Below are 112587 nucleotides of genomic sequence, written 5' to 3' on the forward strand. Positions count from 1 at the left end.
AAAAATAATATAATAAAATTAAAAAAAAAATGGTAGACAAACAAGAAAATAGTTTATCTTATTCTTTTAGTGTATATTTTAAATCTAAACTAAAACAAAATTAATTTGATGTTAATTAGTTATTTACTTTTCATATATTTAAATATTAATGCCTTTTGAAATTTAAAATAGTTTATTTTTCATGAACACTCAACAATTACATATGATTTCAAATAACTATATTTAATAAGCCCTCGTTTGGCCCCCATTAAATTCAATACATTACATTCCATTTTTCTTTTTTCTATTTTCAACCACACAATCTTCCATAAAATAATGTTTAACATAAATCGAAAACTTTTCCTTCTTTTTCAACAACTCATTTTTCATAAAAATACTATTCCCACCATTTTCATTTTCCGAAAATGGGGGGCCAAAATGGGGCAAAGTAAACCCTTGTCTGAGCCCACTATTTCAAAAACTTATTTTTTTTTAAAATTTATTTTCAACAACACATTATCTAATAAAATAATTTTGTACGTAAATCAAAATTTTCTCCAAGAAATCACTATTTCAAAATACACTTTTTTTTTTAACAAATGGGGTTAAATTATTATGAAATTAACATATAGATTAATGATAAAATTGAATACGTAGTTTTTAAATTAAGGATGAAATTGAATACTAGTGCAAAATTGGTGAACAAAATTTGAGAATCATCTAATTTTAATTTGTTTATATCCGTACATTTTCTCATAATCTTTATTGTGACACGAATTCTCTTTTGCACCAAGAGTGTGTTGTGTTACTATCACGTATGCAAAATTGGTGGACAGAATTTGAAAATCATCTAATTTTAATTTGTTTATATTCGTACATTTTCTCTTAATTTTTACCGTGATGCGAATTCACTCTTGCACCAGAGGGTGTTGTGTTACTATCACATCTTCTATTTACTTCACTACAATATAAAAGTAGCTAACTTTGGCCAATGTTGAAGGTGGATGCAAGTAAGGTGGATGCCAATATAGAATTTCACTCACCAACCAAATCTCAAAGTATTAGAAAGAAAGAAAAATAAAATCGAGCTTTACCATACCTACTTTTCTACCCAATGTGCAAAAAGTTTCAAGATACTAGGCTCACAATATTTTTCTCTCAAATCAACTCTCTGACCGCACCCAAAATAATGAAATACGTCCACGACTTATAGGATCAATAACAAGTGGAAGAGTTTAATTTAAACTCAAACAAGACTTATTTAACTCAACAAGGATTCCTTCATATGCAAGACTCCAAAACTGACTGTAAATTGGAGACCAAATTTTGTAAGGATTCTGCTCTCAATTTTAATTAGAAGTATTTCATACAATAACTACCCTTTATTATTTGCAATAGAAATCCTCCAGTTTTTTTTTTTTTTAAAATCAATTACCTAACATTTAACACACAAATTCCACTCCCACCTCTGTCGATTGTGTTCTCCACGGACGGACCAAAAATTAGGAATCTCCTACTTCCGCTGGTGGGCTATACGTACGTATGAGTTATTCGTCGAGCTTAGCCTTTGCCCTCGCATAAATCTCATGGGGTAATTTTGACTTTTCAGCTGCTGATTTTATAATTGGTGGATGCATGAGTTTTTCTTAGCTATATGGGTGTGATAAAGATTGGTTAATTAAGAGTTTTTTTTACCTTCGCATTATTATGGTGAGTTTTGCATCAGTTAATGTCAGGTTTTGTTTGGTTTTTTATGATTTGATTTGGTTAAATAAAAACAATCTCTTGGTAGAATTTGGTTGCTTAATTTGATGAGATGCCTAGGATGAATAAATAGTTTTTTCTTTGGTTTCATGTGCTGCCATGATTTGCCCTTTATAATAATTCTCTTAAGGTACTTTTCTTGTGGATATAATAGACTAGCGGTAGGTTCTATCATATTACCAATTGGTGAGACAAATCAACTCTTCACTAGAGATTTCTAGAATTTAAGGGAGAATATAATTTAACATGGACAGAGAGGGAAAAGCGAGATATGTTGATGGTTGAGACTCATATATATTTTGTGAATATAGTTTTAACATTGATGCAGTTGATATTGATTGTATATGTACAACTAACTAAAAATGACAATTACAAAGTGTGCCAATGATTACTCAGCTTTGAAATGGAAAATAAAGATTTTTGTCGGTTCTTAAATTCCTATTCATCGTCAACATAATCACTTCACTTCACCATGTTATAAAAGAGGCTAGGAAATGCTACTATCTCTACTGGACACCCTTCGCAATTTCCTATTGTTAATAAAGAAGAACAAATGATAAAGAAGGACAGATGTTCTGCTATAAGAAAAATACTTTGTGTATTACAATTGTTTGGCTTTTGTACACAAATTGCAATGAGGGCAGCAAGCTATATATATACATAAACCAAAAAAGCTATACTAGAAAGCCTATTAATAGTGAATCAATATACAAGGAATGGCAGCAAATTTACAGCAATTGTCTCCATGATTTGTGGTTGTAGATTGGTTGATTATCCATGATTTTAGAGATGAGATTAACAGTCCACGATTTGCTCCTGTAGATTGGTAGTCTGACCAAGATTATAGGGCTAAGATTAAGGATCCTTTTCACGCCCCCGCAAGACGGTGCTTCCATCGGCAACACCAATCTTGGTGCGAAGCTCTTGAAAGCGAGTCTTTGAAAGAGCCTTCGTCATGAGATCCGCAAGTTGATCACGGGTAGATATATGAGATACATTGAGCAGGCCTTTGTTAACATAGTCCCGAACAAAATGAATATCAATGGCAATATGCTTCATGCGGGAATGTTGAATAGGATTTAAGCTGAGCTGAGTGACACCAATATTGTCACAGTATAATTTTGGTACAGCAGGGAGAGTCACATGTAGTTCTTGAAAGAGAGAAGTAAGCCATGCTATTTTCGAAGCAGTAGTCGCAAGAGCAAGATATTCAGCTTCGGTGGAGGAGCGCACAACAGCGTGCTGTTTTCGTGTGCTCCAGGATATAGGATTGTTGCCAAGATAAATGATGTAGGCTGAAGTGGAAGTTCGGTCATCCATATTGCCTGCCCAATCAGCATCGGAGTATGCAGTGAGATGAAGACCTTTAGTTTTGCGAAGCCGTAGACCATGATAAAGAGTCGCTTTGAGGTATCGCAATAACCGTTTAGCTGCTGTCCAATGTGTCACCGTTGGTCTATGCATAAATTGAGCAAGGCGAGAAATCGGGAAAGCAATGTCAGGTCTCGTAAGAGATAGATATTGAAGTGAACCAATAATTCGACGATACTACGTGCAATCAACAGAGGTTGTGCCATCATCCAGGCGGAGAACATTAGAGGTAGACATTGGGGTCAAAATCTCTTTCGCATTGTCAAGACCTGTTTTAGAGAGTAATTCCCTAATATACTTATGCTGAGATGAAAATATACCATCTGTGGTGGGGATAACTTCAACACCCAAAAAGAAACTTAATGGGCCAAGATCTTTGAGAGAAAAGGCCTTGCCCAAAGAAGTGACAACCTGCTGGATAAAAGTGCTGGAATTTCCTGTGAGAATGAGATCATCCACATAAATGAGAAAATATGCAGTTAGATCATCCATATGATATATAAATAAGGAGGAGTCGGCTTTAGATTGAGAAAACCCCATTTTTGTGAGACAATCACTTAATGCATGATACCAAGCCCGAGGGGCTTGTTTGAGTCCATAGAGAGAGCGATGAAGCTTGCATATATGATGAGGTGCATTGAGGTCAACAAAACCAGCTGGTTGTGCCATGTAAACTTCCTCAGTCAAAGTGCCATGGAGAAATGCATTGTTGACATCTAGTTGACGAAGAGGCCAACCCCTAGACACGACAAGAGTAAGTAGCGCGCGGATTGTAGCTGGTTTGACTACAGGAGAAAAAAGTTTCTTTATAATCCAAACCAAGTCGTTGGTGGAACCCTTTAGCCACTAATCTGGCCTTATAACGATCAATATTGCCATCTGGTTTTCGTTTGATGTGATACACCCATTTGCAACCAATGGGATTATGATGATGAAGTTTCTCGACAAGGGTCCAAGTTCCATGTTTCAATAGGGAAGTGAATTCCTCACTCATAGCCTGGCGCCAAAGAGGATCCTTCATGGCCTGTGATACACAAGTGGGCTCAAGAGCAGGTGGCAGTGAATGTTTAGACACTTGGTATATCTGCTTGGGTCGGTAGATATTATTCATGGCTCGTGTAATCATGCCATGAGTACAGACCGGTGCAGCAGATTCTGATGGGCCAGATGTAGCACTTGGGTTACTATCCAGAGAAGTGGCTAATGTAGTCTGCGAAGGACTCGGATCCAAGGGCTGCTGCTGAGAGTGATGTGAACGAGTTAGGTTTGGGGAGGACTCAACAATAGGATTAGATGATAGGTTGGGCATATCTATTGGAATAATAGATAGGTGGGGCGAGACCACAGTGGGTGGACTCATGTGGATAGGCTCAGAAGGTGGCTTAAAGCAGAGAGAAGGGAATTCATTTTCGTTGAATTGTACATGGCTGGAAAGATAAAGTCGAGATGTTGCTAAATCTAAACACTTATATGCACTCTGAGAGGTAGAGTATCTAAGAAAAATACAGGCACGAGATTTGGAGTCTAGCTTATGACCAGTATAGGGTTTAAGCCAAGGAAAACATAAGCAACCAAATGTCCATAATTTGAGATAATTTGGTGATGTCCCAAACAAACGTTCATAAGGTGAACTATATTTTAGGGCTAGGGATGGGAGTCTATGGATGAGGTACACAGCTGTTTGAAAAGCATAAGGCCAATATGTAGTGGGTAAGGCAACTTGCGTAAGGAGGGTCATTCCGGTTTCAACAATATGTCGATGTCGTCTCTCTGAGATGCCATTATGTTGGGGTGTGTGAGGTGGAGTGGTAAGGTGGCTGATCCCATGATTTAGAAAATATGTCTTTAACTTGATATATTCACCACCATTATCTGAGTAGAAATTTTTAATTGGATGATCAAATTGCTTTTCCAACACAGGTTTTAGGTGAGTGAAAATTTGATAGACATCAGATTTTTGGTGCATGGGAAAAAACCAACAGTAGCGAGTATAGTGGTCAATAAAGATTACATAATAGCGATATCCATCAGAGGATTGAATTTGTGTGGGACCCCAAACATCGAAAAAAATATATTCAAGAGGATTATGACTTACAATGGAGCTAGTACCAAAAGGTAATTTATGACTTTTATTGAGACGACATGAGGTACAATGATTCGGTGGAACAGAATTACGTAAAGGAAGTGAAAATTGTTTAACAATGTGAGAAACAATTTTTTGAGCAGGATGACCCAAACGACGATGCCAAGTGTCGATGGAGGTACGCTCACCCAAATTGGCAATAATTGATGACTGTGTTTTGGCTAGAGGCGGAAGAGGATAGACACCATTTTCACAATCACCGCGTAGCAGTATCGCCCCCGTGGTCCGATCCTTCACAAAAAAATAATCAGGATGAAATTCAATTAGTACATTATTGGACTTGGTAAAATGATGCACAGATATGAGATTCTTATGCATTTCAGGAACACATAAAGTATTGGTAATATGAAATGAACACAAGAGATAAGATAGGCCAAGAGAGCCAACATGAGTAACTGATAAACCTTTACCATCACCAATTACTACTTCATCAGTGCCATCATACTCAGAGTGGATGGAGAGGTTAGACAAATCAGATGTGATGTTGTGAGAAGCACCAGAGTCAACCAACCATTTCTTCTCTTTAGCAAGTGACTTACCAACGAAGTTGGCCGCACCAGAGGTCGAGGTAGATAGCTTTGGACAAGATTTAGCAGTGTGGCCAAGAGTATCATAATATTGGCACTTGGGCTTGCGAAAACCATCACGGGATGAGTGGAGTCGGGTCTGACTCGATGAAGTGCCACGAGTGAATTTTTTGCGATGGCCACGATAGGAGCAATTGCCATGTGTTGCTGGGTTCGCTGTAACAATCAGCGTATTGGTGGCAGATTCAAGGCGCTTGAGATATGTTTCATGACCAACTAACATGTCGTGCAATTCTTCGAATGTCAAAGAAGTGGTGCGAGTGCGGATAGGAGCAACAATGTCACGATAATCAGGACCTAGTCCATGCAAGACATAGAGTGTAATATCATCATTAGATAGAGGAGTATCAATGAGAGCCAATTCATCCACAATGCATTTGATACTGTGGAGATAGTCAGTAATGGGTTTGTCACCACGTTGCATGAGAGTGAGTGCCTCTTTAAGTTGCATGACGCGTGTTCGTGACTTGTTGGCATATAAGCGAGAAAGCTTGTCCCAAGCGTCACGGGAGGTTTCTGCTGAAGCAATAAGAGGAGTAATTTGTTCCGAAACAGAAGCCAAGATGGAATTCAAGAGAAGCTGATCCTGTCTAAACCAGCGAGTATAGGCAGCAACATCATTTGCCGAAGTGGTTTTGGTGGGTATAGCTGGACATGAGAGGGTTCCATCAAGATACCCCATAATATCGTACCCAAAGAGGAGGGAAGAGAAAGTAGCACGCCAGGTTGGGTAGCTGGAGGTGGTGAGGCGCTGTAATTGGCTAGTGTTTATAGAGATTAAATGTTGTTCAGAAGTTTGACCACCAGTGGGGTGAGAGACAACCGGAGAAGTCATGGCGGAAGTTAAGATTTGGGGTCTATCTTAATAAGATCAACCTTATTAAGAGGAGTGTCCCAATCCTTTATATATTTGTCATTATTTCGGTATTTTTACCGATGTGAAATTATATTCCCTTAACATGCCCCCGCAAGATGGTGGCTCATTTGAGCAGAACAATCTTGAAATTCGTGTACTCATTTTTAGAGACTTAATCGGATCGAATCGCTCGTTGGAGTTTAATGGGCTCTGATACCATGTTAAGATTTGGGGTCCATCTTAATAAGATCAACTTTATTAAGAGGAGTGTCCCAATCCTTTATATATTAGTCATTATTTCGGTATTTTTACCGATGTGAAATTATATTCCCTTAACAGTCAACATGCCCTTTTTTTTTTAAATTGTGTCAGGTGTTACCCATTTTGTTTCATTTCATTTGTGTAACCTGTAAAAGGATAAGACATTTGCTTAACCATAGTGCCGTTCGCTTTGTCCATTTTTCTTGAAGAAGGTATTTCTTTTCGGCTTGCACTTTTTGGATGTTTGATACCCGTCTATTGGTTCGACGATCGATGTAAGGGAAATGAGTATTTTTGCCAAGTCTTTCTATTCAGTGCAGCTTCATTTTCCTTTTGATGAGTGCTCTATATTCATGATATTATGCCACATAGTTTGTTATTTTGCTACCCTTGAGAGTGTTTTCGAGCTTTTTAATGTGTGTCTTGATGTTGTGATGTAGGTTGATGAAATTGAAAGAAATAAGCAGAAATTGGCAAAATTGGAGAAAATGGCTAAATTGTAAGAGATCCAAAGTTCGGGGACTAAAGTGCAAATATTGAAAAATTGTGTTGAACCTCGCAATGAAGATCCGAGAGTGCTAGGAGTCAATTGGATAAAAAAAGGTGTTAAAGGGATCAAATTTAGTCAAAATATGATCACAAATCAATTTCCAACCGAAAAGTTATGCTTCGCAGTTTCAGCCTCATATTGAGATCCATTTTTATCATAGAAAATGATCAATTTGAGGAATGATACCTGAATAAAAGTTGTAGCCCTTCGAGTTAGCTTTCCAATGCATCTTGAATCATCTCATTCGGACATCGGATGCAAAAGTTATACTAAAAACACTAAAAGATGTACAGTTTGCCATTTCGGCAGAACCGGGCGTTGTAGCACCTATCTTGGGCGCTTCAGCGCCCATATGACTGAAAATTAACAGAATAGGTGGCGCTGTAGCGCCCATATTGGGCGTCGAGGCGACGGATATCCGAGAAAACGCATTTTTATGTTTTTGGATTCTTTTCTTAGCCCAATTCAATCCTATTTTGTCCAAAACCCCCAACATACTATAAATACCATTCAAAAACCTTATTTTTAGGGAAATTGAAGGGGGGCAAGATTGAAGGATTCAACCACACAATTTGGAGGCAAAAATTGAACACACCAAAAGAAATTAGAAACAACATCAAGGAAGAAGATCTACCCAAAAGACTAGTTTTTTCTATCATTTTCCTTATGTTGTTTCTTATAATTTATATGATTTTTATTTATTATATCATGAATTAAACAAATTATCTAGGGGTTTGATGTAGCCGAATCGAGATTATGGTTTGATGATTTTATAATTATTTCTTTGGTTTTTCCACATATATTTAATTGTGTTATGATTTTAATGCTTTTAATTACTTGATCAATAATTGAATGAATAGATGCTAGTCAATTCCGGCACTCGAGAGAGAGAAATTTAGGCATGATCATAAGATTGATACGACATAGATTTTATGGGTTTCGAGAGAAAGTGTAAAATTTGTGAAGCTTACTCCATAAAAGAATCGGGACTTTTATAAATTCTTGATTTTCAATTCGGAATAGAGATATTGGAATTGAAATCTAGGATTATTTCCTAGCCGGCACTCGAGAGAGGGGAGAGGAATATATTAGGATTCTTGCTTTTAAATATGGGAAAATGAAATGGAATAATTGGAAATCGTTAAATCATAATTGAAAGTAAGGTGAAATCAATCCCTGGCCTTCTCATATTGATAATTTCCATTCATCGACTTTGTCACAACGAATCACATTACATTAGTTTAACACAATCATTCAATCATCCGTTCATTTGAATAAAGTAGGAATTACACAATTATAATACTTAGTAAAAAAATTAAATCACAATCCTTGTGGGTTCTACACTCTTACTTCAATACTATATTACAAAACTTGACACCATACACTTTCGGTATAATTTCATGTTGTGAAAAACGCGTGGCAAGTTTTTGGCGCCGTTGCCGGGGATTGTAAAATTTATTTTTTGCTAACATTATTACCAAGTAATTTCTATTTTAATTTAGATTTTTTTTCTTTTTAAATTATTTTGCAACACATGTTTCAGGTTTATGCGAAGATCGAGGAGTGTTGGACTACTACCCGTTGATCCTGAACCAGAACGAACCTTCAGATTTCTATGGGGTATTCAGAGACACAACCGTGAAGTAATGGCCGAACAAGATCTACCAATAGTGAATCAGAACAATCAGAATGGTCAACAACAGGCTATAAGGGACTACATCAGACCAGTTGTCAATGAAAATTACTCCGATATTGCACGTCCAGCTATTGCTGCTAACAACTTTGAACTGAAGCCGGGACTTATACACATGGTGTAGCAAAATCAGTTTGGGGAAGCTCCAACAGAATACCCAAATGCTCATCTGGGGTCCTTTCTAGAAATCTTTGATATCGTGAAAATGAATGGTATTACTGAAGATGCAATCCGACTCTGTCTATTTTCCTTTTCCCCAAGAGACAAAGCCAAGGCATGGTTCCAATCATTGCAGTATGGATCCATCACAACTTGGAAGGGGTTAGCACAGAAGTTTCTTACAAAAATTTTTCCACCTTCGAAGGCAGCGCAATTGCGGAGCGGAGTGAAATTGGGCAGTTCCGACAGTCAGACTTTGAACCGTTCTATTAGGCATGAGAGAGATATAAAGATCTAGAAGATGTCCTCAGCATGGTTACCCGGATTGGTTGTAGATACAAACATTCTACAACGATTTGAATGGTCAGACACAGACAGTGGTAGATTTTACAGCAGGAGGTGCATTATTATTCAAAAATTCCAAATGAGGCTTATGCATTATTGGATGAGATAGCTACTAATAGCTATCGGTGGCCGTGTGAGCATGCAAGTGCAAAGAAAGTTGCTAGCCTTTATGAAGTGGATCCTATTGCTGCCCTTGCAGCTCAAATGTCATCTCTCACTAATCAAATAGCTGCATTGATTTCACATGGAACGCAAAAGAAATCAGAATATATAATGGCTACATCCACTACATACCAGAAAGCTGAAAGGGAGAATGAAAAACTTCAGTATGTGAACGATCAAAACTTCAATCAAAGGGAAAACTACTTAGGAAATAACTACTATCAGGGGTTCAATAATCAAGCGTTTGAGCGAAAGCCATCATTGGAGGATATTTTAGGAACCTTCATTTTAGAGACCAGATCGAGGTTCAACAAAGATGAGGTAAGACTTGACAACATTGAGACTCATATGACCAACTTGGGGGCTGCAATGAAGAATTTGGAAGTACAGATTGGTCAGATAGCAACTGCAATACAGTCTCAACAGAAAGGACAATTTCCCAGTGACACAGAGGTTAACCCATGGGAACACTGCAATGCTATCACCTTAAGGAGTGGTAAAGCAGTTGAAGAATGCAAGCTTAGAGAGGTTGGGGTGCCTACATCGGATCCTATACTTGCAAGGGAAAAGCAAACTGAAGGGCAGAAAACTAAGGCAGAGGCAATAAAGAAGATTCATAAGCTTTACTCAATTTCATTTTCAGACAACCCACCTATCTTGAAGCCCTCACTACCATTCCTGCAGAGGTATTTGAAGAAAGAGTTTGATGAAAAATTCGCAAAGTTTCTGGAGGTCTTCAAGAAAATCCACATCAACATTCCCTTTGCAGAAACCTTGGCCCAAATGCCTAACTATGCCAAGTTCTTAAAGGAAGTGATGTCGAAGAAGAGAAAGTTGGAGGAATTTGAGACTGTTAAGCTAACAGAGGAGTGTAGTGCCATACTTCAGAAGAAGCTCCCCCACAAATTGAAAGATCCGGGCAGCTTCAACATCCCGTGCAATATTGGTGGTATCACATTTGATAGGGTACTATGTGACCTTGGAGCTAACATAAACTTGATGCCCTTATCAGTGTTCAAACAGTTGGGTCTTGGAGAAGTGAAACCCACAACCCTCACCTTGCAACTGGCGGACCGATCGATCACATATCCTAAGGGCATTATTGAAGATGTGTTGGCGAAGGTTGATAAGTTCATCTTTCCGGTGGACTTTGTGGTATTGGACATGGAGGAGGATGAGAAAGTACATTTGATTCTTGGCCAACCTTTCCCGACTACTGGAAGAGCATTAATTGATGTGCAAAAAGGAAAGTTGACACTACGAGTTAATGAAGAGTAAGAAACTTTCAACATCCATCAAGAAAAGAAAGCCTCAGAAAAAGGAAAAGTTGACACTTGCAAAATGATCCAATCAACTAAAGTAATTATAGGAAACAGAGGAAAAGGAGAATTATTTTATGATTCGTTAGTATAATACATGGCAATTAATTACTCAGCAAAGGATGCATTTACTGATAGTAATGACTTAGGAACTAAGAATGCGGTGGATTTCATCTTAGCCTAAGAAGCTGACCCACTTGACAAAAAAGAGAACTATGTGGATATGCCTTTGAAACCTCCAAACATTGTCAAACCAAAAGAGGTCTCAAAGGCCATACCGGGATCAAAACAGCCTAAGTTTGTTCGCCATCTTACAATGAAGGAGAATACAAAGTCGAAGATAAAGTTCAGAAACAAGAGAAATGTGCCACCTGAGGATCCACCATAGGCGTTGTGTTGAGTCAAGCTAGTGACTATAAAGAAGCGCTTCTTGGGAGGCAACCCAAACATTCTTACATTTTCACTTATTTTATTTCTTTTAAATTATAGGAGAGTTTATTTTATTTCAAAGTTTTTTATTTAGGAATTCATCAGCCATACTTCGTCTCCCTTAGGTCTTTGAATAGTCAACTTTGTTATTAGATGTTCGAGCTAAGTAACACTTGTTCCATGAATTTAATATCTACATTTTGAATTTTCAGGAACTTGACGTTGCGGAACAATCAAACCAATTAACGAAGAGTAACTGGATAAATATCAAGTTTGGGGGAGAAATTAGAAGAAGTATCAATCAAGTCTAGCATCATAGACCAGACCATCATTGGTAATTCAGACAATTCAGGAAAGTTTTCCTCATTTTCTTTTAATTTAACATTGAGAACAATGTTTAGTTTAAGTTTGGGGTGTATCATAAATTTTCTAATTGCCTACGTATATTTTTTTTATTATTTTGTGTATTTTGTGTGATTTGTGCGCATTTTAAATTTTTTTTTATTTGTGTGCACTATTAAAAAACCAAAAAAAATAAAAATTATTTTGTGTTTTACATACTTGTGTGAGTTAGATAGCATTGCATGCAATGATGTATACCATTGAGAACATGTATTGGTTTATAGATTATGGATAAGTTATATGTGTGAGTTAGACTTTTGCTTATCTGTGTGAAACGAAAAATATTTATGAACATGAGTTGATTGTAGCGTTATACATGAGTAGGTTGATTCATTTTTATAAGTTGAATTAGAGGACTTAGATGCTAAACCCAAACAACCTTTAAACATTATTATATCATTAAACCAAACATAGGATGGTTGGATGATTGCAATGTTGTAGGGAAACTTGGAGATAAATGTGGATTCCGTGTTTGCTAATTTTTTGTGTGGACTGTCTGAGACTAATTGGATGAAAATTGTGTGAAAACCTTAAATTAGAGGTCAATTATCAAGAATATGTGTTTGATAAGGGGCATTGCACTAATCATTGTTAAAAGAAAAAAGAAAGAAAATCCCAATGAGGACAATCATAATTATCTTATTGTAAATCGTCTCTTCGTAGCCTTTATGACTCGAGTGATTAAGTGATGTCCTAAAGTCGTCTAATTTGAGAGTTATCGGCTTAAAGCTCGCTATAGTGGTCATTTAAAAAGCTTAATGTAGAGACGTCCGTACAAAGGGTGATTAAAGAATAAATTTGTATAAAAAAAGGGACATCACATGCATTGATTAAGTTCTAAACACTTGTTTGAGAGGATTAACCTTTTGATGAGGGGTTAGTAACTTAGTTGATTCCTAGATATTGAAGCAGTCAAAAATAGGAGAATCTTCATTTATGGACACGTTGAACCGCAATTAATAAAATCTAACCAAACTTGAGTAGTGTAAGAAATTAGTATCGAGAAATTAACCTTAGATCACACCGTGTGGGAAGTGAGAAGAAAATAAGTTTGGAGGTGTGTGATTGTTACGAGCGGAGTAAGTAAATAGTTGACTTTTAAGGTTGGCAATTGGATCAATTTACTATTGTATAGCGTTGCACTTAACTTTCCACACACATATCCTTTTTGCATTGAATATGTGAGAATTCAGCTTGTGCATTATAACTTTGAAGTGATTCATGATATTAATGCTATGTTTTTAATTCTGAGCTGTAAAGGCAAGATATCTAGCAAAAAAATTGTTCTTACATGATTCTGTAGGTTTTAATTGAGTTTGTGAGTTTGTTTGTTATTTTCTTTAGTTTGTGTTTGCTCGAGGACAAGTAAAATATTAAGTTTGGGGGTATTTGATGAGTGCTCTACACTCATTATATTTATGCCACCTAATTGTTATGTTGCTACCCTTGAGAGTGTTTTAGAGCTTTTTAATGTGTGTTTTGATGTTGTGATGTAGGTTGATGAAATTGAAAGAAATAAGCAAAAATTGGCGAAATTGGAGAAAATGGCCAAATTGTAAGAAATCCAAAGTTTGGGGACTAAAGCGTAAATATTGAAAAGTTGTGTTGAACCTCGTAATGAAGACCCGAGAGTGCTAGGAGTCAATTGGATGAAAAAAAAGATGTCAAAGGGATCAAATTCAGTCAAAATATGATCACAAATCAATTTCCAACCGAAAAGTTATGCTTCGATGTTTCAGCCTCATATTGAGATCCATTTTATCATAGCAAATGATCAAGTTGAGGAATGATGCCTGAAGCAAAGTTGTAGCCCTTCGAGTTAGCTTTCTAATGCATTTTAAATCATCTCAATTGGACATCGGATACAAAAGTTATACTAAAAATATTGAAAGATGTACAGTCTGCCATTTCGGCCGAACCGGGCGCCGTAGCGCCTATCTTGGGCGCCTCAGCACCCATATGACTGAAAATTAACATAATAGGCGGCACCGCAGCGCCCATATTGGGCGCCAAGGCGACAGATATGCGGGAAAACGAGTTTTTATGTTTTTGGACTCTTTTCTTGGCCCAATTCAATCCTATTTCGTTCAAGACCCCCCAACATACTATAAATACTATTCAAAAACCCTATTTTTAGGGGAATTGAAGGGGGGGTAAGATTGAAGGATTCAACCACACAATTTGGAGGAGGCAAAAATTGAAGACACCAAAAGGAAGGAGGAACAACATCAAGGAAAAAGATTGAAGATCTACCCAAAAAACTAGTTTTTTCTATCATTTTCCTTATATTATTTGTTATAATTTATATGGTTTTCATTTATTATATCATGAACTAAACAAATTATCTAGGGGTTTGATGTAGCCGAATCGAGATTATGGTTTGATGAATTTATAATTATTTATTTGATTTTTCCACGTATATTTAATTGTGTCATGATTTTAATGCTTTTAATTACTTGATCAATAATTGAATGAATAGATACTAGTCAATTTCGACACTCGAGAGAGGGAAATTTAGGTGTGATCATAAGATTGACACAACATGGGTTTTATGGGTTTCGAGAGAAAGTGTAAAATCTGTGAAACTTATGTAAAATCTGTGAAGCTTACTCCATAAAATAATCAGGACTTTTATAAATTCTTGATTTTCAATTCGAAATAGAGATATTGGAATTGAAATCTAGGATTATTTTCTAGCTGACACTCGAGAGAGGGGAGAGGAATATATTAAGATTCTTACTTTTAAATATGGGAAAATTAAGTGGAATAATTGGAAATTGTTAAATCATAATTGAGAGTAAGGTGAAATCAATCCCTAAGCCTTCTCATATTGATAATTTGCATTCATCAACTTTGTCACGACGAATTACATTACATTAGTTTAACACAATCATTCAATCATCCGTTCATCTGAATAAAGTACGAATTACACAATTATAATACTTAGTAAAAAAATTAAATTACAATTCTTGTGGGTTCTACACTCTTACTTCAATACTCTATTACAAAATTTGACACCGTACACTTGCGGTATAATTTCACGTTGTGGAAAACGCGTGGCACCTTTGATATATTCTAGGTTGTTTCATTCCTTGTTCGGGTATTTTTTCTTCTCCTGCTCTAAACTATGATTTGTCATTGCATTGCATTTTTTCCCTGTTGAGAACCCGTGTATTGGTTCGATGATTGATGTAAGGAAATTGTGGATTTCGGGCAAGTCTTTCGCTTCAGTACAATTTTCATTTTCCTTTCGTACATTAACTTGAGACTAGGTTTATTGACAGTCTAATGATTTGGATTGAATATTAGTAATATTCTGTAATGTTTCAATCTTCTGCCAAATGGGAATATCTATTGTGTCTGGCTGATGGTTTTTATTTTAGACTTATGGTTTTGGGTGTGTGCTGATAATGTAAGGATTGGGCTTTGAAGATGAGAAGCCTGTGCAAGTGTGGTGATTATGGTGAAGGTAGCGGGTTGGGCAAACAGATATATGCTTTGTCGATATATTATGTGGTAAATGAAGACGCTGCATCGATGATTTATAGAAAATTTGATTTGGGAAGGGGCAAATTTTGACCTGTATCTTTGCATGGCAACCTGAATGGTCAGGCAGTAGCAGTTTTTTCCTGTATTACTCCTGCAACCAGTGATGTGCAGCCATGGCGGGGCCGATTTGTTCCCCATCGATGAATGAAATGTGTATATCTAAGCCTATAATTCATTTTTCACTCGATGTAGCGTGTTTGGCTGTGGGATGTGGCATTTAGTCATCCTTAAACATGTTGGTAAAATTAAAAACTAAAATGAAGCTTAGTGACATAGTTGAGGTTTTACTAAAAGTTTACACACCACGAGCAACATTTACCCCTCTATACTCAGTAGTTGCTAATTTTATATTTGCAGCTTCGAATGAAAGTCAAGAAAAAAAAAATCCTTCCTAACACATATCATTGTATACCAGTGGACTGCATTGATGAGTACTGATTGCATTTTAGAGCACGTTTTGCTAATCTTAGAAAAAGAAAAAAAAATAAAGTAGATTTTATGTCCCAGTAAGTACTCTTCATTTTATCTTAGATTAAACGTTATCCTAAAATGCTGTTTAAAGTTAAACTGAATATATCAAAATATAAGAACCACTATTCACTTGTGGCATGCCATGATGCCATATGCTAACTGGCATGAGGCATTCTTTTCCATTAAATGGATACATTATCACATTTTGCTCATTTCATGTGAGATGATTGTATGAGCTGGTATGGTTGGTGGTTTGGTTTATTTAGAAAATTTATCAGTTAGTTCCCTTTTGTTTTCTTGGACTGCTCCTATTAGTCCAGGTGACATCAGTATTCTACATGTTAAAAGGTAAAAACTATTAGCATACTACTTGACCATGTCTTCCATCAGCTGGTCATGTCTAATTTCCTGCTTCTTGGCTGTCGTTAATCAAAGAAATTATCTCAGGTTTTAACATCTCATCTTAAAACACAAATTTACTTAACTTTGGTTTGCAATATTCAAAATGGATAATGACAAATAAAAAATTTGAAATTAATAATACTCTCCGTCCTTATACTACGATTGCCACAAATTTTAATAATTTTAAGAGTACTATCTATCAATTCATACTCTTTACCGATAGTGTAGTCTTTTTCCTGCTTTCGAGGACAGTTGATATAGAAAATATATACTTAGTCCTTGCTTTGGAGTTTTATTCAGGCATGTGGAAATCTGATAAGCCGCCTATTCAGTTAACATACAACAGACGCAAGAAAACCATAAGGGCAGAAAAGGAAAACAACTCAGAGATACTCAACCAGCATGTGGGAGGCTCTAAAGTTGTTAGCAAAGTTGTTATGGAGCCAGATCTATAAAACAGAGCCAGAGGGAAGAGAAAAGGCATGCAGAAAATTGGTGGAAACACATAGGAGAGCACTGGACCTCTCGAATGTCCAAATACCCATTCGTTTATTTCAATTTCTTTACTGTTGAATTCCTTTAATAGCAGGAACACTTTGTCACTGTTTCTTTTACAATTTATTGTGCTACAGTTCTTCCGTTAGTGAATATAAGTCTTCCTTTACATATACTCGTGTTTGCCTAGTTTTGCTGTGAGTTATTATCTGCAGAAATCAGCAACCGGTGTAGGAGTGTATCAAAATCTGACTGAAGTTTTCTTGTAAATATATTGCTCTCATTCAAGCTAAGTGATGATGGAATTTGAAGCAGAAACGAAGGTCAGTACGAAAAGTTTCTGCATTGTTATTTTTAACATTCATGCGATGCTTAATATGCTTCAGGGTTGAACTTCTAAAGGTCTTTAGTTAACTTTTCCGACCTTCAACTGAATATGACCTGTTGATTTTATAAAATCCCATAATATGAACTTCTTTATTCCACATGCACTGTGATTTGTAGATTGTTGATGGTGAGCCATTTGTTGCTTGTGATGTCTGTGCATTTCCAGTTTGCGGGCCTTGCTATGAATATGAGAGAAACCATGGGAATCAGTCTTGCTCTCAGTGCAAAACCACATACAAGGGACGCAAAGGTTGATATTTGCTGTAGGCATGTTGATCTTTAGAAATTGACTGTACGTGAGTGTGATCACATCTGTTAAAGACGACATCAATATGTTCAATGGTTATACTATTACCCATGTTTTATATTTTTTAAATAGTTTCACATTTTCTCCACCAATCATGTCTCTCTCTCTCTCTTTCTCCATGTCAACGACCTAATTATTGTCGTCATGAAGATTTTCGTTCTCATCTTCAGGATCACTACGGTTGATGCAGCTTGATTCTAATGCATCCTCGATCAAATGTGTGTTATTCTTAGATTTCAGTCCTTCACATTCCAAAAAAATGATGATGTTGGCAAAGGCATTGCAGTCGATGAATTCGTCGATGAGTTTTTTACGAGATGTTTAATCACTGGAGAAATCCCAATTTAGAAATGGTTTTTGTCCTTTTCCGTCTCATTCGACTTTTAAGTGTAACATGCTGCTAGCAAATAGCTTCTGCATTTGTAAATAACCTGTAAAATATCAGTTATATTTTAAGTACTCATGGAGCAGTTATTGACCTAAACTTTATATGTACGTTGTCTCTGTAACTCTTCTACCTTTAGTTTCTATTTTCATTTTGCAATGGAATCTTCTTACCCAATATATTCATTCTTAGAAGTATCGAAATATTTATGTGCTACAGTCCAACGAAAACAGGTATAAATTTAAATGATTGCCAAATTTTCGTACGAAGAATAAAATATATACAAAGAAAATGGATGAAAGACAAGTCAATTTTAACCAACTTATGAATATATTTCACATCTACAAAAAAATTACTTTCAAATTTATGCACTTGTGTTTTAACATTAACCAATTAACATGCAACACACGTTCATCCCACTAGTCCTTATACAAATCTCAACTTTTCGAAACTCTCTCCTCTAATCCCTCTTATATATTTTTTTAATTACCTTCATAAGTAAATATTTTTTTTTTCAAACAAATGAACAAATGTTGTAATATTTTGTGCGAATTAATATAATTGTGGTGGATTTACTAATATAACGCGTATGTAAAAGCATAATTTTGGACAATTATTTTATTATAATAGTGTTTATTAAACATCATAGCATAAAGAAGAGGATACATATTTATTACAAAAATTTTGATAACTTCTATAATTAATATTATGTTTTAAGAAATGGGAAAATTTTGATACAAATTTATTTAAAACTGTGTTTTGTGCAAGGTATTAAACATTGTAACCCAAAGTAATGGATATATATTTATTACCAAAATTTTGATAACTCCTATAATTAACATTATATTTGAATCGATGACAAACATTTCACAAAATTGCAAAAATCAGGCTACTCCAAAATACATATATTTTTTAGAATTTTATGTATTGGAGTCGATTTGATCGGTTCCCTTGATTAGAATATTCATATAAGAACTAATCAGTAAATAGATAAAAATAGTTTATTTCTTTTGAATCCATCCTTACAATATAAAAAATTAGTTATTTTCTCATTAAAAAAAAATGTTCGACGTCATCAACAATTGAAATCTCTACAAATTATGGGTAGACATTGTAGTAGCTAGAAGAAACAATAAAGGTGTGTTGTGACTTTTGTTGTAGAACATGTTACTCCTTGTACCATATAATTGCATGTCACCGTTTTGTATTTTGGATGGACTGTTTAACAGAAAAATAATTGTGACTCTGCCTCATTCTATACAATATAATTGCTACAAATATATATGATACAAGTTTACTTGACATGTAACAAATAATTTTGACTCGACTACTACTATTTTGTAGAATTACGATAATTTCACGTAATGATTGTTTAGGTAGACGTTAATGGTTGTCAAATATGATCGTTATGACATTTGACGGAATGTTTAACAACGTACGATTATGGCTCTTATGAGTCGCTCCCTTCTATACTGGCTTGGATGGCCGCAAATTTTTTTCTTAGTTCAAATCAATTTAATGATTCCTCTCTTTATATTAAGATAAAAATCAGAATATAAGTTAAAATTATCATAATTTTGAGAACAATATTAGAAATAAAAATTTTAAATTAATTAAACATCCAAACATTTGATTTAAGAATTTTTTTTATTAATCAATTACTTTGTCAAAAGAAATAAAAAACTTTGAATTTATTAAATAGCCAAACATTTGATTTAAGAATTTTTCGTTAATCAATTAATTTGTCAAAGGTAATAACAAAATCGATGAAATGGAAGAAATTCAAGTGAATGGAACAATGGTTTTTTATGTTGTCAAAGAATAAAGATTAAATCTCATAGAACTCAATTCTCGTTCTCAACCATGAAATCGGTTAAAAATTCAAGAAATAATTCAAATTTTTACTGACACTAAGAAAATGTTTTGGATTGTTTCTTCGTGGATTCCTATACCAAGCTTTCAATATGGAAATAATTTTAGAGATTCTCCTAGCGACAATTTTCCATCAAAGTAAAGAAAGCTCTAAAGTGCCCCCAGGGCACATCTCCAAGTGGTAAAAGGGGAGGGTGGAGAAATCCAGCTTTGCTTGAGGCTGCTGCGTCAAGGGTTCGAATCCTGAAATATGGATTTGGCTCTTGGATAAGTGCAAGTGTACAAGCAGCCTTCCACCCTATACCCTTGGAGGCATAACCTGCGATTTATCTCCCTCACGATGCTCCAGGGCAGGGGTAGTGGGGGACCCTTAAGGTTAGAGTTTAATCTTTTTTTTTTTTTTTAAAGAAAGCTCTAAAGTTAAGTATTTTATAAATTTTCTTATTTATTTACTAGATCTAGGCCCATCTGAAAAATGGATTAGAAGGGGAAATTTTTTTATAAAGCCCAATTAAAAGCTTGAACATTCAAGTAGTGTTATTAATCCCGAATGGGACCACTCGAGTCGGTTCAAAAATTGGCGAATCGCGTAATGGTCCGATCCTATTGACTTAAATATGGCATGTTCAGTAGTGATTATGAGAATTGATTGAGAGAAAAATGAATCTCACCTGTAAGTGTAGAAGTAAAAAATAATGGTTGAAGTAGTTAAATAACGATCAAACTTTTAATTTTTTGATATGAAAAGTTGCTACTAAACGGAGGCATATAACGTGTGCAAATAACCCATTAGCAACCCGTCGGAACCGTCTGATTCATTAATACCCCCCGGCCCAGTCTTAAATGAATCGGATGGGCCACCATTTTACATAAAGATGGAGGAAACCAGAATTATTTTTTTCGCGTTCTGTGTTAACTTGAAAAGTGAAAACCCTGCCTCCTCCTTCGGTCGTATCCGTCTTCGTGCAATCCTCCCAAGAATCCAAATCCAGAATTTTCAATTTCAAGTGAATTAAATGGAAGAAGAAGATGTAAGTCAGTCCGGAATTTAACTTTTATTTTGATGAATTTCGATTTTATGCCATTGAAATACGTTAAAAGAAGATCTTTTTGCTTTGGTCTTCTTGTTCTAAATTTTAACTTTATTTCACATTATACACAATGATTGTATTTTCAATTTAATTACATGGGTAAATTTGACCGGCTGATTTTTTTGTTATCTTCATATTTTCTGTGGATTCGTAACATGCAATTAACTCATTATCCACCCATTTGAACCGCCGGGTTTTTAAAAACCCACTGGACCAATTTTGAGTGAACCGGACGATCCACGTTATAAACCCAGATAATCCATGTCCCTTAAGATTTTCGGGTTTCCATTGTCTTCTGCAACCCTTCAGTGAAGCCGTCTTCTACAGATCCTTTCTCAATAATCTAAATCTTCAAATTCAAGTTGGATTAAACAGAAGAAGAACGTGTAAGTCTGGAATTTAAGTTTTTTGTTGGTGAATTTCAAATTTATGCCACTGAAATATATGAAAATAAGATTTTTTGTGCAACTTTAATTTCAAGTTTGTAGCTGGGAGAATGATTTTAGCATAAATAGTCACCTTTTAGCTTCCCATGGAAAATAAGAGAATCTCCACATTTTAAATAACAATTTACCTTGTTACGGCCTACGGGTAATGCATAAATTTCAAAAACTGCTGTTGCTGACTACTTCAATTTTTAGGCGATTGCAGTAACTTGGGATATATAAAATTGCACTGCTCCTTTGGTTTTCTTTCTTGATGAATTTTTATTTCTTTATGCTAATAAGGGGTACTGTGTTGTTTTATGGGTAATATGAAAAATGATGTTGTTGATCATGAATTCGTTTTTATAGGCGAATACTTTAACTTGGAATGTATAAGTTTGCAATGGTTATTTGATTTCTTGATGAGTTTTTTGTTTACGGATTCTTATTGTATTCTTCTTGAACTTTGACATAAAAAGTTGTTTTTGGTCACTACTCCCTAGTTGTTGATTTTAATGTTGCAAATGGATTTTTCATAATATTTGATGCAGTCTTGGTTGAACTTTTTCATAAGTTCGTTTTTTAGCCACCAAAATAACATAAGTTAATTTAGTTGGTGGTAGAAAATATCAAAATTTTATCATTCAATAAAATATTTAATAATATATTGACATGAATTGACCCTCTGGTCGAACCACCGGGTCATCGGTTGAGCCACTAACCCACTGACCCAATGCATTGTTTGGGTCAGTGTCCGAGTCGGGTTTGACAACTATAATAACCCATGTCTGTTTTAAGTCTTATTTATAGAGCAAGGGGAAAGCGGCTTTCTTCCTCGGTATTCATTGTCTGTTAGTGTCCCTTATTCTCTCAATGCCTCTCTCACCCTACCGGGCACCACCGTAAAGTATCAGCCCTCAATTTTTTGAGATAGGCTTAATTTCGGGAAATTTGCTTCTCCATTGTTTCAAGGTAGTCTTTAAGATTTTATCTCTAATTTACTCAACTTCTTCATCAACAAAACTGGAAGGTAGTATTGGCTTATTAGTGTAAAAACAGGCTTTATATGTTGAAATAGCACCTGATATGATTGTTGTGAGTGATTTAATTTCAACTCAACTCTTTATAATTTATTTATTTTGCCAAATTTGTTGTTTCTTGATGGTAATCTTCCTCTAGCAACAGTGATTTTTTCGACAACGCTGGTCGTGAATTTTTGATGCGGTTGTTTAGGTTTTTCTCCTTGACTTGAAACTGGCCGCTTTTGAACTGCAATAGGTGAAATACCCAGGACCAAAATCCAGTGGGTTCAGTTGCCCACACTAGACTCCAGTTGGTTCCGCCCCTGTTATGTTGTAATTTCTCTTTTAATTTAGCTTTTAGGATGCAATAATTTAATCACAGTATGATTATGGAAAAGTAAACTTGTGTTTCTGTTGAAGTAAAATTTTGGGTTTTACAGCTAGTTGTGGTTTTACTAAATTTGCAAATTAATAAGCCTTAGAGCCTTCTGTACAGATTAGATGCACTTTTAACTAATATTGCAAAAAAAATATTCAAATTTTACCTGTAGCATTGAAGCCAACCAGAATATGAATGAATGGGTTTTTGGAGGAGTAAAAATATAATTCTTTTTTAAGTTTTCATTAAATGAAGCATTTGGGATGCAATAACTTAATCCAATTCTAAAGCAAATTTTTGTTTGAATTTAAAGGTAAATCTTCCACCCCTGTAATTTCCCAACCCTAAATTTCTATACTTATTACGATGATTAAATTTGAATTGGGAGCTATTAGTACAGTTAATCAGTTATTTGTCCAATGCTTTTGGGAACTTGATGTCTGCTTACTTATGGTTTCAATAGAAATTGCCAAGTTTGTCATAGTTTGAAGTTGTTGTAACTTGCTGAGTTTGCTTTGTTTGATCCCAAAGAAGTAGTGGAAAGATATTTTCAACCAAAAGCTCCAATTTTATTCATTTTGCCAGTAGGTGACAACTGTAAAAAAATCTTTTATTTTTAGTATTGATGAGTTTTTGTATTATTTGGAAAAAAAAAGTATTTTTACTTAATTCTTACTCTGAAGATCGAAATCTTGGCTCTGCCCCTGTTTTCAATGTGCTTATTTCCCTCGTTCACTATTACCTATTAGCTAACATAATATATAATTTATTCAATATAAATAAATAAGTGCTTAGTGTGGCCATAAGTTAGTTACTTGCAGCAAAAGTAACTATTTTATAAATTATTCAAATATATCAAGGCGACATATTTTTCCGGTATGTGAATATCAAATTGTCCCCACAACAAGGAGACTACCATATTTGACTGCCACTTATCTCTGCCCTAAATCCCATCAATGCTTTTTTGTATGTTCTTAATTAGTTGTAACTATCTATCTGTACTTTTCTGTGGATTTCTATGCCTTCAATTACTTTGTTGTGCAGAAAAAATTAGGTGTTAACCTGTTCTTACTGGAAAGTAATTTAGTGTACTATTTAGATTAATTTGTTGAAATCTATACATTGGAACATCATTATATATAAGTATATATAATTCCATTTCCATTTCCAGTTGCTCTAAGCTTATTTCTAATATTGATTAATGCCCAACACCTTTTATGCTTTCAGAATAAGAGCAACTACATTGTAGCTGAGTGGTATTAGATTGTTGCAAAATTGATTTGGTTAGCGGTCAAAATATGGTTACCGATGGGAGCAAACCTCAAGCATCAGCTGCTCCGCCACACAAACTCGTTGTGCTGAAATTTGCTGAGTCTAGAGCTTCTGAGCTTGAGAGTCTTCACTCTGTAGTTGCAAATCGTGTGAATAATGATTTCCGCTGTCGAAGGAACAAGCGGCGGAGAACTACTGGGCATGATGATCGAGTTGGGAGAAATAGGTTTAGAAAGAAGCAGAGAGTTGGAATAAAATATATGAATAAAAGTGATTCTTCCAAGAAAGATGAGAAGAAGGTGTCTCGTCGACTTCGAAGGAGGGTTGAACTCAGCAAGAACCCTGAGAGTGGGTTTTGTACTTCAGGGGATGGGATGAAGAGACTGAGAACGCATGTATGGCATGCGAAGCGGTTCAAGATGATAAAACTCTGGGGATTCCACATTCCTCTTGGTCTGCATGGCAGGTAGTGAATTGCTTCTTTTTCATAGATTATCAATAAAGGAATAGGTTCTTTTATGTGATTGATGTGATATCTGTATTATTTTTTAAGCCAATACTTCAGATTCTTCTTCAAATGAAGAAGAGACCATTAATTCACAGTGTACTAAAAAATAATTTATTGTTTTGGTATGTAGAGGAAGAGGCTCAAGGGCGCTCTTAAATAAATTAAAATGTGGAGTGCTTGTGCATGATATGAGCCATTGCGGAGCTGTCCAGTTGGAAGGTCCAGAGGCAGGCATCAACTAGTTTTTATTCTTTTCTTACGATTAAATTCAAGATGTCATATTTTGATTTCCGTTATCTTTTGGGTGGTCTTATATATGTTTTATGACAATGTTGATGACAGTGAAAGCATGATATTTTTGCTTAGATATTTATAATTATTGGACTCTTACAATATCCTGATCCTTGCAACACATTTTTCCAGGATATGCTACTGTCTGTGCTGAGCTCTGTGTTGGTTCCTTCCCCATCAACACACTCCCAAGATAGATTGCATAACATGCTTTCTGGCAACATCTTTGGAAGTGCTTTGGTGGGTTAACCTATTTTTACTTATTCTATGTTTAAAGATTGCACTATTGGCTGAATATCTGATCTTTGAGAGTCATTTGGCAGCTTCATCATGCTGGGAAACCCTTTTCCCCAACTATTGCTCCAGTCACCTACTTGTGGCGACCTCTAACACAAATTGCTGTTAATAGAGAAGTCCACAAAGCTAGCTTGTGTGATGAAAAACAGAGCATTGACAATGGTGATCCCTTCCGCCAGCTATGGGTGTGGATCCATAGTGCAGCTTTTAGAGAAGGTTATGATGCTTTAAGATCTGCCTGTGAAAGACAGGTAAGGTTATTAAGGCTTCAAAATCTTCTACACTAATCTTTAGGAATTTTAGTTACTTAGGTTAAAATGATTTAGCTGTTGAATGCAACATACTCAATTTAATATCTTATCTTTTTCATGGACTTATTTGCATGGAAAAAATTTATGCATTTGCTTCTTGAATTGGCTTTTTTTATGCCACTACAGTTTGTGGGGTTCTAGAGAAATTTTTAGATTTCACGCATTTTGGTTTGGATGTCATCTTATGCTTTCTGCTTTACTCTATCCTTGGGTTTGTTATAAACTACGATGAAAAACAGAACAAATTGAATCATATGTCTATTCAATTTACCATTGCATTTTGTTTTCTAGCACAAGTTGATAACAGGTTTAAAATTCAGATGGACGTGACCGGTCATTCACTTAAATTTACCTCTCGTGAGGGCCAGCTTGGAAATTTGGAATTGATTGGATCAAATGCAGTTCAGCTTCTTGGAAGGATACTGCAACCTGTCAGTTGGTGAGATATTTTATTTTATAATCCGTATCATGTCAATCAAATTGTGCATTATTGTATGGCATAATGGTGTTGGTTGGCTGCAGTATCTCTGAGAGTTCTTGGCATCTGAAGAAATTTTCTGCCGGTGAGGATGAAGAGGAATCAAAGAAAACATCCATCCTTAAGAATGAAGAGCAAATTTCATCTTCTGCAATTATTTCTCTTACTGTCAATGATCCTCGTACATCGTCCAGGAAAGCGATTGAAACTGTTTCTGAAGAAAAGCCTCCTGGCCTATTAGGTAAAAATAAAGAGCAAACAAGGTTGGAAAGGGATGCTCAGTGGCTCTTATTCTGCACAAACAACGAAGACTGCAGTGTAGCTGAGCCTATAGATTTGTGGGATGCCAGCAGAGGGATATGCCCTCCAGTGGAAGAAAGTGTTATCTGCATGGAAAAACATCACCAGCGTAAGGAGTTTATTTGCCTTGGAGGTACACATTCGGGGATTCAAAATGCTTCCACTGAGGGAAATTCTTCTAGATTGTGTCCTATTCTGCTTCTGAAAAATGAGAACCTAGAGGGTTCTGTTACAAGGTAAATTTTACCTGTTCATGCAATTTGCTAAATAAGTTAGCATTTTGGCGATTGATTTTTTTCATGTCCATGGCTGATTTTCGTCTTCTAATATGTACATGTACGCCTTAGAGAGGCTAACCTTTCCTCTTTTTAACAATCAGTCCAAGTTTCTGTTTCCATGAGCTTCTACTGTGTCAATAGAGAAAGAAGACCAGATTTGTGTTTTTATTGATGAAAGCAAAATGGTTGAAGTCATATGCGAAGTCACATTAGTATGAATCCCATCTTGGATTATTTCCAGATAATGCATGTGGAGTGCCACTTGTGTGTATCTGAACTGGTTGTACTTTTGCTTATTAATTCTTTTTTGGCAGTATGAACTATTATGGGAATTTGTAATAGTTATTATATGTGTGTGATTCGTATGTAAATGCTAGGAAATGTTTTAAGTATCTGATCATCTTGTTCTTGACAAATTTATTCAGGTGGTCTATTATTCTCCCTCTAAGTTGGGTTAAAGTGTTTTGGTTTAGTTTAGTTTCCAATGGTGCTCATGCCATTGGTCTCAGAGAGAAGCACCAGATTGCTTGCGAAGTAATATTCCAGACTTTTACATTTGCATAAGTTGAGCATAGTATTATCAAAATACTAACTGTCTCCTTGCCAATTTTGCAGGCTGGGTTGCCATATTTTCCTCTCGACTTTCCCGATTGCGAAGCGTACTCCCATTTTATGGCAATGGAGGCTGTTGCCTCTGATCAGAAAGCCGTGCTATGTCCTCCTTCCACAAGGCCCCCAAAAGTTCCAATACCCCCTCCATGGGATTGTGTCCGACTTACTTTGGATAAAGAATCAAGTAAAGCTGAAAATTCTCAAAGTCAAGTTGAAAAATTTAGTGAAGAAGATGGTGGCCATGGTGCTCCATTTAAAGGTTTTGTGGCAAGGACATCCAGTATGTTGATCGGTTTTCTGAATAAACTTGATGCTAATCATTTACTTCTATTCCCAAAAACGCTTGATCAGAAGAATTGCATGTATAAGTACATGAAGGATAAAGAAATTCTTAAACAAGACGCTGTTAACTTGGAAGTGAATTCTTGCAAAAAGAAGTGTTTTCTCCGAGTTCTTCTGCGTGCTTACAAGGAAGGCGTTTTTGAACAAGGAGCTGTGGTTTGTGCACCCCATATTACAGATGTGTTGACATTCAGGTTGTCCTCAGTTTTCATTATACTTTGTTGCATTCGTCTTTTATCCTTTCCTGCTGTACTATATGGGTTTTTTTCATAAATCCTCTCTGAAAAAGATATTGTAATTCATGCAGATCCCAAACTAACAGAGAACTTCAGTTACCTCAGTATTCATTGCAATCATACTTTGAACAGAAACAATCTGGAGAATGGGAACTTCAAGTACCACAGGATCCGGCAGTTCTAGAATCCTATAGGTGGCCCATTGGTTTCATTACAACTGGCTTTGTACGGGGAAGGTATTTGTTGCTTACTCTTATAACTTGACAGCCTTGTTGTCTCACTTTCCTGTAGTCATGTTTGGATAGGTTGCTTACTCTCTGTACATTTAAATAATAAGGTCATTTATAAGTAACTCTTTAGCATATTTATTTTGCTGATTTCTTATAATCTAACCATTGAGATTTTGTGTTCTTAAACATGCAGCAAGAAGCCAGTTGCGGGGGCTCTATGTGAGGCAACCTTACTCTCTAGGCTTCGAGAGGAACAATGGAAGGCACTGCCTGTTAGGCAGAGGAAGAAGGAGATTTATGTTCTTGTGAGGAATTTGAGATCTACAGCATACAGACTTGCTCTTGCAACCATTGTTCTAGAACAAAGGGAAGAAGATATCAAGTTCATGTGATATTTTCTCAACCCCAATATGACATTGTATTTACCATGGATGAAGAGCTTAGTCGAACCATCCAAAGTCAAACAATATGAGATACTCTATCGAAAATAGCTTCGGAGGACCTGTTCTGGTTGTTAGATACTATGTAGTGTGTCCTGCACAGTATTTACAGTGGTGCTGGTTCGTTTTTAGCTGTGTTGTGGCATGAAGATTGGGGAAAAACATAAGTGTTCAGTGGAAAATTTGCCATAATTATCAGCATTGTTCTTTATATATATGCGTTTAGATAGTAATTCACACGACCTGCGAGTCGGGGTCTAAACTAGCTAGGCTAATCCATCATTATGGACTGACAATGTATTACTTCTGGAGAACTTTCAAAAAGAAATGCAAGTTCTTTAACATTCTTATTTGTTTTGATTATCTATTATGGGATATTTACTTTCATTTGTTGTGTCAAATATTGAGTGGATTATACGCTTTTGTGTGTTTGTGAAATATAATGAGCACAATGCGGTTAATGCGTCTGATTATCTAGTTCACAAAAAGTTCTGTGGTTCTATATGCCAGGTTCACGAGGTAATTGATACACCAACAAACTAAGCCTTGTCCCGGATAAACTTGGAGTCAGCTATGTGAATCCTTATTTTCCAGATATTTAGAAACTATAAGACTCAAAATGCTGGTGGTGATTTAGAGGTGCCCTCGGTATGCTTGTAAGTTTGTGCTAGTTAACCTTTGGCTAGGAACTTGTATCTGTCTAAATTGGCACTTGGTAGAGTGGTAAAATTTCAATTTTGTTTAGGAGCACTGCATTTTCCCATGCTGTGAAGTTTACATATCCAAAGCCATTTCTCTTCTACCGGTATCTTGTGTCTGCTTTTAGTTGCTGGTTGGTAGTCAATGCTGGAAGATAATATTCATATTGTATTGTGAAGGACAAGTGCAAATATTGTTAATAGCCATAGTTCATCCTATTTATGCTTAAAAGTCTGTTAGTTCTCTTTTGTTTGTTTGTTTTTTTTTGGGGGGGAAATATTTCGTTCCTCTTTTTTTCTATGTATGTTTTGGTTCGTTCTTTTTCTCTTCAGGGGAATCTTACCATATTCATGTGTTGGCAGGTGATAAATACATCAAAATTTTGAACTTTTACAAGGAATGCTCTGCTGAACTTATTGATGAATTTATCAACTCATGGTACGTACTTTTTTTTTTATAGGTAATTAAATAATTTTATTACTTAAAAGAGAATACACGGGGGGTGTACAACTACTTTAAGCCATTAAGGAAAAACATGAAATTAGGCAACCCATCTACAGGATTTCTAGTCACAGCATTAAACTAAGAATACAAGGTAAAGTAAAATGTTTCTCTTATCTGCTCTCTTGTCTTTGTTTGGTCTTTGAAGCAGCGGTTGTTCCTTTCTCTCTACACGCACCATACAATGCAGTCCGGGATAAGGTGTCATGCTAATTTGCTATACTTATCCCGAAGTTTTCTACGCCATGCCCGTATCACGTCCTCTATACGATGAGGCATCACCCAATCCATAGATTGTGAACTGAGTATACTGTTCCAAATCCAACGTACACCATCACAATGAATGAACAAATGATCGATCGTCTCCCCATCCTTCTTGCACATATAACACCACTCGATTGCGTAAAAGCCTTTACGACGAAGATTATCCACTGTTGAGATTTGTCCCCTCACAACTGTCCACAATAGGAATGCCACCCGAGGAGGCAATTTACACTGCCACACCAACTTTCAGGGGAATGAATTATTCACACATCCCATGAGGAAACTAAAGTACGAGCGAACTGAAAAAATGTCATCTTGTGTTGTCCTCCGCCTGATGCAATCTCTCTCTGCAACCCGAATTTGGGCCTCATGTAAAACGGTCATAAACAGCGAATAATCTTCCAATTCCCAATCCTAAAGATCCCTCCCAAAAGTAATATTCCAGCTATAGCTCCCATTATGAATGTCTAAGATATCACTCACCATAGCAGTGGATATTGAGGCAATGCGATGCAAGGAAGGGAATCTCTCCTTCAGCGGTTGATCTCCGCACCAACAATCATCCCAAAATTTAATCTCATTACCATTTCCAACCACAAACTTCAGTTTGTCCAAAAAACACTCCATCCCCATCGGATATACCTCCACAAGCTCACCCCATAAGAACCACGATCCTCAAATGTATACCATCCCCCTTCTGTTACACCATACTTCGCTCCAATTATTTCTCTCCAGAAGCTTTCCCTCTCCACTCCAAATCGCCACAACCACTTGCCTAATAAAGCTTTATTGAACAACACAAGGCTCCTCACCCCAAAAACCCCCCATCCTCATCGACAAACAAACAACTCCCCAATTGACCAAATGGAGTCTCCTCTCCTCTCCCAACCCTGCCCCCAGAAATTCTCTTTGAAGCCTCTCTAATCTCTTTGCCACTGCAATCGGAATGGGGAATAATGACAAAAAGTAAGTAGGAAGATTGGAGAGAGTGGATTTAATGAGAGTAAGTCTACCTCCCTTAGAAAGGTACATACGCTTCCACCCTGCTAACCTTCTCTCCATCCTTTCCACAATACCATTCAAGATATGGATACTTTTAAATCGTGCCACTAACGGGAGTCCTAGATATGACATCGACAACTGCGCAACCTTACAACCCAATATATCAGCCAGCTCCTCAACATTATTGACCTCCCCAATTGGAATAGCCTCAGACTTCCCCAAATTGATTTTCAAACCAGACACTGCTTCAAAACATAAGAGCAGACGGCGCAAGTTCCTGAATTGTTCAACATCTGCATCGCATAAGATCAACGTGTCGTCTGCAAATAACATATGAGACACCTGCAATTGGTCAATCATAAAACCCCTTATCAAACCTGCTCTCACGGCTCCTTCAATCATCCTACTGAGAGCCTCCATCACAATGACAAATAACAATGGGGACAATGGATCCCCTTGTCTCAAGCCTCTACTGTTTCGGAAATAACCCTCAGGTGTTCCGTTGACCAAAACTGAGAATGAAACAGTATCATCCTTTCTTCTTAATTTACTTCCATGTGTACTGATGTCTTGCCCCCTATTAGCCTCCAGCTCCTCGAATAATTGTAACAATCTACTTTCATACCTATCACATGACACGCCAACCAACTTACTGAATTCCTGAATTTTTTGTAGAACCCAGTTTGAAGGTGGGTGACCAACTTCTAACACATCAGCTCCTGAAGTATCCTCACCCTGATAGCCCTCGAGATGATCAAAGGACCGTTCTTTCTCTTCCACCACTGGTATAATGTCACTGTCACTTTCTCCTTTCTTGGCACCACCTACCCATAACACCAAAACTTTTTCGGTCCCCATATCATTATCTTTTGTCCTCCTATTATAAGTGTTCGTAATCCTTGATGTTGTTTGTGTGGAGTTGTTTTCTTTCACAGTGTCCATTGACAATTTCTCCAAGTTCACCATACTAAACTCCCCTTCCTTAGACAGCGGTTCCTCTTCTCGTTCAATTGCAATCCCCGTGTCTACTTCAGTTCGGTTGACCCCCACAAGGTCAACCCCGTCATCGTTTTCATGGTATCCCGCTTCCATCCTCACCTGAGAATCACAATATTCATCTCCTCCATGCTTTGCATGTTCTGTAATTGATGGCAGTTCCTCATGAGTCAATCCCGGTACGTGTATTTCACCGGTTTGATCCTCATCCAACTCAACCCCACACTTGTGACAGTTTACCAATTTCATGGGCTCAATTTCAGGCCCGCTTCCAACCAGTCTAAGTAATTCATCTAATGCTCCTTTCAACTCCTGCGCACGGGTCATTATTTCAGCCCTACTCAAACAAATGTCGTGACCTTCATTATCACCGACTTTATTTATCCTTTCCTTTTGCTGTAGCATCCGTTGGTTGGCATTCTCCGAGGTCTGTGAGTTTGCTGTAATTTCTGCATAAGTCATCCTTTGTCTGTTTCGTTCATTCACCGTTTGTCGTTTGGCCTTATCCTTAGCAATAAATGAGTCAACAACTGCTTGAAACACCTGCAAGACCGATGCCCATCCCTCTCCATTAGCACCTTCTGGTATCATGACAACTCCTTTCCTACGCCTCTCCCCATATTGTGCTATTATCAAATATTTGCCTCGACGGTTCATACACCGTTGTGCCAAGAAAGCTCTTGAAGACTTGTTGAACTTAAGAGCACATTCCTCAAATTCACTTCTCATCCTCAATCTGTCTACCATATTCACCATCCAAATAACACCATACATTCCCATAAAGATTGAATCTGATAACTTCGAACCCCATTCTGTCAACTTAACAGTGTCAGAATCGTTAATAGATACTACGAAGTCCTTCGCCTCTCTGAAACGATGATTGAATACCATACTACGTAAATCCGCCAATTTTTTCCCCTGATTGTGTACTAGCAATTCATCAAATGGAGGAACGGACAAGCCGATTGATCTTGGAGCAGCAGGCTGCTGTTGCAGGTTTTCCCGCGGCGGCGTGGGGGGGGAGAACACCGACAGGGGTCGCTGGTCCCTGCTGAGGCCGTAGGTGAGGCGCATTTCCTCGAAATGTGGTCGGATCTGGCGGAAACGGCTGGGCGGCGCTAGGGTTTCCCACAGTAAACTGCGGCTGTGTGTGAATGGCGTGGTTGGAGGGGCTGTTTTGTGGCGTGAGGCCGGTTATGTGGTGCTTACCGGACAGTTGGTCGCCGGCGCCGGTAGTGTGGAAGTGTGATGGCTGGGTTATTTTGGATTGTGAGGGGAGCTCCATTTCGCCTCTCACAGAAAACTCACCGGGGGTCAGGACTCCAAAAATTAGAGTAAATAAAGTGATAATTGATGACAGATGACCTCATCATCTGGTAAAACCATTGAGAGAGAAAAGAACTCTGTGATGTTGAATTATAACTCATGGTACGTACTAGGACATCTTTATCCATCACTTCCTTTGGTGTCTAAAAAATGGGTGCCCATTTAGGTAAGCATTTTATTAACTAATATTTTCCTTTTCCCCACTACTAGTTGATTTATGCTGGTCGATATTTTCCTTTTGCTGAATGCATTGCTATGACATGGTATCCAGGAAATTGAAGAGGTTGAACTGATGAAAACTATTGGGCCTAATTCTATCTCTGTGTTAACTTTACAATTTTGAGTTTACACATTACTCTGGAATGAAACTAACATTTCAGCTGATATCTGTAGACAAGTCAAGTTGATTTATGAGACACATTGAAATGAGAAAAAGGAAAATGGCCAAAAAGAAAACAAATTCGTCTAAAATGTTTCTAAACTACAAAAATGAAATAATTCACAAGCAAGAACTTGTTACAATACAACAACATATTAATAATATGGAATGTATATAAAAAGGAAATGTGATTTGCTTTACATGATTTGAATACGAGGCGGCTAAGTAGCATTCTGTTTTGCTAGACATGACACTAGTATAAAATGAATACAAGTTGGTGGGCAGACAATTCTCAAAGGCCCTTTGGATTTGCAATCTGTGAGAAGATATCATTAGTACTTTCATCTGGTGAGTCATTGGAGTCGTCATTTCCAAGATTTAAGGTATTTCGATGCATGGCTATGAGGTTGTTCTGATCAATCTCTTCGGCATTCTGATGATCCATACTGCTGCCGCTGTCTCTGCCTCTGCCTCCACTAGCTGCAATGGCGCTTGAATCGGGATTCTCTTGCAGCTGCAGGGCGCATTCAAGATTCCAAAGGACATCACCCATGGAAGGGCGGTCAACACCGTGATCCGACAGGCATTTCTCTGCAGTCTCTGTGAATTTTTTCAAGCACTCCGGGGTAATTTTTCCTTTCAGTTCAGGGTCGACAATGTCCTCGAGAGTCTTGTTTCTTGCACAACGTAATGCCCAATCGGCAAGACTGACCTGTTCTTTAGGCAGGCTTGGATTTAAAGCTGGTCTCGCGCAGAGTACCTCAAAAAGAACAACCCCAAATGAGTATACATCGGATTTCTCAGTCAATTGTTGTCGTCGGAAGTATTCAGGATCCAGGTATCCGAAACTTCCTTTCACTACAGTACTAACATGGCCTTTGTTCATGTTGGGACCTGTTTTTGATAACCCAAAATCTGAAACCTTAGCAACCCACTTGTCGTCTACAAGAATGTTCGTTGTCTTAACGTCTCTGTGAATGATGGTGTACTTTGCCCCTGTGTGGAGGTAATGAAGTCCCTTGGCTGCCCCGATACAAATTTCCAGCCGCTGTTTCCAGGAAAGAGTGATTTTATTTCCCTTGTAAAGATGTTCTCTTAGAGTCCCCTTTCCCATGTAATCATAAACCAATATCATTTCCCCGTTATCTTCGCAGAATCCGATCAAGGAAACTAAATGCCTATGCCTCAGCCTGGAAAGCATCTCAATTTCCGTCTGGAATTCATTAACTCCTTGTTCTGAAGATGGGTTTGATCTCTTTATTGCAACTTTGGTATCTCCATCGATTACTCCTTTGTATACCTTCCCAAATCCACCAACCCCAATGACATTGGAGTCGTCAAAATTTTTTGTGCCATTTTTTATTTCGGCCAAGGTGAAATAGCGACAATTACTTGCAGCATCTGAAGAAATTGTCGTGCTGCCTTGACTCTTGCCAGAAACAGATGATTTTGTCCCTGATGTAGTACTAGAATTCCAGGAAATTGGTAACCAGCTAGTGGCATCTCCAGGGACTTTCTGTTTCTTCTTGTGGGCAACAAGAAAAATGGCGGCCGCCACCCCAAATGCAGCAGCTCCACCAGCAGCACCAGTAATAAGGGCCATGGTAGTGGTGGAACTCTTCTGAGCAAAAGCCTTTGGCGCTGTTGCTTGTTTTTCCTGGTACTTCCTCATCATATCTGAAATCGTTGGATTGGGTCCTGCAAGATTTGACTCACTCAATTTAAATATCTCCAATCCATTCAAAAGAACATCCACATATAGAGGGCTCTCTTTAACATTTGGGCGGAGCGTCAACCATAATTCTGCATCCCCGCTCTTGTTAGCAACTCTAATTGCATAATCCCTCGTGGTAGGACTTGCAACAGAATTCTGCCAGGCGAACAGGTCGACTGAAGTTGCTGCAGTCTGATTGTTGATGTATACATCGAAAACTCTCTCATTACTTTTCGTCATTTCATCATCACACCAATGCAACCTGACAAGGTACATGAAGTTTGGGTCAACCTGGAATCTCCATGTCATGTTGATACCCTTGTTTATATCTGCATAAGGACCAATATTTCGAAATGTTGAGTAGACATCTAAAGGTGCAGTATAGGACGGTAAGCCTTTGTACCCAATGGGCACATCGGCCTTATCCGCGACTCCTGTGGTAGCACCAAACAAATATGGGGTGTCGTCGTACCAGCTACGTGTTAGGCCCCCGGAATCATTTACCGGTGAAATATATTGTCCTCCAACGTTCAATCTATACATATTTTCGATGCTGATACCATCCAGGGAAACAGTTGTAGTGGCAGCATCCCAACCTAAGTTTTCAGAGACTTCACCCGTCCCGACTATTACCGGCTCCCTGCTGAATAATTCCGGTGCTGAAATGACCTCAATGCCATTGACAAAAGCGAAAGATTGTGGTTGTTTATCTGATGGCTTGAAAGTGACATTAAGAGTGGAAAATTCTGACGGGGCTAGAAAATATTCCTTTATGAAATAAGCCTGGGACAATGCTTCAGCGGTTAAAAAAGCACTGAAATTGTTCACGAGGGTGACTCCTCCGGCGACAACTGAAAAATACGAATTGGAAATGTTGAAATTCGGGTACGAAGATGGGTAGAAATACAGTCGAAGCAAAGTTCGTGAGGTCGCATTTTGAACGGGGAGTTGATACGTGGTTTCAGACGTGAAAATTCTCCCTGTCATGTATGGGACTACCGCAGATAACGACGGATCCTGGATTTCAGCTTTTGTCTCAACAGATTTTTCACCTTTCACCAAATATTTCTTATCAGATTCCCAGGCTCGGCCATCTGAATCTTTCCCACCATTTCCAGATCCACAAGCCAATAACAATGAATTCGGGTTTTTACTTTCTGCTCCATAAATGGCAGTGGAGAATGAAAATAGGCTGAAAAGTAACAACAAATTCTTTATATTTGTGTGCATGGCTACACGAAATGGCGTACAGGAAACCAAATCTTTTAAAGACAGATTACAGCTAGGTCTTCCTGTACGCCTGTATTAGAGTGAAACAAAACCTTTTTCGACTGATTTTTGATTACTTTTTTCTATGGTTATGAATCAGAACATGTCCTGGCATCCATGGAGGAGAACTCACTGGAAAATGGAACCAGGAAAGAAGAAATGCAAGAAAATTGAATTGGTACCATACTCTTTTGTTGTAAATTTTTCTATGGTTCGTCTTTCTTGGTCTACAAATCCATTGAAAAAACTTGAAGAATGAATGGAGGAGAGTGAAAATAGGAGAAAGGTGCTCTCTCTTTCTCTCTTTTCTTAGCATATTTCTAGGAATTTTTCTCTCTTTTTATGGTAATAATTAGTTTGAGAGATTAAAAAAAAAAAAATTGTTTTCCTTTAAAAGTTTAAGCATGAATAAGATTTAGATTAGTAATATTCATTCATCATCACCAGTTTAGGTGGCGATTTATTGTCTAATGCATTAAAATGCATAATAAATTACGAAGTCTACTGTCACTAAGACAAATTCTCATATCTACTAATGATAAAAGTAGATAATAAATTTGAAAAGACAGTCAAATAAGCAACATGTATTATGAAAGGAAAGAAATAAAATAGCCTCTCACTCGTGATGGTCTATGTTATGCAATTTTTATAAAATAGGTCCAAGAATTCCTGTTGTTTGTGAGCATCCAGAGGAATTCAAACTCGGGATATGAAAACTCAGTTTCAAATGACAAATTTTAGATGCACATCCTGTAGTTGTACACGCGTCGTATATGTGAAAACGTTTTGAAGTATAAAAGCGGTCACTCTATGAAAATGAAGTGCAAGGAATGACGATCATTCTTAGTGCAATCTTGAGAAGTATTTATCTTAAACAGAAAGAGAGATACCACACAAACCCAAACTTCGTTCAAGTGTTCAATTGATGGTGTTGATACTAACTTTGTCAACTTATTTGTAGAAAGAATGCAATAAAAAAGAGCAACATTTGTAATTGTGAAATTTTTTACGATGTGCTTATTTTTATTTATTAGGTTTCTGGTAAATTTTATAAATTGATTATTGAAGTATCTTACCAACCAGATTTTGAGGAGCAATAAAATTTCAGTTCTATTTAATTTTTTTTAATTATCTATAAATAAAATACCAACTTTATCCATAATTAATTAATTTTTCCTAGGTTAATAAATATTCCAAAAATAATGAGAAACCAGATTTCTACAATTTGATGCCTAAAAAATTATTAATTTATTTTAAATAAATCTCATTTTTATAACAAAAGTTACCAATTATTTTACTGATTCTTTACGTGCGTGATTTTTTTTAGCACTGTAAAAATTTGATTTTCACGTCAGTATCAACAAGATTCAAGCCTGATAAACAATTATGAACTTTGTCATACGTTCGCCCGGGTTTTGCATGATCAAAGACTTCCTTTTCATAAAAGTAATTTCTCATTACATAATACAAAAAATAAGGGTGCGGTTAGTTTGTCGTTTTCGGACCATTTTTCGTTTTCCGTTTTCGAAAACACGGAAAACGCATTTTTGAAAAGGAGTTAAAATTTATAATTGAAAACACAAAACGATTTTTTATCGAAAAATCAATCAGATTGATTTCGTACCCTTCGTTCAATGAGAAAATGGGTCAAATTCTACAGGATCAAACCTATGGGACTTAAGGAATGATATAAAGACGAAAAAAAATCCAATAGATTTAAAACTTCTTATTTTGAACGTGTTCATTTATAAATTGTCAAACGCTGAAAACGAATCATTTTCGAGGAAAATTAAAGATTGTTTTGAAAATAAAAATGAAAAATGAAAATGGAAATCAATCGCTACCTAACTTAAAATTGGTTTTACTTATTTCAAGTGCAGCCTGACCCACAGTCTCTCTCCAAACATAAATATGCGTGACAGACCAACAAAGATGAAACACATAAACCCTGGAGATTGCTTCACTGAATCTGAAGCCAACTTTTCAATATTACCAAAGCCATGCACAATTGAGATTTATGCGTTCCGTGTACTTATCTCAGATCGAAAAATTGCAATGGCTACCATAAATTATTATTTATTTGCGGCATTCTTTATAATTATACTCACCTGCAATTTCCCACAGGCGACTGCTGATTCCATTCAAGGATGTGGCGGATTTGTTGTGGTAGTGACTGACTGCTGAAAATGATTTCGTTTTCTGGTCTAATGAGACACATATTTAGTGTATCTTTCTATAAGTCATCTTATTTTTGAGCGGAATCGGTGTTAGATTTTAGTTTTGAACTTCGCTATTGGGTTATTGTGGAAATGAAATATATTCTTGATTTTTCAGGCGAGTTCCTCGTTGATAAAATCAAAGCAGTCAACTTCAGCGAAATTGGATTATTCTCATATTACTGTATGAGGATTGGATTTCCTCTGGATTATTCTTGTACATGAGATACTGTTAGATTTAATTTGTTTATGGACTTTTTTGGGCATGAGCAAGAATAAAGATACTGAGGCACTGCTATGTAGGTTGAGCTTCGGACTTTGGACGGTTTAGTTAAGGAGAGCACCCAGTGTGCTCCAAATGGTTACTACTTCATTCCAGTCTACGACAAGGTACTTCATTGGATAGATTTTTCTTGCAATGCTGTGATTTTAGTTCCCTTGAACTATTTTATTTATTTATTTTATTATTATTTTTATTATTTTTAATTATTATTATTATTATTATTATTTTTTTTAAATAATACCCGTGTGAACATGAAATCTCAAGTGAGTCTGGGAATAAGGTTCATCTAAGCTATGGATGCCTTGTTGATTTTGTCTAGATACTAGAGAACAGGATGCAGGGACATAGAATTTGGCTTGGGTGTCAAACTTGGTGAACTTGAAATTTTAATAGGGGTTTGGGGATCCACTTAGGATTGTAAATAATCTTGAGATCCTTGGGAATAGGGTTCAGATCGGGATTGGGTCATCTATTGCTTGTTCAAGACCAACTTGATAGCTGAAACAAGCCAAACTCAAATACAGTTTAAGCTTGTCTCATCGAGATCACATCTGCAAAATTGTTTATATTGATCAAACTACTTAAATTCACTATAATTTAGCTCTATACATGTTCGTTTGAGCTGGTGAAACAAATGGCCCAAACTTTAGTATTACCAAAGGCATCACCACATCAGGTTGAACAGTATAAAGCTCGATTCTACTCTTTACCTGTTCTTATCTTTTTTTGCATCAGATAACACTTCATTACTGAACCTTATCAAGTCATGAGATTATCAACTGATGTTGATCAGAAAAAGGAAATGATCTCCGAACCATTAAAAGTAGAAGGGTCCTTGTTGTAATGTCGGTCATTCTAGCTGAGAAATTATGTTTGCTAGTTTTAAGTATCATTAAATGTGGAATAGCGTAATTCAACGTGTTGATAGAGTATTCAAATACACGGTCAACTTTGTCGAAGAGAAAAAGTGGTTGAAAGCCAAACAGAGATAGCTGATTTTGCGTATCTTTTTGGATCCTTTTGCAAGTTACTACGTCGAGCTAATTACTTCCCGAGTGTGTTGAAACTCAACCCTGCGTTTGCTTTTCAGTGGCTTGTTTCATTTTCTGTAACAGCAATTCTATTTTTTTCCCCAGTTTTAGCCCCTGATTTCCTTCTTGGATTCAGGGTTCTTTTGTGATGAAGATCAAGGGACCTGAAGGATGGTCATGGGACCCAGAACAAGTTCAGTATTATGATATTGTAATATATTTCTTTTGAAGGATAACTGGGTTTAATTTTTCAAATAAGCAATTTAGTTTTGTATTTGTTGGTCGTTTGGTGTATCTACACATATTCTGACATTAGATACTTCTTTCTTTAGGTTCCTGTTGTCGTTGATCACACTGGTTGCAATGCAAATGAAGATATAAATTTTCGATTTACTGGGTATGTAATAAATGTTTGTAAATTATTAATTTCTTTTTACAGCTGTATTGTTTGATTAGTCCCGTTTTGCTGTTGACACCATTGTCACTACCTGCAATAAAATCATTGCCATTCTAGCATGTGCATTTCTGAACCATGGACTTGTGGCTTCTCAACCTGTATTATAGAACTGTAGCTTCATTGAGTTACTACTTGCAGGTCCACCATATCTGGAAGAGTTGTGGGAGCAGTTGGTGGAGATAGCTGTTCGGATAAAAATGGAGGTCCATCTAATGTAAACGTCGAGCTATTGTCTCCCAGTGGAGATGTTGTGTCTTCAATTATAACAACTTCAACAGGGAGTTACTCATTCACAAACATCATTCCAGGTCTCTGGTTACCTTCCAATTTCATTGGTGTATTTTAGCATGAGTAAAATATGCAAGAACTTCGAAACCATTATCGGATGTTTACTCTAGATAATTGTGCATAAATACTATATGATGATGGAGTCTTTAAGTGTATCATCAGGAGAGTAACAGCTACTTCAATCGAATAAGAAATTTCACCACCCAACTATGATTTCTTAACGCTTGTTTCTACCCTTTTAGTGATGTTCGTTTTCTTAACAATAGGTATTCTTGGAAATAGGAAAATACACAATACGTGCGTCTCACAGTGATTTGAAGATTGAGGTCAAGGGTTCTGCATAGGTGACGGCAGGCATTCCCTTTCTTCATACGGGTTTTGTAGTCAACATGAAAGAAGAGGAATGCCTTTTACGTAAAAGGTTTTCCTCAACTATTATGTTTCTACAAAACCATTTTCTTCATACCATAATTATACTCCTTAAATCTTTGTCCCAAGGCCCCTCTTTCTCACCAAAGAGTCTATCATTATTAAAATTCATTTCTTGTAACATTCCCACTTGGTACATACCACATTTGCAGGTGGAATTAGGGTTTGAAAATGGCGTGGTTCAAGATATTTTCTTTGTTTCTGGCTATGATATTCGCGGATTTGTGGTTTCTCAGGTACATATTCATCAATGTTTTAGTGTGTTTTTCTTTCTATTTTTGTTCTTTTTTTCAGCCTTTAGCAGCAAATATTTTGATATAGCTTAATAAGTGAATGTTTGTGTGCTTATAAGGAGCTTTTATGCACTCCCAAACAAGTCTAATGCTGTTCAGATCGATTGTGTTAAAAATCACCTCATGTTAACTTTACATCTAGAAATATTTATTTCTTATATCATTTGCTCTTTCTGCCACTCTGTATGTTATTATTTGTCCACGAATAAATTTTTCCTATATGATTAATAAATCTTTCAATTGCATGTTGTTAAGATCATATATTGCTTATAGAGGCATAATATTTCTGTGTGCTACCTTTATTGTGCTGATGTTGTTCAAATTTTTACAAGACAATAAAAACTTGCCAGCTGTTATGCTCTTTGTTGCAACATTCATCTAGTCATCAGAAAATGAGAGAGTATAGCATTGAAAAATAAGTTTCTTCTTTGAATGAATCTTATTTTCATCAATTGCTCACTGAGTCCGTAGTAATACTTCACGAAGTATCAAGTTGCATCCTGTTTTTTGGGATCTGTAAGCTGTTGTCATATTAAGTAATATGTTGATTTGGTTGTGGTCATCAGTGGCCCTAATTCTCCAAGAAATTGCTTTGGTTATTTTGTTATTCTATTTGATAATGAATAAAACTCTTGTCAATGATAGGGAAATCCCATACTGGGAGTCCATATTTACTTGTACTCAGAAGATGTCTTAGAGGTGGATTGCCCCTATGACTCTGGTAACGCACGTGGACTGGGAAAGGCTCTTTGTCATGTTGTCTCTGATGCTGATGGGATGTTCATGTTTAAATCAATACCTTGTGGTACTACTCTTTTATCTCTATAATTTATTACTGATCACTGATGATTCTTGCTGGTTTGTTATATTTCCTTCAGATTGCAGTTGTTTTATGTGGTCCTTTTGTTTTTTAACCCAATTTGATACACGAACCCATATCTCCTCAATATTGGCCTTCAAGTTTCTAAGTTTTTCCACATCTCAGACCTTTTACTCTATATGATTCAATATGAATTTGATCGTATTCTTATATCCAGCATAAGCTTTGTTTTTCTATTTTTTTCTTCAGTAATCAAATATTTTATTATCAAAAGATAATACATAGGAAGTGTATTATCAATTTAAACAAGAAATAAACAATATGAAATTGGGCAGCTCGTCTATATGACTTGTAGCCGCAGCATTAAACCAAATATATAATGTTAAATAAAACAATTCTCTAATTTGTTCTGTCCGTGCTTGATCATCAAAACACTGAATGTTTCTCTCTCCACACACACTATACGATGCAATCCAAAATAAGGCTCCAAACAATCTTGCTATTCTTATCGCGAAGCTTTCTCCTTCATGCCTTTAACAAGTCTTCTATTCGCCTCGGCATAAGCTTGGTTTTTCACCCCTCACTATATCTTGATCTGGGAAATGTAGTCCTATCTGTCTCATTGATGTTGTCTGAGCATAAACTCAGCTGTTGCTTTTATCTTTAGATACTAAAAGGGCCATTGCCTATCTAAATAGCTTATTTTTTCGTCTCTCTTCATCTGTGGTAATTAGCTCACCTACTCTCCTGAATGGGTTTTCCAGATGTTGACTGTTTGTATTAGTCAATTGAAGTTACAACAAGGATTGCTAAATCTAATTTATCTTGGATTTGCTGCTTAAATACATGAACTGATTAGGTACATTCTGGATTTTTTCCGAAGTAAAAAATTTCTGATCATGAAAGCAAACGAATATCCCCTTTCCAGACCCTGTATCTATGTCAGTCGGTTTTCTTTTTCGGGACATACGGAGAGTTGGTGCTTCAAAATATCTGCTCCTGTGGAATGCACGATAATAGACACCATTATTGTTTCTGAAAACCCATTAAATCTTTTGAAAGTTTAGTAATTGATTTGGTGACATACCTGCAGGTATCTACAAACTTGTACCCTTCTACAAGGGTGATAACACTGTTTTTGATGTTTCACCTCCTTCCTTGTTGGTGTCTCTTTCGCACGATCACACTATAGTCGCTCAGAATTTTCAGGTAAGATAGTGATGGTTTTAGTTATCTTAAATTGGAAATTTTCTCCCAAACTGGTTATACTTTATGCATATGTTCCCTAAACATTTCTGTCACGTTATAATTTCAACAACTTATAACCCCAAACAAGCATTTATAGTTCAAGAGGCTGCACGGAAAAAACTGTGCTTAAATTTTGCTGCAGGACAACCCTGCTAGTTACTTACATTGGCCTTTATAGTCAGAATGTTCTGTATTTATACATTTGAAAAGATCACTTCATGATTTGCTTAAGCTTCTGTCTATGCAAGTAACATTGTTCACATGTGCATGCGTTAGCATCTTCACATAAATAAATTATGAATGGATATTACCAAATTTAACCTAATTCTGTTGCTTGAAAAGGACTCGTGCTGGTGTTCTTTGAACTTCAATTCTTTATTAAATTTGGTATAATGTCTACATGGTATGCCCCATCGGTGTTACCTAGGTTACTGGATTCTCTGTTGGGGGTCATGTTGTGAATGGAAATAGTGATGGAGTGGATGCTGCAAAAATTATAGTAGATGGTCATGAAAGGTCAATAACCGATAAAGAAGGATATTACAAACTTGATCAGGTTAGTTTAACTTGATCAGGTTAGTTTATCTTTCTGCTTATAAGTGCAACATTTAGTTTCAGTTTGTACATCTTCAACTCAGAGGTTGTCTAATCTGCAATTTCTACTTCTTAAAAATTGTCTTTGTTTATTATTATTTTTGTTATTACTAACACTTCCCCAATTTATTGTCCAAATTATGATATGGTTAATGTTGTTGCTATTTTGTATTTACATGCGTTATGCCCATTAGTTAGTCCTTACTCAGTTAAAGAATAGTATCTATCATGCTACTGAAGTCCTTTTCCTTGTTTTTAGAGCTTGAATAAATTATGGTTTCAGTAGAGAGTATCACTATATGCATGCATTTTAAATGGTATTCCAATTCTTCCTATCTCAACATCATGCATGGTATCTTTCTGTCGGACAAATTCCTCTCTACACATTAATATGTAATGGTGTTGATTCTTTTTTATTTTCCTTCTTTTATGGTTAATTGGTTAATGCTTCCAGGTTACGTCTAAAAGATACAGGATTGAAGCTAAGAAGGAGTACTAAAAGTTTGAAATTCTGAATGACTTTTTGGTAAGTCAATTCCATGGTTTTTACCTTTGCCATATCATGGTGCATTTATCATTCTCTTGGAAAACTAAATAGACTATAAAGTGACAGATATTTTAGTTCGAATTCTTGATCTCCTTTTGATTTTAGTAAGCTTCTCCATAAGCTTCTTTGTTTTTTGTCCTCTAATTATAATTGAATTCCTAGGTTTTGCCAAACGTGGCTTCAATTTCTGATATAAAAGCAGTATCATATGACATATGCGGCATGGTGCAGATAATCAGTAATGACTACAGGGCTAAGGTAATATCTATATATATCCCTGCATGTATTTTGAACATGTAAACTTCTTCTTTATTATTATTTTTTTCCCATAAATAGGGGATCAAAGGATTTCCATCCCTCAAAGGGAGGTTCAAACCCAGGTCATTTGTCTTCGCTCTTATTGCTTGAGCAAGGCCTGGCCCTTTTTGAACATGCAACTTTCTCATGTTTATAATAGTAACTAGTATCATATGATATATGCGGTTTGGTGCAGACAAATATATTTTCTTTATGATCTGTCTTGTCATACATTATTTTGACGTTTGTTAAAGCTGCTAACGCTCCACTTTTATATTTGTAATTAGCAAATTTTATTTATTATTATTATTTTTTGTCCCTGAATCTGATTAACTCCTGCTTTTATATTTACTTCATGTATTTATTTGAAATTTTAGGCACAAGTAGATGTCCGTGGCTCAGTAGTCTGCAAGGAAACATGTGGTTCTTCTGTTTCAGTTATGCTTCTAAGAAAGGATGGTAAAAGTAAAGGAGAGATGACAATTAGTTTGACTGATCAGAGTAGTGAATTTTCATTTTCCAATGTCCTCCCTGGGAAATACCGCATTGAGGTAATGCCATCAGCTTTTTATTCTTTTTACTTTTGAAACCTACTACATCTTGTCATGATTAATTTAGTTTCTGCTGTGATGATATTATCTTTGACTTTTAATACTCTTTCCATGGGTGCTTCTCATTTTAAATTGTCAGTTGCTTACATTTTAAGGTTATCTCCACTTTCTGAAATTGTTGCCATGTTATCTCCAGTAACAACATTCACCAACAATGACACCGTTGCAAAGATTCTCCCCTCCCATCAATTATGGGTGTCACCTGATAATAATTAGCCGTAAAATTCTAGATATAAGTCAATCGCACATGCCCTGCCAGTCATCTGGTTATCCTTTATTTACTTACCAATTCTTTTGATCTTCTCGTTCCCATGAGTCTTTTTGTTCCATTTCTAGGTCAAAAGATATTCCCCTGCAACCATGTCAGGAGATGATATATGGTGCTGGGAACAGAGTGGTATTGATGTGGATGTGGGTGCTGACAATGTTGAAGGGATTACTTTTGTTCAAAAAGGCTATTGGGTCAGTGTGACTTCCAGCCATGGCGTGGATGCTTACCTGAATCAACTAGATGGTTCTCGTGTGGATTTGAAAATAAAGGTTGGTGCCAACCTTTGAATATTGAACTTCGTAATCTTTCTCTCTTTGTATGAAGCCCTCATTTATAATTTTTCTTTTCAAATTTCAGAAAGGTGCACAGCGCATTTGTCTGAAGTCTCCTGGTATGCATGAACCACTTTGTAGACTCGTGTATTTCCTTTGGGAACTCCTCCTTGAGAATTGATACATCTAATCCATCAGTAGATATTAAAACTTTCTTTTTTTTTTTTTTTCCTGGTGGTAGTTGGACATGTACGTCTTTTTGATATTTTTCTTTATCCAATTGTATTTTCTTTTTCCTATTGGTTTCATTTGTTTCTTGTTTCTGCAGCCCATTTATTTAAAAGAGAGAAATATCTCCTTAGTGGACATATAAATGTTGATACGAATTCAATCGGCGGTGATGAGAATTTACCTGATCATATATCCATGGATATGTTAGATAATGAAGGAACTGTTCTTGATGGTACCACTGCCTGACTTGTCTCCAGTGGAATTGATCAATCAACTGCTGCTATCTACAAATATTCAGTGTGGGTTAATTCTGGTGAAAAACTCATCTTTATCCCTCGAGACATGCGGTATGTGCATTGCTATTTTTTCACTTATATCTCAATGTCTATTTTGTTTTGTATTATTATAATTGAGACGTGAGCTCTCGAGGAAAGTTGATCATGCCTGACTTTGGGCTATGCATTTTCATGAGATGGCCTGTTTAATGTTTAAATAATTATCTATTAAGTTTTTTTATAGGATGAGTTTTTAAATAGCTTGTATTTCACATAAAAAAAGTGGATAAAAGTCATCTTTAAGTCAACAATATGTGTTGGTAATGGTGACTTAAGGACCTCACAGCATGTGTTTCTATCGTACAGTCTACTTGTATTGTGCTAAGGGTAAAGTGGTGCCAAGTTATCCTCTTAGTTCATGGTCACTATAACAACTTGCTTCTTCTTTTCAGATTGAATTTATTGGCAAGACTGTCAGCAAGGTATTAGTAATCTTAGTTTTTAGGACACTGAACATTAGCGTTGCCCTTTTTTTAAAAAAAAGCAAAACACCAACACAACCTCAAGGGGTTTTCAAGCGCCATCAAGGAAGGCTGCTGAGGATTTAGATTCCCTAACCGTATATATGTAAACACAAACCACAGGAATAAGAGAAAGAGAAGCATAAATCTGACCTCCCAAAAGCAAAAAAAGATGCAACATTAAAGGGGGGGAGTATTACTTCCAATACAAAATGAGCAAATGAAAATCAAACTAATTCTAATACTATGAAGTTAATAGCTATCTATCTCTCGAAGATGTTGTGGTAGGTTAAGGAGTCTATACTCCTGATAGTTGAGCTGATCCCACCCCTCATATGCAAGCGAATCAGCTACTTAGTTCCCCTCTCGATAAGTGGAGGAAATAGTATCACGATCAATAGAGAGACGGTGTCTAATCTGTCAAAGAATGATCTGAATCGTCATATTCGTCCACCACTAGTAATGCAGTGAACAGCCACTGAAAATTAAAACTAAGTGAACTAGTAATGCAGTGAACAGCCACTGAAAATTAAAACTAAGTGAAAATTGATTTTATTAAAAAATCAGAAGTATTAACATAAAGATAGAATACATAAATCTACTTTTAGAGAATTCAAATTAACGTGTCCATGTCACGCTGTTTTGGAAAATCATGTTTCGGCATATCTTTGTTCATGCAACATAGGCTTCCATCTTTATCTTCGCTCGAGTTATATATTGCAACTATATCCTGAATAATTACTGACAGCATTGCCATGATAAATTGTATGCCCTTACTCCATTTTTCATATGCTACAGGAATGATGGAGGAAAGAAAATTTTGTTTTACCCAAGACAACAATATGTAAGACGTTTTGAGACTATTGTTTCAACTTATATAGTCTGTTTTTCAAATCCCAATTTTTAAAGATTTTTCACTTTTTTTTATTAGGTTTCAGTGACTCAAGATGGTTGCCAAACTCCAATTTCTCCATTTTCTGGTCGGCTGGGGTTATATATTGAAGGATCAGTTTCTCCCCCACTTTCTGATGTTCATATAAGAGTTTTTGCTGAGAGAGAGAGCCATAGTGCTCCACTTAAGCAAGGAGATTTAGCTCTTGAAACCAGTACTGGGACGGATGATTTATTTGTTGCAGGACCTCTCTATGACGATATAACTTACACTGTTGAGGCATCAAAGGTTTGAAAGCTAGATAGAAATAATTACGTTTACATTTATATTTCACATGATGTCAGTCTATATAATAGCTTTCAGTAAATACCCATTAGGATGCTGCTGCTGCTAGCTGATTAAACACTAATTTGTACTTTTCTGGGGTTTACTTTGCTGTTTGTACCCATGCAAATTCAGAAGAATTTAATAATTGAAGCTGCTGCATGAGAAGTTGGTATTGGTGGAATAGACTGTATATTTAGTCTGTACTTGTGTCTGGCTAATCTTTGAAACTTTATAGTATAACGTTTGACTCTACCTCTTTTCCCAATCACGCCTTCATTTTTCAATTTACAATAATATTTTTTCTTAGGTCATCTCTGGTGTAATTGTACCATCCTCCTGGCATTTTCTTTTCTTTTTATTTGGATAAAATGCTGTTTCTTCCCCAAGGGTTACCTTTAATTGTTCATTTACGGTTTGACCTATACTGAAAACCATATAATCCTTTATTAAGAGGGGCGGCCTTGCAGACATGAGGACTTTGGAGCAGGTTCCTTGACGTTTAAAGCGATAACTCTTGGCTGAAGCCTACTTCTTGCTCATGCTAATTTGTGTCCATGTTGGATTCTTTGGGACCTAATTGGTCGCTCCTTTCTCCCTTCCCCTACTCTTGAAATAGATGAAAACTCACTATTATTTTGGCACTTATTATCTGAAAGATGAATTTTATTTTCAATTCCCCCCTCATTATTATGGTCAGGTGTTGCAAGCCTTGCCTAATTTTATGAACTTATGACCAACCAATTGAAGTCCATTTATTTTACAACCTTTTTTTTTCCTAGAAGGCATATGCGATGAATGACTTAAATTCAAAATAAATCTGGTCAATATGTCTATTTTTTTTCACCATTGGAAGCAACGCATAGGATACTCATTATTAGAAACATCTTGATCTGAGGGCGTAAGGAAGCCTGTGAGTTCACCATGCTAGGGGAAACTTACAGAAGTTTATATAAATTTCACTGCTGTCAACATATATAAACTGTCTTTTAACTTTTGTTCTTTCTTGCAGCTTGGTTATCTTGTAAAGCCAGTTCGACCACATTCCTTTTCTTGTCAGAAGTTCAGTAAAATTTCTGTGCAGATATATTCTAGAGAAGACATGGACGAGCCTTTCCCTTCTGCCCTTTTATCATTGAGTGGTGAAGATGGATATAGGAACAATTCAGTAACTGGTGTTGGTGGAATATTTACGTTTGATAACTTGTTTCCAGGGAGTTTCTATCTTCGACCCTTATTGAAGGTACTTCGTCTCAAATCCTATCAATGCCATGCTTGCATCACTGTCACCGTTTTCTCTCTCTCCACTTATTGGTACTTCAGTGCACCCCAAATTTTATCTTGATCTGTGACAATGCTGCATTTAGGATGCACCGTCCTGGACAAAGTTGTCCTCTGGAAGGTCAAAAAGAAAGAATCTCAAACCAATCATTGTTACTTAACTTTGTCTTCCTTCAAATAAAAACTGATTTCTTATGTTTTCCCTCATTGACATGCAGTTTTAAGTTTATCGAGATAGTATTGAGTGGACATGTGATATCACAGTGCAGTGAATGTTATTATAATAAATGTTTGTTACTCTTTTCTTGCTCCCAGGAATATGCTTTCTCTCCTCCCACTCAGGCAATTGAACTTGGCTCTGGAGAATCCAAGGAAATTGTCTTTCATGCCACTCGTGTTGCTTATAGGTAACTATGTGTTGGGTCTTTAAGTAGTGATCTGTTACAATAGCTGTGATGAAGGTTATGGGATTGATTGTCAATGTGCTCGAGTTTCTTTATTTCGATTTGAGTTCTTAAACTTCATCATACTCTGACTCTCTTTGTGAACTGTAGATGATATGCTTCTCTTCTCAAGAAGTCATCATTTACTCTCCTCATGTTTTGTGTTCAGCTCTTACAACTTTGAAATTGTGCAAATGTCTCGTCATTTTATACGAGAGCAGACGCTTCAAGTTTTCTAGTTATTATTCCAACTCTCTGTAACTTGTTTTGTGGATTCTTCAGATTTACTTACTGAAAATGTGATGGTTAATTGTTCTCAGACATGTTTTCTTCATACCCGTACTTTTCATGCGCGCGTCATGTCATTTCAGTAGTGCGGCTTCTTGGCATAAATTGTTATATTATTCATGTTCTGCTTCATTTAAAACCACCTTTCTTCCACCTCATATGATTGAACTGTCTCTCTCTCTCTCATTTACACATAGAACTTTGCTGTTTTGGGTGGATAAGCCTTCCCTTGTCATAATTCATTTCCAGCATCCTTCTATACCTAGTATATATTGTCCTGACCATGAATTGCTTTACTCTCCCTTCTATACCTAGTATATATTGTCCTGACCATGAATTGCTTCACTCTCTCCGCAGTGCCATTGGCAGAGTAACTCTCTTGTCTGGTCAGTCTGTAGAAGGTATCTCAGTGGAAGCTAGGGCGGACTCAAAAGCATTTTATGAGGAGTCTGTAACAGATTCATCAGGCAGTTATCGCCTAAGGGGACTCCAACCTAATACTACCTACGTAATAAAAGTAGCAAGGAAGGGTGAACTTGATAGAACACACATTGAACGTGCATCTCCAGAATCTGTTACTGTTAAGGTCAGTTCATTTTTTGATGTTTCCAAGATGTTAAAACAGCAGTACCAATGTTTTATTGTCAATAACCAATGATCTCTCAGCTTACACTACAATTTCTGAACGCTTGCACAAACTTAAGCAGTATTTCATTTTAACTGTTGATTATAAACAATTTTATTATTATTATTTTTTTTAATAATACTGTGATATCTCGACCAATAAATGTGAATTCATTTCATCTTTTTTTTATACCCAAGTCAGTGGTGAAGATTCCTTTTGTGATGATTTCTTGATAATCCATGGCCCTTTCGACGACTCCACGATTTCAATGAATATGGTGCTTGTTCTACAAATTGAAGCAACCATGGAATTAAGTAAAAGATATTGAAGGACAGTAACATGTTGGTTGTCTATTTTAGAACATTTCATATTGCTTTGATTAGTTGCTAGAAACAAGATTTTGGTTTGAAGGGAACAATGTATGGTAGTTCCTTCGATCATATATTTCTTTATGATTTAGTGAAAGTGGATAGGGTTTTATTTTTTCTGCTTTCTTTGGTAAGTTGGTTCGAAATCAATCTGATTGATTTTTCGATCAAAAGTACTATGTGAAATCTTCGGTTTTTTCCTCTTCCTCTATCCCTATCCCATAGGTACAGTGTTTGAATCAATAGAGAAAATCAGTCTCCTTCAAAGAATTATTAGTTCCAAAAACGCTTATCAAATTTGTGTAAAAATCTAAAACGGTGTTATAGTATTGTTACCCATGACTGAATCACAGTGACAGGTAGGTGGTTAAGACATATTTTGGCAGAGACCTAAAGAAGCTTCTGTTGACGCGATTTCAGCATAACAAGTTAGAATAGGGAAGGTAAGAAAATCAAGTTAGATTTTGACATATTGGGCACAAGCATGGGTTCTGGATAAGCAATAATCAACCAAGAGCATTAAACATGTGTGACCACATGAAGAAGAAACTAAGCCTTGTTCTCTTCAAATTCGAAATCAGCTACATCAATCATTTTCATCCCTAGTTCTTGACTAGATCTATAGGGAGATATAAAGCAACTAGATTATTATCAAGTTGCGATGTCCGTGCGATGTGTTTTTCAGACTGCTCTTTTTAAGTTTTGTGTTCATCGTTTTTAATCTGACCTTTTGTTTTGAACCATGCATTTGTCCGACCTTATTTGTTTGATCTCTATTTTAGTTGTGCACGAGGACATAAAAGGAATAGGTTTTTTAGTCTTTGAACAGCCAGAAACCACTATTTTAAGTGGCCATGTTGAGGGAAAAAAGATCAAGGAGCTGAATATGCATATCCGGGTGGAAATCAGGTCAGCTAGTGATCCGTCAAAGATTGTGTCCTTCTTTCCCTTGCCATTGTCGAACTTCTTTCAGGTGAAGGACTTGTCGAAGAGTAAGCACCTTCTGCAGCTCAAATCTGCTATATCATCCAGTGCTCATAAATTTGAATCTGAAGTTATTGAGATTGACTTAGAGAGGCACCCTCAAGTTCATGTTGGTCCCTTAAGCTATAGAATCGAAGAGGACAACCACAAACAGGTAATCTTTAGCTGTCCAGCAACGATAGTTTCTTTCAAAGAAGCACTTGCAACCTTGATGCAAGTGACTTATTATCTCTACCAGCAGAAGTCTGTATTTTTGGCTTATACACTTGATTTTTCCAAGAATTTCTTTACACCTTCATCACAGAATTTTTTTGGTCGTCTATTTGGCAATATTTAACTCCGGTAGTTTATGTAGAGGAACATCCAAGTTGATATATGTATAACAGCAATAATATGTTTATAATCTTTGGTTGTATTCAGGAACTGACACCGGCTCCTGTATATCCTCTCGTTGTTGGAGTTTCAGTGATCACCCTCTTTATTTGTATGCCAAGGTAGCTGGGATGGTTTCCATCTGTTTTTTTCATCACGAATGTTGTTATTTCTTTTGACATTTTTAGCGCTGACTAAATTCAAATGAACTTCACATTTGTAGATTGAAGGATTTACACCAAGCTGCGATGGGGTCCATTTCAGGGTCATCCTCGACTGCGAAGAAAGACGTTAGAAAGCTGGTTGTAAGAAAAAAGACGTACTGAAGACTTGTTTTAGTGTCTTCTTGTAGCATAGAGGTTAGTTAACGGTAACTAAATTATCACTCGACATCCCTCGCCTCTGAAAAATCTCAAGCTTCAGCTGGATGAGTTCTAACACTTTGTTTAGCCTATTTTATTCGCACGTTGAAGGCTTTTTTAGTAGTTTTGGAGCGGTAAATTGTCGATTTTCTGTTACATTGATAGAACAAATCGCTTGTAACATATGGTAGATTATGGAGGACGATGTTACTCTTGTAACAATAGACATGTTTTTTGAGGACGATGTTGCTCTTGTTTAGTGTCTTTTGATACACAGGATTGAATAGACTAGATATTAAAACAAATAAATTTCTTACTTCTTTTTCCCATTTATAACTGAGTAAATAAATTATTTGTTTGACAGTAAATAACTTGTTCGTTTTGTATTTTTTTTGTACCTGAATTAGTTGTATTCACGTTAGTAATATTTCAGTTAATATATTGTAGAATGTTGTGTTGAAAAGTTTTAAATTTTTTTCTTAAAATTGCATTATTCGAGTATAATCTAAAATAATAACAATTAAATTAAAGTACTCTTATCAGTTTTAAATAACAATAAGGAAAAAATATGAATTAAAATATTGTTTGAAATGTTTAACTTGTGTATAAATCAAATTATAGAGTTAATAAAATAATTTAAATGTTTATTATTCAGATAGTAAATATTAGAACATACTTTTTGTCTGTTAAATTTCTAATATGATATACAAAATTAATTATGTTTTAATTTATTCAAATTATAGTTTAGAATTTTGAATAGTATCTAAATGAATTAGTTTTTTAAGTTTAGATATTAAATACTTTCTATATTTGTTATTTAATTATATCAAACTTAGAAAACAGTAGATGGCCAAAAGTCGTTGTTGAGAATTAGAAAAGAAATCGCTATGGAAACTTAACTATAACACCCAACATGATATATTATTGTCATAGTAAGTTTGATTAATTTTATGAAAGTATTTCTTCTAGTTAAAAGAGTTTTTAGCGAAAATTAGCCTAACGTGACTTCTTGGAAAAGCACTTCTGGAATAGAAAGTGCTTTTAAAAGTGAGTCCCTGTATGATTGGGGATATTTTCCATGGAAAATGTTTTCTATTTTCTAACGTTTTTTTGGTGTTTGACTGCAAAAGTTTTCATAGAATTCATTTTCCATATTTTCCCCCCATATGTGCATTTTCCTTATTTTGGTGGAAAATCATCAATTCTCGATTTTCCACCCTTTTTTCCCCCTCTTTTTGGATAATGGAAACAAATTCTAAGAATAATTGTAAAAGATGATATCCCTTAGCCCTTGTCTGAGTCCTATTTTTGTGAAGAAAATAAATTTTTGATTAGTGTATTGATGAGAAATATGTGGTTAAAAAATAAGGAAAAATTTTTTTATTTGCGTATAATATTATTTTATTGAAGAATGTGTGGTTGAAATGATGTCAAATCACTGTTAAAGAATGTATTTTGGTTGAAAAATGGGGCTCAAACAAGGACTTAAATTGACAATTTTCATGTAAAATAAAATCAAACGAACACCAAAATATAGATGATTTCTGGATCTTTTTTATTTTGTCAATGGAAACAAATTGTAGGAACAATTGTAGAAATGAATATCCCTTAAATTGACAATTTTCATGAAAAACAAGCCAAACGAATACAAAAAGATACTTTTATTTTAACATTTTTCAGATGAAAAATTATATCAATCAAATCGAATACTATTAATTGACAATTCTCACTAAAACAAATTCTAGACAATTTAATTCCCTTACATTCATTTTCTTTTCACCTAAATTCCATCTTTACAATCAAACAGAACCTTAGTTTTCAAATAAGAAATATGGTTGTCTCTTCCAAAAGCTCTTTCTACATGAAGTAAAAGTAAAACTTATGGCAAACATATCCTTAAAAACTTTCCTAATGTTTGAAGCGGCTCTATCCGTTGTGCCTGTAATAATCCCGAGAATGAATATTTGTCAACTAGACATGAAACATCACTAGTGAAATAACATCTTCTGATGGTTTACTTGAAAATCGCTCAGCAACTAAATTACAGATTCCATTCCTGAAAAAACTTGTCATCATTTTTTGATTGATTCAATCTGAAAATATATATCTGTCGTATCAGATTCGATCAACTGTTAGATGTTCATTTTTTATCAGTCAGTTTTATGTGGTACTCAATATAATGGGATAAATAAGATGTCTATTCAACTACTCAACAAAGATAAGCATATTCTGCAAACTATCGGAATTTAATTCTAACATGAAACTTGGGTGGATTGTGTTAAATCGTCATGTAAAAGTTTTGAGTTATAAAAGATAGACATCACGAATCTTTCACCGATCTTACTAAGTTTCAAGTTGGGTTCGAGATATAGAACTTGCTTGGATTTCTTTTTTTATTTTTGGGGTGGGCTATATGAACATTTTTATGAAGTTAAAATAATCGAGTGTTCAGATGAAATTGCTCGACATGATATTGGAACAAACAAGACTCCTATTTTAAGTTTCACGGTACCATTTATGAAATATGTACGGATAAATCCATTCTACACACGATGGGTGAGTTTTAAAAACTAAATTTAGATAGAAGTATTTAGATAGAGTGATTAAAATCCACCAACATGAACCGTCAACACTGTCTTTGTGCAAAAGAATGCCCATGAGACTATTTGACCACTAGAAAAAACCGCGGCAGACCAAATTAAATTTTTTTTTTCTCTCTCTCTTTCTCTCTCTATAATGGTTGTTAAATTTTCATAAATAGTGGCAACCATACTTGAGTTCCAATACTTCGATACCATAGTAAACCATCAATATGTTGGATATTGGTTAAATAAATTGAGAATTGAAAATCGATTAAAGTTCGTATCGAATTCGGCCAAATACTCAAAAGCTCGACTCAATCCGTTTAGGCAAAATTGTTTGCCACTTCGCCGCTTCGAGGCGCACAAACGGGGATCGACCTGCCCGGTCAGGTCGCGAGGGTCGAGGGGGCAGCGCCCCTCGTGGGGGGTCGGGGGCAACGCCCCCGAAAGAGAATTTTGATTTCTCTGCATGTATTGAAGGGTATATTTGGCATTTCGAAAACCAATATCGGATGAATGAGAAATTACGAAAAAGACCTCAACCATTAGTGAATAGACACCTTTTCATAAAGGTGCATTGTTTGGAAAGGGTGCATGGTTTGGCCTCAACCATTTCGTCCACACCCCTTCATGGTCTATAAATAGGACCCTTTGGGTGTCCTATTCCTCACAATTTGATATGCAAAAACGTCTCTCATCCTCTCTTCTATCCAAAATCAAAATCATTTCATTTATTTTGATTTTCTTTCATTTCATCTGTGGAGTACATAAGCCTACATTTGGTTCGTTGTACTTGTGTTTTGGAGTGCTACAAACACAAGTGTAGCCGTTGTATCTTGGGAGTCGATTGCCGAAATTCGTAGGCACCGTTGCGGGGCAAATTCGACTTAAGGACAAAGAGTCCAACTCTTGCCTCGGCTTTGTCACCATCATTATACTTATTTCGGCGTCACTATTCACAAAATTCTTCCAACAATATATATATATATATATCTCTTCACTAAAGCATGTATTATAGATCAAGGGTTTGTTCGGTAGTGATTATGATATTTGATTTTTTAACTGTTAGAGAGAAAAGTGGATCCTAACTATAAGTAAAGAAATAAAAAATAACGGTTGGAATAGTGAAATAACGATTAAAAAATCAATTTTTTAAAATGAAAAATTGCTACCAAACAAGAGCTTAGTAAACTACTTTATAGCTCAAATTGAAGAGGCACCAAACAAATAGCCAGTTGACAGGGGCTAAGGCAGATCAGGGATTGAGGCATCGCCACCTCAGCCTCTATCAACAGTGGTGACAAGCCCTATTTGTTTAGAATTTTCCAAATTGAATATTCTTTTCGTTTGATATGAATTGATGATAAATGTTTTTTGTTGGTGAGTGAGTAATCAAGAAACATCAAATTCTATAAAGAATTAAATCAAGCAAAAGGAATATAATGAATATACAGCCAAAAAATAAAAAAACAAAGAAAAAATGAATATATTCATGGTATACATAGAGAGAATAAGATTAATTACGTCATCATTGATTGAGCATATTTTCTTGAAGATATAAGTAGGGTTGGAAATGGTTCGGTTCAATTCGATTCTCTTTACAACTGAATCAAACCCAAATTTGCGAATATTTAGTAAGTGGAACATTCGAGTCTAAATTTAATTATGGAATCGTTCGATTCCCGATAATATAATAATTAAATCTTTTAATATATGAAACAATGCTAAATTATTCGAACTAATGATATGCTCAGTTTTAACTCTTACAAAATAACGTAATTCAATCTTATGTATTTTTTTGTTTTTCTCTTTGTTGAGTTTTCATATATTTGATTGTTAAAATCATTGCAAGAGGTAGATAGCGAATTCACAATAATGAAGAGGTGTAGTTGGGCTTCCAATTCGACTTCCCCCGGAACTACAGAAACGACATTACAGTATAATGTAACAGTTTTGGGTAAAAATTATGTCAATTTGATTAAATTTGAGTTGGGCTGAAAATTAGAATTAGGAAAAATCATATTTTGAGTTTGGGCTAAAGTAATTAGATAGCAGATTTATTTTTATAAAATAATTTAACTTATTTAAAATAAATAAATTTAAAAAAATCGAGAGATTTTGTTCTTATTTAATTCTTCGATTCTTGGTCTAGAACTAAGACTCGAACCAAACTCGTCGGTTCTCGATTTAGATACCCATTTGGATATTTAACTTAAGAAGAATTATTCGGTTCAGGTCGGGCCAGATAAAGTCGGGTTCGATTCAGTTCGGGAGTTTTGTCCGACCTTAAATATTAGGCAAAAAAAAAAAAAAAAAAAACCAAAAAATAAAGCATTCTGATAAAAGAAAATGGGATATTCTGTACTTTTATCTCATTATTATTGTTATTCCTTTTAAATCTTTATACAGTAGAATGGTCACTTTTTACCTTAAAAGCAGTACTATTCTTCTCATCAATGGATTCCACTCCCAATATTTATATTCTTCTAAAGCCTCTCTTTTATTATTGGCGAATTTTCTTGAAAGGTCTTTCGTGCATCGGGAGGGTTATTGGATTTCGAATTTTTTTTCCCCTCCTTTTGTTGTTGTTGATGACAACAACCTAAGCTTGACTCGATCAAATTCAAGAGGCTCAACTTGAGTTCCATTTTTCTAGTTGATAAGGGTTCGAATTGACATAAATTGAATAGTTATTGATCAACTCAATTGTGATCCTTTCAACTTCATTAAATTGAGTTAGTATTTTAAGAAGCGTAAAGCGTGGTTACGCGTGGAGTTGAAGTTTCAAACTTTACGAGCTTAAACGAGTATAGGAAAGACTTAGACATTTAAAATATATATAAATATATTTTTTATTTTATTTTTCTTATTTTTAATATTATTTTAAATTTTTTAAAATTTTAAAAATCATTTAATAATTAAAATAATACATATCAAGCATCTAGAATAATAAAATACTATATTTACTTAATAATTCCTATAATTAGTCAATAATACAATTTTCAAGTTTTCGAAATGCAAAAATTAACATAATTTTCTTAGTCTCAATTTTCAACTAAACAAGTCCTGCCTAATAGAATTATAGGAACTTAGTATATGCTTTTTGAGTTTGCAACAAAATATCGAGTCTTGAGATCATAATTACATAATGTAGATGGCACCATAGCTTAAATCTTATTTAATTATTTATATAATGTCATTTTTGACTTTTGTACAAATAAAATCTTTTAAAAACTTGAAATTAAAGTCAAATGAAAAGTATTTTTAAAAAAATTAATAAGCTAAAGTCGAATAAAAGTCTTTTTAAAAAAGAAAAAACTAATAAAGTGCACCTAGAGAAGACGAAAGAGAAGAAGAAAAAATTCAACCGTTTAAAAATTGAGAAAAAAAAAGTGTCTAAACGTGAAGCAAGACGTTTTGTTCGAGCTGTTTCTTAGACGAGCTTTTTAAAATACTAAGTTAAGTAGACATTTTTGGCTTTATAATTAAGGTCATATTTTTTGTGTTTCAATTTTGGGTATTAAAATTTTTTTTGTTTTTTGTTTTGAGAATTTGTTTTGAAATTGGAGAAAACGTGCTTAATTTGTCGTTCTGAATAATTAGAAAATACTTTTGATTTAAAATTTTATTCAATAAAATAAAATAATTTTATGCTAACATAATATCAATCAATGTATACATTTTAAAGTTGGTGAATCTTCTAATATCATTTTTCTGCTACTAAGATATAATTACAAAAAATAAAATAAAAATTGCAAATTGTGGCAAAAATAGGAAATAAAAATTAAAAATTGACAACGTGAATCGAGAATTACATAATGTTTATGGAAACAGTTCAAAAGCAGGTGAACTAAATGCTGATAGCAAAAATAAACACATTTGGAAAATTAAAACGATAAATAAATCTACTGAATCGTGTATGAGTCGCTGAGTAGTGATTCGATTTGTTCCACATTTGTGTAGCAATTTCTTGAAATACCACACCAACATACATAAACGACTTGCCATTGATTGATTATTGTTGAGAGTGATTAACGTAAATTGTTTGTCCAAGAAAACAAATCTTACCAGGATTAGGATACAACACAAAGGGAGATGCAACTTAAAAGGAAAACATGTTTGATTGAGTTTCTCTTTATTGTTTTCAGTCAATTCATGCTGAATAATTACTTAAATGTTTCACTTGTCTCTTGCAATCTAAAATGTATATGAAGTTAGAAAATATCAAATACTATGATACAAGGTTCGATTTGTCGTTCGAATATGCGATCATATATTGATTCATATTCCGTTTTATCAGAAACAACATCCCTTTATCATTATAGAATTTTTTTTTTTTTTTTTTAGATTCTCTGATTAACAACTTCGTAGTTTGACACCAGTTTCTGCACTCAACCTTCTTCAAGAATTTTTCCAAATAATCCCAAGAACTCAGCCAATAAATCCTGTAATCAAACCCCATCCCTCGGGCAAAAAGGTTTCCATTTTGAACTGTGGAACCAGTTCCAAAAAGGAAAATTGCTGACCAAGAAAAATGAAAAAAGAAAAAAAAAACGTGGCATTTTGCAAGATACATGCCAAATTGTGACATGCACTTATTAATGGATATATTCATTTTTTTGTATGTATTCTTTCAGATTTTCCTCTGAAGCATAAGAATTTCTGCCCAGCCGTTGTCCATGGAAAGCCACTAGTCATCTGTTTTTTCTTGTTTTTAGCTTTCCTAATCCAATTCTAAGAAGGAAGAAGAAATATCCATCCAACTTGCTTGTGATTCTACATATTTAACTTAATTATTATTATTATTATTATTATTATTATTATTATTATTATTATTATTATTATTATTATTATTATTATTTTAAGTTTCCATTCCCTTTTCCCTCCAGTTTTCCCTCCTATATATATCCCCCATCATCTCAGAGTTCAAACAGCACCTTCCAAGTTCTTAGCTTATGATTTTGTGTTCAAACATAAGCTTTCTTGGTTGTTCCTCCTGAGTTTTCAGTGACAATTTTTCCCACCTGTTTTACTCTATTTCCTATTGCAATGGCACATACAAGTGATCCCATCAACTCAATTTTCAATGTTCTTAAGCCAAACAAGAGGGATAATCTCTTTGAACTTTTTGATGACGAACTTTGTGTGAGAAATGTGCCTTTGCTAACTGAAGTTCCTGGCAATGTCACCTTCAAAAGTTTTTCCTCTGTATGCCAAAGCTCTGAGGCTCCTCTTTCCCTTATCCGTCGGGTCGAGTCCCTTTCTTACAAGGGTGGATTCCTAGGATTTAAGAAAGGGGAATCCTCAGACAGGTTGATAAATTCCCTAGGGAAATTCAGTGGAAGGGATTTCCTTAGTATTTTCAGGTTCAAGACATGGTGGTCTACTCAATGGGTGGGGAAATCGGGTTCGGATTTACAGATGGAAACACAATGGGCTATGATAAGTGTACCTGAAACAAGGTCTTATGTTGTAATAATCCCAATAACTGAAGGGAAATTTAGGTCTGCACTTCAGCCTGGACTCGATGGACATGCTATGATTTTTGCTGAAAGTGGCTCATCAAAAGTGAAAGCATCATCTTTTGATGCTATTGCTTATATTCATGTTTCTGATAATCCTTACACTTTGATGAAAGAGGCTTATAGTGCAGTTAGGGTTCATTTGAATTCATTCAAACTTATTGAAGAAAAATCCCCTCCACCTCTAGTGAATAAATTTGGTTGGTGCACATGGGATGCATTTTACTTGACTGTTGAACCTGCTGGAATCTGGCAGGGAGTGAAGGAATTTTCAGATGGAGGGATTTCACCACGATTTTTGATCATTGATGATGGGTGGCAAAGCATCAACATGGATGGGCAGGACCCTCACGAGGATGCTAAAAACCTCATTATTGGAGGAACTCAAATGACTGCTCGTCTTCATAGGTTCGAAGAATGTGAAAAGTTCATAAAGTACAAGGGTGGATCAATGACGGGGCCTAATCGTCCACCATTTGATCCCAAGAAGCCTAAGTTGTTGATTTCCAAAGCAATTGAACTCGAGAATGTTGAAAAGGCACGGGATAAGGCTGCTAAATCTGGTGTGACAGACTTCTCTCAATACGAAATTGAGATTGAGAAACACAGAAAGGAATTGGAACAAATGTTTGGTGGAGAAGAGGTGGGAAATCTCCCGAACAAAGGATGCTCGAGCTGTTCTTGCAAATCCGAAAACTTCGGACTGAAAGCTTTTACAAGAGACTTGGAGGCAAATTTCAAAGGATTAGATGATATTTATGTATGGCACGCCTTAGCTGGTGCCTGGGGTGGGGTGAGGCCAGGAGCCACCCCTCTGAATGCCAAGATTGTGCCTTGCAAACAATCCCCTGGTCTTGATGGAACCATGGCTGATCTTGCAGTGGAGAAAATGATTGAAGGTTCGATTGGACTCGTACATCCAGATCAAGCTGATGAATTTTATGATATGATGCATTCTTACCTTGCTAAAGTTGGTATCACAGGAGTAAAAGTGGACGTTATTCATGTAAGTTCATTTTTAGTGATCTTATTTTTCCTTTTCCCTATAGTGTTTGTCGTTTTTTACCGATTTTCTAACCAATTTAATAATAAACATCCTTAATTCAGACACTAGAATATATGTCTGAGGATTATGGAGGTAGGGTGGAGCTTGCAAAGAAATATTATAAAGGGTTATCAAAATCCCTATCCAAGAACTTCAATGGAACTGGACTCATATCCAGTATGCAGCAATGCAATGACTTCTTCTTGATGGGAACTGAGCAGATATCTATGGGAAGAGTTGGTAAGAAATACTTCACTTTCTTGCTTGCTGTCTCAAATACAACAAAACATGTACTAATCTCATAAGCCATTCTTCTCTTAATTTACAATAAATTGGTGCTACCCTTTTTGTTGACGTATATCCTCGCTTCTTACCATACCGTATTTAACAGGTGATGATTTCTGGTTCCAAGATCCGAATGGTGATCCAATGGGAGTTTATTGGTTACAAGGTGTTCATATGATCCATTGTGCCTATAACAGCATGTGGATGGGACAGTTTATTCTACCAGATTGGGATATGTTTCAATCTGATCATTGTTGTGCAAAATTCCATGCTGGGTCCAGAGCTATATGTGGAGGGCCTGTTTATGTGAGTGACTCATTGGGAGGCCATGATTTTGCTCTCTTGGAGAAGCTGGTTTTCCCTGATGGTACCATTCCCAAATGCCAATTTATGGCTCTCCCAACAAGAGATTGCCTCTTCAAGAACCCCCTCTTCGACAGCAAAACCATTCTCAAAATTTGGAACATCAACAAGGTACGATTTCTTATTCCAGTAGATCTAGATAACATTGGTACATAACGTGGATTCATACCGACAAAAGGATTTTATATTCATTTAAACGCCAAATATGGAATATGTATAGAGGAAGGTTTCATAGATTTTCAATAAGGGTAACTTATTTGTCAATTTTTCCACCGGAAAAAGTTTATCTAAACATTTATCTTTTGTCCATTAGCAGATTATATACATAGGCACATGACATATTGCCAACAGAAATCAAGACACTGGATAGCACTACTGAATCATTAATTCGAACACGGCAAATATCTCTTACAACTATATCCCTCTTTTTTCCCGGTCTAGTTCGTCCACCTAGTTAGATTCAGGCATGCTACACTTATTAGTGCAAAGTACCCAAAAATTCCACATAACAAGTGTGGGAAAGAATTATGCATTTAGTACTTGTAGTTTCAAATTCCTTAATTGATTTGTTTAATTTTCAATCAAAATTTCACAGTATGGAGGTGTGGTTGGTGCATTTAACTGCCAAGGTGCTGGATGGGACCCTAAGGAGCAAAGGATCAAAGGCTACTCCCACTGCTACAAGCCAATATCAGGTTCTGTTCATGTGAATGATATTGAATGGGATCAAAAGAAGGAAGCAACAGAATTGGGAGAAGCTGAAGAATATGCAGTCTATCTCACTGAGGATGAGAAACTATTCACGACAGCTAACAATTCCGATGACATTCCGATCGTCATCCAGTCGTCTACTTTCGAGATCTTCACCTTTGTCCCGATCAAGAAACTAGGCCGGGCCGCAAAATTTGCACCTATTGGACTAACCAACATGTTCAACTGTGGAGGGTGCATTCAAGAACTGGCTTACAATGGGACTAATGCAGAAATTGATGTTAAGGGTGGAGGAAATTTCTTGGCCTATTCCAATGTTTCACCTAAAAAATGTTACCTCAATGGCTCAGAAGTTGGATTTGAATGGTCTGAAAAAGGCAAATTGGGATTGTCCCTTCCATGGAATGAAGATACTGAGGGCATTTCTAATATTACTTTTGTTTTCTGATCAAAATCCTAAGAAAGTCACAATGAGTGGCGGTTAAAAATGTTCTAAGTGTTTCTGTTTTAGTTATTTAAGTTTCAATGTTAAGTTCAAGAAGTGATATTATCAATTATAATAACCCACAAGGCCAAGGAGCAATTGAGAAGGATTTTTCAGCTGGGATTGTCTCTTTATATAGGAAATTTGTCTTTTCAAGCACTTAATTTGGTGGTCCTCCAATTTACCTTCAAAAATTAGGTTTATTTTATTTGATCTATTTGCCTGCCAAGATAAGTGGGCATTGAACACGTACATATATATTCCTATCTTTGGAGTCAACAGATAAAACACAAGGATATGTTTATGTAAATTGGTAGCGCTAAAATTTGTTACAGAAACAGTTTTTCAAGTAGGGATGGATGTGGATCAGATTTGTTTGATCGATTTGGTTTGAAAAATGATCAATGGGTTGGCAACGGTTCGATTATGGGTCGGTTCGGCCAAAATCATAACCGCACCACAAGTTTTTTGACTATGTCATAACCGTACCATAACCATGTAAATCGGTTTGGTTAATAACCACGAAAATAAATTATTTTTTATAGGTTCATCAATCAAATTGATATAAAACAATTTATGAAAAAAATCAATGAAAACAAAAATACAATATTCGAAACGAAAATGCAAACATTATCCCAATTTTCAATTGCAAAATACAAATTTATAAAACAATATTATAAATATAATAATACTAAACTTTTCCTTCATTCTTAATTGTTGTGCATCGAAGTTACTTGATTCATTCTTTCCCACAAGTCTTACTAGCATAGATCAGCACTTAAAGTTGATTCCTATATAGTAAATAAGAAATGTAAGTAGAGAATACAACGATACTACCTATTCCAGAATGGTCTTAACTAAGATTTAAATAAAAAAATGTACCTCTTCATCAGCTTCTTTCTCGTTAAACATTGCACAAACTCTAAAGTATGATGAAGGAGTAGAATTTTCTACACACAATAGAAAAAAATTAACAATAAAAGGAATTGTATAAATAAAAAATATAAAATAATAAATCCTACCATGAATATCAGTCCAAAGCCAATCCCGAGCACATATGAAAGCTTCTAGAGTCTTTGGGTGAAGCCTATTTTTATATGGACTCACAAATCTACCACTTGTACTAAACATCGACTTGAATACCACAGTAAATATTGGAATTGCTAATAAATCTCTTAAAACCTTCTGTAAAGTTGGAAATTTTATTGAATTTGCCTTCCACCACGTTAATAAATCAAAACTTTCCATCCTTTGTAATACTGACTCGTCTAGAAAAACGTCGAACTCTGTTTTTACATGATCAGCAGTAATAGAATGGCTAACAAATGTAACAAATTTTCGAAGGCGACGACGACTTGGATCGTGGAGGCAATAGAGTCGTGCATGAGTTTGTGATTTATGGAGAGTGGGGTTTGCATTTATATACTGTCATACTAATACTATTTGAGCTAATGGTAAGTGGGCTGGTCGACTGAGTCAAGTAGATGTAATGGGGGGATTTTATTTTGAACTGGATAGAAAAGTAGTGTAAAGCCCAATAATCAAATCAATTGTGTTTTATTTATTTATTTATAGAGTGGGTAATCGGTTCGGTTTCAGTTCGACGGCGTAAATACCATACCCGCACTACCACGAACCGGTTCATTAAAATCAAAATAATATCCGCCCCATTGCACCAACTACGATTTTTGATTTTGACGGTTCAAATTGTCATCTCTAGATCAACCCATATCAAACCATTTGAGCCCATAAACCGTACCAATCCAAACCCATCATCATCGGTCGGTTGAGATAGAGGAAATTACATAAAAGCATGTGTTTAAAATTTCTAATTCAAAATTTAGCTGGGTAGTTTATTTAAGCAAAAATCAGGTATCCGTTGTTTACCCACCCAACCTAAACACAAAACCTAACCCTTCCCCATACCATCTCTCTCTCTCTCTAAACACACAAGTCACTCTCTTCACCCTGATCTCTCTTCTCTCTCAACAACGCCTCCCCTGGAAGAGGATCTTCGGTGCAGCGACGTCACCACTGACCGTCGTGAGTAGCGACACTATGCGCTTCCTTTCATATTACATGCCCTGATCTAAGAAGCTTTTTCACATCGTTGCGGCGATTTGAGCCCCGCGCACACAGATGCTCGGCCATGGCTTTGGAGTGGTCTTCAGTCGTGAATTTGATTTTGTGTGATTTTAGAGTAGTTTTGGTTGTGTGTTTTGCTGGTGGTAGTGGTTATCGGCTTTGGTGGTGAGGTTGCGGTGGTGATTGTAGTGCCAATTTTGGGCGGCGTTGCGTACAACGTGAGCATCGATGCTGTAGCGGTGGTGGTGTTTTTGGTGGTCGATAGCCATGGCTTTAGGGATTTTTTGGGTGGGAATTGTTGTTTTAGTGTGGTTGAGATGGAAAGCTAGTGGTGTTGGTGGGGTCGATGGCGTGGCTGAACCATTGGTGGTGCAGGTGTTGGTAATGATGGTGCTACAGTGATGGTAACTTGGTCTGTTGTTTTGTTGGTAGGGATAGTGGCAGTGGCGATGGCTGTAGGTGGAGATGGAATGGGGGTGTTTATGACTAATTACTTGGGACTGAACCAATAAATTGTATAATTTGTGATCACGTATTCAAATGTGACATGAAAAATTGATAACATGTGACTGATAATATGTGACCATGTAATTTGAAAATCTTTAACCAATAAATTGGCTAATTTATGACTAAGTATTCAATTGTGACCTAAAATTTGATAATATGATTGAAAAATAATTTGTGAACAATTAATTTGAAAGTCTATGACCTATAAATTGGTTGATTTGCGAATGATAAAATAATCTGTGATCGAGGAAATAATTTGTGACTAATTAATTTGACAATATGCGATGTTGTCATTTATGAGTATGCATCTGTGATCATTAATTGTATAATTGTGACCTTAATATATTTAATTAATAAAATATTTTAATTAATTATTAAATATGTCCAATATCTCCAACAATTGAGGGCAAATTCGACAATTAAGGTGTAAATACGTGATCGTTGTTTGATATGTGTCAGACTTTTTTATCCCAACCATTCAAATTGTAATTCTTAACGGGCTAAATTACAGTTTTCATCTGATCCAGATAGGCACCTGATTTTTGCATATTTGAACTTATAGGCCTGATACTTGAATGGCTCGTACTTAAAAGTAGAGTTGTGAATTCTTTCCCTCCAAGATATTTGGTTTGGACTTGGGCTCAATTCAAACCTTTAAGTTTTAGGGGGTATTTGAGTCACATTATTTTGATAATAATGCATTCTTGAATAGTGTATTGATGGAAAATGTGTGGTTAAAAAAATAAGAAAAAGTTTTTATTTACGTGTAATATTATTTTATTGAATAATATGTGGTTGAAATGATGTCAAATCACTGTTTAATAATGTTTTTTTTTTGGAATAATGTGGCTCAAACAGGCCTTTAATTTCATTAATCAGATAGTAATTATTATTATTTAATAAAAAAAAATCAGGTACATCCACCTCACCGCATCCCCTTAAAAATGAAATATGAATATAAATAAGAAGCTTTTTCACATCGTCGCGGCGATTTGAGCCCCGCGCACACGGATGCTCGACCATGGCTTTGGAGTGGTCTTCAGCCGTGAATTTGATTTTGTGTGATTTTAGAGTAGTTTTGGTTGTGTGTTTTGCTGGTGGTAGTGGTTATCGACTATGGTGGTGAGGTTGCGGTGGTGATTGTAGTGCCAATTTTGGGCGGCGTTGCGTACAACGTGAGCGTCGATGCTGTAGTTGGATATGTCCAATATCTTTAACAACTGAGGGTAAATTCGACAATTAGGGTGTAAATATGTGACTGTTGTTGGATATGTGTTAGACATTTTTATCCCAATCGTTCAAATTGTAATTTTCAACGGGCTAAATTATAGTTTTCATTCGGTCTAGATAGGCACTTGATTTTTGCATATTTGAACTTACAGGCCCGATACTTGAATGGCCCATACTTAAAAGTTGAGTTGTGAATTCTTCCCTTCGAATTAGAGTGTAAATATGTGACTGTTTTTGGATTTGTGTCAGACATTTTTATCCTAATCGTTCAAATTGTAATTTTTAACGGGCTAAATTATAGTTTTCATCCAGTCCAGACAGGCACTTGATTTTTGCATATTTGAACTTACAAGCCTGATACTTGAATGACCCATACTTGAAAGCTGAGTTGTGAATTCTTCCCTTCGAGATATTTGGTTTGGACTTGGGCTCAATTCAAACCTTTAAGTTTTAATTTCATTAATGAGATAGTAATTATTATTATTTTAAAAAAAATAAAAAATAAAAAATCAGGTGCATCCACCTCACCCCATCCCCTTAAAAATGAAGCATGAATATACACCCTACCACCCTAAATGTAGATAGTTTCCAAGCAATCAAATTGTTAAAGCAATGCTATAGATTAAACATTTCATGTGATAGAATCAGAAGATAATGGATATTGAAATGCCATATTTAGGTGAGAGGGTGGTAATGTAGGGAGAGGTAATGTAGGGAGAGGTGAAGGGAACGTGGGTATCGATTTGAGAATGTAACCATGTAGGAGTATGTGATTATGACTATGATCAGATAATTGTGTGGCTTGGGACTAATAAATAATTTATATCTAATAAAAAGAAAATTATATTATATTTTTAACCTTATGATGTATATAAACTTAAATAAGATTATCACTCTAAATTCATCCAATAATATTTATTTTCATTAAAATTCTTCGGACATTTTTATAAAATCTCAATATTCATAAAATATCCTCTTCAACTAAAATTAAAACAAAAATGGAAGAGACGCTATTAGAGCAAATACGTATAAACACAACAGTATAAGAAGAAGAATTTGAAAATATAAGAATTGCCTTTTACTGTTGGTTTGATGTATTTAATATATGGAGGAGTCTTAATTTGTGTTTGAATAATTTTCAAAAATGCCTTTTGAATTCAAGTAGTATGAGTAAGAAATTTCATTAAGAATTATTTGAGCTTTCTTTTAGGATTATCTTTTCTTTTCTTGATATTTGATTATATTCACACCACAATTTTTTATTTCTCACATCACTTAAAGTTCTTAATCTTAGTTCATTATTGCACTTATCTACCTAACAATTTTTCACGTCTTTCTTATACTCAAACTTTCTATTAATTAACATATTTTTTTTATCTGATAATAGTTTTATGTCCAAAATTTCGTTTAAATGACATAAAATAACTTATTTTTTCTTCATATTTTTAATAGAATAAAAATTGCAAAAAAAATATTTTTTTCCTCATTTCAAAGTATAAAAATAATTTTTTTTTAATATAAATCACCATAAAAAATGAGACGTACTAATTAATGGAATGATAAAGATAAGAATTCGATGGAAATAATTCCTATAACGAGTAAAGATTGAAGGTTTAATTGCAATTAAAATGTGATGTATCAAATAAAAATTGTGGTAGCAATATAACCTCCTTTTTCTAGAATTGGAAACATTGACGTAAAATAAGAATTTGAGTTTCTGCTGGGATTATCTTCTCTCCTATTGAATTCAAAACCGACGATGTATTAAAACTACATAAATACACGAGCAACAATGTCACCTGATGGCAGAATCTCTAGAAACAATTGTGAAATAACTTCACCAGTTTCCTAGACGAAGAAAGCAGAATAAAAAAATCTTAAAAAACAAACAATAATTTCAAATTATCAATATAATCAAACATTGTGTCAAGGCCTAAAGATTTCAAATTCTGATCATGTGCTGTCACAAATAATATTAATTTGATTTTCTTGAATTCAAAACAAGAATTTGAACTTCTACTGGGACTATCCCTCCTCCTTATTTTTTAAGTGTTGTAGATAGATATCAGAAAGGATGGAAGGAATTATGATAGAATAAACATATAAAAATGGACTTGAACATCAGCTATAAAAATGTCCAGAGAGAATGCTTTGTTTTATTTCGCAAGTTTGTCTTTCAACAGATAAGTGTTGATGGACTTGAACATCAGCTATAATAATTCATATTATATTAAAAGTAATAATAAGCTTGAAATTTCAAAAAAATAACGTTACAAAATCAAATTTCTACTCACTGAAAAATTACAATATATCCATAAAGATGCTAATGCGATGTTATGAACAATGACATCATGAGTTGCGTACATATATAGCGAATAAGATTCGTCTTGCACTTGTGCTATAGCCCTATTACTGTCACAATAAGAGTACACTATTGAGGTCCTGTTTGATCCACATTATTTGAAAAAAATACATTCTTAAACAGTGATTTAACATCGTGTCAACTACAAATTCTCCAAAAAAATAATATTACACGCAAATTCGAAACTTTTCCTTATTTTTTAACCACACATTTCCAATCAATACACTATTCAAAAATGAATTTTCCCAAAATAATGTGGTTCAAACAAGGGCTGAATATGACAAGCACTTTTGACTTGCGTAAAGTTATTCTTTCGAGTCTCCTTCTTAATTGAGTGTCGACAGGTGAGGCCGTGTGGGTGGGCTTATTCCATCTTTCAGGTCCCCTTTATTATCCTCCTCTTCTTCTTCACCCATCATCTTCTCTACCCGAGTCTCCCATCCTGTGTTTTCGTCCTACCCAAATTTCCAATCCTCAGGAGACCCTGAGTTGCTCAAGTAGCAGGGAGTCTTCCAAGCTCCTCCCCAATTTACAGCCAAGAGTCTCAAGAGCTCACAGTCAGGCAATAAAGGAAACACAGGGAAGATATGCAGAACATATAAATGCATTTGAACATTCGGTTCAATCTACAAAAAGGTGTCTTCAACTGTGAATATTTTAGGAGGAAAACTTTTCACCTTGACTACGACAAAGGCTATTCTGAAATATTGAAAAACTTGCCACCAGAAATTCATTCTGAAGTGTACCAAACATAAAGAGGTTAATAAACATTCATGAAACCTAAAACAAACGGTTAACAATGTCAGAAATTCCATCTACATGATTCAAATCTCACAGTATAAATGAAAGTAAGAAGTTACCATATGTCGAATCATCCAATATCGTATTACGTGAATGTGTAAAATGAACCTCTTGAACCGAAAAATGTCAATCAAATTTAAGCATCCATATAGATCAAGGAAATGGACAACAGGGGAAGGTGTAGATGAAGTTACCCCGAAAACAAGTAGGACTCGAAGCACTTCCTCCCATGTAGGTAGAAGAAAGGGAATAATATTATCCCCTACATTTCCATGTCGGCCAGAAGAATTAATGACTATTGAACAAGTTTTTTGCAAAAATTTCTGGCATACTTCATATTCAGCGTTATCTTTCACAAGACAAAAACATAAATGTATTCTTCCATTTCAGGCAATGTTCTTAAAAAAAAACACACACACAGACTAATCAAATCATTGCATCAGTAAATTTTCAGCATAAAACATCACGAGTGAATTTCAACTATGAATCAAATCTGAAAATAAACGTAATTAATATAAGTATTAGGTACCACTTTGTAATCAAACAATCAAATCATAAAGGAACATAATTCTGAGCAAGTTGAGCTTTGCTTGTAAGTGAATTAAACATGTTTGGATAGCATAAAAATTTTACATTTTTTGGGCAGTTAACAAGAAAATTTGTGTATTTCAACTCCACCTTTTCACTTATAAGTAAATTTATTAAGCTTAGCTATGCCCCGTTTGGTAACAATTTTCAACCCCCAAAAAATCAATTTTTTGACCGTTATTTCACTTTTCCAGCCTTCATCTTTTACTTCCTCACTCACAGGACCACTTTTCTCTCGTCAAAAAATCAATTCTCATAATCTCTACCGACAAACCCAAATATATACACTGTCCATCTCCCCCAAAAACTAATCTGCAGCTTATATCTCTATGGACTATCCTCATTATTAGCTTCAAATGCTGAGAAAAGGATTTGCAATTCCTTTCAATCTCAGCAAAACTATAAGAAAAAATGAAACCATCTCGAACTGAAAAATATATTCCATGTAAAGTTCCTAACTTTCACAAAAGAAAAGCATGTTTATCATGTGCATCATATTCATTTGCTAAGGAAATATAAATATCTAATAACAACAAGATTAATCTCAGTTTTACTAATTCTAGTCATCTTTTTTCCAGCAGATTCGACAATCTAGGAACTCCATTTATTAACCAAATCAAGATCAAAAAATAATTAACAAAATATAAATTTAAAATAAAACAGATAAAATTAGAAAACAAACCTGGTTGATTAGAAATTGCCTTCCTCAGCCGTCGCGATTTAGAATATAACAGATTGGTAATATCGAAACCGAAAACGAAAAGACAGATTTCGAGTTTGTGCGTGAATCTAACGAACTAATACAACACCAATTAATTTCTAAATCGGGAATTTGTTGACTAAATTTCGTGTCAAAATCCCCCAAATTAAGTCTGTACTCATCGCGTTAAATTCACGCACAAACTGGAAATCCGCCTCTTCTGTGAATTGTTGCAGCTTTCATCATCTTCATCGAACATGAAATAAAATATGATAAATTTTGTAGAACAATGACAATTTGTAGAGAGGAGACTTAGAAGAGATCTAAGGATTGGATCATTCAGTTGTACGAAACACCAAACCCTAGTAGCCTTATATTTCTTTTTCATTTTTTTTTAATATTCCTTTGGCTAGTGATATTGCCTTGCTATGCATAGATCAAGATTTATATAAAAAATTATTAACGTCCACATGTCACTTTATCATTTATCAATTTAAAATACAATTAATTTTTTATTTAATATTTTCCTTCCTTATCATTTTCGAAACTAGTTTATATATCATTTTTATTTACAAATAACAAAATCATTGATATATATAAATAATAAATTATTTGGTAGTAGACGCGGCTGATTCATAGCCATAAATTAAATGGTTGGTTGAGAATTTTAATACCAAACAAAAATAATAACTTTGCTTCTAAGTTTGAGAACTAACGTTGTAGTAACGTTAGAGGTTTCTGTTTCACCTATTGGGATCATGTCGTGTTAATTTGGCATATTAATTTTTTATAACGATGAGCAACCAAAGTCAAAAACCAACCGAACTTAGAATTGATGAGCAGAAATTTTTAATATAGCTCCCAGTTTAAATCTCATTACATTCAATTTTTCTCTCTCATATTTTTAATCACACAATTTTTTATAAAATAATTTTACATGTAAATCAAAAAAATTTCTTTCTTTTTCAACTACTCATTTTAAAAATAAAAAAAAACTATTCCATCAATTTTTATTTACAAAAAATGGGAGGCAAACGAGAGCTTAGTTTATGGTTCGTATTCACATTATGCATGAAAATTTGAATGGATTAGACTTTTTAATCACTTGAAGCGGCAGAGAAATGAGGAAGAACCAGAATGGTCAAGTTTTGATCAAATTGTTGAATGAATAAAATAAATTGTATGATTTTAATTCGATAAGATCTCGCATGCAAAAAATTCTACCACTCAAAAATGATCGTCAATTGGTAGTGGCGAGCCACCACGTCCACTGTAATTATAGCTTCTTTTTTTTTATACCCAGTTGTCCACCTTACAGCGACTAATCCTGGGACCTACAATCCAATCCCTCTTCACGCAGACAAGGTAAACTGCGGATTGCGCCCCAAATTGACCAGGGTCCAAGAGCCCTCCCAACTGAACTGTCAATGTGGCAAGCGAGTCAAACCCATATATGCGTCTTGCCTTTCAGGAGAACGACTGCCTTCCAAGAAAAAACTTGCCTTCCAAAAGCCCCATGAATCGAACCTCCAACTTCTGAACTATCTGCCTTGAAAAACTCCGTCATTTACATTTTAGTTTTTTACTTAAATAAAATGGTAAAAATTATCCTTAAGAACAAATTTCGCTCGCTAATTACTTAAAGTTGAAGATTGAAATATAAGGAATTAAAAAAAAAAAAAAAAAAGGTTATGACCAAATTGCAACGTGGGACAAAGATTGGGAAATATTGTAATTTTACTTTTGAAAAATAATTCGTATCTTACTTTCTAAAAGAAAAATTACTTTAAAAAGGGGCCCAACACGACGTCTCAATTGCTTGAAAGGGACGTCACGTTATGGGATACTCAAACCACCTTTTCTTCTCTATTAAGCAAAATGCCTGAGTGGACACCCTTGATTAGTCCATTGTGGAAAATATTTTTCTGCTTTGTTGGAGAAAGACAACATTCTACTCATTCTACTGCAAGAAAATTGACACTTCTGTCCAATCGACGACTCTTAATAAAGAAGAAAGGATTTCCCAAATAGTCACTAACAACTCATGGTCACGAGTTGCCATTTTTTCTCCCAAAATGCATTTTTATATCACATCGATGGGCTGTCACGTATGACACACTTGATAATAATGTTCGATATTGGGAAATTTCATATGAAAAAAATTTCACTTCACAGAAGTTTGACAGAATAGAAACAATGTGTGGACCTCATGTCTAATAAAAAAAATGCCAAAAAATCACCCATCCATCCCACTTGTAAGTTGTTTTGTAAAGGTTCTGTAAGCTTTTTTCTGCAAGTGCAGCACAACCCTTGATATTTAAAGCATTGCTACCCTTACAGAACCAGGGTGCTACCAGACAACACAGACATGTGGGGCCCACATAATTTTTTATTTTTTTTAATACCAGTGGGACCCCTGCACAGTGAGGGGCCCTGTAAGTCATTTGTGAAAAAATGTCTGTACATTGGGCATTCCTCTGATATTTAAGGCATTTTTCCTTTTTTACCCAAGTTTTGTTATTTATGCATTTTTTTTCTTTAAATTTGATAGCTTTCCCATCCGGTTCGAATATACAAAGGGCAAATGTAGAACTTTAAATTCAAAAGCCTAATCTTGTCAAATATATGTCAGATATAAAATATAAAATAATTTGCAACAGTCACGTTGTTCTAAAAATGAGGGAAAAATGGCTCAAACACTCCAACGTCCAACAATCATGCATCAATAGAAATGTCGACACCAACTCATCGTAAATATTCCGACAGTCAAGTCAAGAAACTCAGTGTTCGTAACCGAGTAATGGCTTGAGCTCAACTACATCCATATAGCAAATTCTAGTGTGCATTTAAATTCTTGGAAAAATGGCTAGAGCCATTGAATTAGGAAAACGTGCCATATATTTCTACAAGTCACCCCAACCCAACATACACAATGTACTGCTTAATCCCCATGTCTTTAAAACTGACCCAAGCATAGATCGAACTTGAATCTGCCCGAAAATTTTTTAAAAAAAAAATTAAGAAAAAATAAAAAAAACATGAGTTTTTGGGTGGTTTTCATAAATTCAGACGGTGAAACCAGAAACGAGTCAATGGGTTTCATAAAATCGGGCGGCACAGTGGGTCGACAGGTTCTGGGGCAATTTTTTAAAATATTGCTTTTTCCGCCTAACCGCCCCGCTTTGGCACATAATTGAACACAACTATTATAGAAAACAACACGCTCTGAACAACCCAGTTCGTTCAGCCGGTTAATTCTGAGTTACCTAAGCAAACTCCAACCAGGCCACCACAAAAACAAAAGCAACTCGACTATTCTCACCACTATAGTGGGTCTTTATGGACGACAAGGAAATTGAAGTTTGGTGGCCGGGAAAAAATGTTCAGAGGCCTGTCTTATTTAGTTGGCAGTGTTGTCAATCCACACCTTTTTTATGGCCATTCCAAACTTCCAACGGACTTTCTTTTGTGCTGGGTTAAGTACAGCAATAGTTTTCTAGTTTTACTTTCTTTTCCAAAAGTGATTTCACTGTCCTCGTGTACACGAGACAGATAACAGGTGCATAAAACAACTAAACATTGAAAAACTATTAATCAAACTAAGCCCCTGAAAACATAATAGGAATTTGAGGTCAAATGGAAAAGATAATTACAAAACCTTGAATAGGTCAGCTGAAAAACCTAGTCCCGCCAATATTACAGTCAAATTAACTCAAAAGCAATGCAAGACCGCACCATTCACATAATCGCCGGCTCAAATGCTGGAATTGTTGTTGCTTGTTCATGCGCTTGATTAAGTTCCTGAAAATCCAAAGAAAAAACCGTTCAGATACTTGATCGTGAATGCCCAGATATGTCACCAGCATTGCTTGCAACATGGGGCTAGTAATGATATTTAATAAGCCTCCGTTTGGCAAATTTATAAATGGTAGTAGTAAAAGGGAATAGTATGTATAATTGAAATTAATGTTTGACTTCGACTAAATTTAAAAACCATTTATAAGTTTCTTCCAAATGGAGGCTAATATATTTAATGCAATAAAATGCCACATGATCCCAGAAAAACTAAGTCGAAACACGGATTTGATTTTTCTCAAAGAGACTTGCTTAACATAGAAGATAATAAAATACGAAACAGTCATCATTCAATTTTCTCTTCACAGGGTAGAGGTTGTCAAGCTAGAGAAAAAAAGGGTATCCTTTCTTGGAGAAGGGAAACTATTCATTAGTGAATTAGAAGGGATATATTATTGTTTCTCATAGTCAATTAAAAAAGAAAAAATCATCTATTAACGGAAAGGTAGAGCAGAGGGCAATGCCACAAATTTAATATTTCTATCTAGACATTCTCATTCAAATAACATATCTTAAACAATAAATGGCATACAAGACAGAACTAGATAGTTGATGTAGGAATCCACTACCAAGCATTATTTTTTGGGCCTTCATTTCAAACTATCCCTTATGAAATAGGCAAACCATCATGTTCAAGTGATGCTTCACATCATTTTTCCCTAGGAGAATCAAACCTGAGACCTCTAACTCTGATCCTAACTAATGTAAGGAAATCTACTACTTTTTCAAAAAGCTATAGCTAGTATGGGAGGCGCAACAAACTTGATATCACCTACGCCCGAGTATCCATCACAAGCACTATTAGTTTTGGCCTTTACTTCGAAGTATCCCTCTACAAAATTTTAATTTCTTTTTCTTCTTTAATACTGTCCAACACTTGTAAAAAACTTCACCAAACAAGCCAAGAATATTTGTGCTAAGTCACCTAGCACATTAGAATGTCTTACAATCATATCATACGGTCCAGAATGTTCCTTGTGTATTTACTTATGGAAGTATGCTATACGTTGAATAATATAACACACGAGGCATTGGGTGGAGGGAGTTGAATGCCAAATGAAGCTTCTTTAATTAAGCTACTTATGATAAATGTGATTGATTTATCGTTGCAATAGTAACAAGCAGAAGCTAAAGGGCACCTAAGAAAAAAATTAATGGCATGCAAAGTCAATATAATATAAAATCTACAAAATTTCATCTTTAACTTTGAGATCCTAACATGAAACGAAAATACATAGCCCTAGAGAGTATTAAATAGTCAAATTATAACCAATCATTTGAGGTATTTGAGAAGATAGTTGTGGCTTATGATGCACAGTTTTATTTGAGATACCTCTGGGGAAGAAAGGACCTGCGACTTTGATTCTTGCTGCTGCTGCTCCTCCAGTTTTTCTAGTTCTTGTTCATAATGTGCATATTCCTCCGGCATCTCCCACTACTCGTCATTTTCCAGACATTTATCACCATCTAAAGTGGAAAAAAATCTCGAGGAAATAAAACTTTGCATCAAGAAGAAAATCTTACTCTGCTCTCACATGTTACACAATTATAATAGTACAGATGTCCATCAGGACACACATGCTCACTCCAGTCACAGTCTATCGAATGTGTCATCTCACTACTTGAATTTGTTTCGTGGGCAGCAGATGCACTGCAGGTGCTTGAGTCTGCTGGGGGCTTGCGTCCAATTTGTGGAGACTGCAAAAAATATTATTCCCATTAGTATAATTAATGAGATTTATTAGATATGGCAGAAACAAACCAAAACTATGTAAGAAAAGAAATTCTAAAATTACATCCATTTTTTATATTAAGACAATAAAAAGTGTGATGACAGCTTGTTTACTAATGAGTAGCTTCCCTACAAGATACCTCCAGCAAACAGAAACACTGGACAAATTTAGTCAAACAATATCAACAGGATGGCATGCTTACGGTAAATATATAAGGAAACGGGCACCCTGCGCCTCCAGATTATGTATAGTAACTCAGGATCGTTATATTACCTCGACTGGACGGATTTCATTAGGAAGCATATGTCCATTAAATTGATCCTTTACGTATGCTGAAGGCCTGCGGAAGATGCATCATATGAAAAGGTGAACGAATGCAAAACAAAAATAATGGACCCAATGGATTCAATGATAAGGGACCAAAAGCAGACAGCTTAAATAGCTACATAAAGCGATATAATTTATGCTCTGAAAAATCCATTTCTACATCTACCAAAATATCCAACGAAATCACCAGCAACTGCCACAAAAAAAAAAGGAAAATAAGTAAAGAGGATTTTCAGAAGATAAGGCACCTAGAATCCCCTGCCCTTGGCTTCTTCGGATCCGCAAATCGAACAATTAAAGGCTGATCACATCCCTATTTCACAGCAGTACATTAGGAATTACTTAAAAATAAAATAATATATTCTCATCAAGTTATAGGACTTACTCTCATCATATATCTTCCATGTAATGCCGTCATTGCAGCAATTGCCATATCTCGACAAGAAAATTGAACAAATGCGCATCCTTGAAAGCAATGAAAAGTCAGTATCGAGGAAATATAAAGAATGACTTTATCATCCACAAGCAAGGATTTGCAACGTACAAGAGGGGACAATAGATAAACTATTGACGAGAGCTTCAGCTAAAAGTGAGAACATGTCAAATTATATCCTTTCCTATCACTACTTGGATGAATAGTTGGGGCGATCAGAGTCATTTTTTTAAATGATTCTTTTAGCTCATGCATTTTCTAGATAATTTAAATAGGGAGACTGAGATTTGTCACGATTTGGAAAAGAATAATGGAGAGAAGAAGTTAAAGTTCTTCCTCCCCTCTAATTTCATTATATAGAAAAATAAAACAAGTACATATTTGGTAACTTGGCATAAGAATGGAAACACAATAAATTCTAGTTATACTATTTTCCAAATTAACGTAATTTACTTCCTTAACACTCCCCCTCAACCGGAGCACATACATCATGTAAGCCCAACTTGGAACAAACATACTTCAATCGATTACCATTCAATGACTTTGTAAACATATCAACAAGTTAGTCTCCTGTCTTAACAAATGGTGTACATATATCACCACTCACTATTTTGCCCCGAACAAAATGACATTCAACTTCAATATGTTTGAATCTTTCATCAAAGATTAGATTTCATGCAATATCTAGAGCAGTCTCATTATCACAAAACATTAAAATAGGAGTGGATGGTGAGAGATTGATTTTTTAAAGAAAGTGTTGCAACCATGTCAACTCACTAGTAGTTTAAGCCCTCGCCCTATATTCTGCTTCTGCACTTGACCTTGCTACTACAGTTTGTTTCTTACTTTTTCAAGAAACAAGATTACCACCAAGAAAAGTACAGAAACCAATAGTGGATCGTTTGTCTGACGGGGATCTTGCTAAATCTGCGTCTGTAAGCCCTTCAATTGTGATGTGTCCATTCGGTTTATACAATAATCCAAAACCTGGAGCCTTTTTCAAATACCAAATAATACGTATCACAACTTCCCAATGAGGAACCCGAGGAGCATTCAAGAACTGACTAATGATACTACCTGCATAAGAAATATTTGGACTTGTGATGGTAAGATAATTCAATTTTCCAACTAAACGACGATATTTTCCTGATTTTTCAAATAATTTTCCGTTATCCTTCAAAAGCTTCACATTGGAATCCGTGGGAGTATCAACTGGACGGGTTCCAAGGAAACCTGTCTCATCTAATAGATTAAATACATATTTTCTTTGAGATAAATTAATACGTGCTTGTGACCTAGCGACTTCAATACCCAAGAAATATCATAACTTACATAGATCTTTGGTCTGAAAATGTTTCTGTAGAAACTATTTTAATCAGGCAATTACATCTACATCATCACCAGTGATTACAATATCATCTACATAAACTACAAGGATAATATAACCTATACCAGTCTGTAGATGAAATACTGAATAATCTGTCTAATACCTTTGAAAACCAAATTCCAAAACAATCTCAGAAAACTTCTCAAACCATGCCCTTGGTGATTGTTTTAACCCATATAGAGCCTTTTTCAACTTACAAATATAGTCCTTATACTCCCTCTGAGCAACAAGCCCAAGTGATTGCTCCATGTAAACCTCTTCATGCAAATCACCATGAAGGAATGCATTTTTAATATCCAATTGAAACAGGTGACAACGAAGGGTAGCAGCGATAGAAATCAAAACTCGAATAGAAGAGATCTTAACAACTGGAGAGAATGTTTCATCATAATCAAAGCCATAAGTTTTTGTGTATACTTTAGCAACCAGTCAGGCTTTCAATTGATCAACAGTCCCATCACGATTGAACTTCAGAACAAAAATCCATTTGTTACCAACAGGACGTATCCCAACCGGTCGAGGAACGAGTTCCCAGGTCTTATTCTTGTGTAAGGCTGCCATTTCTAATTCTATAGCCTTTCGCCACCCAGAATTAGATAAAGCCTTTGTCTCTGTCTTAGGTACAAAAACGCTAGAAATCTGGGTCGTGAGATATGAAAAAGAAGGGGACAATGAATCACAAGTAACATGGTGGCTTATAGGATGTTAAGTTACACAAGTACGTTTACCTTTACGGAGAGCAATGAGCAAGGACTCAAGATCAGAACAGATGATGGATGCAGGATCTGGAGACAGGGAGATGACGGATGGGGCCACAGATGTTGGTGGCTTAGGTCGTCGACTATAAACCTGTAAAGGAGGTGATTGTTTCTGATGAGAGGAGTACAACTCGGATGCTAGAGTCGAGACATATCCTGGAGGAATACCAATAGGTGGATATGGTATGGGTGAATTAACGGGACTCGAGTGGATTCGGAAAATATACTATGATTCGAGAAATAGAGTGCGAACCTGTCAAAAGTGACATCTGCACTTACAAAATAGCATAGGACTATAGCACCGATATCCCTTTTGTATTTGGGAGTAACCAAGGAAAATACATTTCATAGAGCGAGAGTTGAGTTTGTCACTGAGATGATGGACATAACAAACATACCCAAAAACCTTAAGAGTTAACGAATACTGTGGAGGAGGAAAATAGAATAGAGAATGGAGATGCGTCTAAAACGGAGGATGACATGCATTAATGAGATAGCATGCAGTCAGGACAACATCACTCCAAAATCGTTTAAGGACATGCATATGACAAAGGAGAGCACAAGTAACTTCTAACAATTGACGATTTTTGCATTCCGCAACTCTATTTTGTTGTGGAGTATATGCGCAAGATGTTTGGTAAATAATACCCTTTGAAAGAGAGATATGAAGTAAAAGAAGCAGACATATACTCTTTGGCATTATCAAACCGCTAAATACGAATCTTCTTATTAAACTGAGTTTTAATCAAAGTACGAAAGGCTTGAAATATAAAAAGTAACTCAAAGCAATTCTTCATTAAAAACAACCTAGTCATACGCGAATAATCATCCACAAAAGTGATAAAATATTGAAATTTATTAGAGAAAATATTTATCGGTCCACATACATCAGAATGGACTATCTCAAATAAACTAGAAACTCGACTAACAGTTCTTAAAGGAAAAGACACACGGTGATGTTTGCTAAGCTGACAAGCTTCACACTCAAGAAAGCGCACGTTACAAAGACTCACAACTTGACATTTTACACTGGAAAGAGAAAGGTGACCAAGACGACAATGGCATTGCATAGGTGAAACAGAGGGCTGGAGAGCTCGATGATAAGAGACTGGAGAAAGATCTAGGTAATACAAGCCACCAACTTCATGCAATCATCATCTTCGTCTTGAGATCCTAAAAACACAAAAGGAATAAAAAGTTACAAAACATTGAAGAGCTGCGGTAATTTTATTGATAAACAATAAACTAAAGGGAAAGCCACGAACATGAAGAACAGCCGATAGATCAATATTAGGACTAAGATGGGCATCGCCCGACCTTGCCACACTAGTTCGGGAACCGTTAGCAAGAGTGACACATTTCGGAGAAATGACAAGATGATAATCAAGAAGAGAAGTAGACGAACCAATCATGTATTCAGTTGCTCCAAATTCTATAATACATGGATTGTGAGAGGACGATAATAGAGAGAAGATGCGGTACCTGACTGAGCGAGAGTGGCCATAAAATTGGAAGTAGCATGTTTATGAGCTAAGAACTCAGCATACTCGTCCCATAAGACAGATAAGAGATCTGATTCGGATGTTGAACTAGAGTTAGCCACTGGTCCAGATACAGAGTTATGGGCCTCATTGGATGAGACCTGATTGGCAAAGCCAGATGGTTTGCCATGTACATCCCAACAATAATCAACGGAATGACCAATACGACCACAGTGAGTACATTTTCGAGGGTCACGATTTCCCGAACGAGCATTGCCTCTAGTGTATCGTCCACCTCGAGGGCTAAAACCACATCCACTTCGAATATTACATTCATCCCTAAATGAGCCACCCCGAGCAATAAAAGCAGAACGACCTCCGTTGGGTGTACTATCTGATAAGGTAGCAGGTAGAACGCTGAATACGAGAGAATGTCTCTGCAAGATTGGGAAGCTCCTTTTCACCTAATATCTGTGCTCGGACTTCTTCAAACTCAAGCGAAAGACCAATAAAGAATTTAACAACATCGATGTCTTCACGCTATTTTTCCATAACTTTCAAATCAAGAAAGAGAGGTTGATGTATATTTCTTTACTGACACAGCTCAAAACTTATTATAACATTTAACGAGGCTGGAAGAGCCCTTCTCAAGCCCAAAGTATTGCTTACATGTCTCATAAATTCGGGTAACATTTTTAGCTCCAGAATGTATGTTTTTGAGATGCTCCCAAATTTGTTTCGCCGTAGTCATATAGAGGGATGAAGACCCTATATGAGGTTTAATGCTACCGATCATAAGCCCAATTATAGCGTTATCCTCTTGATCCCACCAATCATTAAGAGTAGAATCACTTTCTGATGTCTTAGACGATGGCTTGTCTAAGGTCAAGTGATTAAATAAACTTTTACCTAGTAAAAAGACTTCGACACACCTAGCCCAATAAGTGTAATTACTTTCATTCAATTTTTCAAGCGCCATAGGTCCGGTCAGATTGAATATCTCCATCCTGGATGACATGATGAAACGGAATAAATTAAAGGCTCAAACCAAATCCACTGGAATAAATTAAAGGCCCAACCAAATTGACCCACAAAATTAAAAGCATAACACTGGCCCAATTGCTCACAGTCTACAAATCACTCACTGCCTCACTGTCCAATTATTTCAGCAGACCTAACCAACAAAAAAATCAATTACTCACCGCCAATAATTCAACGTTCGTTGACCCCAGAAATCTTCAACGTTCCAATTTTCGCGCCTCTGCTAACAGTCAAATAAACACGCAGCTCAACCACCACTGCTCACAGTCAACCAAATGAGCAACTTAAACACCACTCGACAACTCAAAACCGCCAGACACCTTAAAACCACTCGATTTACCACACACTGCCGAACGAACAATCGACAGTCACCTCTTGCAATCTCAAGCTCCGGCGACGTCATAAACTCCTCAATTGTCAACCATATATTCGACCAGAACAGGGAAGGAAGAAGAGACAGATGAAAGATATAGATATATAGAGTCAAAAAGAAGGAAAAAAAATTCAGAAGCAGAGGTAAGTACTAAACCCTAGAATATCCATGCTCTGATACCATGTCGCTATGCGGAAAAGAATAATGGAGAGAAGAAGTTAAAGTTCTTCCTCCCCTCTAATTTCATTATACAGAAAAATAACAAGAGTACATATTTAGTAACATGACATAAGAATGGAAACACAAAAAATTCTAGTTATACTATTTTCCAAATTAACGTGATTTACTTCCTTAACAAGATTAATAAAAAGTTACAAACCACGGTTTCGCTTGAATTCATCTCGGACAATGTAAATGTCTTCAATAGCACCAAATGGGGTAAATATCTGGCAGTAAAAGCACCTTGTCAATGCCCAAAATTAACTGACTTAAGAAGTTAGGAAACCATAAATCAAATTTAATTTAAAGTTTCCATCTCTAATGACAATACCAAAAAACAATTTTATATATATATATATATATATATATAATAGTGATAATAATAATTATTATTATTATTATTGTATAAAAAGTTGTGAAGCAGTTTACAAAAGCATTTAATGTTTTATGTAGAGAGTGGGTTTGGATCTCTACAGTTGGAGAGCCAAATTCACTCTTTATTTTACATTTTACATGTTAAGAGTTTGTTATACTCCACCAAAATAAGAATCAACTCTCTAAAATAGAGAAGGTGAGACTCATAAAAAGCCTCTTGGAGATTCTCTAAACAAGGTCAAATTTATGCACACTGACACATTCAAATTCTCACAATATCATTTCTCATGGTAAAAAAATTAAACTAATGATGATAAAACTCCACAGAATAATTCGAGGTATCATAACTTTATTTCAACTATAATTAATGTATAGTCTGTCAACTGCACATAATGTGCATATAGCAATTTATCTGGCCAGATAATGCTAGAATACAATGTTTGTCAACTCAGAAAATATAAAAAACAAATCATTGTAGTGAACGTTGATAGTTACCTTGCTGTACACCAGTCCATTTGTCCCTGAGAAGAATAACCTCAACAATATGTCCATATTCTCCAAAAATGGAGCGAATCTGAATAGAAAGTTAGAGATTACTATTACCGTGGAAAGTAAACCAGCAGAAACTAGAATTTGAGATCATGGAAAAGTAGAACCCAGAAAACTTAGTAACTGAAAGTTTGTAGTGGATTTCCCGAACAGCTAGGTTGTCGTTTTTTTCGGAGTAGCAAACCCCAGACCCCCACCCTCATCCCTCGGGCAGAAACCGATGCAATTCATATGCGAACCTATTAAAAATTAACTACATACCCACTGATCAATGATGGTCAGTGCTACTTACATCTTGTTCGGTGATTGTTCTTGGAACTCCTCCAACGAATAGCTTCACAAAATCAACAAAGTCTGAAAAAAAAAAATACGTGACTGAATAGGTAAAAAATTACTTACGCAGAAACTTAATCAACTGAGTAAGACAGAAAAAAATTCCAATATACCGGATTGAGAAATTGGCCTCTTATGCCCCGAGAGAGGCAAATTGCTGTCATGGTGACTGGAAGTTAGATAATTTTCCTCGCCGTTAAAGTTGGGGTGTAGATGGTCCGCGTCATGGTAGCGGTTGTAGTAATGACGGTCGTGGTGGTGGTAGGGGCGGTCGTCGCCGTCGTAGAAGTGATGGCGGTTGTCGTAGCTGGGCCCATATGATGTCGTAGAGTAGTCACCGTACCGGTCTCCCCTGTATCTGTCCATTATTTTACAGTTCGTTTCTTCTCTTTTCGTTTTTTAATAATAATTAAGGGGGTCATCCTTTTCTTTTCTTTCTTTTTTTTTTTTTTTTTTTTTTTTTTTTTTTTTTTTCTTTTTTGGGAGTATAATAGTGTAAAAGCGTTAAGAGGATATTGCAGAAGAATCACGAGTTTAAAGTTTGCCATGAGGTTATTCTTTGATGTGATGCTAGTAATATTCAAGATTTCTTTACAAGAGAGCTTCAAAGTGACGGTTCAAATAACTTTAATGTGTTAGGCAAAATCGATGGGATCTTTTAAATAAAATAAAAAAAATTAATGGTGCAAATTTCGTCCAAGATCGATGATGAGAATTTGTCATAACACAATAAATTACTAGTATGTAAATAATAAAACAAATGTAGTTATCATTTCAATCTAAGTCGTGGGAGCAACTTAATCAAATTCAAAACAATGTCCATATTAGAGAGAAAGCTCAAGCAAAATGAGGGGCGCTAAACTTATTCACTCTTGCCAAAAAGCGATAGGAGGACATGTAAGGAAGTACTGGAAACGAAGTATGGAAAGTAAAGATTTAGAAGGGGTTATTTTTATAGATTCTTATTGTAGTTTGACAATCATTATTTTAAAAAAAAAATCTCAAAATCATTTCCAATCACATATTCGCATAACAAAATATTTCACATGTAAATCCAATTTTTTCTTATTTTTTAATCACACATATTTCAAAAAATCACTATTCCAAAAATCATTCTTGCAAAAACCTCTTTATAATGGTTGTCAAACATCAAACATGGGCTGAATAGCAAGATAGTTACCGCGTGCTATAAGTTTTTATTCATTATTTAGTGTTTGCAGTCATTGAATTGAATTATCGTCTTGGGTAGGTTGCACTCATTAGTGCTAACAAATTGGTTCACGATTAGTAAATTAATGCAAATTTCTTGTATGAATCGAGCTTACTTGTACACGTGCGATAACAAATAACTTTTAATAGCGTCATTCCGGTATGTAAGTTGATAATGTCAAAGATTCTTTTTTTCCCCTACCAAAAGAGATTGGACAAAAAAAATGGCAAATTTAGGGTTCTTAATTTACTTATTTGGCTTTTCGTTGTTGCTATAATAATAATTATAATAATAATAATAATAATAATAAGTCCAAGTCTGGTAAAAATAAAAAATAAAAAAAATCTAAACTATTATCAAAGTCAAAATCAATAATTAATTTCACTATATTTTCATAGAATTCACAATTTTTCAACCACATACTTCATAAACTTTTATCAAAAGCTATTTAAAACACTGGTTTAATCCCCATCGAAGGGCTTAATGTAAAACAAGAATTGGGTCACTCATTTTCTCAGTTATGTGTGACTAGCCACTAATTTTTGTCATGATTACATACAAAATGATCAAATAGAATAAAAGTATCGGTTAAAAGATCAAAAGGAAATAAAATAAAGTTAGGTGACCAAGATAAAACAAATCAATAAGTTAGGTCACTTCTAAATTCTAATGAAATTTAAGCTATGGATCCAAGGGTGGGTAGGGGATTGGTACGAAGAACATTCTCATATGGGCCTTAACCATTCTCCATTATTAGGCCATATTCTTTTTTTGGGTTTTGGGCTGATTAGAAAGAAAACTTGGGGAAATTTAGCCTAGTGCCCGGACTTATACTAAATCGAAGTAATAAAATATAAGGAAGCACCATTGTAGTATAAAATTGTAATAACAAATATATAAGTATCGACATTGGTTTAGTATAAAATAGGAAAAGTGACTTTTGTGTTAATTTCAGCCAAATATTCGGACTTGATCTGATTGTCAAATTACAAATGTAAATAGACTAACTTGTTCTACTCGTCGAATAGATCGTCGTAATATATTTGGAATAATCAAACCAGTGCCAGATGAATGAGAAATTGTGATCCAAATTAGAAGAAAGCTCGCCTATCGTTCGAGCGACAGGGCTGTCGCTCAAATTACAGGAGGGTGAAAATTTTCTATTAATATTTTGACACTGGTGCTAGAGAGAAAGGCCAGCAATAGCAATTGATGTTTCCCTTCTTAAGGTTGCAAGGTTTAATATGCAACACTTCACCTACAGTCTCTCATCTTCTATAAGTAAGGTTCTTGGGACGTTCATTTCTTCATCCCAATGATATGCGATCATAGCATAACATTCTCTCTTCTTTCTCTACCAAAATTTTGAATAAGCTTTGCATAAATTCTTATTTTTTTTCATTCATCCATAAAAAGGAGTACAAAATTCGGTTTTGGTTCATTGATCTTATGTTTTAGAATGCTATTAACACAAGAAAGTCGTTGTACTGTGGGAGTTGATTGCCATCATTTGTAGGCATCGTTGAGAGGCTAAATCGACTTAAGGACCAAGAGTTCAACTTTTGCCTTGACTTTGTATCCATTTCATTTGGAGATATTTTTTTGGAATATTTTCTTTATTTCCTTGCCATTATTCTATCCAGTTTACGGTAAGGTTGGTAAGTTTATTTTTTGGTTTATAAAGTCGTCACTCTTTAATTTTTTAACAATCTTAAGTCGATTTTTGGAGTGACAACTTTATCCTATTTGGTTAAACTGACTTCACTACTGTTTAACATCTTCTACCCATTCTCGAATTTGATCTGTCGTTTATCTTATGTTTTTGTAAATAGAAATGAATATGATTTTCAATACCGACTCCATTTCGAATGATACTTTCAATATGGAAACTTCGGAAGGAATTGTTCTTACCGGTGCGATCCTTCCGATTGCAATTGCCCCTCCCATCATTTATACAATCTTCATTCCACATAGAGAGAAATCGGAGGTATTTATCAAGGTTGATTTCAAGAAATGGCAACAGAAAATATTATTTTATTTTAGATCCTAAATTTGGCAAAATTCTTAAATGAAAATGCTCCTGCCATGCAAGATAGAGAAAATAACAGGGTATCTCTAAAAGTTGCACATAACACCCGATGTGCGACAAAAAGGCCAAGCCATTATGTTATTGACCGCTAATGCACGCCTAGACGCAGTTATCCGCACCATAACTAGACCTAGGTGAGCATAATTTTTATTTATTATTATTTTTTTTTACTTCTAAGTTAAAACTTAAATATTGATTTCTTTATTTCGTCGATATTAAATTTAAATTAGCCGATTGAAGCCTTGAACAAAGAAAATCTCTCAAAAATTTCTATTTATTTACTATTTAATATTTACATTTGGAGCATATCTTTTTGTTGAAAATTTTGAAAAAATGTATAAATTTCCTATAAATTTGTTTTAGATGTTTGGTAGGTATTATTTGTAATTATTAACAATTTTTTGATTAATTAGAAATTAAAATAATATTAAAATAAGAAAATACCATTTTACGCCTAAGCTCGCCTAGCCCTTAGTTTGGTCTCCATACTTCGCCATGCATACGCCTTTTAGAACACTATTAATAGCATTGGAAGCTTGAAAACATTCAGATTTTCTATGCAAAAATTACATTCTGAATGGATTGGATAATGCGTTGCATAATGTATACAGTTCCAAGAAATCTATAAGAGAACTATGGGAGTCGTTGGAAAAGAAATACAAGACTGGGGATGTTGGAACGAAAAAGTTCATTGTGAAAATTTTTTTGACTACAAAATGATAGATTCAAAGACGGTTAACGGTTAAGTACAGGAATTGTAGGTGATTCTCCATGACATTCACGTAGAGAACATGCCTCTAAGTGAATTATTTTAAGTGGCTACAATTATCGAGAAACTTTTCACCCATATGGAAGGACTTCAAGAGTTATCTCAAGCGCAAGGAGATGAATATTGAAGAACTCGTCATTCGGTTGAGAATCGAAGAAGATAATAGAAGCTCGGACAAAAGTATTGACAACCATATATCACAATCTAAGGCGAATGTGGTGGAATCAAATAACAAGAACAAGAAAAGAAAGCATTTCGTTGAACTTTCTAAGAAGAATGCAAAGAAATTCAAAAGTAATTACTATAACTATGGAAAGGAAGGACATCGCTTATTGATTGTCGCAAACCTAAGAAGCAAGCCCAAGCGAATATCATCGAATCTGATGCTATATCAAATATAAATTTGTCGGTCATTATTTCATAATGCAATAATGTTGAAAATCCTATGGAGTAGTGATAGATACAGATGCTACCCGCCACATATGTGTCGATAAACGAATGTTCTTTTCCTACACACCAGCCGAGGGTGAGTAGTTCATGAAAAATTCCTCAAATTCAAAAGTGGAAGGACAAGATATAGTAATCTTGAAGATGACATCGGGCAAGAAATTTAGCCTCGACAATGTTCTTCACGTGCTGGATATTCGCAAGAACTTAGTGTCGGTTATCTATTGAGTAAAGCGGCTTCAAAATGGTCTTTGTATATGTTAAGTTTATACTTAAAAAGAATAATGTGTATGTAGACAAAAGCTATGTAAAAGATAGACTATTCAAGTGAATGTGTTTACTATTGTATCGAATAACTCAAGGAATAAAATATCTTCTGCTGCTTATATTCTTGAGTCGCCTAATTCATGGCATTATAGATTAGGACATGCAAACTTTAATTCTATACACAAGTTAATGAATTTAAGTTTATTACCTAGCATGCATTTTAATAATAGAAAATGCAAAATTTGTGTAGAGACCAAGTTAGCCAAAACACCGTTTCACTCGGTTGAACGAAACACAACACCTCTGGAACTTATTCACACGAATAGATGTGATTTAAAATTTGTACACACAAGAGATGGTAAAAAGTATTTCATCACATTCATAAATGATTGTACAAAATACTGCTGTGTATACTTGTTAAAAAGCAAATATGAAGTTTTAGAAGTATTTAAGCACTGCAAAACTGAAGTTGAAAATTAACTTAGGAAACAAATAAAATGATTTGTAGTGATCAAGGTGGCTAAAATGTCACTTCATTTGACAAGTAATCTGAGTATTCATCATTGGAAGGCACTAACCCAAGTACTTAAATACTTAAGACACACAATTGGGTAAGTATTACACTACTCAAGATATCCTGATGTGCCAAAGGGATATACCAATGCAAATTGGATATTTGACACAAAAAATTCGAAGTCTACAAGTGGTTATGTAGTTACCATTGGAGCCAGAGTTGTGTCCTGAAAATCATCTAAGCAAACTTGTGTAGCTCGATGCACATTGGAATTTGAGTTTTTTTGCTTTAGATAAAACAAGAAGAGAAATGGAATGACTTCGTAATTTTCTTGAAGATATTCCATGTTGGGAAAGATTGGTACTTGTGATTAATATCCACTTTGATAATCAATCAACAATTGCAAAGACATAAAATAGTATGTATAATTATAAATCGTGATATATAAATGTTGGAGACATAATACCATTAAAGAATTGATATCAAATGCTATAATCTCAATTCATCATGTTAGATCAAAAGACAACTTAGTGGATCCCTTGACGAAAGGACTTACAAGAGATTAAGTATACCATCTTTTGAGGGGAATGGGCCTAAAGCCTATTGAATGGAATCACTATAACGAAAACCCAACCTTATAGATTGGAAATCTCAAGATCTTGATTCAATGAAACAACCAAGTTATGAAACATTCAGAGTAAAGCACTTACTCCCATTCCTGCAAACCTTAAAGTGCTAGAGTAAAATTATATATAAGGATAAGTATATACTTTTAATGATTCCCACATCTTGGAAGAAAGATAGGAGATAACCAATATAAGTGTGAAGTGGGGTCGCTTCTGCGAGAATTTGAGGCTTAAATTCTCTTAAAGCACTTATAAAACCAAGAGCAGGACTAAAATGAACACAACCATAATAACCAAATTGGTTAAATAAGTTATGGTGTTGGTATAGTTGTTATATGTACTTCTTTGTTAGAGTCTTCATATCATTTGCATTGTGTATTGCATATTGTGAATTTCCATTTACATGGAGGATTGTCGGAATTGGTTAAGTATAAAATGAAAAAAGTGAGTTTCGTGTCAACTTTGGTCAAATATTATGTCTTGATTTGATAGTCAAATTGCATATATAAATAGACTAACTTGTTCTACTCGTCGAGTAAATCGTCATGATATTTTTGAAATTACCAAATCAATTCCGGATGAATGAGAAATTACGGTCCAAAGATTGAAGAAAATAGAGGAAAACTGACATGAATTTTTTCTACCTCCGTTGCTCGCCTATCGCTCAAGCAACGGGGCTGTCGCTCGAGGGTGAAAAGTTTCTATTAATATTTTAATACTGACGGTTGAGCGAAAGGCCAAAGACAGGCTAGCAACATCAACTGATGCTTCCCTTCATAAGGTTGAGATATTTGATACGCAACATTTCACCCACAACTCTTCATCCTCTATAAATGGGACCCTTGGAACATTCACTTCTTCATCCCGATGATGTATAATCATAGCATAACATTCTCTCTTCTTTCTCTACCAAAATTCTGCATAAACTCTGTATAAATTTTGATTTTTTTCATTCATCTATAAAAAGGAGTACAAAATTCCGTTTCGATTCGCTGATCTTATATTTTGAAGTGCTACTAGCACAAGAAGATAGTCATTGTATTTTGGGAGTTGATTTTCATCATTCGTAGGCATTGTTAGGAGACAAAATCAACTTAAGAACAAAAAATTCAACTCTTGCCCGACTTTGCATCCATTTCATTTGGCGATGTTTTTTTTTTGGAATATTTTCTTTATTTCCTTGCTGTTATTTTGTCCAATTTACGATAAGGTTGGTAAGTTTATTTTTTAGTTTATAAATCTTCACTCTACTAATTTTCCAACAATAAGGAGGTACCATTTTAGTACTAAATTAAAGTAACAAATATCTAGTGAAAATTGTGAATGAACAACCATTATAAATAGTAGCAAATCGAAGTAACAAATATAAGATGGCACCATTGTAGTACTAAGTTTACTAATGAATATATGGTTTGTTACTTCGTGAGATTGGTTGTAAAAGTCAAACTGTCTCTCCATAACCACCAATCTCTAACCATCCCACAAGTTGTTATAAACTGCCACTACCCTCGATAACTTAAAAATTACCATAGGTGTAGCTTTTATATGTACAAGATATGGGTTTGTTTTCACTCCACAAAATATGTCGAGTAAGATGGATTGAATAATACTAGACATAGATAATAAAAAAATATTCATAATAAATTTTCAGTTATCAAATTAATTGTGTTTAGTCTTTTGTATCAATCGAATCATCATATAAGATTATATAATGGACACTTTGATTCATATTTTCTTTTAGAAAATGACTTGTGAATGCAACACACTGGTCAAGCCGAACCTAACTCAACTAGCCATCAAGACTTTTTATAGGGATTAAGAAAGACATTTAACCGTTGATAAGAATGGAAGAAAATGACTTTAATGCTTTTTCACACAATTAAATAAATTGCTTATAAGTTTCTTGTTTCCTACTTATTTTTTATTAAGTAGATGATTGATTGACTACTGGGGCTGGAAGAATTCGGCGTATTGTGCACGAAATAATCTGTTTTATGATATTGTGATATGAATGCAGTGCTAAGGTCAAGGGTTGCTAATTCTTATTTCTTTGTCTCAATCGAAAATGAGTGGATTTTATTATAAATTTGTCTGAGAAAAATTAAATATGTATATTAAACTTGGGGTCACTTGATACTTATCCACCGTGTAAGGCTGAGTAAGGAAGTCACGATGATTTGGAATGAGGTTTGTACAAAAGAACGGATACTAGCATACAAGGAATGTTTCTTTAATCTTATTTTTATTCACATACTTTAAAGAAAATAATTTTTTACGTTGACTCATGATTTTTCGACATTTTAACCATACATTTTTCAAAAATACCATCTTTCACAAAATCTATTTTCAAAAAATATACACCGAACACTGGAATAGATTGAACCAAACTGACAGATACATCTTTTCTTTAATTTGTGTCCTATCATATATGATCTAATGTCACATATATGAAGTTTAGGTGAAAGTGTTGTTGTGTTAAAAACCCTCGCATTTAATACTTCGAACGATCTACAGATGTCGAGGGAAAGTAGGCCAATGGGAGGATTGCTAGGATAATTAAAAATCTCGTAAATCATCGTAAATCTTTAGTATTGTTGAAAAGAAAATGTCCTGGTACGTGCCTTGACCGTCGAACTATTATATTTAGACAAATTATGTGAGTTCATGGGCTCTATCTTTGAAAAATTAGTTGTCTGATATGACAAATATTAGAGATTTAGACAATTTATGTTTCCCATTAATGCAAGAATGAAAATAAAAAATATAATCGTTACGGACCCCACACAAGAAATAGAAATTCGATGCGATGGATTGCCTCTTCATTTTTCTGATTCCCTTTTTTCCTAAGCGTAATGCTATTCGTAATCGCTCAGTATGACAATCGTCCTACGTGACACACATATGGCATGTGATTATTGGATGATTAATGTGGTAGTTTCGTATTGGTTCGTGCATTAAAGAACCACCCTCTATGTATATGCCACGTATAGCAATTATCGTAGTGAACGACTACAAATAGTATTATTTTTTTTTTATTATAAATTACACGCATTAAATTATGTAAACATTGTTTATAGCATAATATTTTCAATTCTTGTGTTTAACTAGAAAGTCAAGAAGTGCGTCCACTTAACGATTAAGTGGATGGCGACTCCGTTAGGACTTGGAAACTTATCGGAAAATTACAACAATGCTCCCCAATATTTGATAAAATAATCACTTGAATCTCCAATTAAATATTTCTGTTATCAGAACTTCAGCTTCTCATTTTGATAATAACGAGCCCATACTAAATGGGAACAACCAATTTTGCGTCGAAGTGACTTGGTTTACAATTTTCTCCATCCCAAGACCCCTCGATTTGGGAAAGAAAAGGGTGTAGAGCGACGTGAATGTGATTGGAATGCATTTTTGTTTCTTGTCTTCTCACATTTTCCTTGGTTTTCAAGAAAGGAGATGGTGGCTATCAGGCTTATGAAAATCCCTCAAAATTCAGACCATGTGTAAGGCACGCGATACTTTCTTAAAAACCAATAGCTTTCGTCCAATAATGAGCTTGTGCACCAAAGATGAAAGGATGGGATGTAAAAATTAGAAAAAAAAAATTAATCAGAGACTCAATTGCTTATTTTATCAAAGTTGGAGAACCATCGCTTTAAAATTCACATAAGTTGAGAAGAGCAAAGATATGGATGCACCCCCCCCCCCCAACCACTACCACTCACACACTTAATTAATTACATTATACTTAATTCTTATTAGCTCAATAACTCTTACAAATTTATTGAAACTTAAGGAGTACTAACTAAAGATTAGTAGTCCAAAAGAATTTTATTTTCTTATTCCAATGGAAGAATAATCATAATAATCTAGAAAGTTGACAGCTAGAGTTAGTCCACATAGAATTTCACAAGTATTTGCCCAATTCTTCACTTTTTTTATTTGAATTTATTTAATTTTTCTCTCTTTGGTCTAATGGAAGAATAATCATAATAATCTAGAAAGTTGACAGCTATAATTAGTCCACAGAGAATTTCACAAGTATTTGCCCAATTCTTCACTTTATTTATTGGAATTTATTTATTTATTTTTGTCTCTTTGGTTAAAATTCCAAATGGCCCTCAGATATCGATTTACTAATATCTGATAATGAAATGTGAAAAAAAATAAAAATAAAAAAATTACAATAGCCCCCCTTTTGGGCCCATTTTGTAGAAATGAAAATGGGTAAAATAGTGTTGTTTTGAAAAATAAGTAGTTGGAAAATAAGGAAAAGTTTGTTGTTTACGCGTAGAAAATCGTGTAGTTGAAAATAAAAAAGAAAAAAATATAATAGAATGGAGCCAAACGAAGACGACGAATAATTAATTTGGCCTTTTTCTTTAATCAAGTCCTACACGAAATTTATGTCAACGTGCTAGTCAAACTACTTTCTAGCACAAATTATTAAAAAAAAAAAACAAACAAGCAAACAATTTTTTCAATGTATTAGTGGAAATTTTTGTTGAGTGAGATTAAGCCTCTGGAAATTAATGATATTTTCTTTGACATATACGGTGATTCTACATAGAATAATCGTTGAAGAATCATAATAGATATGTGTTACGGATATTGAATTGTAATGTACAATCATGAAAAAAAATTCACTCTTTAAGATCTAAATTTAATAAAAAAATGACTATCAATTCAGTCTGTTTAAAGCTCGGATGAATAACATTTCAACTAGAAAACTTAATTGTGCCTTTCATAATACCTCTTTATACAAATATATAATGAGTAGAGCATCTTAGAGAGATTATCACGGCCCTTTTTGGTGTTCTGGTTACTGATATTCAAGAGTATCGTAGGTTGATAGATCTTCATCGAAACGGGTATCATACAGATTATCTTGTCAAACGTGTCAATGATATTTCTAATTATTTTATTTTTCTTGCACTTTAATTATTTATGGACAATTACATCTTCCGCATGACTAGTTTTTCGTTGGGAATTTACTATTACGTTTCTGTGGTTTATCATATAAATTTGGACTTATCTCACAATTCGTTGAATCTTCAATTTCTATAGAATCATTGAATTTTTTATTCTAAAATCTTCTATAGTCGACGAAATAATATATGTTAATTCTCGATATATTATCGAATCTTTAAGTACTTTAAAGTATTATTCATTATTTCATCATTGTTTGACATTCATTTTTTAAAGCTCATTTTTATTAAAAAAAAAAAATCATTTTCAAGTATACATTTTTCTGATAAAATAATTTTATACGTAAATTCAAATTTTTTTCATTACATTCCTGATATGTTGTCGAATCTTTGAGTACTTTAAAGTATTATTCATTATTTTGTCTTTGTTTGAGATTCATTTTCTAAAATTCATTTTTTAGTACACATTTTCCTGATAGAATAATTTTACATGTAAGCTCAATTTCTGTTTTTTGTTTTTTTTCATTTTTTAACCTTATATTATACAAAAAAAAATAAAAATTTCACAAATTTTATTCTTAAAAAATCTCTACCGAATAGAGACTTCGTATATCCCACTGCATCAATACCTAATTTACACAAAATAATAAGAAAAGCATGCTTCCAATATAACCTTTTGGGCGTACAAGCAGTCCAAACAAGTGTCTTAATTCTTGATGGCAGCTAAAGGGCATTGTTGACTCCATTCAAGAATTTGTACTTGAAAGTTTTAAACCCAATCCCACGACTTCTTATTTCTTGTTTTATTATTACTAAATAGACACGTAATGACTTGGTAGTTAGGGAGTAGGAAAAGTATTTGAGTAATGCTATTAAGCGTTATCAATGTTACAACATTAGTCTGTGTGATATTAATTATCATTGAATAAAAGATAAATTAAAAGAATCGCATAATTTTACTGTTAAATGAATTTATCATATAATGCCACATAAACTGGTGTTCTAGCACCACCGATGTTGGATAGCATCTACTTTTATCTCAAAATTGGTAACAATCCCCTCCAAGGAACAAATTTTCTCACATTCCACTAAGGACTTGTTTGATAAAGTTTTTGAGAAAAAAATTTAACAAGTTTTGATAAAAGATAATAAAAATTGTGGATCACACGAAATATTATGTGATTAAAAGTGAAGATTGTACCAGTTGAAAATTTGATAAAATTTTAGCAAATAAGCACTACGAAACTCTTTCCAATTTTTGTATGTACTTAATGTTTCACATATTTATGATGCGTTCAATAGGGAGGATTAAATAATATTAGAAGGTGAACATAATCATCCAAGAAAAAATTCTAGGGAAATTTTCCCAAATACATGAATTTTATAACAATTTTTTAAAAGTCCGCTTTTGACGGCTAATTTAGTAAATAAAGACTCAGTCTCAACAAATCAAAACGATTATACCAATGAAAATGAATAATGCTATTTACAGTCGTTCTACGTGGTATGGATGTAGCAGTTAGTGATTTGATACATTGATGTGGTAGTTAATACATCAAATTACTAATCGTTACATGTATGCAAGTAGGCGACTATGACAGTGAACGATTACAAGTAGCATTATTTAATGAAAAATCGTGTGAATTGGCAAGAAAAGAAGAAAATAACAATGGGGTGGTTGGGAAATAATAACCCGAGGAAAGAAAATGGGATAAAGGCATATTGAGATTCTGACTTTTTTTATGTCATTTTAATAAAAGAAATCTTGTTTTACCTTTTTTCACACCAATAAGGCTACTCGTACAATTTCTTCAATTTTACGTTGGATGAGTCATTGCTATTAGTCAACAGCTATGTTGACTTCTAAACTTGATTTGTAGACTTATGTCCGAGAACTATATGGAAAAAAAATGATTAATTTTCAATTATCTTAACATAATTTTCAATATCAGTTACAAGCTTTACAACAACACATTAACAAAAATTCTCATGGCCAAGTCATGACAATTTTCTAACCATCATTCATCACCTTTAATAGCAGTGGTGGATTCAAGAAAAATTTCAACACAGGCTAATATGTATTAAAAATATATATATTGCACATAAAAAGAAAAAATTAAGAATAAAATATTTTACTTAATTTATTTTTTTTAATGAACATTTGAGCTGAAGGGACAGGCTGTAGCATGGCTCAGCCCGTCCCTGAATCCGCCCATGTTTAATAGTGTTGTAAAAGGAATTTATAATTATCAAGATTTAAATATTTCTCGTTTTTATTGACGAAAAATCAACAATGTCCTTACTTAATTGTATTTTCTTACAAGCCCTAATGATTTTTTTTTTTTAATCCAAATCAAATCAAATCTCATAAAAGTATTTTATAACTAAAGTGATTCTCTCACAAAAGTTGCAAAATAGGGAAAAGAAGAAATTATTTCTACGCAACAAAGCCACCAAATAAAAATATTATAAGCATAATATAATAATATGATTACTTTACATTGTAAATTTTTCACAGCCACGTAAGCCAATAATTTTCAAAATTAATCTCTTATTGTCCACCCATGTGCCTATATATATAATCATCTTGTGCAAAATGCTGTAACTTCTCAAAACCGCCTCCATTACAATATTCTATATTTCTCTCCTTAACATGGAGCATTGCTATGGTGACGCAACAATCACGAAAATTACATCATCTTCTTCTCCTTCCCCTATTCCTCCACCACCACCGCCAGTGGTAAGCCCTTGCTCTGCTTGCAAGATTTTGCGACGGCGATGTGTAGAAAAATGTGTGTTGGCACCTTATTTTCCACCAAGTGATCCACTCAAGTTTACTACTGCTCATCGTGTTTATGGCGCCAGCAATATAATCAAGCTCTTGCAGGTACCCTACATGTATATATATCTCCAGTTATTCGCCTCTTGTTATGCCACATCATAGGAAAATCTCACTTCTCATAGATTTGAAAATATAATCAACACATTAGCTCCCATTTGGCCCCCATTTTGTAGAAATGAAAATGGGTGGAAAAGTACTTTTTTAAAAAATGAGTGGATGAAAAAGAAAGAAAAATTTTCGATTCATGTGTAACATTATTTTATGGAAAATTGTATGGTTGAAAATATGAGAGAGAAAAATGGAAGATAATGAAATAGAAATTAATGGAGGCCAAACAGAGGCTAAGCATCTGTTTGAGGCCCATTTTCAAAAAAAAAAAAAAAGGAAAAAAAAAAGGAATTCTTGAACTGTATTTTGATTTTATTTCAATCACACATTCTTTAATAAAATAATATTATACGCAAACCCAAAATTTTTCTTATATTTTAACCACACATTTCTATCAATACACTATTCCAAAATTCATTTTTTCACAAAAATGGGGCTCAAACAAGTGCTAAGACCTGAGCTAGTCTCTCCTAAAGATTGACCTTTTTAAAATGGAATTCTAAGACTCAGAGAAATGAACATTCTTATAAATTATCTATTTTTTCCAAGCGTTCCTACTAATATCTACAAATACTAAATAATCAATATCTACTCCGTTAACTAAAAACATGTAACATATAAATATATGTATATTTGAATGACTGACAGGAACTGCCAGAGGCCCTAAGAGTCGATGCTGTGAGTAGCATGGTTTACGAGGCGAATGCAAGACTAAGAGATCCTGTGTATGGAAGTGCAGGAGTGATTTCCCAACTCCAAAACCAAGTAAATGAACTTCAACAACAACTGGCAATGGCACAAGCTGAGATTGTCAATAAGCAATCTCAACAAGCAAATCTTATGGCCCTTATGTGCATGGAAAAATGGCACAAAATAATTCCTCACCAACACCATTCCTCTGACAATGATTACCAGACTAATATGAGCTTCCTAGATGAAAGTCTTGGATCTTTGTGGGAGCACGTTTGGACATGATAATTTTATATCGATTATATCACTACACTTGAAGACAACTCAGGAAACACTTTATAGGACGAAATTAAAATCGAGAATTTCGAAGTTAAATTCTTGACTAGCATTGTTTTGTCGGAACTTATAAACTAGTAATGAAGTTTCAATTATCTCTTATATGTTGAGCCACAAGTATCTTCTTATACATACACCAATTTATTTATTTATTTTTCTTTTTTTTTTCATCTAGTTACATCACACTAACTTTTCATATATGAAATTCCAATGAAATTTGAACTATGATGTTTATCTAAAGCAACAGTTTAAGTTGAATAATCAAGGTTGGATACTTTTGTAGTGTTTTAATTTCTAGGACTTGTAAACTATCCACGAAGTTCCAATTATGGAACCACTTGTCCCCTTAGACCCTATTTATTTTCTTATCAAAACTCTATAACAGAAATTTTTATATGTCGATATGAAATGGAATATAATATGAAAATAATCCTGTATTTTCAATACTTTAAGATTAATTTCTAATGAAATAAAGTTGAAAAGTCTCCTCCATTAAATCGTGTTATCATTTAATGGGAGTGTCCAATCGATCATTTATCAATTGTTGAATTTGAAACAACTTTCAGGTCACCTAATGTTTAAGTTAAATTGTCATGTCATTATCTACAATTTTTCAAATAAAAAGTTTTATTGTTCAAATGATAAAAAATTTAGACAAGACGTTAGAAGAATATATTCAATTTGGAGTTTTAAATCTTTCAAACAAAAAAATCGGAAAAAGATTTTTAGAAATTTATTTAAATGAATGACTTTTGTAGAATTTGATGAATTTTAGCGATTTTTTATAAAATTTTATAGAATGAATGAAAGTTCTTAATAGATTTAAACTTTCATAAAGTTTTTCCAGACTTTTATAGAATTCGTTTGTATTTTACAGATTTTCATTTCGGGGGAGGGATAAAGTTATATCTCTATGCACATCCTTGTTTTATTAAACTATTTATTTATGCGCTATAATAATATAATATTCTGAACCGCTATTTACATGAAGAAATGATTCAGAATAAATAATAACAAAATTATACTTCTCATATATAAAAAAAAAGTGACTAATATAAAATATATAAGTCACCTCAACTAAAAAAGAAAAAAAAAACACCAAAATATAAAAAATTATAACATTTTCATACTCTTTTAAGGGGGAAAAAAGAAGAAGAGAGGAATAAATAGTGTTCAATATTGTCGATATGTCAACCCTATAAGAGTTTATATTCAAAACTCAAGACTTTATGGAGTTATAAAAGTCTTTAAAAACTAAAACATGTACTTTTTAAATATAAGTTCTTAAAAATAAAATAAAAAAGTAAATTAGATTAAAAAAATTAATTTGGTGAAAGTGACAAAGGTCTTCGTAGTTTTTGGCCTTGTTTGGCTAATTGGCTCCTATATTTAATTCTATTTAAAATTCATTTTTAACCACACATTTCATAAGATTCACAATTTTTATCAATTTTTCGATCATACTTTTCATCAATTTTATCAAAATTTACAAAAATTTTGATTTTAAGAAAACTAAACAGAGACTTAGTAACATATCAATTCGTGACAATGAGCACTGAAGTACAATAAAATGAAATGAATAATTTTTAACTTTTTTAGATGTAATTATTATACGATCTGATATACCAAATATGATATAAAAAAAATTTCGCGGCATTTTTTGCGAAATTTCAAACGTGGTAGATGCAGAGTCAAAATTCTACAACACTCGTTCTACAAATAATATAGTCGTAGTTTGGCGGTTTTTGAAAGCTTTATATAATTATTCTTTTGTTTTATGAAATTGAATAAAATATTCTTTCTACTTTTAAAACTATACTCACTTATTGACTATTTATTTTTATGATTAACTTTAGTCCAAGAGAGGCCATTTTGACTTTATTTAACGTTAATTAATTTACAATTTAAAAAAAAAAAAAAAAACTTATATGACATTTTTCTAAAGAGTAAAAAAATCTAGTGTCCTAATTATTTTTATATCAAAACTGAGTCACTAGATTCATGTATTTTCTTTTTTAATTCTCCCATTTCAATTAGTTCATACAAAAAAATATATATATACATATATTAATATATCTTGTAGTGGCAATAGGCTTGACTGTACGGATGAACCGAACTTGACTCATGTTCAAATCTTATGATTGACTTAATTCTTTGGCTCATGGGTCTCCCAAACCAAGTTGCTCAAGAGCACAAAAGAGGCGAGCTAAATAATCCCAAAAAGTTGAGTCGAGCCGTCCACAAAGTTAGCTCTTTTTTTATTATTATTTTTCCAATTAAATTGATAATAAGCTCAAAAACGAGCAATTTTTCAAGAAATAAAAAAAAAAAAAGAAAAAGAAAAAAAAAGAGGGAAAATCGAGCTGGCCAATGAGTAAAATGAGCCCACAGCCGAGCTGTGCATGTCTCGTCTCCAAGCAAACTCACCATGGCCGATCCCAACTTGTGCCCATTTGCCACCACTAGACGTACCCCACTTGATTAATTACATTATACTTAATTCTTATTAGCTCAGTAACTCTTGCAAATTTATGAAAATTTAGAAGTTATAAAGAGTAGAGGTCTACAGAATTTTAGGGTCAGTTCGGTAGTAATTTTGAGAATAGATTTATTGATCGTTAGGAGAAAATTGGAACCACTTTTGAGAAAAGAAATCAAAAATATGGCTATAATATTGAAATAACGATCAAAAAATCAATTTTTTTTGAGCGAAAGATCACTCCCAAATGGGGCCTTAGGCCCTTCCTCTAATTGGAAGAATAATCATAATAATAATAAAAAAGAATAATCATAATAATCTAGAAACTTGACAGCTACAATTAGTCCACAGAAAACATGTTATCATTCTCTGGTAATTGTCAATTGGGCAGGCATCGCGTGGCTTTAATTAAATTAGTCGCACAACTTACTAACTAATATACTTAATTACATTTAGACCTTAAATTTAATTACCGGTCCAATATGTTCGGCATTGCACTTTGTCGAAATTAAGGTAGAGTTAACAATAAAGTCAAATTCGGTGGTCGGACAGGATTGGATTAGATAAAAATAAGAGAGAAGAATATGTAACATAATTTGTTGGAATTGGTTCAAAAATTAACTGAAAATTGGTTAAGTGTAAAACTGAGAAAATGAAAAAGTGTGACTTCGTATCAACTTCGGTCGAATGTTCGGACTTGATCCGATGGTCAAATTACAAAAGTAAATAGATCAACTTATTCTACTTGTCGAGTAGATCGTCGTGGTATATTTGAAATCTTGAAACCAATTTCGGATAAATGAGAAATTGCGGTCCAAATTTGAAAGAATGAAGTGTTGTAACTTTTTGAAAGGATGCAAGTTTGAAATGAAGTGTTGCAACTTTTCGAAATGAAGCGTTGTAACATTCCATGAAAAATGTTGGATTTGGGGTGTATCCCTCCACCCACAACCCTTCATATTCTATATATAGGACCCCTTGAATGTGTATTTGTCATTCCAATTCATTCCATAATTTTATATTATCCATTTCACGTTAAGTTACATAAAACACTTTATATAAATGATTATCTTTTGCATCAAAATCATTGTTATGGTAGAGAGGGAATTCCGTTCGAGTTCGTTGGTTGAAGCCATTTGTAGTGCTCCTACGGCTAGATGTGGTCGTTGTATCTTGGCAGATGATTATCGAAAAATCGTTAGCACCAATGCGGGGCAAATTTATCTTAAAGACCAAGTGTCAAACACTTGTCTCGACCAAAAATTCATCACTTGCATATTTCTTCCTTCATTTTCTGATTTCTCTTAATTATGATTTGATTTCAGAAACTGATTAATATTATTTACATGTTTGTTTTGCGATATTTGATTTAAAAGAATAACTTGCTTTCGTTCAAAAATCAAAAAAGATGAATCCATATTCATGCATTCAGATTCGATAACTATTATTGTTTTACTTCTCAAATTCTATTTTGGTAAGTCGAAATTACGTTTCGATTTCACGAAAATAAATGGTATGCTTTTATAAATATAATATGCACATTTGAATCGGTATATTCCCCAACATAATTTGCCAATCATAGCGACCCACCGAATATTTAGTTAGTGTATTAAACATAAATTAAGTGAGCCAGCCAAGCCTTTGTTGGGTAAGCTGCTCGAACCAATTGATCAAACGATGACTGCTTAGATTTTTTGATTAACTTGGAACTCAAATGTCGTATTTCTAATTTCATTCTTTCTATGATTACTTGATTCAGACCTAATTCCAAACATTTTCAATAATACGGTTAACACTAGCTTGTTGGCATTAAAAATTTAGGTTGAAAATAAGGGAGGCGTTATTTTCATCTACCATTTTTATATATCTATTAACTTTTAATATTCTTTAATATTACATATGTTAATTGGGTGCCGCAAAATCCGGTTGAAATCTAGGAGATTGCGTAAGTGTTTTGGATGTTGAAAGGGATCGATAGCATCCAAAATTAAGGAAATAAAATCTAGGCTCCGAAATTTTTTCCTTTTACATGATTTTTTTAATTGTAACCCAATTTCTTACCTTTTAGGACTCTATTAGGGTTATGGACGTGACCTATAAATTAAAGGCTCCTCTATCATTTTTAAAGAACCTTTTTTGCTGTTCAGTTGTAATCTCTCCATAATTGTCGGGTTTAATAAAATTCATCGTTCCTCTTTTTAGTTTCTTTTTTCTACTTTACTTTAATCTTGTTTTCGTAGTGCGATCTCGAATATTTCATTATTGCCATTAAGTCTTAATCTTGCATTATCTTTGGAATCAACAACATATTTAACCTTACAAAAATTTACTTAAATAGATAAAAATAAAATCTATCATCACTACTCTAAATTCATCCATGAATATTTATCAACAATTAAGCAAGAGATTGCAGGTTTGGCTGTCGAAACTTGAAACTTACATTTCATACTTTTTCAAGTTCAACACTTGTAATTGGGTGTACCTTCCATTAAGCTATATAAGCAAAATGTTACGATAGAATCTGCCAAAATTTGCGCACTCCACAGAGTTAAAAGGAGAATGAAATAACAGTGACCGTACAACTTTTTTACATGACAAGAATCTTAGTACCATTCTATGATTTTTTACTTTTCCTTTATTCACTAACAAGTAACAACTCGAAATGTTCCAATTTTTCCTGATTATAAGGGGAATACAGCAAAATATAATAATTCGTTAAAAGTATTTTTCACCTCTGAATCTTAGTAGCATTCTATGATTTTTTTACTTTTCCTTTATTTACTAACAAGTAACAACTCGAAATATTCCAATTTTTCCTGATTATAAGGGGAATACAGCAAAATATAATAATTCGTTAATAGTATTTTTCACCTCTGAAGTTTTTGAGAGTATTCGACCAAGTTGTTTGTTATTCTCATACTACAAAAACATGAAGGGGATTATTATTATTATTATTATTATTATTATTATTATTATTATTATTATTATTATTATTATTATTATTATTATTATTATTCATGTTTTGATATAGTTATAAATTGGTGTAATGTAAAAACGAGCAATAAAATTTCATGCCTAACTATTTGGCCCCCATAGAAATTATAATTCCTTTTTCTATCAACCACATATTTTTCAATAAAATAATTTTATACGTAATTCTAAAATATTTTTTTCTTTTTTAATCACACATTCTTAAAAAAAAAAAAAACACCATTCTAACCATTAAAATTTCAAATAATGGGGGCTAAACGAGGGCTTAGCATGATCTTGAAACTTTTGTTCTTGATGCTAAATTTACAATGTACATTGTGAAAAGTTGGCGACGGTAGAAAAGAGTGGAAGGACAGTGTTATTAGCTGTTATTTACGAACTTTAGAACTTGGTGAGACGTGGAAAAACACAAAAAGAATTAGAAAATGGGGGGGTTGTGTTAGGGACTAGAATAAATGATGATGAAAATTACTCACTCTCCATCGATGTATAAAAAATCATTGTCTTTGTCACAAACAAGGTATAGTGTTCGTGAGTCGTATGCAAATATAGAATCGTCGTTAAACAAGTTGTGGTCAGTAAAGAGATTTTTTCAGAGCTTTTTGTTAAGAGAGGAGAAAATAAATTGCAAAAGTTAATTATTGAATATAGGCATCAAATTCTCAGGTTGCTAGTGTAATGAAGTTAACATTGCAAATGACAAAGATATCAATCGGAATAATGATGGATGAAAATAGCGGTTGACGAAAACAATATTCATTGTTATCATAGCGGTTGCATATACATATATTATCTTTCAACAAAACTGTACATAAACATCTCGCGCTTCACTTCTTTCCCTATCGTATCTATTTCGTCTAACATTTCACAAAATGAAGGGTCATTAATTAAACCCTCGACTTCTAAATGACCAATCTGTTTCCAATTCTTCACGTTATTTCATTGAATTTCAATTTTTTACTCTTTGGTTAAAATTCCAAATGACACTTTCAAGTTAATTCAAGTGATAATTATAGTGAGGGTTTCAAACCTTTCAATTTGTTGCAAGCTACACCTAAACGTTTTATTTTTGGAACTGTAGTCTCAAACATTTCACTTTAATTGTAGTCAAAGTCCACTGGATAGAATCTGTCCATTAATTCGTTAGTCAACCCTGAAATTAGAAGCTTGGCTCCAATTGAAAAAATGAGTTAGGGGTAAAATGGTAAATTTATATTTTTATAATAAAATAATTGAATCAAAAATAAAAATAAATGAACTTCACCTTCTCCAAACCATCTCCCAAATCAAAAACCAGAACCCAATAAATTATTTAACTGCATCTACTATACCCTTAATTCTTTACTCTTCTTCTAAGAATCGACACAATTTGGAATTTCCCTTTAATCAAATCAAAGTCCCTATAAATTCCAAGTTCGAAGAAAGTTTCATAGAAAATCAAAGTCCCTATAAGTTTTCCTTTAATCAAAACAAATCCAAAAGACTCGATTTTGAGCACGGTGGCATGGCCATTCTAACATATGAGTTTGTAAAGGTAAGTCAAATCGGATGAGAAAATCGGGTTGGAGATGGAAGTCGGGGTATAGGATGAGAAGAGGATGAGGATGAAGTCGAGGGTGGCAATAGCAATTGAAACAAATACAAGACGCTGCTCAAGGAGCATGTAACGAATCGGACAAATCACATTCAAACATGGATTCATTGGCATCAGTGCGTACGCCTCCTGTTGAAAAATAATTAGTTGTAGTAACTTTTTAGAACAATAAAAGTGCAGAAAGGACAACTTATCGATTGATTGAATCTCGTGACAGCATGATATCTTAAAGTGAAACTATCCACCGTTAACTACTGTGACATTTTTGGATAATCACTCTCAAGATATAACGTTCAAACCACTTATTCAGCAATCACATAATGATTTTCAGAACTTTTAAGTGCACTTCAAAAAAATGAAAAATATTATTAAGTATGAAGAATCACTATATATGAAAAATGATATTTCATTTTATGATAATTATTTTCAAATAGTAGACATGTTTTTATATAGCCACAATCGTAATAATTGCCTCCACCATGATTGCAATTTTTATGGGTTGTTAATAACATCCTAACAATCATATTACCAGCTAGTTTGACCAGTGAATAAATAAATTTGAAAATTATGAAAAAAAATATTATTTTAATCAAAGAAATCCAAGAACCTAAGATCCCAGTGCCCAGTCAAAGACTATTTAAAAATCGCATGGGATGTAAATTGAACCCCAATCTCCTATACAAATTCCACACTTTTCACAAATTAGGTATTTTATTTAACTTAGTTATTTCTTTCAAATAATGTATTCATTGTATAAATATCTAACACCTCAATCACCATTAGTGACTCACGACCTCTGAATATTAACTTTGAACCCGTATATGTGTATGTGATTATAATCTATATCTATAAATTTGTACATTGATTCAAATAGGGATAACAATTTGGCTTGTCGGCTTAAGTCGCCTGTGGCTCAGCCCAAAAATGTCCAAGCCATCCCGGCTTAAGGTATGGTTCTATCAAGCTCAAGCTCGTCTTGGGGTGCCGAGCTAAGCTAGAGCTGGCCCGTATGACTCATCGGGCCGATCATTAAAAAATAGTATTGTACTGCCTACTTTTTAAAGGTAGGCATGTGCTACCTATGTGTTATGAAAAAGAAAAAATTCGAGCCGACTCGACTCAGCTAGGTAAGGTCCGAGCCAAAAGCTCAAGTCAAGCCTTGATTTTTTAGTTGAGCTTTTGCTTAGCTTGGCTCAACTTGGGACAAAAAAGCGCGACTTCATTTTATTAGAGTCGAGCCCGAGCCTAGAGTTTTGGTTAGCGAGCCAACTTGTCTCGACTTGTTGACATTCCTAAATTCAATAGGTTAGATGAGAAAATGTTAAATCGTGTGTATATGAATTTGTAGTTGTATTTAAGATGACTATTGATGAATTTGTTTGAATTGAATGAGGATTTTCTTGATTTGTTTGGTAATACACGATGTTATGAGTTTAGGAGACAGAGAATTTTAAGACCCATTTGATTAAGAGGTTATCGGATTTTGTACTGAGATACTTTTGTTGGCACAATGAGACAGGGGCGATTGGGTTCGTTGAAGATAAAATTTATTTTATTTTATTTTATTTTTTGTTTTAATTATTTAATTTATTTATTACCTAAAAAATATAATTTTACTATTTTACCCCTCACTTATTTTGTCATTTTAAATAAAACTTCTAATTTCAGGGTTGACTAATGAACTGTCCAATGAACTTCAGCTGTAACTGAATTGAAAGATTGGGACTGCAGTTGTAAAAATAAAAGGTTTGGGACCTCCTCTACAATTTTCCTATATTAAATAATATCTGATGATGAAACATGAAGACTTGACATTGCATAATTAAAAACTGGCCTTTTTCTTTAACCAGGTCCCACACTCAAGGCAAATTTATGTCAACATGCTAGTCAAACTATTTCCACCACAAATTATAAAATTAAACAATTTTTCAATTTATTAGTGGAAATTTTTGTTGGGTGAGATTAAAAAATATGGAAACTATAAGGATTAAATTGTGATTTTATCGGTTCAATCCATATAAGGCTGGGATGAAAAACAGTTCAATTATGCTACCAATAATATTTCTTTATACAAATTATATAGAGCCTGTTTGGGAATGATTTTTTCCTCCAAAAAATTGATTTTTGAACTTTATTTCACTATTTCAGCCATCACGTTTGACTCTTCTCTCACAGATGGACTCAACTTTTCTCTTAACGATCAAAAAATCAATTTTAAAAATCACTCTCAAACAAACTCATAATGAGCATGCGTGAGTATCCCATCCCTTTTAATGCTTTTTGGCATTCTTGATGATGTTACTCATTAGCATTGTCGATTGATAGATCTTCATCGAATTGGGTACTTTATAATTATCTTGTCAAATTTATCATTTTTTTTCTTGTACTTTGTTTGAGCTCTCATTTTCAATTATACATTCTTCTATGAAAGAATGTTACATGTAAAACCAATTTATTTATTTTTTTTATCAACCACACACTCTCTAAAAAAAATCATTATTTCAAAACACATCTTCCCCAAAATATCATTTTAGTGGAGCCCAAACGGGACGTATAAAGCTAAACAAATTGCTTCTACTGAAAGAACCAACGATTGTGTAGATTGTAAGAGATGTGAATCTATTTGTCCAACCAATTTCTTGAGTGTTCGAGTTTATTTATGATTAATTACTTGTGGAAAATTACATCTTTTGCAAAACTAGTTTTTCTTCTATGTTTACGATTTAAATTAGTTAGAGGTTTATTGTATTCTGAGGTTTGTCGGATAAATTTGGGCTTATCTCGTACTTCGTCAAATCTTTGATTTCTATAATAATCAACGAATTTTTAATTCTCAGATTTTTAATATTCAATGATAAATATTAATTCTCAATACACTATCGACTTGATGAATATTTTAAAGGATTATTCATTATTTTGTATATTCCACTGCATCAAAACCTAATTTACACCAAATAATAAGAAAAACATGCTTCCAAGATAATAATGGTCCAAAAAAGTGCCATAATTCTTGATGGCTGCTAAAGGGAATTGTTGACCCCATTCGAGAATTTGTAATCCAGTGGCATGTGACAAACGAGCGGACCACCGACCACCCCCACCCTTTACGGCTTTTCCGTTTCTTATTTTTATTATTGAAAAATAGACATGTAATGATTTGGTAGTTAGCGGGAGAAGAAAAAGTATTGCTTGTTCCAAAATTAGTAACCACCCCCTTCAATGAATACATTTTCTCACATTCTACCAAGGAGTTATGTGACAAGGTTTTCTATAAAAAAATTTAATAAATTTTGATAAAATATGTGGCTAAAAATTTAATCAAAAGTTATGTGTCTCATGAAAAATATGTATTTATAATTGAAGTTTGACCAGTTAGAAAAGTTGATAAAATATCGGGAGGTGTCTTTAATTGAGGTTTCGATAGATTTTAAAAATTCTTTTAAACTTAGGTGTCCCTAATTGATTTATGAGGATTTCATCAATAGAAAGATTTAAAAAATATATAATATAAAATAGAGGATGGATTTCAAGGTTAAAAATACATATAACAAACTCTTTTAAAATTTTACCATTTTTACAATATTCTTATGGATTTTGTGAAAATCAATTCAAATTCATGAAATTCATTAGAAATTATAATATTTTAGAATTTATTGAAATCTTATTTGAGGACACCTCCTTAATATTTATTGGATGCGGTCCAATTCGATCCAATTCTAAAGGGGTTCAAATTGAATCAAGTATCAATAGAAAACTTAGAAATGAAACCATTGAGTCCATATCTAATTATGGAACCGAACCGAATCGAACCAACATATTCCGATTCGGTCTTGTCTAAATCGGTTCTTTTGCTAATAAAAAATTCAAAAGATGCTACATGCACGATACTTTAACAAAAAATAAAATAACCACACCTACTGTACAAAAATTAAAAGAAAATATAGTATATAATTTTAAAAATAATATAAGTTAATATCATTAAGCAATAACCAACCTATATAAACTGTATAGAACTCCAACTTTTAAATAAACATTCCATTAACACAAGAATTTCAATTTAAGTGCGCAATAAATTTGCAGAATTTTTCCATGGTTTGTACATTGCATCTCAGGAATGAAATTATATAGTATTTATAAAATTATTTATATGTAGATTTACCTAATATTCTAATTTGACTTGAGAATGAAATAATCAATTAATCAAATAAATTGACGAGAAGAAGGAAATCATAATTAAGAAGGCAACTGAAAAAAGAAGAAAGACGTGATTATCTAATTTATGTTTGATAAAAATTATAAAAGATTGAGGTTTTTATAAAATAGCAAAAAAAACCAAAAAAAAAAAACTTGTGAGAATAGGACCAGAACCGACCGGTTCTCGATAATATGTCCCAAAAACGAATTGGTTCTTAGACGATACGAAGCCGAACCTGATAGTTTTAATCGATTTTGGTCTGACTCCATCCATTTTGGAAAAGTCCCCTTTTGACGTTATATTAAAAGTTTTCCACAAACATATTAAAAGTTCCCTTTTGACAGCTAATATGGTAAATTAAGACTCACTCTCTACACAATCGAAATGAGATACCTACGAAGAATCGTGAGAATTGGCAACAAAAGAAGAATTGGGTGGTTGGGAAAGAATAATACGTGGGGAAAAAAAGGGTTAAAGGCATATTGAGATTCTCATAAAAAAGAAGCTTTATTTATGCTACTTTAATAAAAGAGATGTTGATTCACTTTTTCCACCCAAAAGGTTACTCTTACAATTTCTTCAATTTTACGTTGGATGAGTTATTGCAATTAGTCAATGATAAGAACAACATATGACGAGCTATTAATTTCTTTTCAATGCAAAATTTTCTTGCCAACATTTATGGTGACTTCTAAACTTGATTGGTTAGACATAAATTCGAGAAATTTGAGGAAAATTTTCCGAACAATCATTTTAGCATAATTGTCATATCAGTTACAGATGTCATAAATTTTGTGACAACAACACATCTAGCAAAAAAGTTATCACGATCAAGTCTTGAGAATCTTTCATCACACTTCATAGTACTGTAACGAAGAAACAATTATTGAGACTTATATATTCCACATTTTTATTAAAGAAAAATCATTAATGTCCATCCTTAATTGTATGTTTCTTACTAAACCGAATCATTATTTTTTTCAATGTCAAATGTCATTAAAATATTTTAAAAATTAAAGTGCTTCTCTCTCATAAACTTGCAAGGAAGGAGATTATTCTCACTTCAACATTTTTAAAATTAGTCGATGTTGCGTAGGGAGAAAAATAAGATTTTTAATAGAATTTTTGATAAAAATTAATGAAATGTTTAGTTAAAAAGTTGAGAATCACACGATATATGCAGTTATAAATAATTATTAA

General features: G+C 34.4%; 7 protein-coding genes, 2 long non-coding RNA genes and 1 pseudogene across 11 annotated transcripts; 5 read left to right on the forward strand and 5 right to left on the reverse strand.

The window, feature by feature from the left end:
• Positions 1-9664: 9664 nt before the first annotated feature.
• On the forward strand, positions 9665-11148 carry LOC111369115. The gene is made up of 2 exons (XM_022990597.1): positions 9665-9762; positions 9828-11148. The coding sequence occupies exons 1-2, from the start codon at positions 9665-9667 to the stop codon at positions 11146-11148; spliced, it is 1419 nt and encodes a 472-aa protein (XP_022846365.1).
• A 9603-nt stretch (positions 11149-20751) lies between these two features.
• Positions 20752-28752, forward strand: LOC111369808 (ribonucleases P/MRP protein subunit POP1). 3 transcript variants are annotated; one of them, XM_022991474.1, is made up of 11 exons: positions 20752-20919; positions 24033-24543; positions 24716-24812; positions 25009-25116; positions 25200-25424; positions 25805-25923; positions 26007-26498; positions 26966-27074; positions 27156-27688; positions 27802-27966; positions 28154-28752. In XM_022991474.1, exons 2-11 carry the CDS (start codon positions 24104-24106, stop codon positions 28350-28352), a joined length of 2487 nt encoding a protein of 828 aa, XP_022847242.1. In that variant the 5' UTR covers positions 20752-20919; positions 24033-24103; the 3' UTR covers positions 28353-28752. The 3 variants fall into 3 exon arrangements, with proteins under 3 accessions (XP_022847242.1, XP_022847243.1, XP_022847244.1); XM_022991475.1 differs by lacking the exon at positions 20752-20919 and adding an exon at positions 21061-21365; XM_022991476.1 differs by lacking the exons at positions 20752-20919; positions 24716-24812 and having other exon boundaries at positions 24083-24543.
• A 4909-nt stretch (positions 28753-33661) lies between these two features.
• On the reverse strand, positions 33662-36810 carry LOC111369810 (receptor-like protein kinase ANXUR1). The gene has a single exon (XM_022991477.1). It carries the CDS (start codon positions 36509-36511, stop codon positions 33860-33862), a length of 2652 nt encoding a protein of 883 aa, XP_022847245.1. The 5' UTR covers positions 36512-36810; the 3' UTR covers positions 33662-33859.
• A 1643-nt stretch (positions 36811-38453) lies between these two features.
• On the forward strand, positions 38454-53482 carry LOC111369811 (annotated as a pseudogene).
• Positions 53483-60636: 7154 nt separating this feature from the next.
• On the forward strand, positions 60637-64322 carry LOC111369812 (stachyose synthase-like). The gene is made up of 4 exons (XM_022991479.1): positions 60637-62283; positions 62385-62562; positions 62714-63081; positions 63566-64322. The coding sequence occupies exons 1-4, from the start codon at positions 60805-60807 to the stop codon at positions 64127-64129; spliced, it is 2589 nt and encodes an 862-aa protein (XP_022847247.1). The 5' UTR covers positions 60637-60804; the 3' UTR covers positions 64130-64322.
• Positions 64323-70281: 5959 nt separating this feature from the next.
• On the reverse strand, positions 70282-72838 carry LOC111369813. Its single transcript, XR_002698286.1, has 2 exons — positions 72421-72838; positions 70282-71412 (listed from the first exon to the last, which is right to left on the reverse strand). It is a non-coding gene; the product is annotated as an uncharacterized LOC111369813 (long non-coding RNA).
• Positions 72839-76002: 3164 nt separating this feature from the next.
• On the reverse strand, positions 76003-84304 carry LOC111369814 (flowering time control protein FCA-like). Its single transcript, XM_022991480.1, has 7 exons — positions 84206-84304; positions 78739-78818; positions 78602-78666; positions 78300-78366; positions 77818-77991; positions 77627-77728; positions 76003-76239 (listed from the first exon to the last, which is right to left on the reverse strand). Exons 2-7 carry the CDS (start codon positions 78784-78786, stop codon positions 76177-76179), a joined length of 519 nt encoding a protein of 172 aa, XP_022847248.1. The 5' UTR covers positions 78787-78818; positions 84206-84304; the 3' UTR covers positions 76003-76176.
• LOC111369815 lies at positions 81770-84199 on the reverse strand. The gene is made up of 2 exons (XR_002698287.1): positions 82414-84199; positions 81770-82104 (listed from the first exon to the last, which is right to left on the reverse strand). It is a non-coding gene; the product is annotated as an uncharacterized LOC111369815 (long non-coding RNA).
• Positions 84305-84889: 585 nt separating the features above from the next.
• On the reverse strand, positions 84890-85713 carry LOC111369116 (CUGBP Elav-like family member 4). The gene is made up of 3 exons (XM_022990598.1): positions 85416-85713; positions 85262-85323; positions 84890-84994 (listed from the first exon to the last, which is right to left on the reverse strand). The coding sequence occupies exons 1-3, from the start codon at positions 85666-85668 to the stop codon at positions 84890-84892; spliced, it is 420 nt and encodes a 139-aa protein (XP_022846366.1). The 5' UTR covers positions 85669-85713.
• Positions 85714-98770: 13057 nt separating this feature from the next.
• Positions 98771-100230, forward strand: LOC111369241 (LOB domain-containing protein 1-like). Its single transcript, XM_022990698.1, has 2 exons — positions 98771-99039; positions 99751-100230. The coding sequence occupies exons 1-2, from the start codon at positions 98806-98808 to the stop codon at positions 100075-100077; spliced, it is 561 nt and encodes a 186-aa protein (XP_022846466.1). The 5' UTR covers positions 98771-98805; the 3' UTR covers positions 100078-100230.
• Positions 100231-112587: the final 12357 nt, after the last annotated feature.

This window comes from Olea europaea, chromosome 20, assembly GCF_002742605.1.
Source record: "Olea europaea var. sylvestris chromosome 20, O_europaea_v1, whole genome shotgun sequence".
NCBI lineage: Eukaryota > Viridiplantae > Streptophyta > Magnoliopsida > Lamiales > Oleaceae > Olea > Olea europaea.

What these genes read in the sequence shown, in the direction of transcription:
- LOC111369116 (XM_022990598.1), bottom strand. Translation starts at nt 85,668, where the DNA reads ATGGACAGATACAGGGGAGACCGGTACGGTGACTACTCTACGACATCA. An exon ending in GAGGCCAATTTCTCAATCCG is followed by an intron (nt 85,324 to 85,415) that starts GTATATTGGAAT and finishes TTTTTTTTTCAG; the next exon opens with ACTTTGTTGATTTTGTGAAG. An exon ending in GAACAATCACCGAACAAGAT is followed by an intron (nt 84,995 to 85,261) that starts GTAAGTAGCACT and finishes CTTTCTATTCAG; the next exon opens with ATTCGCTCCATTTTTGGAGA.
- LOC111369241 (XM_022990698.1), top strand. Translation starts at nt 98,806, where the DNA reads ATGGAGCATTGCTATGGTGACGCAACAATCACGAAAATTACATCATCT. An exon ending in ATATAATCAAGCTCTTGCAG is followed by an intron (nt 99,040 to 99,750) that starts GTACCCTACATG and finishes AATGACTGACAG; the next exon opens with GAACTGCCAGAGGCCCTAAG.
- LOC111369812 (XM_022991479.1), top strand. Translation starts at nt 60,805, where the DNA reads ATGGCACATACAAGTGATCCCATCAACTCAATTTTCAATGTTCTTAAG. An exon ending in GATATCTATGGGAAGAGTTG is followed by an intron (nt 62,563 to 62,713) that starts GTAAGAAATACT and finishes CGTATTTAACAG; the next exon opens with GTGATGATTTCTGGTTCCAA. An exon ending in AAATTTGGAACATCAACAAG is followed by an intron (nt 63,082 to 63,565) that starts GTACGATTTCTT and finishes AAAATTTCACAG; the next exon opens with TATGGAGGTGTGGTTGGTGC.
- LOC111369814 (XM_022991480.1), bottom strand. Translation starts at nt 78,786, where the DNA reads ATGGCAATTGCTGCAATGACGGCATTACATGGAAGATATATGATGAGA. An exon ending in ATGAAATCCGTCCAGTCGAG is followed by an intron (nt 77,992 to 78,299) that starts GTAATATAACGA and finishes TATTTTTTGCAG; the next exon opens with TCTCCACAAATTGGACGCAA. An exon ending in AGGTCCTTTCTTCCCCAGAG is followed by an intron (nt 76,240 to 77,626) that starts GTATCTCAAATA and finishes TTGGATTTTCAG; the next exon opens with GAACTTAATCAAGCGCATGA.
- LOC111369810 (XM_022991477.1), bottom strand. Translation starts at nt 36,511, where the DNA reads ATGCACACAAATATAAAGAATTTGTTGTTACTTTTCAGCCTATTTTCA.
- LOC111369115 (XM_022990597.1), top strand. Translation starts at nt 9,665, where the DNA reads ATGTCCTCAGCATGGTTACCCGGATTGGTTGTAGATACAAACATTCTA. An exon ending in GGTAGATTTTACAGCAGGAG is followed by an intron (nt 9,763 to 9,827) that starts GTGCATTATTAT and finishes AGCTACTAATAG; the next exon opens with CTATCGGTGGCCGTGTGAGC.
- LOC111369808 (XM_022991474.1), top strand. Translation starts at nt 24,104, where the DNA reads ATGGTTACCGATGGGAGCAAACCTCAAGCATCAGCTGCTCCGCCACAC. An exon ending in CCTCTTGGTCTGCATGGCAG is followed by an intron (nt 24,544 to 24,715) that starts GTAGTGAATTGC and finishes TTTGGTATGTAG; the next exon opens with AGGAAGAGGCTCAAGGGCGC. An exon ending in ACATCTTTGGAAGTGCTTTG is followed by an intron (nt 25,117 to 25,199) that starts GTGGGTTAACCT and finishes GTCATTTGGCAG; the next exon opens with CTTCATCATGCTGGGAAACC.